The following is a 141,423-nucleotide window of genomic DNA, read 5'->3' as shown; positions in this document are numbered from 1 at the left end:
TTGGAACTGGTTAGACCAAATGGAGGGATGAAGAGTTGCAAAATAGAAACAGGGAAACTTTGAGTTCCTAAATCAAGCCATTCCTGAAACCTAGGCTGAACTTTTCTTTTGGTTATACAAGCCAATACATTCCCCTTGCTATCTGAGCTACTTTGAATATCTGACATCTGCAAGCAGACAAACAAAAAAATCACAAGAAAGAAAAACCTAAAACACCTGTCTCAATAATAACTAGAAAGTGCTGAATAGGCTGTTAGCTAGCTTTCCTACAAAAGAAACATTCAGAGGGGGCTGCTACTTCCAAGGCAATTTCTGCCAAGATCTGCCTAGAAGAAGCAGTAATGTAAGAGCTGTCACATCCAGAGATGCTCAGCATTGGCCTTGTAAATAGCACATTGCATAGAGCAGCTGTGGGGTGTAAGCAACAAAGGAGAAGGTTAAGTAATCTCTGTGCACATAGCATGGACCTGCTGTCAGCCCAACTTTCTTACATTCCAGTAAATACAATTTCTTCTATGTTGACATCTTGCATGAGGATCCTCTCTCTCAGAATGTCCTCCCTATTCAAGCCCAGCTGTTCTAATCATAGCCATTTTGAATACTCACATCTAGATTCACTTACTCCAAGGAATCTTCCCTGGTCACTGCATCCTTTATTGGCTTCTTCTTTGAGTTTATGCTTAGACCTAATACCTCCTACATGGGATCCAGGCAGAACAGTTGAATCTGGGTTGGGAAAATATTCCTGAATCTAGATTGCCATACGTCCAGCAAGCCCACTAGGAGGGCAGTAGGAGAAGAATTGGGGGCTTTTGTCAAGTCTATTGGTGGTGTGGATTTCAATCTCGAAAGTAGAGATTGATAGGTCTTCAATATTCTAAAACTTTGCAATTCAGAAAAGGGCTTCCTAGAGAAGGAAAAGTGCTCACCATTAGTCAAGGATGTGGGCACTCAGGCCTTGATAGAGGGGTTTTTGTGGCTTCCTTCATTCCTCCCAAGGGTTGTAAACTAATGCAGAATTGCAGGTGCAAAGACTAAGATGCCTCCAGAAGTGATGCTAAAAGTAAGACCAAATGTGCAGGTGTCAGAAGCTCCGAAAGCTAGACTCTAAGAAACATCAAAGTATCCCTGAGAAATGCTCTGATAGGCAAGTATCCTGGGAGCACTCTCAACCAATAACATTCCTGACAAGAGACACTAAGGAGAGCAGCTCCTGACACTGGCCACAAACACAGCAAAATCCTTTATCTGGAATTGCCTTTGCAAAGACCAGCTAGACTCTGGGTAGAGAGTCTGACTGGAGAACATTTCCCAGCAGTAGCTCAGGCTCTCAGCCCTTCCAGCACGAGAGGCTGTATGGCATTGTGTTCAAGATAACTGGGCCACAGACTAACAGATTTGGGTTGTTATAATAGCTCTGTCCCTGTCTATTGTGTGACCTTGGGGAAATCTAATCATTCTAAGCCCCACTTTTTATCATTCATAAAATATGGATAGTAGTATCATCTCACAAAGGTCTGGAGCAAATAAAATGTGATACTGCACATAAAGTTTGTAACTCTGTCTGACACAAGGTAAATTGTTTGATAAGTATTAGGCATCATCATGATTATTGCTATTACCCAGAAGATTGTAGGGATTATAAACTGTTGGTGTCTCAAGGTGCCATTCACTGAGAAGGCAGGATAATAAATTCTTCTGAAACTTAGAGCAATTTGAGGTTCAGGCTCAGTTTAGAGCTCAGGCTAATCATGGAGGCCGTATGGTGTAGAGACATCAGATTCCTAATGAAGGATGTGGCTTATAAAAGAAGACAACAGAGATATTGTCTAGAATTGTTTGTTAATTTTACCACCTGCTTAATTTTGTTATCCCAGTTAATTTATAAGCTTCTATAAAACACAACCATAACTTTCACTTCTTATTCTATTAAAGGGTCTAAATCAAGGTCAAAGGCCTTTATTGACTGGCTGATTGGCACCAATGGCTCAAAGTGGGTGGCCGTAGTCATTCCTATAGTGTCAAAAAATATTGCAGGCTATTAGCAATGTGTGAGAAAAGGAGACTCAAAGGTTAAACAGAGAATACAGCACCATAACAATTCTATAAAAATATTATATATCAGGAGTCTTTAAAATACCAATACCCTTTGACATTATAATTCTATTTCTAGGAAATTATCCTACCAAAATAATCTAGTGAGTAGAAGAAATTTTATGTGGAAAGTCATTGTTTTAAAACAACCTACATAATAATAGATGATATATTATGTAAACTGTGGATCTTCTTTCATGTAAGGTACCTACCAAAAGTAATGCTTAACAAGCATTTTAGGGGTGCCTGGGTGGCTCAGTCCTATAAGCATCTGGCTCTTGATTTCATCTCAGGTCATGATCTCAGGATCATGAGATCAAGCCCCACATTGGACTCTACACTCAGCATACAGTCTGCTTAAGATTCTCTTTCTCCTTCTCCCTCTGCCCTTCCTCCTGCTTATTCTCATTCTCTCACTCAAATAAATAAAGTCTTTTTTTAAAAAGAAGCATTTTAAAAGCTTAATAAGTATTTATGATGTAATGTTCAGTGGGAAGAGCTATATGCAAACTATGATCTTAATTATGTTAGAATGCATAGAATATTAACTGGTTATTTCTGAGTGGTGGGATTTGGGATGGCTTTATTTTCTTATTTATACCTTCTAGTTTGTTTCCCAAATTTTCCACAATAATTATGTACTACCTTTATAATCAAAGAACATGTTGAAATATTATTTTAAAGCACATATGCGAAAAGACTGGAGCCACCTGGAGGCAATACTCTACCTAGATCCTGGCCCAGGCCATGAGGGGTTAATATAACAGGGTAACAGGCTGTAAAGCAGAGAAGCCCAGTGGAGGTAAAGGAGCCCAGCCTTCTACATCTATAGGACATTAGAACATCTAAAACAAAGACTTCTAAATTCTCCTTTGGGGCAAGGGAAAACCAAGGTCTGGGACTTACATATTCTTTTCTCAGAGAAGAAAAAAAAGTTAGCTCTCTCATTAAAGACACCATCAGTGGCAAGTGATGTCACCAACATGATGTCATAGGTTGTTCCTGAATTTCCTTTCTCTTTCAAGAATAACTAATAACTCTTCAAGAATAAGGTACCACTGAGAGAATCCTAGAATGTGGAGGGTGAGGCTGAAGCACCCCTTCACCCTGTGCCACAGAGACTGAGATAGACTACATTAGAAGTGTAAGAGAAGCAGCTATATGCTAACCCAATTGCCTCTCCCCTAGCCCAGAATATCACCATACTGAGAGGTCTTCCTCAGTCTCAGCCACTTTGTTGGGAAAAGAAAACTCAGGGGGGACAACCAGTACCCCCAGCATTTATGGGAGCTACTACACTGATCTTAACCCATGAGAACTTCAGGGAATCTGCAGGGCTCAACCACTGGAAATATGACTATGATGGATTCAGGAGAGCAGCCTGCAATAATTAGCACACAGATTCTGATAGACCTAGTTCACATCTGTAGTGCCCATGCAATACTCCCAACCAGTGGCTTTGCTTATCTGTAAAACCAATTTGGTGGTACAATCTGACCTGTGCACATAACATGGTACAGATCTGATTGATTCAGATCCTCAAACAGGAATTTTGCCAGCCCTAGAGCCTGGTTTGCCCATGCCCAGACAAGAAGCTGACACATTATCACAACCCCCATGGAGAGTGTCTGACCAAAGGTCTGGCTGAAGCACCTGGAAGCAGTATGGCCCAGGGGTGCTTGAGCTGAGAGGTGGGTAGGCAAAGCTGATCACTCACAGAGCAAAGCCACTTGCAGATATGGAGGGTTCCCGTGTGGTACACAGGCAGGAGAATTAATTTTTAGCAAAGGTTGAGGGTACCTTCTGGCCCCTCCCAAACAGATAACCTGTTTGGGAAACCGAATTGCCTTAAGTGGTCCCTCCCTTCCCCACCCAGGCCAGGGAGCTGAGACATAACTCTAACCATGCTTTGTGGATCCTGGCCCCATTTGATAAGTGGATACAGTACCTGGAAGGTGTGTGGCCTAGTGGTACTAAAGCTGAACGAAGGACAGGAAGAGGCCATAGTTTGCACAGTGAAGCCAGTGGAGCTGTTCAGCCAGAAAACTTGGGGCATGAGTCACCTTGAATTAGACAACAAAGAACTTTACTTGCTTCTCCCACTGCACCTGGGCAAGAAAATGAATTCATAGCCTGGCTCATCACTGAATATACTCACCAGTGTGCCTGACCAGGGAATCTAAACAGGACACATAGGAAACTGTGTAGCCTATCCAACAGTCCTGCTTATAGAGTCACTTAAACAGAGAGCACAGCCTGTGGCTATCCCCATCTGCAGAATAAAAACAGTGCCCTCATCTGATTAGGGAATTCAATGCACACTTTTTTTTTTTTAATAAATTTATTTTTTATTGGTGTTCAATTTGCCAACATATAGAATAACACCCAGTGCTCATCCCATCAAGTGCCTCCTCATCCCATCAAGTGCCCCTCAATGCACACTCTTAACTGAATCAGATTCCTAAGAATGACCCATACAGGCCCTGGTTCCCATCCTGCTGCCCTCCAGTACAAGGAAGCTAATTCATAGTCCCATCTACTATGAATATCATATACTTTCCCAATCATCTAGTAAGGCTGACCAGACAATCCAGACAACTAAAGAGCCTATCCTAGTCTCACTTGAGTAGGGAACCAAGCCAGCAGACCTATCCAAATGTTCTCAGACAGTGGCCCCATCCCCAGCCTCAGGGTTTGAACAGGTAACTCACCCCCAAACAGACCACAATAGCAGGACCCACCTGCCCAAAGCCATTAACAGCAGACATGCCCCAGAACTCAAACTGGGCTGATTGGGGAAGATATGTCTGTGCAAACCTGTGAAGTCTGGAAGAGAATCCTAATTACCCAAATGCACAGATACCAATATAAGGAATCAAGGATAATGCAAAAACAGGTAAAAATGAGACCACCAAATGAAACTAATAAAGCTCTAAAAACTGATCTTGAAGAAAGAACTGCCAGACAAGAATTCAGAATAATCCTCTTAAGTTTAATTAAGCAGAAGAATGCACAGACAACTAAATGAAATTAGGAAAACAATTTATGAACAAAATCAGATGAGCAAAGTGATAGAGACCAGCAAATATACAAATATCCTAGGGGGGAAAACACAATAACTGACCTAAAGAATTTAATAGAGAATTTCAAAAATGACTTGACCATGTAGATGAAAGAATCAGTGATCTGGAGAATAGAATAGTAGAAAGTGTCCAATCAAAGGTGGAAAACAAAATAAATAAAAAGAGTGAAGAAAGTCTACAAGACTTATGGGACATAATAAACAGAAACAATATTCACATCATAGGAAATCCAAATAGAGAAGAGAAATAGCAAGAGGTAGAAAGTATATTTAAAGCAATAATGGCTTTAAACTTTCCAAACCTGAGGAGAGAAATGGACATCCCAACCCATGAGATCCAAAGGATTCCAAATAGGTCAAACCTGAATAGAGCTACACCAAGACACATTCTTATTGTTAAAAGTTAAAGACAAAGAAAGAATTTTGAAAGCAACAAAAGAAAAAATTACATACAAAAGAACCCCCATAAGAATTATCAGCAGATATCTGAACAAAGACATTTCAGACCAGAAGAGAATGCAATTGCATATTCAAAATATTGAATGAAAAAAACCCATCAGCCAAAATTTCTATACCTAACAAAGCTGTTCTTCAGAAATAAAGGCGGGATAATAACTTTCTTGAACAAACAAAATCTGAGGGAGTTCATTATCACCAGACCTACCTTACAAGAAATGCTAAAAGAAGTTCCTGAGTGAAAATAAAAGGATGTTAACTAACTTCACAGAAACATGGAAAGATGCACTTGGGTGGCTCAGTCCATTAAGGACCCAACTCTTGATTTAAGCTAAGGTCATGGATCTTGGGATTGTGAGATCAAGCCCCATGTTGGGTTCCTTGACAGGTCTGGAATCTGTTTAAGATTCTCTCTCTCCCGTTTCCTCTGCCACTTCCCAACCCTCTCTCTTTAAAAAAAAAGGTAGTGTAAAACTCACTATAATGGTAAATATATTGTGAAAGTTAGATCTGTACTTGGTAATAGTGATGGATAATTCATTTATAATTGTAGATTAAAAATATAAAAATGAACATAGTAAAAATAACCATAACTATGATAATCTGATATTAGTTACACAATATAAAAATATATAGATTATAACACCAATAACCTAAACTGTGAGGGGGAGAAGAAGGAAAGTGTAAAGTTTGGGAATTCTTGAAGTTAAGTGGTTATCAACTTAAAATTAACTTATACCGAATAGCCAAAGGAATCCTGAAAAAGAAAAGAAAAGCAGGAGGCATCATGATTCTGGACTTCAAGCTACATTACAAAGCTTTAGTTATCAAGGTAGTATAAAAACAGACACAGAAATCAATGGAACAGAACAAAAAACCCAGAACTGGACCCATAACTATATGGTCAACAAAGCAAGAAAAAATATCCAAGGGAAAAAAGACAGCTTCTTCAACAAATGATATTGGGGAAAACTGGACAGCAACATGAAGAAGAATGAAACTGAACCCTCTATCTTACACCATACACAAAAACAAACTCAAAATGGATGAAAACTCTAAATGTAAAATAGGAATCCATCAAAATTCTAGAGGAGAACACAGGAAACAACCTCTGTGACCTCAGCCATAGCAACTTCTTATTAGATATGTCACTGAAAGCAAGGGAAACAGAAGCAAAACAGAACCACTGGGACTTCATCAAGATAATAGCTCTGGACAGCAAAGGAAACAATAAAGTTAAAAGGCAACCTATGGAATAGGAGAAGATATTTGCAAATGACGTATCTGATAAAGGGCTAGTATCCAAAATCTATAAAAAACTGATCAACATCTAAAAAACAACCCAGGTAAGAAATGGGCAGAAGACATGAATAGACATTTTTCCAAAGACATCCAAATGACTAAATGAAACATGAAAAGATGCTCAATATCACTCATCATCAGGGGAATAGAAATCAAAACTATGATGAGATATCACCTCACACCTGTCAGAATGGATAAAATTAACAACATAAGAAACAACAGGTGTTGATAAGGATGTGGAGAAAAGGGAACACACTTGCACTGTGGGCAAGTTTAATCTTAATTATGTCTTACAATTGTAAGACAATCTTTAATCTCAATGTCTTACAATTGTAGAGATGCAAACTGGCACAGCCACTCTGTAAAATAGTATGGAAGTTCCTCAAAAAGTTAAAAATAGAACTATCAAAGGGTAGTGGAAGGGGAAGCAGGCAGGGCATTGGGGTAACTGGGTGATGGGCACTGAGGAGGGAACTTAATGGGATGAGCACTGAAAGTTATACTATGTGTTGACAAATCGAACTTCAATTAAATAAAAATAAGAACTACCCTTTAATCCAGTAATTATACTGCTAGGTATTTACCCAAAGGATTCAAAGAGGTACATGCACCCCAATGTTTATAGCAACATTATTAACAATAGCCAAACTATGGAAAGAAACCCAAGTGTCAATTGACTGATAAATTAATAAAGATGTGATATAGATAGATAGATAGATAGATAGATAGATAGATAGAATGGAATATTACTCAGCCATCAAAAAGAATGAAATCTTGCCATTTGCAGTGATGTGGATGGAGATAGAGTATATGATATTAAGCAAAATAAGTCAGTCAGAGAAAGATAAATACTATATGATTTTACTCATAGGTGGAATTTAGGAAACAAAGCAGATGAACATGTGGGAAGGGGAAAAGAGATGAGAGAGGGGGAGGCAAATCATAAGACTCTAAACAATAGAGATCAAACTGAAGGTAGATAGAGAGGTGGGTAGGGGATGGGATAAATAGGCGACAGGTATGAAGAGGACACTTGTTATGATGATCATTGGGTGTTATATGTTAGTGATGAATCACTAAATTCTAGTCCTGAAACCAATACTACACTATATGTTAACTAACTAGAACTTAAATAAAAATTTGGAAGAAAAAAAATAGATGGTTATAATTTTAAATTTTTTATATAAGCCTCATGGTAATCATAAGGGAAAAACCTGTAGCAACTACATAAAGAATACAACAAAGGAGTCAGAACAGTGACATCCCAAAGACATCAAAACACACACCAAAAAAAAGACAGATAAGAAATAAGAAACAAAATATCCACAAAACAACCAGAAAACAATGAATAAAATGGCAGTAGTAAATTCTTAACTATTGATAATCACTTCAAACATAAACAGACTGAATACTACAATCAGAAGACGGAATGGCTGAATGGGTTTTTAAAAACCCAAGATCTCAGGATATGCTGCCCTAAAGAGACCTGCTTTAGTCTTTAAGACACATATAGACTGAGAGTAAAGGGTTGGAAAAGTAATTTCAAACACATGGTAAAAAAGAAAGAAAGAAGAAAGAAAAGAAAGAAAGAAAAGAAAGAAAAGAAAAGAAAGAAAGAAAAAGAAAAGAAAAGAAAAGAGCGGGAAGAGGTAGCTCTACTTGTATTAGACAAAATAGGCTTGAAACTAAAAATGGTAAAGAATCCCTGGGTGGCTCAGCAGTTTGGTGCCTGCCTTCGGCCCAGGGCGTGATCCTGGAGTCCTGGGATCGAGTCTCAGAGAGGCTTCCTGCATGGAGCCTGCCTCTCCCTCTGCCTGTGTCTCTGCCTCTCTCTCTCTGTCTCGTGAATAAATAAATAAAATATTTAAGAAAAATGGTAAAAAGAGACAAGGTCATTACATAATGATAAAGAGGTCAATCCATTAAGAAGATACAATTGTAAATATTTATGTGCCCAACGTTGGGGCACCTAAGTATATGAAGCAAAAACAAACAGAGCTAAAAGGAGAAATAAACAGTAATACAATAACAGTTAAGGACCTTAACCCACTCTCAACAACTGACAGATCATCCAGACGGAGAGCCAATAAGGAAAGAGAAGATTTGAACAACACTGTAGATCAAATGGACCTCATAGACATATATAGAACATTCTGTCCAAAAAGAGAATATACATTCTTCTCAAGTGCACCTGGAATATTTTCTAAGATAGACTATATGTTAGCCCACAAAACAAGTTTTAGCAAATTAAGAAAGATTAAAACCATACCAAGTATCTTCTCTGACCACAACAGTATAAAACTAGAAATCAGTAACCAAAGGAAAACCTGAAAAATTCACAAACACATGGAAATGATACAACATTCTCCTAAACCATCAGTATAACAAAAAAGAAAATAAGGGGAAATAGTTTATTGAGACGAATGAAAATAGAAACAATATATCAGAACTTTTAAAATACAGCAAAAGCAGTTCTAAGAGGGAAGTTCATTACAATAAACATCTACATTAAGAATAAAGGAAGGGACGCCTGGGTGCCTTAGCGGTTTAGCGCCTGCGTTTGGCCCAGGGTGTGACCCTGGAGTCCCGGGATCAAGTCCTACATGGGGCTCCCTGCATGGAGCCTACTTCTCCCTCTGCCTGTATCTCTGCCCTCTCTCTCTCTCTCTCTCTCTCTCTCAGATAAATAAAATCTTTAAAAAAATAAATAAATAAAGGAAGATCTCCTAAAAGCAACCCAACTCTACACCATAGGGAACTAGAAAAAAAAGAACAAACTGATCCCAAAATTGGCAGAAGAAAGAAAATGATAAGGATTAGAGCAGAAATAAATGGAATAGAGAACACAAAAGTAATAGAAAAGATTAACCAAACTAAGAGTTGGTTATTTAGAAAGATAAACAAAATTGAAAAGTTCTTAGACTAACCAAAAGAAAAAGAGAAGGACTCAAATAAAAAAAAAATTATAAGAGAATTAGGAGATATTACAATTGATCCCAGAGAAATACAGAGGATCATAAGAGGCTACTATGAACAAGTACAGGCCAACAAACTGAAAAACCTAGAAGAAATGTTAAAAACTAAATCAGGACAAAATTTTTAAATCTGAATAGACCAATTGCTAGTAAGGAGATCGAATAGACCAATTGCTAGTAAGGAGATGGAATTATCTTCCGATGACAAAAATGCCAGGACCACATGGCTTCACCAGTGAATTTTACTAAACATTACAAAAGAATTATAACCAATTCTCAAACTCTTCCAAATAATCAAAGAGGAGGGAAGTTATTTTAAGAGGCCAGCATTATTATGATGTCAAAATCAGTAAAGGAGATTATTAGAAAAGAAAACTCCATGCCCATATCCCTAATGAATACTCATGCAAAAATTCTCAAATACCAGCAAACTAATTCAGTAGCACATTAAAGGGTCATTCAGCATGATCAAGTATGATTTATCTCTGGGATGCAAGAATGGTTGGACATATATATGCAAATAAATCAATGAAAGATAAGAGTCCCCTATATGATAATCTCAATAGATGCAGAAAAAGCATTTGACAAAAATCAATGTCCATTTATGATAAAAACTCTTAACTAATTAGGCAGAGAAGGAATATATATCCATGTAATAAAAGTCATATATGATAATCCTCCAGCTAACATTATACTCAAATGGTAAAAGGTTGAAAGCTTCTCCTCTAAGATCAAAAACAGGGGTGCCTGCCTGGCTCAACTGGAAGAACACGCAACTCTTGACCTGAGAGTTGTGAGTTCGAGCCGTACATTGGGTATAGAGATTACTGAAATAAATTAAACTTTTAAAAAATTCTAAAAAAAAGATTAGAAACAAAACAAGGGTGCCTATTCTCTCCACTCATATTCAATGTAGTACTGGAAGTCCTAGGTAACTCAATCAGACAAGAAAAAGAAATAAAAAATATCAAAATTGGAAAGGAAGAAGTAGAATTATTTCTATTTGCAGATTACATGATTTTATATACAGAAAATTCTAAACAACCGACCAATAATCTAATATTGATCATTAGATCTAATCAATAAATTCAGTACAAGTGTAGGATACAAAGTTAATGTACAAAAATTTCTATACAACAATTAATTTTCTGGAAAAAAATAAATCAATCTCATTTACAATAGCATCAGTAAACAAAGCAAAACAAAACTCAATAAATACTTAAGAATAAATGTAACTAAGAAGGTGAAAGATCTCCACTCTGAAAACAAGAAATAGGTGAAAAAGATCAAAGAAGGCACAAATAGGGGTGCCTGGGTGGTTCAGTTGATTGACTGTCTCACTTTGGCTTGAATCATGATCTCCGGATCCTGAGATCAGGCCCAGTGTCAGGCTCTGTGCTCAGTGGGGAGTCTGCTTCTCCCACTTCTTCTCTCTCTGCCCCTCCCCCTACTTGTGGACACACTATCTCTCTGTCTCTTTCTCTCAAATAAAATCTTTAAAAAATTAGTTTTTAAAAGACACATATAATAAAAGTTATCATATATTCATGGATTAGAAGAAATAATCTTGTTAAAATATCCTTATTACCAAAAAGCTATTTATATAATTAATATGACCCCTATTAAGATTTCAATAGGATTTTTACAGAAGTAGAAAAAACAGTCCTAAAATTTATATAGAACCACAAAAGACCTTGAATAGCCAAAGAAATCCTGAGAAAAAAGACCAAAGCAGGAGGCATTACAATTCCTGATTTCGAGCTATACTATAAAGCTATGGTAATCAAAACAATATGATACAGGCATAAAAACAGACAAACCAACAAAACAGAATCAAGAGCCCAGGAGTAAACTCAAGTATATGCAATCAACTAATATCTAACAAGGGAGTCAAAATACTCAATGGAGAATAGGCAGTCTCTTCAATAAATGATGAAGTCAATTGGATATTCCCATGTAAAAGCATGTAACTGGATGCCTATCTTACACCATTCACAAAAATTAACTTGTAATGGATTAAAGACTTAAATATAAGGCCTGAAACCATAAGACTTGTAAAAGAAAACAAAAGAATAAAGCTCCTTGACATGGGCCTTAGCAATGGCTTTTTGGATGTGACATCTAAAACACAAAAAACGAAAAAATAAACAAATAGGACTACATCAAACTAAAAACTTATGTACAGCAGAAGAGACCATAAACAAAGTGAAAAGACAACCTACAGAATGGGAAAAGGAATATTTATAAACCATATATCTGATAGGGATTAATATCCAAATGTATAAAGAACTCACACAACTTAATAGCAAAAAAAAAAAAAAAAAAAACAACCCAATTAAAAAATGGGCACATGATCTAAATAGACATTTCTCCAAAGAATATATACAAAAGGCCAACCGGTATGTGAAAAGGTGCTCAACAGCACTAGTCATTATGGAAACACAAATTAAAACCACAATGAGGGGAGGCCTGAGTGGTTCAGCAGTTGAGCGTCTGTCTTTGGCTCAGGGCATGATCCTGGGGTCCTGGGATCGAGTCCCACATTGGGTTTCCTGCATGGAGCCTGCTTCTCCCTCTGCCTATCTCTCTCTGTGTGTCTCATGAATAAATAAATAGAATCTTTAAAAAAAAAACACAATGAGATATGACCTCATGCCTGTTAGACTAGCCATCAACAAAAAGACAAGAGGCAACAAAAGCTGACATGAATATGGAAAAAAGGGAAACCTTATGCACTGTTGGTGGGATTGTAAATTGGTACAGCCACTACAGAAAATAGTATGGAGGATCCTCAAAAAATTAAATTTAGAACTACCATATGACTTAGCAATTCCACTTCTGGGAATGTATCCAAAGGAAATAAAAATACTAACAAAAAGATATCTGCAGTGTCATGTTTAAAGCACCATTATTTAAAATAGTTAAGACATAGAAACCATCTAAGTGTCCACCAATAGATGAATAGATAAGGAAGTTGGTGTCTATGCGTGTGTGTATACACAGGAATATTATTCAGCCATAAAAAATGAGAAACTGCTACAATTTGCAACATGAATGACCTTGAAGGCAATACACTAATTACAATAAGTCAGACAAAGAAGGACAAATACTGCACGATCTTACTTATATGTGGAATCTAAAAACAAAAACAAAAACAAAAAACACAAAGACAATAAAAAACTCACAGAAAAGGAGATCAGATTTGTAGTTACCAGAGGCAGTATGAGGGACAAGGAAGAAAAATGAGGATAGTCAAAAGGAAAATTTTCCAGGTATAAGATAAGTAAGTCCTAGGGATGTTCATGTACAACATGTTGACTATAGTTAATGCTGCTCTATAATATACAGGAAAGTTACTAAGAGAGTAAAATCCTAAGAGCTCTCATCATAAGGAGAAAATTTTTATTCTTTTTTGTTTTCATTATACTGTATCTATATGAGATGACAGATGTTAGCTGAAACTCCTGCAAGCAGCATTTCACAATATATATAAACCAAATCATCATGCTATACGCCTTAAACTTGTAGCAGAGATGTATGTCAACTATTTCTGAATAAAACTGGGGAGAAGGACACCATTAATTTCTCAGTCAGGTTAACTTGCCATATACTTCTCAAGGCAGTGAAGCCAACATCTATCTCCTCATCCCTATCCTGCCCCATCAGTACCTCTATGGGATGCTATCTTCATTGCCCATAACCTTCTCCAAGGATGAGAAGAACACCTTAAATGCCCTGAAGCCACAGGCCTCATTCTCACCTTTTCATCACCATTGTCTCTTTCAAAACTCATGACCCCTGCCAATTAGGAAACTATATCATTAATGTATGTGTTAATTATTGTAGGGTTCTATTCATAACACCAGCTAATAATAATACAGTTTCAGGAAAAGAATAGATTCATAACCTTCCCAGATATCAGAACAGCTAGATAAAATTATTGATAGACTTATTGGAAAGCAGTATTATAAGTATTCACTTTATTTCAATACTTCATGGTGAATTTCATATCTTATAAAACCATTTCTTTCTACTGATATACTTGTTTAGCCATGTTTTCTAATAAAAAACTATATGAAAAACACTTTCTTTTTTCCTTCAGAGTTTCAAAGGATTTTGGTTGTGAATACTAATAAAATGATTTTTTTCACTTTCCTAGATTCTGGTCATCTGTCTACTAATCAATTTATTAAGAATTCAACTCAACAAAAAAGTTTTTAGAGATAGAACATTAATGTGTCAGTACAGAGAAAACATAAAATTACTTTTGCTGCTCATAGTTTGAGAAATCTTAGAGGCAGAAAGATATTCTAAAGATGCTCCCACATCCCTCCTCACCCTATGACTATTCAGAGCACAAATTCAGGATTTTAGCTCCCTTCACTAACACCTAATGATTAAAATAACAAAGACAATAACAACTCCATGTATTATTGACGAGAACAGTTAAACAGGTAAAAATAGTCTGCCACTTCAAAGGAAAATGAAGAAAATGTGAGTGAATATGAAGTCAATTCATCAGATATGTTTTTTTTTAATATTTTATTTATTCATGAGAGACACATGAATGCCTCTCAGAGAGAGAGAGGCAAAGACATAGACAGAGGGAGAAGCAGGCTCCATGCAGGGAGCCTGATGTAGCCCCAAGCTGAAGGTGGTGCTAAACCATTGAGCCACCGGGGCTGCCCCATCAGATATGTTTTAAAATCACAGCTGTTAGAGCTAGAAAAAAAATCTCAAAAGATCATTTCACTCCATCCACGGGCTTTATAATAACAAGGTATTGCTCTATCCATGTGAGCATAGTGGCAGCCCCAGAAGGTTAGGGTCAGGTCTCTTGGCACACAGCTAGATTAGGATCAAGAAGCAACATGAAGTTAGATATCAGTTTCCAGTACCCTTGTACAGGCCTCTAACCACTGTGCCAAGCTGCTTTTCTTCTAAAAATCATTCTGTTTGGAGGATTCATGGTCATTCCTATATGCATTCTAGATTTTTTGAGCATGCTGTTTGTCTGGCAGTATGTAGACAAGTAGAATAAATGAAGAAAACAATATAGTGTCAGTACTTGAGGAGCTCACAATCCAGCAAGGAGAAAGTTATCATAAACAATGAGCTATATAGTAATTGCATAGCAAGAGCAAAGTGCTATGAGGACTATAAATTCTGCCAAGAAAGTAGGAAGAAGGTTTCACAGGTTAGTTAAGGCCCAAGGGATGAGGAGGAAGTATTCCATGCAGAAGAAATCATGAGAACAAAGATATGGATGTGAGTGGCATGTTTGAGAAACAGCAAGCATAAAGCGTGAAAGACATTCCACATCAAGAAGAGTCTTTGCTTTCACACAAACCTAATATGATAAACTATTCTCACAACTGTACACATTTAAGTCATCTCTGCATCACACAAGCTTTCTAGAAAAGGACATAACTACATTATCCTTATCTTTATATATGCTGTTATCCTTGTCAGAAAAACTCTTCCTCTATGCCAACTCCCTAATGTCCCTCCTGGTAGATCTCAGATGTTACCACTTCTCCATCCTCCGGAGGAAAGTTCATTATTCCTTCCTTTGTGCTCAATTTTTTATATCTCTTTCTAGAGAGTATTTTAATTATTTGTTTACATACATGTCTGTCGCTCAAACAAATCTGCGAAGGTTTCAAAGACAGTTTGCCTTCAGAAATTGCATGTTTGATAAACATATGAATGAACGAATGAATGATCCTTTTAGATGGAAAGCTAGGTGGTAAGGATGACAGATAATGTAAAGTTCTCAAGAGAAATAGACACATACATAACTTATATGTGGAAGAATAATGTTCAGAATTGAAACCCCCCAGGGAAACATTTCTACTTGAATGAAGTCCATAACTGTGATCCAAAGATTTTCACATATAAGTGTTTTGGCATTGATTTAAAACTCCACTTAGATTCATAAACTCATATCATTTTCTTGTTAAATTCTTAGAGCTCATAAAGGGTGGCCTGAAAAAGTAGATCTTTAGGTATAACTTAGTCATATTAAACAGAAGTGTAAGGGGGAGAAAATGACTGGTCTTTCTTTCATCACTGGCATGTAATTCATTATAAAGGTGTTAAACTCATTGGTAAGTGTGAAAATGAGAGGAAATGAGTCTACTGACAAAAAAATGCAATGAGACAGTAAACTAAAATTAATGCTTCACAAATCCTTAGCTTCTCAGCCTCATTGTCTCAATTTGTTATTCTCATGAATTATCAAAGTGAAGCATAGCCACTGCTCCTAAAAATAAAGATTTTATTAAACTTCATTATGCACCACATTGCCTGAAGACATTGCCACTCCTTTGACCTCATGAGCTTCTCAAGCTACTCAATCACAGGGTTAAAGAAATATCTCATTAGCAGTACCTGATGTCAGCAGATGGGTTATTAAACTGCCTGTCACTCAAGCCCTCAATACCAAAAAATACCTAGGTCATCCAATCCTTTATGCCACCTCCTTCTCTTTGCAATATAATAGCAGAAACGGTAGTGCCTGGAATTGTTATAAAAATAATTCCAAAAACTTAGACATTTCTGGGATGTCTTTGAGTTGATGGGAAAGAAGCTACTACCTGCCAGGCAAGCTGCTACACATCAGTAAAAGATGATTGATAAATGATACATAGTAATAGTCTGCTCAGACTGCCATAACAAAACACTACAGACTAGGTGGCTTAAACAGCAGAAACTTACTTTCTCACAGTTTTGAAGGCTGGAAGTTCAATATCAAGGTGTTAATGGGGGTGATGTCTAATGAGGCCTCTCTTCCTGGCTTTCAGATGGCCATTTTGTCATATGTCCCCCACATAGCCTTTCCTCTGTTTCAGGCTCATTCCTGATGTCTCTTCTTCTTCTTATAAGGACACCAGTCCCTTATGATCTCACTTACCCTTAATCACCTTTGCCTTCAGCTCAGGTCATGATCTCAGTGTCCTAGTGCCTGAAGTTTTACGTTAATCACTGGACAAATATTTGTTGAGTAAGAACTTTGTGGCTAGCACTGAGCTAGGTGTTATGTAGTGTTAACTGAATCCCTGAATGAAGATGTTATATTCCAATATGGATGAAAGAACATATGCATTAAGAAAGTTGCCCTTCGCTTTTACTGATGAAAGGATCACTTGTGGGACTTTTAAAAATACATATTCCATAACCAAATCTTGATCTAAATAGCCTAGAGAGGGCCTTGGGCATCTATATATATTTTTTAAAATCTCTGGAAGTAACTATTACACATAGCGAATATGGAAAACCAATTCAGCTTACTGAGATAAACACTGGTCCTTTCTTCTAAATAGAAATGTCTCTGGAAGACAGTATGTGAAGATCATCTATCTCAAGGTAGATGAACTCACTAGATACCTAATAATAAATGATCCATGACAATATTAGACTACTGAGCAAGAAAAGGCAATTTAAGATAAATATATATAAATAAATATAAATGAAACTTGATTTCAAACATGAAATCCCTTTGTAAATGTAAGAGACTATTATGTAGCAAGTCACTATTTTACCAAGTAACCATTCCAAATACTGAGCCAATACTTGTCTTTCTGTAACTTTCTTCCAACATTTCTAGTTCTATACTTTTTACTCCCTACCTTGTTTAGAAGTTCCAGGGTAAGCCTCCACAATGCCTTAGGTCTATGACCACAGCCCTAAAGGGCCCCTGAATAAGACAGGACCAAGGCTGATGAAGATCTCTAGGCTTAGCCTCACAAACAGGTGAGAGTCTGGAATTAGTTCTGCTGCTATTACATTGGATTTTACTGGGTTATGAGCCCAAGGTAGCTGTGTGTCTATTGAGCTGCCCAACCACTGCCACCTATTCCTTCCAGGGCTGACTTCCATCTAGTCAGTGGCTGGGTTACTTTCACTCTTGGCATGCCAAAACTGCTGTATGGACTCTTCATTTAGACCAACGATTCTCAATTGAAATGCCTCTGCTCCAATGGAGTATTTGGAAATAGCTGATGGTATATTTGGTCGTCACAACAGAAGCTTCCTCCTCCCACAACAGCACTCTGCTTTTACTGGTATTTAGAGTGTAGGAGCCAGTGAAAATAGATATCCTGCAATGTAATGGACAACCCTTCACAAGGAAGACACAGTTGTACTGTGTCTCTCTAGACATCCATGTAGGGGGAATAACCTCATTGACATTATCTGAGTCTAGATGCTAACTCTGTTTTACATACATTCTCAAAGTATTTTTTACATAAGTTCTTATACCTAACAAATTGTCCAGAACAGTCTCTAGCCTATAAAACAAAAGGAGTATGTGCCATCTAGATGGGATCTTTACCAAGAATTGTTCATTTTTGTGAAAATCACTTCACCAATAATGCAATGGTATTCTCCCTATCTGAATCACAAGCATGAAGCCCCTGTATGAGTATCTATTTGTGGTTTCCATTCTCTGTGTGACTCTAAGCATGTGACTACTTCATTATGTCTTTTAGAACAGTCAAGCCCATGTACTTACATACTGAAATACATATTAAGTTATTTTTAATTACTTGACACTTCCTAGTCCTTCATATTAAAATTAGGGCAGTGTAACTAACTTATTTTCCATATGAAATTATATATATAAATATAATTACATATATATTTTATTATCTTTGAGAATAAGACTACATTACTAAATATCTGCTAAAAAGAGGAAATATTAAGTCTGATAGGTTATGAGATATCAATATTAGCCTTTATTCAATAAACATTTACAATAAACCCTGTGGATCTTTGACATATTCTTTCAAGGTTCAGACCTTGTAGCTACACTAATTCCTGCAGTCCTGTTCCCAACAAAGAACCCTCCATGCCAAGGATATCCCAGTATGCCTTGCAGCCAGTTCTACCTACTTCTAGATACTATCCTATAATTCAAAAATAAATTGCAAAAACTATGTCATTCATTTTATCTAAAAAGTAGATTCATATTAGTAATGATAGCATATAAGAGATAAATACTTATTTTAAAACCTATATTTATATTTAGTAATGCTTTCACATGTATTGATTTTTTTTAATATTCATAATACCCTGTGAGACAGTGGGGATGATTGTGTATTTCTGTCTCTGCTTAACAATTGAGAATCCTGAGGCCCTTAACAATTGAGAATCCTGAGAATTCTGGTTCAAAGTCACAGATCTAGCAAGAAAGAGCTGAGATGCAAATCTATACCTTCAGAAGACAAAAGCTGTACTGTTTTTGTTTTTATAACACTCTCTCAAGTAACAAGACAGAAAAAATAACAGAAAGACTAAAATAAAAAGAATCAATATGAAATGCTAAAGCATGTAAATATTCTAATGGCAATTTCTGAAAACCTAAAGAGGAAATTCAACACCATAATCTTGGATATTTAATTTTTTCTTGGATATTTAATTAAGGTGATTCTTTTGACACGTGTATACTCTTCCATTGCAACTTGCCACAGCCCACACCTTTGGATCCAATGTGTACAATGCCCATTTACATGCATAAATGGCTCCCGAAAAAGATACTTGAAAATAACTGTGCTGCTCTCTACTGTTGACAAAGGAGTAGGTATGCAAATGGCAAACATTTGCTATATGTGCCTCTGAGCTGATAATAGAAATGGACAGCCACAAAGTGCTACTAACATCATTTCACTTTTATTGATGAGTATTGTTTAATAGCAACGTTTTTCATTAAAATAAATATTTGACTCATTAATGAGACCAAATAATTCCTTTGGCTTAAAACAGACAATACAATTATGATTTCTAGTTGTTGTTTTTATTTGAGTTCTGTGCTCAAGTCTACCTGAAAAGACATGAACATACATTCAGCACTTGTAGTTATTTTGCAAATTCTTGTCAGGTTTATTTTTTTATTTTTTATTTTTTAATAAATTTATTTTTTACTGGTGTTCAATTTGCCAACATATAGAATAACACCCAGTGCTCATCCCATCAAGTGCCCACCTCAGTGCCCATCACCAGGTCACCCCCCACCTCCCCCCACCTCCCTTTCTACCACCCAGAGTTCATTTCCCAGAGTTAGGAGTCTCTCATGTTCTGTCTCCCTTTCTGATATTTCCCACTCATTTTTTCTCCTTTCCCCTTTATTCCCTTTCATTATTTTTTATATTCCCCAAATGAATGACCCATATAATGTTTGTCCTTCTCTGATTGACTTATTTCACTCAGCATAATACCCTCCAGTTCCATCCACGTCGAAGCAAATGGTAGGTACTTGTCATTTCTAACGGCTGAGTAATATTCCATTGTATACATATACCACATCTTCTTTATCCATTCATCTTTCTTTATTTTTTCTTTATTTTTTCTTTCTTTATTTATTTATTTTAAATCCGGAAGGACTTTCTTAATTTAATAATAAATTTATTTTTTATTGGTGTTCAATTTGCCAACATACAGAATAACACCCAGTGCTCATCCCGTCAAGTGCCCCCCTCAGTGCTTGTCACCCACTCACCCCCACCCTCCGCCCTCCTCCCCTTCCACCACCCCTAGTTCGTTTCCCAGAGTTAGGAGTCTCTATGTTCTGTCTCCCTTTCTGATATTTTCTACCCATTTCTTCTCCCTTCCCTTCTATTCCCTTTCACTATTATTTATATTCCTCAAATGAGTGAGACCATATAATGTTTGTCCTTCTCTGATTGACTTATTTCACTCAGCATAATACCCTCCAGTTCCATCCACGTTGAAGCAAATGGGGGGTATTTGTCATTTCTAATGGCTGAGTAATATTCCATTGTATACATAAACCACATCTTCTTTATCCATTCATCTTTCGATGGACACCGAGGTCCCTTCCACAGTTTGGCTATTGTGGCCATTGCTGCTATAAACATCGGGGTGCAGGTGTCCCGGTGTTTCATTGCGTCTGTATCTTTGGGGTAAATCCCTAGCAGTGCAATTGCTGGGTCGTAGGGCAGGTCTATTTTTAACTCTTTGAGGAACCTCCACACAGTTTTCCAGAGTAGCTGCACCAGTTCACATTCCCACCAACAGTGTAAGAGGGTTCCCTTTCTCCACATCCTCTCCAACATTTGTTGTATCCTGTCTTGTTAATTTTCCCCATTCTCACTGGTGTGAGGTGGTATCTCATTGTGGTTTTGATTTGTATTTCCCTGATGGCATGATGCAGAGCATTTTCTCATGGGCTCGTTGGCCATGTCTATGTCTTCCGCTGTGAAATTTCTGTTCATGTCTTTTGCCCATTTCATGATTGAATTGTTTGTTTCTTTGCTGTTGAGTTTAATAAGTTCTTTATAGATCTTGGATACTAGTCCTTTATCTGATACGTCATTTGCCAATATCCTCTCCCATTCTGTAGGTTGTCTTTTAGTTTTGTTGACTGTTTCTTTTGCTGTGCAAAAGCTTCTTATCTTGATGAAGTCCCAATAGTTCATTTTTCTTTTGTTTCTCTTGCCTTCATGGATGTATCTTGCAAGAAGTTACTGTGGCCAAGTTCAAAAAGGGTGTTGCCTGTGTTCTCCTCTAGGATTTTGATGGAATCTCGTCTCACATTTAGATCTTTCATCCATTTTGAGTTTATCTTTGTGTATGGTGCAAGAGAGTGGTCTAGTTTCATTCTTCTGTATGTGGATGCCCAATTTTCCCAGCACCATCTATTGAAGAGACTGTCTTTTTTCCAGTAGATAGTCTTCCCTCCTTTGTCGAATATTGACCATAAAGTTGAGGGTCCACTTCTGGATTCTTTATTCTGTTCCACTGATCTATGTGTCTGTTTTTGTGCCAGTACCACACTGTCTTGATGACCACAGCTTTGTAGTACAACCTGAAATCTGGCATTGTGATGTCCCCAGCTATAGTTTTCTTTTTTAATATTCCCCTGGCTATTCAGGGTCTTTTCTGATTCCACACAAATCTTAAAATAATTTGTTCCAACTCTCTAAAGAAAGTCCATGGTATTTTGATATGGATTGCATTAAATGTGTAAATTGCCCTGGGTAACATTGACATTTTCACAATATTAATTCTTCCAATCCATGAGCATGGAATATTTTTCCATCTCTTTGGAAAACTGTGTGGAGGTTCCTCAAAGAATTAAAAATAGATCTGCCCTACGACCCAGCAATTGCACTGCTGGAGATTTACCCCAAAGATACAGATGCAATGAAACACCGGGACACCTGCACTCCGATGTTTATAGCAGCAATGTCCACAATAGCCAAACTGTGGAAGGAGCTTCAGTGTCCATCGAAAGATGAATGGATAAAGAAGATGTAGTTTATATATACAGTGGAATAGTACTCAGTCATTAGAAACAACAAATACCCACCTTTGGCTTCAACGTGGATGGAACTGGAGGGTATTATGCTGAGTGAAATAAGTCAATCGGAGAAGGACAAACATTATATGATCTCATTCATTTGGGGAATATAAAAAATAGTGAAAGGGAATAAAGGGGAAAGGAGAAAAAATGAGTGGGAACTATAAGAAAGGGAGACAGAACATGAAAGACTCCTAACTCTGGGAAACGAACTAGGGGTGGTGAAAGGGGAGGTGGGCGGGGGTTGGGGGTAACTGGGTGGCGGGCACTGAGGTGGGCACTTGACGGGATGAGCACTGGGTGTTATTCTGTATGTTGACAAATTGAACACCAATAAAAAATAAATTTATTAAAAAAAATCAAATTCAAATTAAATCAAAGTTCTCATCACTGTTTGAAGTTAGGCAAGGGTGAAGAATTCCACTAGCTTGTATTCTGGACATTCTTCTTGCCACTAGATATGTTTTCTTAGTTATAACTCTTAGTACAGTGCTTAAAAATTCCAGCCCAAACTTCTGAAGTAAAAAGTGATGTTCATTTTCAATATAGCTTAAGATAGTTGTTTACTGGCACCAATGTGCATTGTTTTCTCCTTTACATAGACCAAGAGTCTTTATGAAAGGCATGGGCACAAAGCCCTTTCATCTTACAATTGATCTTTTTGATAATTTGTTCATAAGGAAATAGAATTTCCCATTGTAGAGTTATTTCCATGGTTACCTATTGATTTCCTATAGGAAACATCCTGTTTACACGGCCATCATGTCTTTATTGTGGAGAGTAAATCACCTTCTGAGTTTTCACTTTATCTGCAACCTGAGGCATGTAAAAATGAGCTCTGCAAAATTACCAGAACAAGATAAATAAATGATTCATGCGAGTTGGTTTTGCATGAATAAGTGATTAATCCTTTCTTTCAACCTTGTTAGGAGAAAATGCAGAATTAATGTCATTCTATGCAAATAGAAACCCACTTTACTGAATTCTGACCTAATTATGGGTATTTGTGAGGCAAAGTATATGTGAAGTTTCTTGCAATTAAAAATAATAATAATACTGCTACTGAAAATCAGACACCAAACTTTTCTTTATAAGTCTTAACTGCAGATACACCTAGATGATATTATACTTTACCCTGAAGATTCTTTCAATATGTCCCATATTTTAGCGTGCCAAAGGTAAATTCTCTTAATGGACAAAACAGGCCTTGCCATTGATTACCCAATAGGCAAGCCCAGAATTCATGTCACAACCTTACCAGCCTGAACTGACTATACTCTTAGAAACAAAACACTCAGGATACTAATGTCTTAGTGTACTGAAAAATGAGCAAACCATCCATTAAATCAGTAGAACACTCAAGAACCCAAAACAACATTAACAAAATGAAATTCCCTTAAGTCAGGAGCAGAAAATTACAATTCCACTGTGGAGATATGTACCTCACTCTCTGCTAGAGGCTTAGGTCTCCGCCTCTCATAGTATTTCACCTGTATGACAGGACTTTGAACATAAACTAGGACCAAATAATTCTATACAATTCACAAAATAAAAAACTTGAAGAAAGAGGCCAGCTTGGACTGGAAGGTGTTCAAAAAAGACTCCTTGTATAGGAAGTGGAAGTGTATTTTGAGTGCCCCTGAAGAAGTAGTGAGATCTGGATAGATACAAGTGAAAATTACAGCAGCTAATATTTAGTGTTTACTATAGGCTGGGTACTCCAACAAATCCTTTACACTCACTATTTTATGTCTTCTGTACAACTATACAATAAGGTGAGTAGGCCCTTATATGTGAGAAAGCTGAGGTTAAACACCTAGTATTACAGAACTGTTGGCAATAATTTCATTGTAGACTGTCTCCTGAGTCTACAGTTGTAACTATTTCATTCCAGGCAGAGAGAAATAAGCAACACAGTGGAAGGGATGCAAATCATATAACAAGAGGGTGGTGGAGGGTAAATCACTCATCAAGAGATGAGTGGTATAGGTAGTGAGGAAGGGCTAGGAAAACTGCATGACGATGGATTATAGACGTCTCTTAATGCCATTCTTGGTAGAATAAGACATGTGAGAATGGGACTCCAACTGAGAAGGTGCCAATTAATTCAGGTGGCACTGACCTGCAAGGCAGAGTACATCTTAATCACCAGAACACTAAATTCTCATTATCCAACCTTTTAATTGGCAGCTTGGAAAAGTTATCAACAAAGAATCAAGATCTGATCATGCTGTTAAGGGAAAAAGGTAAAAAAAAAAAAAAGAAAAAGAAAAAGAAAAAGAAAAAGAAGGAAAGAAACAATGCTCTGATCTCTCCCAGATAACAACTCTGTATTTCAGATGTGTGTTTTTCTATCTTCTAGTTGGAGATAAAATGAACAAAAATAACGACAGATGGTTCTAAAAGCAGAAGTTAGCTGATGAAAGAAAAAAAGCAAGGCTGGGGGAAGAGTGTATAGAGAAGAACATAGAATTAGAGCAAAGAGTTTTGAAATATAAGGTTATCTCCGCTGCTGAGCTAAACACAAAACAACTCTATTGACTACTTTGCAATATTAAGTGGCTTTATCAAGTATTAGTGTAGATTGGTGCCTGGGAATAATCATACAGATCTCTCAGCAAAAAGGTCACCTGATACAACAGGTCAGCTCTAAGGGCCTGGGGCATGTGCATCATTGCTTCATTGCAAAAATGCAGAACAGAGTCAGAGATTACTCCAACATCTTAAACTGGCACAGGTGGAAAATGAAACCAGAGAAGGTCAAATGAAAGGCTATTGTATTGGGAACTAGGAGAGTGGTTCCTCCTTCTCCTGAGAGAGGATAAATGCATTTTCCCAAGGTGACAAGGTAAGTGATAGGGTGCCCAGATCACGTTTTCTGACCCAGGAGAGCATGCTTTCTTCTATCCACATGAGCTGCATAATGAGCCAGACCTTTATTCAAATTCTAGCTTTGCCACTTATTAGATGTGTGACCTTAGGCAAGTTATTTCCTCCCTTGACATCAAGATAAAAAAGAAAAAAAAAGTGAGTTCTTTGCGCTCAGAGAACTAAAGTAAATCTGACACAAATAGATAGACTAGGTTGAAAAGGAGGAGCCAATGCCATTTCCTGATTTTTCTGCCCTGCATAAGATTCACTGTTGTAATTATAACTAAGAAGGTAAAATGTACTGCTTCAGCAAGGGACAGGCTCCTTCCTCTTCTCCATAGCTGCCAGGCTGACTCCTGGAGTAGGTATATTGTTTTGAGGGAAAGGCAGGAAATCAAGACAGTACTTTCAATATAGATAGTATTTATTGATTACTCAGAGCTGTCTACTGTACTTAGAGCTTTATATATGTGATCTCCTTCAGTTCCCCAATAATTCTATGGATTATTATCTCAGTTGTACAGATGAGAAAACTGAGCTTCAGAAAGATTAAGTGACTTGCCCAAGTCCTACTGGATTTAGCATCTGACTCTAAGCTACTAGCAAACTAGAAAGTTCTTATGTGAATCTCAACAAAGCTGCAGACTTCCCAGTACATTTATCATAACCAAACTCAGGACTTTCCAATATAAATAAGGAGGTCCTGCCAGTCCAAACATACTTCTTAACTCTCAGATATCATTACCATCCCCCATGCAACAGAATTTTTAATGCCAATTCAATAATATTGCTGCATTCCAACAATTTGCAAGGCACTGGGGTGATGTAGCAATTATAAAGAAATAAACGAGACCTTTCCTGTCCTCAAAGAAGCTATAGTTTAGCATGAAGTGGACAAGGAAAGAAATAACAGCAGGTTAGGTCACCTTATTCTGAGACATACTTGAGCTGTACAGATGCACAAAGGATGGGGGCAGGAAAGGAACAGTTAGGGAGACATTGAGAGAAGACAGGGAAGGAAGGAAAGAAGGAAGGAAGGAAGGAAGGAAGGAAGGAAGGAAGGAAGGAAGGAAGGAAGGAAGGAAGGAAGGAAGGAAGGAAAGGAAAGGAAGAAGGAAACAATGGGCAGCCCAGGTGGCTCAGTGGTTTAGTGCCGCCTTCAGCCCAAGGCATGATCCTGGAGACCCGGGATGGAGTCCTGCATCAGGTTTCCTGCATGGAGCCTGCTTCCCCTCTGCCTGTGTCTCTGCCTCTCTCTCTCTCTCTCTCTCTCTCTCTCTCTCTGTCTCTCATGAATAAATAAATAAAATCTTTTTTAAAAAGAAGGAAACGAGGTCTTTGAGCACTTACTAGCACACACTGTGCTAGGCTATGCATAGACTTATCTCTTAATTCTCCCAACATTCCATTGTAAGTTATATCACTTCCATTACATCCCTGCTCCAAATCTTGCAGTGGCTTTTCATCACACCCAGAATGACCTGGTCCTTCCTCTGTACCACATGGACCCATTTATCATGCCTTGAACACATCAAGGTCCCTTCAATCGTATAGCCTTTAGTACATGCTGTTCTCTCCATTCAAAATATTCCCCACTCCACTCCAGATAACCAACTGGCCTGCTTCTCTCCCTCTTTTCATTCCATTCTCTCCTCAAATGTCACTTCCACAGAGATGCTTTCCCTGACTCCCCTAGTAACCCACCTCGCACCTTTACTCTCTGTCTTCTTACTCTGTTTTATTTTTTAAGGCATTTACCATTATGTAACCTCTATAATTACTTGTTTACTGTCTGTCTCCCAACCCCTCCACTAGAACATGAGTTCCATGAGGGCAGCAGTAATAATCTCCAGACTCTAAACAGTGTCTGGCGCATAGTGAGGGCTCAAAAAAAAAAAGTTAAAATGAGCTAATGAATCTGTCTTTGTGATAAAAAGAAACTGGGGCTCCGAGAGTTGAGTTCCTCAACCAGTTCCCACAGATGGACCTACTGACTTCACGGGACTATTGTGAGGCCCACTCCTGCTTCACTTACACTTCTAGCCTTCTAATTCTCTCTGCTGTCAGATCTCCACATAGCTGGCGCCTTTCTTTCAGAAAGGTCTTCCGGAGTCCCTCTACCTAAAAGTTGCCCCCCAATCCCAGTCATCTTCTATCATTACTCCATGTTACATTGTTCATAACACTTACACTCTCTAACATAATCTTTTTGTTTGTTTCATTTTTAAATCATCTTCCCTAGGAGAATGTAAGTACCATGAGACCATATCTTCTTTGTTTCCTGGTCCACTCAGAACAGTGAAAGCACAAATTAGGCAATGAAAATATAACCATTATAGGCATACTTCCTTTTATTATGCTTTGCAGATGCTGCACTTTTTACAAATTGAAGGCTTGTGGCAATCTTGCATCAAGCAAGTAAATCTATCAGCACCATTTTTCTACCATTTGCTCACATCATGTCTCTGTGTCACATTTTGGTAATTCTTCCAATATTTCAAACTTTTTCATTATTGCTATATTTGTTATGTTGATCAGTGATCTTTAATGTTACTCTTGGAGTCTGAAGATATGACTGCATTGTTGCAATCTCATGATAAAATTTAATGGATGAAGAGTTGCTGCTTCTGGGTGAGCAAAGAAAATGATTTGTAGAAATAGAATGTCCTTCTGGTGAAGATGTTGTAAAGACTATTGAAATGACAAAAAGGGACTTAGAATATTACATAAATATAGTTGATAAAGCAGCAGCAGGGTTTGAAAAGGACAGACTCAAATTTTGAAAGAAATTCTGTGGATAAATGCTATTGAACAGCATTGCATGCTAACAGAGAAATTGTTCATGAAAGGAAGAGTCAATTGGTGTGGCAAACTTCATTGTTGTCTTATTTTAAGAAATTGGCACAACCGTCTCTGCCTCTCTCTCCCTGTGTCTCTCATGAATAAATAAATAAAATCTTAAAAAAAAAAGAAATTGGCACAACCACCCCAGCCTTTAGCCACCACCATCCTGATCATCAGCAGCCATCAACACTGAAGCAAGACCAGCAAAAAGATTAGGACTCGCTCAAAGCTCAGATGATGATTAGCATTTTTAGCAATCAAGAATTTAAAATTAAAGTGTGTACATTTTTTAGGCATAATGCTATTGCACACTTAATAGACTATGGTATAGTGCAAACATAATTTGTATATGCACTGGGAAACCAAAAAATTCATTTGACCTGCTTTATTACAGTATTTGCTTTATTGGGATAGTCTGGAACCAAACTCACAGTATCTCTGAGGTATGCTTATAATCGAAAGAGAGTATGTATGGAGATCTCTTGGCAACATTCCTGGCCCATGACAAGTGCTCATTAGCTACTAATTATTTATTTCTTAGGAGTAGAGTTGATGAAATGAATAATAGTAAGATTTTAATACACAAAGATCACAGAAAAAGAAATTCAAAGCAAAAGGAATAGTATTAAAAAAAAAAGGGTAGCTTAATTTAGATTATATTCCCAAGGTATTTTTGCCCTATAAGCCTGTGATCTGGGTAAAAATGGTAGAAATTGTCCTCAGTGCAATTACAGGGGTTCTGAGAGATTCTTTCACTCCTTACGGATCAAAAGCATTGTGTTTCAATCAAGAGCATGGCTTTGGGTACCTTCCTACATAATTCTACATATTTATAAAGTATGTAAATATTTATCTTCAGGAATGGCACCCAATGTGCAATTTAATTTTGCAACTTTTTACTCCAAGCTTACAAAAGTAGTTATTTTCACCTGTGGCAGTTTGGTGGAATTATAAGTGACTATCGAGGATTGGCAAGAGGCAAAACACCAAACAAAAGCAATAAACCTGGAAATACATAGGACACATGGCCTGAAACATATATAATTTTTTAAAGATTGATTGATTGATTGATTTGAAAGAGTGTGTGCATGCACGAGCCGGGGGTTGGGAACAGGGAAAGGGAGAGAGAGAATCCTCAAGCAGAGTCCCCATGGAGCACCATGCAGAGCTCAATCCAAAGACCCCAAAATCATGATCTGGGCTGAAATCAAAAGTCAGACACTTAACCAACTGAGCCACCCAGGCACTGCAAAACATATATAGCTTTTAATTAATAATTTAAAACAAGAACTGATTCTTCCAGAAGAAAGAACTGAAAGAAGTGATAAAAACTCAAGTCCTAATATGTAAAAGAAATGAATAAAGTATCCACATGATTTCAAACTTCCCTCACAGCCAACAGAGATTGGAGGGTAACTTCATCATCCCAGAATAAATCTTTATTTTGGGATTTGGGGGGCACAACTGCTATTGCCATAAAACATAACTGAAAAACTCGTTGGCTCAAAATATATATATATAAATCAAAACCAAAAAACCCTCATAGGCTCTACAACCTCCTGAAAAAAGATGAAGAGCTGAAGGATTGCAAAGAACAGTGGACTGAGAATAAAAAGATCTGCATTCAAACCTTGACTCTGTAGTACATAAGAACAGAGGGATGGAACAGAAGGGTCAATGCATTGACTATTTATTGCCTACCTATCCCTGCTCTCTATACCTTTACTGCTTCCTTTCAGAGAGAAGGGTTATGCCCAAGAATTATCCTGGGAAGGCAGGCCTCCCAGGAAAGATGTTAGCTTTCTACAAAGTTGCATGAAAATTCAGCAATGGGCTATTGCTTAAGGCATTAATCCCGGCCAATGGTGGCAAGTCTTGGACCCCACTCCCCCAATCATGCCAGCTTCCTCAACCTGAACGCTAATGCAGAAAATCCTGCCAATAGTTTGCTAGATAATACAGCTGCAATCACAACTCTTAGACTCCAGTCCACTAATCACTTCAAGGGAGAGACAGATATCCCCAACCATAAACGCTGAGTTAGCAACATGCAGCTGGAGCCACTCTTAATGGTGTTATATCCTGGCTGGCCATCAGCAACAACAAGGAAGAGCTAATGCTTTCCTAATTATTCATCCTAAAAGCCCCAAATCCCAAGAATGGGAATCTCTTTGCCAGAATCTGATTTCCATCCATGCCAGATTGCTGTGTGTTGTTCCAGCATCTTATGAACAGGGAGAAAATCACACATCTGCTACTTTATGCCATTCTAAGTTTCTCCCAGGGCTGGTATGTGTACATTATGGCTATTTGCCCCAGTTCCCACAATATCTCTACTTATCAAGGGAGGAATAACACTTGATTTCCATTCAAGAGCTTGCTGAAATGGAAGAGGAAGGTTAAAATATATAGTTTTACATATGAATTTATATATGGCTTACTCCATGACTTCTGATGTCTCTCCTCTCTCATTTCACTGAGTCTCTGCAGTAAATACATAAAATAATAAATAAAATAACATATTTTATTTTTGAAATATATTTAAATAAATTACATATTTTTAACGTTTTAATATATATTTTAAATATGTGTTATATGTTCATGTATTTATATATACTTACATATTTTAAATATATGTATTATACTTTAAATATATATAGTATACGTCTGTATGATGTATATATGTGTTATATATAACAAATATATATTTGTGTGTTTTATATATTTTTATATATAAACATATTTAAGTGGTTTTTTAAATATATGGTTTATATACTATGTTTCTATTTCTGGGCATTGTGAAGTCTCATGGCAAAGACCTCAGCCATCTCTTCACACAAGGCAGAATGGGTACCCTCAAAGCTACAAGGCTTTTAGGGCACCATGTGGACACTGATGTCGGTAGGATGCCTGGGATGCTGAGCAGGGCTGTGTGAGAATGTCTTGTAGTAGTGGCAGTAATCAGGGTAGACCGGGCTGCCTCTGAGAGACTCAGAGGATCTTTGCAAATAGTCCATGAATGAGTAGCTTCCACTACTCTCCTGAGTGGTCTGCTTCTTTCTCGAGATGTTCCATCCTGCCCAGATTTTTAAGTGATCCAGACCACCCCCTCCATATCTACACATATGCATACTTCCTGCAGTGGATTGTGTCAAATTACATTAGCTTTGTTCACTACTAGGAGAATAGTGAATAGGTTCACTATTAGGAGAATCTGGAGTAATGCCTATCCTAACACATAAACAAGAATTCTTCCTTAGCTTCCTAATTAACACTACATTATCCTTTCCTGTCTGTAACCCTGCCCTTAATTCCAATCTAGCTCAAGATGCTATTGAAGGTGGCTTGGGATGTAGTCCTACATGCTCCTCTCTAATCCAGACATAGCTTGTACTAGGAGAGCTGGAATTCTGAACCCAGTCTCTTTCCCATGAAGAACTAGATTTTTTCTTTCTTTTCTTTCTTTCTTTTCTTTCTTTCTTCTTTCTTTCTTTCTTTCTTCTTTCTTTCTTTTCTTTTTTTTTCTTTTCTTTTCTTTTTTTTTCTTTTCTTTTCTTTCACAACTCCTAAGAGATGTCTTAGGAGTTGTTACGGGTTGTTTTCCCACCAAAAAGTCCTAACTCCTAGTACCTCAAAATGTGACCTTATTTGGAAGTAGAGTCTTTACAGAGGTATCTGAAATGAAAAGCATTAGTGTTGGCCCTAACCCAATATGACTGGAGATCTTATTAAAAGAGGAAATTTGGGGCAGCCTTGTGGCCTGGGTGGCTCAGCAGTTTAGCGCCGTCTTCAGCCCAGGGCATGATCCTGGAGACCAGGGATCAAGTCCCATGTTGGGCTTCCTGCAAGGAGCCTGCATCTCCCTCTGCCTGCGTCTCTGCTTCTCTCTGTCTCTGTCTCTGTCTCTCTCTCTCTGTTTCTCATGAATAAATAAATAAAATCTTTAAAAAAATAAAAGAGGAAATTTGGACAGAGAAGAAGACAAGTATAGGAGGAAGGAAATGTGAAGAGACTCAGGGATAAAATGGTCATCTGTAAGCCAAGAAGAGGCCCTGGAACAGGGATCCCTCCCTCACAGCCCTCAAATGGATTCAATTCTGAGAGTACTTTGATCTTGGACTTGTCTCCAGAACCATGAAACAATATACTTTTGTCACTTAAGTACCAGTCTGTGGGACTTTGTTATAGCAGCCCCAGCAAACTAATACAGGAGGGATCCAGAGTTTCCAAACTTGAAATGCATGTACTTGAACATCAGATCATTGCAGCCACCCAGAGGATACATTGCATTGGCTTATCCCCAAACTGGGCAGCATAGCCCCAAATGATGTCCCTGACCAAGTTAAGTAGTGGATAGATTCTAATAGTGTGCAGAATGCCTTGATGATGGTTAGGAAGCACTTGCTACATATAGTAAATATCAGCTTTCCATTTAGCTAACTTGTAGGCAAATTAAAGATTATAAAAGAATAATGTTAATAAGCACTACTGGTTTTTTACAGTGATTTTTAAAAACTACAGTTTTTTATAGTGCCTTCCACACTACCCAAAGGAAGGTCCATATGGCATTGTTCTGGGTTCCCATTGTCACTTAAAGGGAAGCTTTCACAGTGTCTGAAGCCCTTAATGTCCTGCAAGTGAAGGAAAAAGATGTCCTCAAATTCCTTACAGCAGAAATCCACTTAGGTGATACCAACCTTGACTTTCAAATGAAACAGTCCATCTACAATAAGAAAAGTGATGATATCTACATCATAAATCTCAAAAGAAACTGGGAGAAGCTTCTACTGGCAGCCATTGTTGCCATTAAAAACCTAGCTGATGTCAGTGTCAAATCGTCCAGGAATAGTGGCCAGTGAGCTGTGCTGAAGTGCACCACTGCTACTGGAGCCACCTCTATTGCTGGCCACTTTACTCCCAGAACCTCCACTAGATCCAGGTAGCCTTCTGAGAGCCTAGACTTCTGGTGGTTACTGATCTTGGGGTGGACCAACAGCCTCTCATGGAGGTGCCTTATGTCAACCTGCCTACCATTTCTCTGTGTAACAGAGACACTCCCCTGCACTATGTGGACATTGCCATCCCTTGTAACAACAAGGGAGATCACTCAGTGGGTCTGATGTGGTGGATGCTGGCTCAGGAAGTTCCGCACATGCGTTGCACCATTTCCTATAAACACCCGTGGGAAGTCATGCCTGATCTCAGCTTTCACACAGAACCTGGAAATACTGAAAAGGCAGATCAGGTTGCTACTGAAAGACTGTGACCAAGGAGGAATTTCAGGGTGAATGGACCGCTCCAGTTTCCAAGTTCACTGCTACTCAACCTAAAGCCACAGCCTGATATGAAAGGGTGCAGGTGCTCTGTGTGCCACTAAGCAGTTCCCTACCAAAGACTGGAGCACTCAGCCTGCCACTGAAGACTGATCTGCAGCTCCCACTGCTCAGGCCACTGAATGGGTAGAAGCAGACACTGAGTGGTCTCTTAAGCTACTGTTATTAAAACTCAAACAAAACAGAAATAAGGTTGATGGAAAATAAACAGTTTCTAAAAGTTGTAAAAAAAATAGATAACTTAAAGTTCATGGTACATGGGAATGTTTTTAAAGCAAAGTTACAAAACCAAAGAATTAATTTATGGTGTTAACCTATCAGGACACTTATCTGAGTATGAGCTGGGAAAATGTTTTCATTGTCTCTGGAAAGCTGGGGTTTCCACATATTTCCCATTGGTCATTTATCCAATGATATCAGTTCTTCATGTGAGAAAATGGGTGCAAGGTGAGTAGAAGTGGGTGACTCTAGGAATTGTATTTGAATATTCAGGTAGCTGGGATATAGCACTATTTTCTGATAAGATTCAGATGGCCTAATAATTTAAGCTATCCCAAAGTGTAATGGGTTTACTCTTTTAGCCTTCCTGGCACAAGGACATTCAGCTAAAGATTGGATTGCCCTGTCCATCAACCTCCATAATAATGCCTACTAAGTATTAGGCAATGTCATGGATATTAAAATACAAAGATTAGCCATAGTCATATCAATCTGTTCTCAAAGTGTTTACATTGTAGTAGAAGATAAAAGATAGATGCACAGAAGACACAGAATAGTATTAGTGTCACAAAAGAAATATAGTTAAAGTGCCACAGGAGTTTAAGAAGGAAGATATGGTGGAAGTGATGGTATTTAAGCCACATTAATGCATTAACAAGCAGAGAAAATGGCATAAGCCAAACCAAGAGGAGAAGTTGAGGAATGACCAGAGTACAGGTCTTGTTTAGGAGAATGAAAGAAATATGGTTGAAAAGGTCATCTATATGTCAACTACAAAGGATTTTAATTACAAGGCTAGCAATATAAGTTTTATTCTAAAGATCAAAAGGAGCCACATTTCAGAGAGGTTGTCAGAGAAATTCCAGAGGCAAGAGGCCACCCTCCAGATGACTTTTTTATGGCTCTCCTCATTTTCAGATCTTCTCAGTCTCCAGATTCATATTGAAGAAGACACAATCCTCCAACATAGATATGGACAATAATGGCTGAGTTAAAACTTGGGGTATAGGTAAGCTACTAAATGGTTCTGAAAGCACTGGGTATATCATAGGTGATCACAGAGAGAGGAAAGTTCAAGCAACTAAAGAGAATAGCAAATTCAAGCCACAGGGGCTCTTCCCTTTCTGGTAATGACCCTAGTCAAGAAGCCAGCTCAGTGATGTCATTAGTTTATTTTCTGACAAATGACAATTTTTTTTAAGTAGGCTCTATGCCCAGTGTGGAGCCCAATGTAGGGCTTGAACTCATGACTCTAAGATCAAGACCTGAGCTGAGATCAAGAGTCAGAAGCTTAGCCAACTGACCCATCCAGGTGCCCCACAACTGACAATTTCTCAATAGGAAAGTGTTATTTTTTTTCTCTGCCTCACTCCCTTGACACATAATGGGTAGTCCGTCTCAATACTTGGTGGTGTCATAAAAAAACTAAAGAGAAAATAGCTATTGTGAGCTGGAAGGAATAACCTAAACTCTAGGCATCTTTGGCCTGATTCAAACCATTTACAGTGAACTTTAGCCAAGTGAAGCAACTACTTACAGAGAAACTAGAAAGGACTTGCAGGATCCACTGAACTGGGATTTGCTGCACTGAGCTGACCCTGCAAAAGTGTAATTACAAAACTAGAAAGCTTGACCAAGGAAATGTTCATGTGTCTCAGGGCCTTGTAACTAAAATCACCTCAGTCTCAAATCTCCTTCCTAGCCTACCTTAGGAATTGACTAACTGTATTGCTCTATTTACACAATTTTACACCTAAACATTATGATCAACTTGAAGTGTGGTTTCTAGAAATTTATCATGAAGAAACATGAATATGCAAAGACGCATGTAGAAGGATGTTCACTGTAGCATTGCCTGCATTTTTTCTTCAAGTTCTTATTCATTTATTCATTTAAGTAATCTCTACACCCAATATGGAGCACAAACTCAAGATATCAAGAGTCGCATGCTCTTATGACAGCCAACTAGGTGCCCCCAGAAATCCTTAAATTAGTGAAAGACTGGAAACAATATACATATCCATTAGGAGAGGAATGCTTAAGTGAAATATGCTAATACAACAAACTACCAGTCACCCATTAAAAAGAATACATTAGGTGTACAAACTGTCTTTGACTTGTGATTTTTGAACCTTACAAAAATGAGGCAAAGCAATATAAGCTCAGTAGAAACCATAATTCAAACTCTGAATCTTTTGAATTTTGATCTTTTCCCAGGCTAACAATATGCAGTATAATACTCTCTCATGATCCTGAGCAGCAGCAGCAGTAAGCTGCAGCTCCCAGTCAGCCACTTGATTCTGAAGGTAAACAACCAATACATTTATAACCACTTTGTTTTTCACTTTCAGTATAGTATGCAATAAATTACACATTCAAAGACAGACGTTCAAAGCTATATTATAAAATAAGCTTTGTGTTAGATGATTTTGCCCAACCATAAGCTAATGTAACTGTTCTGAGCATGTTTAAAGTACGCTAGGCTATCTTATGCTGTTTAGTAAATGAAATGTACTAAGTGCACTTTCAAATTATATTTTCAATATATGATGGCTTCATCAGGATGTAACTCCATTATAAGCGGAAGAAACATACTAACAAGAAAAGATGTCTATGTGTTGTCCATATGTTACTGAAATATTGTCAAGAAAAAAGAACTAGAATGCAAATGGTATACTATGATCTAATTTTTAAATATATATGTAAAAATTAATTTATATGTAAGATATTTTTATATATGTGAAATATCTATATAGCCATGTAGAAACCATGATATATAGATATATATGAAAAAATATATATGAAAAACCCAAAAATTGTGAACCAAATTAACAGTAACTATCTCTTAGGGATTTACATTGTTGAGAATCCTTCATTTTTGAGTTTGTGCACTTCTGAATGGATTGTTTTGTTACAATGAGCGTATATTACTTTTATAATCACAAAAGGATATTTTCATCAGAAAAAAAAGACCCCAATCCTTCATTAAGTTTTCCAGATTTGATTATTATTATATCAGAGATAATTTTAACATCTTTTTAAGTGTGCTGAAAACAACAATGTGGTATAAAATAAGCCATGTGATATAATGGAAAAAATACTGGGCATGAAGTCCAAAGCTTTCAGGTGAGTCTGAGCTCTCCATTTTTCCTCTCAAAGCCTGAGCTTTCCTCATATATAAAATAAGTGGCTATATTTACTGACTCCCAAAGACCTGCCAATACTAACATTTCATCATCCTAACTGTAAATAAACATAACAGGATTTAATTTTCCTTTATTAGAAATGACCTACAATGAGTCCTACAAAACTGCTATAAGCAATCCAAAGATAGGTGGGACTAGTTCCTCATCACGTAATAAATTTCTATCCTAAATCCCCAAATCACAAGACATTCTACATCATTCAGCAAAGAATATAAGGGAAAAGAGAACAAGTCATTCTTACAGACCTGCAGTCAGAATTTTTGCTGATAATTCTAAGATCATTGCCACCCCAAGACTCACTCACTCATTCACTCATCATTTTTTAGACATGAAACTGAGGCCAGAGATATAAAGATACCTGCATAAAATCTCACAACTAATGAGTGGAAGATTTGAGACTACTAATATTTAATTATATCTAGACCGAGTGTAATATTCTTTAGACTTTACAACTTCAAGCTAAACACATATTGTCACAAGCACCAAACAATGCTTCAAACTTTCCCCATAGCCCTCACCTGATGAGTTTTTTGTAATAACTTTTACATTTATTTCCCTGAAATAAATGAAACTGGAACATTTATTTATTTCCCTGAAATAAATGAAACTGGAACACATTACAAGGGAAAGACTTTTAAGGTAAATGATTTCCATCTCCCTTTTCCATGTCCCTTTTTAGGCACACTGACATACACCTATTATCTACCTTGAGGCTACAATCATACTCAAGGTGTGATCTGAGTTATCCTATCACTTTCAAGAAACCAAAGAAACAATTACCATAGAATTGAAGGTAAATTAAAAGGGGTCAACTTAAAAGCATAAAGCAACTATGTTTAATAGAAAAATCACAAAAGTAGGACATAGAAGATCTAGGTTCAAGTTCTACCTCTGCAACTAAGTTGTTATAAGACTTTGGTGAAGCTATTTTTGAACTCTGTGTCTCAGGTTGCACATGTTTAATTTAGGAATCATTCACTTACTCATTTAACGAATATTTGAGTGTTTACATGTACAAGGCATGGTACCAGATGCAGAAGATACAATGTTGGGCCAAACCAATCCAGTAATTACTGGTTCTCATGGAAATACTGGTCTAGAAGGAGAATTAAACATTAAATAATCATACAAATAAATGAATGAGAATTGGAAGACTAATCTTGATTTTTTTGGAACATATAATAAAAGTATCTGAACTGTTCTTGAGCGAGTGATGCCTCAATTGGATTTGATTGGTAAATAGTCTTAACATGGTGAAAGGAAGAAGGAGCAAACAGGAAGTATGTTCCAGGAAAAGGAGCATACCATGTTTAAAGAGCTGGTTTGAAAAATAGAAAGGCCAATGAAAATGGCCACTGAAAAATTTTAAGCATAGGAGTGAATGTCATAGGGTAGTTGTGAGATGATATGAAAAAGAGCATAGAATATTGCTTTAATAATTAAAGTATAAGATATGCTAGGTATTAATAGGAAAATAAAAGTATATAAATCATTTGAAATAACTCTCTTCCCAATTCAAAGGCATTATTAAAATACTAGCTGATAGATTTCAAGATATACTACAAAGCTATAGTAATCAAAACAGTATGGAACTGAGTTCAAGCCTGTGTTGGGCTCCATGTTGGGCATGGAGACTACTTAAAAAAAAAATACCCTAGCTTTGGGACACCTGGGTAGCTCAGTCAGTTAAACATCTGACACTTGACTTCAACTCAGGTCTTGATCTTGGGGTCATGAGTTCAAGTCCCATGTTGGGCTCCATGCTGGGTATGGAGCCTACTGTAAAAAAACAAACAAACAAATAGCAACAACAACAAGAAACCCTGTATAGTATTGGCACAAAAACAGACACATAGATCAATAGAACAGAATAGACAGTCCATAAATAGACCCATGATTATGTGGTCAATTAATCTTTGACAAAGGAGGAAAAAAAGTATGCAATGTGAAAAATAGTCCCTTCAACAAATGCTGTGGGAAAACTGGACAGGTACATGCAAAAGAATAATATTGGACCACTTTATTACACCATACACAAAAATAAACTCAAAATTGATAAAACACCTAAATGTGAAACCTGAAACGATAAAAATCCCAGAAGAGAACACAGGTAGTAATTTCTCTGACAACACCTGTAGCAACATTTTTCTAGATGTTTCCTGAAAGAAGGAAAACAAAAGCAAAAATAAACTACTGGGACTTCACCAAACAAAGGAAACAATCAGCAAAACTAAAAGACAATCTACAGAATGGGACAAGATATTTGCAAATGTCATATCTGATGAGGAATTAGTATCCAAAATATATAAAGAACTTATACAACTCAACACCAAAAAAACAAATAATCTAATTAAAATGGGCAGAAAACATGAACATACAGATGACCAACAGACACATGAAAAGATGTTCAATATCATTCTTCATCAAAGAAACACAAATCAAAACCACAATGACATGTCACCTCACACCTGTCAGAATGGCTAAAATCAAAAACACAAGAAACAAGTGTTGATGAAGGTGTGGGGAAAAAGGCACTCTTGTGCACTACTGGTAAGAATGCAAGCTGATGTAGCTACCATAGAAAACATTATGGAGGTTCCTCAAAAAAATAAAAATAGAATTATCATATGATCCAGTAATCATACTACTGAGTAGTTACCCAAAGAATATGAAAACACTAATTTGAAAAGATACATGTACCCCTATGTTTATTGCAGCATTTTTACAATAGCCAAATTATGGCAGCAATCCAAAAGTCAATTGGTAGTTGAATAGATATATACACACAATGGAATATTACTCAGTCATTAAAAAAGAATGAAATCTTGTCATTTACAACAGCATGAATAGATCTAGAGAGTATAATGCTAAGTGAAATGTCAGTCAGAGAAAGACAAATACCAAATGATTTCACTCATATATGGTATTTAAGAAACAAAATGAAGAAAAAAGAAACAAACAAAAAAACACACTCATAATTATAGAGAACAAACTTATGGTTACCAGAAGGGAGGATGGGTGAGGGGATGGGTGAAATAGATGAAGGGGATTAAGAGTATACTTATCATAATGAGCACTGATTAACATATAGAATTGTTAAATCACTATTTGTACATTTGAAACTAATATAACACAGTATGCTAATTATACTGGAATTAGAATTTAAAATTAAGAAATAAAACACTAGTTGGTATTGTTCAGTGACTAGGATACTCCATTAAAAAGTGCAGAAATGGAATATAACAAATGTAACAGCCACCACAGTGGCTTTCTTCAAGTTGAAAATCTTCCAGCAGCAAGAGCAAAAGATACAAATTCACCATGTTTAAAAGAAGGGGCTGCCTTTAGGAAAACAAAGGACAGGATTTGTCAGAGCCACCAATGGATTCGTACCCAGTTTGATACAGTACAAGTGAAATGTCAGAACGAGCCACCCAGGTTGTGATCGAATATAGTTGCTTGGAAACAATTCAAAATGCAGACACCTGACTTCCTGAACTCCTGGGTCAAGTTCCAACCACAGATGTTATAAGCTGACTTTGTCACAACTAAAATTTCTTCCACAAAAAGATACTTTATTTTGAACTTAAATGAAACTTTTTTTTAATTTCTTTTAAATGAAACTTTTTAAAAAGTCTCAAAGAAGTTGGTGGATTTTTTTCTTCCTTAAGAACAACAATGAAAAATTTACTAATAGACTTATAAATGAGGGTGATAGAACGTCAGCTTTGATAAAAACATTAATTAAAAGAAAATTGACTATTGACATTTCTGCAAGTACAAGCTAGTAGACCAAACACAAACCCAAAGGAAAAGCAGAAGTCAAGGTGATATTGTACATGAAAGTGAGTTAAAAGTTTCTGAATAAGCTAAGATATATGTCATCACAGACCTATGGACTTTTATGCTTACAGAAAATCTAAAATAGAACCAATTTAAACTTAAGTGGCAAGAAATTCGTAGGAATGACATACTAGGTAGTAATCAGCATGACTTAACAAAGAACAGACCAATGTACATTGTCTTCTTTGACAAAGTGGCAGATCACATAAATAAAGGGAACAAGGATATGTAATCACTATAACTTTAGCAATTTTTTAAGTCCTACCATGATATATATGGTACCATGTAAGAACAATTCTAGAATTTATAGTAATGAGTTGGCTGGAAGGTGATACCAAAAAATAGTTAACTTTATACCAGAATAAATTATAGGTATTTAAAGACTGAACTATACAAAACATAATCATTTAAAAACTAACTGAATATTTATTAAAGCTGTAGAAAAAAGAAACCAGAAGCAATTTGAAAAAAACAGAAAGAAAAAAAAGGAAAATGACCTACTACACCACCCTCAAATGAACTTACCTCTGAATATCAAAAACATAACCAAAATAAAGACAAACAACTGAATGGGAAAAAAACTTTGGCAAATAATATGACAGACACAAAAATTACCATTTTTGGTAGACAGCAAGGTCACTAATATACCAACAGGAAAATGAGTAAAGAATGATAAAGACAATAGAATTAAGGCCTGGTTTCTAATGAGATCTTGTTTGAGTCACTGCTTAGATCTCTATGTATATTTGTCACCTATATTTGTCACGTAACAAATTAACTCAAAACTTAGTAGCTTAAAAAACCAAATATTTTTATCTCTGTTTCAAGGAATTAGGAACTTAAAAGCAGCTTAGCTGGCTGAGGCAACACCCATCCGAAGGCTTGACGGGGCTGAAAGATCCACTTCCAAGATAACTTACACATACGGATATTGGCAAGCAGCCTTAGTCATACCACATTAACCTCTCCATAGACTGCCTGAGTATCCTCACCATATGGCAACTGATTCTTCCAGAGTGAATGATTCAAGAAAGAACAAGAGGGAAGCCACATATATTTCATGACCTAGACTCAGAAGTCATACTCTGTTATTTCTACAACATCCTACTGGTTACATGGGTCAGCTCTACCCAATGTGGGAAAGGACTATTAGGGATTGAATGTTATAAGACTATTGATTAATAATAGAAAATGTAAAACTTTCCTTCACTCACTAAATATTTATTAAGTATATATTGTCCAGAGTGCTAAGTGCTACTGTAATAAAACCAATTCAAAACAGTAAACCTCACAGTCACAAAAAACCTTAGCAATAGTTTCATTTCAAAACTGAGCATTCAAAACATTTCAAAAGTGAGCAAAAATGAGAAATGTAGTTTCCAAGAAGCCCAACTTCTGTGGGACACCGCATTCATGGGAAGCTCAGAACTCTATTCAATGGCCAGAGGACTGCTCATCGATATGAAGATACCTCTGCCCAACATCAGACTTATCCTAAGCTTGTCAACACAAATTTCCAAACAGATCCAATAACTTTCTAGCTAGGACCAACACAAGAATTATCAACCAGGGCTTAAAAAGTTTAGATTTGGGGATCCCTGGGTGGCGCAGCGGTTTGGCGCCTGCCTTTGGCCCAGGGCGCGATCCTGGAGACCCGGGATCGAATCCCACGTCGGGCTCCCGGTGCATGGAGCCTCCTTCTCCCTCTGCCTGTGTCTCTGCCTCTCTCTCTCTCTCTGTGTGACTATCATAAATAAATAAAAATTAAAAAAAAAAAAGTTTAGATTTGAAACCTGTAGAAATTTTCTAGATTATTTCAAATTCAACCCATAATCTTAGAAAGTCTAAAACTCCATCCTATGTACCAAAACTGACATGTTTTTTTTTTTTCCACCAGCCCTAAAGTGGATATTTTACTTTGCTACTGTACAATCAACAAGTATTTCTGGAGTATCTGTTAGATGTCAGGCATTATACCAGTTCTGGGGAAATATACACAGTCTTCATGAAAGAAATAGGCATTGAACAAGCAAACAAATAAATAAGCTACATAATACAACTTGTTAGGCCCTAGAAATGAGGACTCTAAGTGTTCCTAATTTATGAAATCTGGATTGTTCTTCTTAAGATCTTGCAAAGTCTGATCATACTAAGGCAGATCAACAAATACAGACCACCATACCAAATGTACAAACATTTCTCATCCTGTGAGGAGCATTCCCAGGTAAAGAATGCTTTGCTTAGAAATTCTTTTTGCCCCTTAAATATTCCAAGAGATCTTGCTTTCTAAGATTCCAGATCTGCTAATGTTGAAATCAATAATGATTTTTATTATATAGTATTAAAATTTTAGGATATAAATTTTCATTAATATTATCTCATTGAAATGAGATGATAGCTTATTATGTTGTATTACTATGCTGTACTAATAATAGCTTATGAAATTACGAAAATGCTTGGGAAGAGCTAGACCTACCAGATGACAGAAAGGCTGCATCAGGGAGCAAAGGGGAGAGTCCCTCAAAACGGGGTAATAGAACTAAAAAGAAGGGCCCAAACTGTACAGAGCCTTAAGGCCTCTAATAAGGAGTTTGAGTTCTATGCTCATGCAGTGGGAAACCAGTGAAAGATTTTCAACAGGCAAGTGACAAGGTCAGATTTAAATTTGAAGTTCATGTCATATTGCATTAGACCCATGTATATTGTGCAATAGCGGCTAAGAAGTGAGGAGGGCAGTCAGGGCCAAGGAACCAGGCGGCCTGACTTGGCTCATAGAGGGATCAGACCCTTGGCCTTATCTTCATTAGAACAGTGCCATTTATACTTGGGCATAAAATAAATGCAGCTATTTCTACTGATGGTTTGTCCATCCTCATTTACTGAAAGTGAAAGGTCTTCTCTTCATGACTCATCCACGAGTCCTGCTGATCCTCCTAATTAAAAAGTTTTCAAACAAGTTGATACATTAGTTATTATGAGCCCAGACACACCAGGTATAAATCCTTCATGCCACCCATATGCATGCCAGGACTTCACTGCTCCATCTTTCATCATGATAAGGGAGATTCTTCAATATAATTTTCATGACACCATCTGCCATGTTTTTCTCTCACCTTTTTTTTTTTTTTTTTTTTTTGGTGAGGTGACTGCTCAGTAATTATGAATATCATATCTGGCAGCTTTTAAAAATAAATCTTAACAGAAACTCAAGTGAAAAAAGGAGTCATAAAACTTATCAACTGCAAGTGCTATGGACCACAGACTTAGGAATGCACTGTCTTTTTTACACCAAAATCAATAATGCTGCTAAAAATGGAAGTAACTGCATTTGTGGTCATTTTAGTTTTCAGCAAATTGACTGACTCATTCTTGCAACACTTTTAAGCATTGCATCTTTTCATCAGTGTAACTGGTTACACATTGTGAACTCTTAAAGGGGAAGGACAATTCTGAAAATTAAGCTGTCTCTCCACTCACCTTAAAACTATCTATCCAAGACCTCTGATGCTCAGTCTCCTCTGAGATAACTTCTCTAATTAATCCAAACACATGGTTTAGCCACATTACGTGCCATTATATGTGGCCTCTGGCTCAAAGTCATTAGCAAACAGACATGTACCTTATTTGTTTTTTCTCTTTCCCACTCAATCCCATCCCAAAAAAGCCCATATGGACAAGGACTTGGGTGCAAGGAATTTATTGTGGAGATACTCCCAGGAAGCAGCAATTAGGGAATGGAGAGAGTGAGACAAAGAAGTATGAAAAAACAAGGTATTGGTAACTGTAGGGCAACTGAAGTTCAAAGAAGTGGGGGACTTAACTCTCAAGAGATCACGTAGACTGTACCTAAGAATTTTCTCTGAGGAACAAAGGCAGTAGCATTTATCCTATTTTTCATTGGGTGAGGTTTGCCCCTGGGTCATTCACTCCTCAGTGATTCTGTGCAGGCCAAAACAAAAGAGCTTCAGAGGTTTCAGAAAAAGCCTTGAGGCAGAAGAATAGAGAGAAGTGGAAGGCCCTTAGGCTGAAATGTGGTCATCTTGAATAGGAACTGTCCAGCATAAGAACTGTTCAGCACAGCAACTCCAGAATTTAGTAGTAGGTCAAGGGAATGTGGCATAGGATGCATAAAGTGTCTGCTATAGCACAGAAATGATACCACCAGTGATAACAATAGAGTATGAACAATCATTTATCTTATTCTTGGTGTTACAGAGAGCCTGATCATCTGAATGACTCTAAGAATTGTCCAGTAAGTATGAAATGAGCACATACTAAGCACTAGCTAAATAGTATGAAGTAATAAAGGAGTTAAAGACAAGGTGCCCAACTTTCAAAGAATTCACAGTTTGGTAGGGATTTCCAGTAACCACAAACAAATGAATATGTAACTGCTGGTTCTGACTATAAAGGCAGAAAAAATGAAATTATAATAAAGTGGTTAAGAGATTCCACTCTAGAGTCATACACACACTTAGGTTTACCTCTAGGCCAGGATCTGCTCACTGACTACCTTGTGGACAAAGTGCTTACTCTTTGTGTGTCATAATTTCTTTATGTTAAAAAAAAAGTAAAGTAAAACAATAGCATCTGCTTTAAATATGTAAATGACTAAACACTGCCTGGTACATATTTGGTAACTTTTCATTATTTTTGTGTAAGTTAAGTAGAAATTTAATAGTAGTATATGATGTAGGGAAGAGAAGAATCTCATCTCCTGTCAGACCCTTTCTCAGTCTTAAATATAAATTTTCTATAGCTCCTGTTCTAGTGCCATTTTACCTCTTCTGGAAGCTATATTATCTGAGGAACTACTTGTATTAAAACAAGGAGGCAGGCATTTAAAGGTACAGATATATAGTACAAAAATGCAGGGGCACTAGAGCAATAATAACCTAATTTCAAATCCATACATCTTGCCACTGCATGACTTGGGTAAATTTCTGAAGCACTCTGCCATTTGGCTTTCTCATGTATAAAAGAGGGACAATATTATTTGCCTCATAAGGCCACTGAGAAGATTAAATGGCAGTATCTCCAAAGGGTTCCCAACATATTTTAGACCCTCAAAAGTGTTATTACTATTCACTATTCATTCAATGGACACTTATGAGGCATCTACTACTTATAAGGCACTGTACTGGGCTTTGGACAATAAAAAGACAAAAAGCACAAATAAAGTATGGTCTCAACAGACATAAGTACTACAAGTTAATGTTGTTAATACTACTTAAACAAATCTGGCCATTAGACGGTACCCAAATTAGTAAGTTACCCTAATATCATATGCTAGTATCCTAATAGTAAGAAAAGGGAGGTTCGGGAAAGAAGGGAGGAAAGAAGGGAGGCAGGAAGGAAGGAATTAGAAGCTAATTAGCTCTGAGACAGAGTTCCTGGAAATACAAGACAATGAGAGCTATCTAAATTCACATCCTCTCTATGGGTAATCATGCAACATGAACCAAACTCAGAAAAGTTTTCTTTGACACAGGGCTGAGAATATATAAAGCCAATCCTACTCACCTTGGTCTTGGGACATATAATAACATTGCTCTTTCCCAGTCTTTTAATCAGGTGAAACCAGGATGAAATGTCCATCAATGACATCCAGCAAGTGAAATAATGTCATAAGTTTGGGTAGAGAGGGAAAAAAGAACAATGTGATCATGAGGATTGCTCTACCAGCTGAGATGCATGTAAGTCCTCACTTCTTTCCTAAGTCACTGCCTTGCAGAATAGGTGTTCTCCAAAAAGGAGGATCTAAGACAACATCCCAATTTTATTGTACCTCAAGAATGGGTCTCAGGATGAGGACAGTCTTCCCAAGTCTGCACTCTTCCTGGCTCAATAATATTCCTTCCTGACATTTGCAGAACACTTCATAGTTCACAATCCACTTCAATGTCATTAAGTCACTTAATTCTCACAAGAACTCTGTGTTATATAAGGCTTTTCTCTTCCATTTCATAGATGAACAAGCAGATACTTAGAAAGCTTAAGCAACCTGTTTGAGGTCCTATATCAAGATGAAGAAGGGCTCAGACTGAAAGCCAAGTCTTCTGGCCCCACTTCCAGATCATTTTTCAACTTTGCATGTGGCCACTGAGGGAGGGTGAGGTGGAATCAATGGAACTGGGGGGCAATGACAACAGGAAGCAATTTGTCTTCAGAGACCTTGAGAGACCTCCCTCAAATCAGAATTCCCAACTAAAGAACCAGTGACTCCAAATCTGTGCCATTGCTCCCGGCAGTCAGATGTGAAATCCTTTATGATCATGGAGTCTACTCCATGAAGAGCACCATTAGATTCAAGACAGTAAAATTCATTTGAAACTAATTGGTGAGTAATGAAATTGCTAAGGTTTATGAGGCTTGCACTAACACTAATACAGAGGTACAGTGTCAACAATAAAACTGTAACCACTGACAAAATTAGCTTTCTGTGGAGAAAAGGCAGGCCTTTTCCCTTGGTCTAGGGGCAAAACCATCATTAGACAATTTCAAGAATGACAAAATCACTTCTTCTTGCATGGTCTTAAATAATAAATAGGAAGAATAGCTTCATCCTTAGAAAAAACTACTTATTTGATAATGGGACAAGGTAAAAAAGTGTGTAATTCTCTAGTTAAATTGCAAGCATTTACAAAAGTGGGTGTATCTATATAATAAAATCATCAAAGGATGGCCAGAGACAGAAAAATATAGAGCCCCTGTACACCCAAGCTTTCACATACAATTGTCTGCTACCACAGCAGGGTGCCAGAGAAAAATGTTATTTTAAACAGAAAAGGACCCAACTTCTCTAGTGGACCTGTGAAAAGGTGTTATCCTCCTATGTACTCCCCCAGAGAGCTGAATGGATCAATCCATTGAGTGTTTAGGAAAATCCACTGCAAAACAACTATTTTAGTGATTGCTTGATTGGTATTGAGTTGTTCTTCTTAATTGTATTGACTAAAAAAAAAAAAAAAAAAAGAAAGTGTTTTTCTAGAGGTCAGTCTTAGACAGTGGCAGCAAACCCTGGCATTCCCACTGAGAAGGACCTTATCTTTACACTGGCTCTAGAGCCTTGAAGTCCAACATAGTCTATTAGACACACATAGCCACTGGACACAAAAATTATGGCTGGTTCAACTGATATATACACACAGTAAGTGTGAACTATACCCCAGATTTTGAAGACTTAGCATGAAATTAACATAAGACGATTGTTAATCTCATTAACAATTTCTGCATTAATTACATGTAAAAATGATATATACTTGGATATACTGGATTAACTAAAATAGATTATTGGATATACTTTAAAAATTAATTTCACCTGTTTATACTTTTCAAAGTATGGCTACTAGAAATGTAAAATTACAAACATAGCTTGCATGTATGACTTCCATTTTATTTCTACAGGACTGTGGTGCTCTGGAGGGTAATATCCTTAGTCCCTAAAGATTCTATCAAGCCATTTAGGTAAGTTTAAAAGAAGAGGGTATAAATGTCATGTTTTAATGCCCTTGAGTTCAAGTAAGTTGGAAATGGCTTATTTGCTCTCCAACGTGCTTTGAAAGTAAAAGGATGAGAACCATTGTGTTTGCTTGCCTGGCTGTTTTAGGAAGTTTGAGCTTTCACTGTTTCTAGCAGGAGCTTGTCTGTTTAATGGATCTGTATGAATTCAGTATAGCATGATGGGGCATGTGGGTGTTTAATTGTGACACTTGAGGAGAACACTTATAGCTCAGATGTTAGAATGTGGTACTGATGAGTCTAAGGTTAAGGGTTCAGTTTGCATCTACCCACACTTAGCTCAGCTTTTTGTGAACCAGGGATGCACTCTCCACCTGGGCTTGCTTTCTTGCAAATGTTCACTATTGGTGACAATAGGGGCCAGTAAATAATGGTACCATATGCTCTTAAAATCCATCATCATAACCACAACAAGCATCTCAGTTTTATCCTTCGGGAGGGAAAGCATCATGTGTCAAGTTTTTCATCCTAAAGGAAAGCATATTGTCCTCCTTTGTTTAAAAAATAGGGCTTTTAAGGGGTACCTGTGTGGTTCAGTCAATTAAGCATCCAACTCTTGGTTTGGGCTCAGATTGTGATCTCATGAATTATGGGATCGAGCCCCATATCAGCCTCTGAGCTCAGTGGGGAGTCTGCTTGAAGTCTCTCCCTCCATCCCTTCCCATTCTCTCTCTCTCTTGCTTTCAAATACATAAATAAATCTTTTTTTAAAATAAAAATAGGCTTTTTAAAAAGTATATAAGTTTCAAAAAAAGCAAAGGTAAAAAAGCTTATAGAAGTTATTAGGTCCATTCCCTCATTAGCTTCCACAAAATACATTTCCAATATATAAAATTTCTGAAGCTAAATCCTACATACCTAGGAGATTTAGAAGATATAGTGGAAAGTATTTACTTATGTACTGTACCTTCATATAATTCTTCAAAAGTTTACTATTAAGCAACTCAGTATATTAGATTCTTTCATGACTTTTGTCCTTCAAAAGTCAGCAGTACTGTGTAATAGAAATAGAGATCCAGACCACTGGGCTGACTTTGTATTGATGGCTCTACAGCCTGGGACAATTCATTTTCCTCTCTGGTTCTGAGTGTCCCCCTCTATAAAATCAGAGCTTAGATTCACATTTAGTCTAATCTTATAATACCAGAGCACCCTGGCTGACCATTTTGAACAGCCAAATTAGATATTAGCTTTTCAAATCAATTTTTTTTTTCTGTCTGTCTTCGAGTGCAATAGATGTGACACCTCATGAATTTGGCTAACCTTCAATTTCAACAGCTGTGCCAGGTAGCTTTGGAATAGGCTCCTGTCTCCAGTGGCTTTCACACCTGTGGTCTGGCTGGCTTGAGCTTTCTGTTTTCTGCCTGCTGTAGCAGCAGACTGGAAGCAAGAGCAGTTGCGTATGGTGTTCTCTGAGCTTCCTTCCCCCTAGTGACTGAGCCAGGAGATACCTAAGGGTCTTGTCAACAACTAAGGCTGTGTTTCTTTCACCTTGGCTTAAAATATGCCCTGGGAATTACCTTGGCTGGGTTTAGCTAAAGATGTGCCTTCTGAAGTGAAGGCTAACCTTTTATTAAACACCAAGCATCAAGAAGGCTAGAATAAGGTGGTTCTATTATAACTTGCCAACTGTAACAGATCCACAGAATTTGGACAGCAGGTGCTAAAATGATCTTATGAAATAACACTGATTGAGCACTTACTACAGTCTAGACATGTTAGTGTATGTGAATGTCTAATTTACTCTTTATAACAAGTCTATGTAATGTAGTAGAAACTATTATTGTTGTTTTGCAAATGTGGAAACTGAGGTTTAGAGACTAACTTTCATAATCAAATCTCAGCTACTCAGTGACAAAGTTGGGTTTGAAAATAGCTAGAACTGTTTGATTACAAAACTCAGACACATACCTACTTTACCATTGGGATAGTTTTTTTGGAGCTCATTTTGATGCAAAAATTCAGTTGGGGGTGCTTGACTTGATCATTTCTTCTGCCTGGGATGCCTAAACATCTTAAACAGTTGTGCATTAGTTTGAGTCCATTGAGAAGCAGGCACCAAGACAGATTAGATATCACTATTTCTAAACTTCCTTCCACTCCTGTTACTCTGTTTTCTTCCTTTTCAAAGGAAATGCTGGCAGGAAGAGGCACACACAAACCTCAGCAGGGAGCAGACAATTCACAAATTTCTACAATTCAATCTTCAGTGCTAGTGGGCATCAGAGCATAAAGTGTCCCAGGTATTCCCCTGTACATCTCCTTAGAATGAATTGAGAGACCTGAAACATTTCTGCATTTATGCTCATCTGCCTATTTTTATCCTCTAAATTCAATAGATGTCTGGTCTTTCTTCCAGAGGTAACTCAGATCACACCATAGCACCATGAACCATAAATCATTCTGAATAGAACTCTGTTTCTGGGGCACATTAATAATGATTCAGGGGATCCACTTTTAAAAATGGCCCACCACTGTGTATTTTAGTGGCCCACCAGTATCTACAGCCTGACCTAAGGGACAATTTTAACACTCACCCATGTTTTCTACATCCCCATACTTCACTCAGCTTTCCAGAACTGCCTTTGGAATTTCATCTTGCAGGACAGAGCTTAGAAACAGCAAAAGAGCTTGTGAGAAATCATATTTACCAGAAGCTCAACTAGGGGAACAGCTAAGGGAAAAACATGAAGCTTATTAATAAGCCCTCCAACCCTCAGATCTGATTGCTTTAGATCTGCCAAGTTAACCAGATTCTTATTGGATATTCTGTCTCCTCCACTGTATTGCTCAGATTAAGGACACCTCTCTGAACCTCTCCCTAAGCTAAGGCACTTGCCAAGAGCCTATGGTTCACACTGAAAAATGATGGAGGGCTGCTGAGACAATTTCCCCCAATCAGCTGCAATTTTACCAGGCCCAGAACTTACCAGACCTGGACTCTCATTTAGAGAGGCAGCTGGTATATTGGAAGAAGCATTCACTAACAACAGCTACTAAATACTACATACCAGGCATTTTATATACATTCTCTCTGTTCTGCTGACACCTAAGGAAGTAGGTATGATTATCCCCATTTTAGAGGTGAGTGACTTGAAGATTAGAGAGCATCCATGATTTACCCAAGGTCATACATTTACTGCCTGATAAAACCATGATATAGATGAACTCTTTCTGATTCCATATAATTCTTTTTTAAAAAGATTGTATTTATTTATTTGACAGAGAGAGATAGAGAAAGCACAGCAGGGGGAACGGGAGAGAGAGAAGTAGGCTCCCCTTGGAGCAGGGAGCCCAATGTGGGACTAGATCCCAGGACTCTGGGATCATGACCTGAGCTGAAGGTAGACACTTCACCAACTGAGCCACCCAGGTATCCTTGATTCCATATAATTCTGCAACATTGTTAGCACTTCCAAATAAAAGGCAGGCAACTTGGTATGAGTCCTAGAAGTATCAGCTGGGTAGTGTTTGACAAACCTCGCTTAATTTTACTCTGGGTCTTAACAGGTTCAGCTGAAGAATATAAATAATGTTCTAAGTCTCAGTTGAAGATACAGTCCCAGGAGTCAAAATAGCTGGACTTAAAGCCCAGTTCTGTCCTTACTAGTTGGGTACCTTGAAGAATTCAATTAGCTTTATCTCTAAAAGAAAAGGAACAGTGATACCTACCTCAAAGGATACTGACAGACTTAAGCAAGATAAAATATGTAGAATGTTTGTCATTGGCATATGACAATCATTGGTAATCTTTGACAATCACATGGTAATCATTATCATCATCATCTGATTTTTTTCTTCCTATCTTATGTCACGGGATGTTTTTTAAGATTGAATGGGAAAATGTATTAAAAATGAGGTGTAAGGTGTAAAAGATAAAAAGATACACAAACATAAGGAAATAGTACTATACTTAAGGCAAATGCTATAAGACTTATAAATAAGGATTCATTTGAAATTGAGAGAAAATTCTAGCTCCCACTTAATCTTGAGGAGTCTGCAATCTTACCTATTCCAGGTTAAACAACATCAAAATCTTCTACTCTGCACTTATATATGAATGAAACAGAGTTACTGGATAACAATCTAAAAACTCCATGTTCTAAAATATTTTTCACCTTTGCTTGGTCTAGAAGGTATATAGACTCCGTGCATTATGGCATTTATCTGGACACAGGACAATAGCCCAAATGCCATGATAACTGGTATCAAATACCTCAGTCAAGGATTAAAGTGAGGAAATTGTCAAAAGTAAAAAAGGAAAGATACAAATATCTCTATCTGAGAAAAAAGCTTACAGTGGTCACAGAGTATAATGGTTTGATGCCTGACTGCCAAAGTTCAAATCTCAGCAAATTTGTTTATCAGCGTCTATTTCCTTGTCTGCAATGTCCAGCTATTTATAGTATCTACCTTACAGCATCACTAAGTGACATAAAGCACTTAGCATAAAGTAAGTATTAAATAAATAATATATTATCACATAAAATGTATTATGTATTTGCTGAGATATAATATTGTTCCTATAAATGTTTCTTCTAACCTCTGATGAAAGTTTTGGTGATGATAATGTTATAAGGGAAAAAGTCTGAACTGGGAGAAAGCCATGAAAAGAGTACAGGAAGGTATTGTGCTCCATATCAGTAAGACCTTGTCACAACATACATTTTTGAGACAAACTTAAGAGCTCTTGTTTGGTTCTCCAATCTTCTATGCAAAACCAAGTCACTGAATGCAGGCCATCATTTTCTTCTTTTCAGCCATCTTAGGCCATGAGTATAGAAAAGGGATTCTTGGCCCTAGTACCAAGACCCCATCATTGTGTGTGTGTGTGCATGTGTATGTGTGTGTGTTTTAAGATTTGTTATTTATTTTAGAGAAAGAGAGAGAGAAAGCACATGTTGGAGGGGAAGGGGAAGAGGGAAAAGGAGAGAGAGAATACTCAGACTCCCTGCTGAGTATGGAGCTCAATCCCAGGACCTTGAAATCATGATCTGAACCATAATCCAGATTCGTCTGGTTAGTTGACTACACACCCAGGCACCCCACCAGAGCACCTTCTTATAATAACAACTCAGTATAACTCTAAACAGATTTTGGAGCAAAGTGCCTAGATTTCAATCTAGATTCATCAGCTTGCCATGGATTCAACACTAGGCAAGCTATTTAAACTTGCTAAGCCTCTCTTTTCTCATCTGTAAAATGTGGATAATGAAATCCACTTCCCAGGGATACTAGGAGAATTCAAGGAGACAATGGATGTGTGGTAGACAGGATGCTCTTCAACCCCTATCCCCACAAGAAATGCCCATGTCCTAATCCCCAGAACATGTGAATATGCTGCTGTGTATTACATGGCAAAAAGGATGTTGCTCATGGAATTAAGGTTGTAGACCATAAAATAGGAAAACTGTCGTGGATTTTCTGAGTAGGATCAATCTAATCACATGGGCCCTTAAAAGTGGGAGAGGAAGGCAGAAAAGTCAGTCAGAGATGAAGTGACAGGAAAGTTCCAAAGCATGAAAGGAACTTAATTCACCATTGCTGGCTTTGAAGATGGAGGAAAAAAGCCACAAGCTAAGATATGCCCCCTGGAAGCTGGGAACAGCCCTCATCTGACAGCCAGCAAGAAAATAAGGACTTTAGTCCTGAAACAGCGAGAAACTAAATTCAGCCAAGAACCGGAATTAGCAGGAAGCAGATTCTCCCCTAAAGCCTCCAGAGAGGAATGAAGCCCTCCCAACACCTTGATTTTAGCCCAATAAACCCCATATTAGACTTCTGACTGACAGATTAAGATAGGAAATTTGTGTTGTATTAAGCTGCTAAATTTGTGGTAATTTGTTTTAACAGCAATGGAAAAGTGATACAGAATGTCAAGTACTTAGAATGTGCTGCACACAAAGTAAACACTAATTAAAATCCAGCAATTTGATAATGGTGATGATGTTGATGATGAAGAGGATGATAACAATGAACTTAGGTTCTATTGAAATATGAATATTAAGCCTGCAAATGATCACAAGATTAACTATTATGGAGGCCCTCCTATAGGTCTGATATCATATTAAATCCATTCTATTTAGCAAATTATTTTATCTAATCTTCACAACTATCCTATGACATAGATTTGAGTACTCTTTCATAAGATGAAATTGGACTTGAGAGAAGAAAAGTTTATTCATCTCATACTGCATTCTGCTCTGAGGAATTTGTATTATGCAGAAGTTATCAAGGACATAACACATTTCTAAGTAGGAAGGGAGAAAAATTCCTAATGTCTCAAAAGACAGAAATATAGCATAATGGGTTATTGCTTTAATGGACAAAGATGCTTATGCAGCCCTTCTTTTATATCAATGCCTCAAGCAATGCAGTTGGAGTTCTTTGAAGTCAAGTCAAACATGGAGAGGTGCACAGAAACATTAGAACTTGTGATTGTTTAACAGACAAAATAATTGTGCTGTTTGAATAAGACAGTCCTGACCATGTACCTGCTGAGAGCCCAAAGCATGTGAGTTTTAAATAAGGAAATGAACCCCAATACTCAGTAGCTCAGGAAATAGGAAATGATTTCAGGTGGACTAAAACAGAGTTTAGAAATGTGATCAAACGTGCAGCCTCTTTTGATTGAAGTCTAAAGGGATGATTTGATTCTTCTTTTCCCAAGCAGAATGCAATTTTAGGTCACTCGTTATATCCCAAGAAAAACGCATAAAAGTATTCTTCAATAAGTAGACCCTACAGAAGTTTCTAATGCAAACTTTAGACTACTGTTTCTCATTGTGAGTCAACCAACCACCTATATCAAAATTATTCAGACTGTCTGACAGAAATAGAGACTCCTGAGCCCCACTCCAAAGGCAGTGAATTTGTAGAGGCTCAGAAATCTGTATTTGTAACAAGTTCCTTAGGTGATTTGCTTGCAGATTAGAATTTGAGAAACCTTTATGTAGAGATCTCAAGGGCATCCAGAGGTAAGTCAATCCTCATCAACAATGAGACATTCCATAGCTGGCACCAAGAGAAACACTGAGATAAATGTAATTCCTATCCTGCCTCTAGGATTTTATAGGCAATTAACTACAATATAGGACAGACAGACATAAGTAATACACGGAGGGATCAGTAGATAGCTCTGGGAACACAGAAACAGAACAGGTAATTCTGGCTAGGGCTCTCCTTCTAGGATTTCAGGAAAAGGTATCATTCAGCCAGAGTCTGAGAATGAGATTAGAAGCTTATGGGTAGAATAGGAGAAGTAAAAGGTTTACAGGGAGTGAAAGGGACCAAGGTGAACAGAAGCATGAAGGCATGTCCAGGATATGGTACACAGAACAATACTATTGTGGAAGAGAGGTCCTCAAAGGCTATGAGTGGAGGAGACAGAAAATTAGTCTAGGCAATTAAACTAGTCTAGGCATCAGTGATCATAATGACATGGGGGCAAGAGGCACTTCAAATTTTTAAAGATATGGTATAAGTCGGTCTATGGTTTCAAAATGAAATGGGCTATGCATTAGTTTGTCACTGCCACATCAGATTACCACAAAATGAGTGGCTTAAAACAATAGAAGCTTATTCTTTCGCAGATCTGGAGGTCAGAAATCCAAAATCAAGTGGTGGCATGGCTGTGCTCCATCCAAAGGCTATAAAAGAGAATCCTCCCTTGCCTCTTTCAGCTTGTGGTGGCTCTAGGCATTTCTTAGTTCCTGGCCATCATGCCAATCTCTGCCTCTGTCTCCACAAGGTCTTTTTATCTTTCCCCTGTGTCTTCTCCTTTCTTTTTCTTTTCTTTTAATAATAAATTTGTTTTTTAATTGGTGTTTAATTTGCCAACATACAGAATAACACCCAGTGCTCATCCTGTCAAGTGCTCCGCTCAGTGCCCGTCACCCAGTCACCCCCACCCCCCGCCCTCCTCCCCTTCCATCACCCCTAGTTCATTTCCTAGAGTTAGGAGTCTATATGTTCTGTCTCCCTTTCTGATATTTCCTACCCATTTCTTCTCCCTTCCCTTCTATTCCCTTTCACTATTATTTATATCCCCCAAATGAATGAGAACATATAATGTTTCCTCTTTCTAAGGACATTTGTCATTGCCCTTTGGACACAGGATAATCCAAGATGATCTCATCTTGGGATACTTAATTATATGTGCGAAGACCCTTTTTCCAAATCAGGTCACATTCACCATGGATAGGAACGAACATACCTTTTCAGGCATGACCGTTCAATCCACTATAGGCTACCATAAGATAGTGTAATATAGAATAGTTTTTGAAAGCAGAACTATTGTGTAGGTGGCACACTTGCTAGTGTATAAAATGGTGGTAATAAATTTTTATAGGGTTGTTATGAGGATTAGAATAATAATATCTACCTAGGATAACTAGCATAGTATCTGGTGCATGGTGGATTTTCAATTAATCATAGTTTATGTTAATAGTATAAAGGACCAATACTGTGTGAGATCTATTACAGAGGCCATAGTTTAGGGGTTAAATCCACACACAGAGTTGAGAGATGAATACCCTGAGTACAATTTTTATCTATATAATGAACTCTGTGACCTGGGTAAAGTGACTTAGCCTCTCAGAGTTTTTTAAAATCTAAAGTTTGTGAATGGAGTTTATATTACTAACTATACAAATAAGTTGTTGTAGGGGTTTAAAAAATTAATGTATGTAAAACACTCAGCTCAATGCCTGGCACATAATAAGTCTGCTACTTAATGATTATGAGGATGAGACAGAGGACCACATCTGAGAAAGTCCAGGCACTCATACACAGAGACCTAGTGTTTAGAGCATAAATAAGGCACTTTTATATGTGATATCTACTTTGGTTTCTGACAAATTGTCATCTTATTATTTTGTGGCTCTGCCCTGGGAAGACTGCGCCTCTAGATGCTCAGAGAGAGGCCTGTTCCCTGGACCACATTTCTTACCAAGTTAAATAAGTGAGGATTTTTTTGGTGACTTTTGAAGAACAAAAGGGCAAAGAGGAAATGTAGGCAGTGGAAAAGAAAACATGCATGTAGAGTCCTTTAACTCTTTCCATGGGCCTGACGGAAGGCTGCTGGCAGAAGAGCTTTCTTACCTGGTCACCTAACATTTCCTCCTTTGTTATGCTACTCCTTAATGAATCTACATGGAAAAACAGATCTGGTCAACTGACACCTGCTTGGACCAGAGAAGCTGCATAGAGGCCCGCTGTGAATAGAAACTAATATGATAACCTACTCTGATACTAGAAGTTCTGTCTCTACTTCAACAAAGTAGAGGGCTTTGCTCTAAAAATTAAAATAATCAAAAGCTAATTAATTATCAGAGTGCCCACGTGAAACAGATAGTGGGCAGCTTTTGTCCTTTCCATTTTATGCTGGGATCAGTGAACCAGAAAGAAGTGACTAAGGTGAAAGCATATGGTAAATCACAGAGAACTTGATAGAGACACTCAGAAAGTCTTGACACTGTCCTGGGCATTCGGGGGGCTTCTAAGTATGAAGGTTCCAAAATAAACACAGCTTAAAATATTAATGGACATACAAATCATACAGATGCATCATCTCAGAAAGGAAAATAAGTAAATTAAATATGCCTAAACCATACTATAGAATATTCTAATGATTTGGATCTAATTGAGAGGAGAGTGATCTACAGGCAGTGAGTGAGACAAAATAAAAGAAATGATACAGATGGACCATATTTCTTTTCAATGAAGAAAGCCTCATAGTAAAAGTGCAGATAAAACTGGATTTTGAAACAATCTTATATCAGGTCTCTTCCTTCTCATTCAGACTCAACTCTTTCAATAATCTCTAACTGCTCTTCTTGCCCACTTCTAAATTTAACCCATTCTTCTCACTCTATCATTTTAACATTCTTCCTAGAAAACACAAGTGGGTAATACACTGGAATAAAATTGCAGACATGCCAATGTAATAAGAGATGACAGAAAGGCGATAGGGAGATAGAGTACATAGACCTTTTTACCTTTAACAAAGGTCATTGATTTCCTGCAGTTGATAATTTAGAAAATAGATAAGGCATATTACCTAAAGATAAAAATAGAACCACTAGAAGAACTAACTGAAAGTTTTTCTCACTATGTCCTAGGGGAAAGAGAGTTCTTTGGGATCTCTTTCTTATCAGGCACTAATCCCACTCATGTGGGTTTAACCCTCATGATTCAATCACCTCCCAAAGGTTACACCTTCAAATATCCTCACACTGGGGATTAGGTTTCAAAGTATAAATATGAGAAGAGGGGCACAAACTTTCTTACACTATCTTCTTTTGTCTTTTCCACAAAAAGAGAGGGAGGAGTAGCCAGTTATAGAAACAGGCAGTAAGGCCTTTTTCCTCCCATTTTCTTCTTCCTAAGAGCATGCTTAGATAAGAAAGAAGGCCTGAATCATAGATGCTGTTTTTTAAACCACATGAAAGATATGATCTCAGGCTCCTCATCTAGAAATGTATGCCTTATAAAGACTGTAATAGTCCCTCAAAACAGCCTGAAATATTGAATTAAATTGCACTTACTAATTGGTAAGAGAAAATTACAGTTAAGTTTAGGTCAAAAGATCTATTAGCCTTGTGACCTTAAAGAAACCACTTTATTTCTCCAAGTCAATCATCTCATCTGTAAAATGGGGATAATAAAACTTATCTTGGCTAACTTATAAACTAGTTTTGAGAAGCAATTAGGGTAAAAGACATAAATTGATCTGGAAATTATAAAGTGTAATATAAATATAAATTAATGAAACAAATGCATCTGTCATTAGATCTTCATAACAACTCCAAGATATGGGCAAAAGTTATTATACCCATTTACTGATGAGAGCTGGGAAAGAAAAGGAAAACTATTAAGCTATTTGCTTGAAGTCTCTCAGAAAGTTGGTTACCAAGCCAAGACCAGTACTCTCTGGCTCTGTTACCCACTGGGTCTCACCTTTGCTGGTTATTCTTTCTGTGCTATTTCCCCATATACACTCTCTGGATTCCCTTCTGTGTATCCCACAAGCTTCTGTTTCCTCTGACTTCAGGTTGGACTGGCCAGTAGAAGACCAGAAGGTAGGAGGAGAAAGAGTTTGGGGGTATTTCTTCCACTGTTCTCTCCCTGTCTCTGGCAATAGTTGCATCCCTCTACAACTTCAACTCCTGTCCAGAGCCTCCTTCCATGATGATAGGTCTCATGGGGCTCTAATAACATTGGGTCTGCATACTCACTCTTTGCTCTTGAGATCTAGGCAGTAAACAGCTTCTTCTTATTGTTATCCCTGGCACTTCATAACATCCTGGGTGCCTCAGCCCTGCCTACACATCTCTAATAGTACCTTCTTGAAATTCTCTGCAAAATTCTAGTTAAGCATGCGTTTTGTTTTCTTGCTGAATTCCTGACTGATAAACACTCCTTTTCACAGGCTGCCAACGAAACTTTTACCACCTTGCTTTTAATTCCTCTCTCAGCTCTTTCCCTCTCTCTCCTTAAACAGCCACAGGCCACCTTCATTCTCCACTCACCATGGGCCTGCACTGCCCTTTCCTAATTTTTCTTTACTAAAAAACTGCTAAGCCTTCTCCTTAGCTCCTATTCCTCCACCTTCTCTTTCTCCACTGTCTCATACTTTGTTTCCCCACAGTAGAGAATTTGGACTGTTTGACGTATCTGCTGTATACTCTGGATTGAGAAACAGCATTAAAGTCCTCTCTGAATACCTCAGCGGAAACATAGGCTATTCACACCACATGTTTCTTTAAACTCTAAATTTGTAAACTATCTGGAAAAAAAAAAAAGTAAGATAATTCTGCCTAAAAGGAATAAAAAAAAATGACCACCCTATTCATTTTGCCCTCAGGATTATAGAGTATTCCCAAACTGGCAGCACAATTAAGTCCATCTTCTTTCAGACTAGATCACTATTATCACTAGGCACATGGGCTGCTAATACCTCCAAGGCTCCAATAAATCAGTGGCCCAGCCGTCTTTTCCACCATTGAAATTTATGACAGAAACAGTCACAAAGTCATTTTGGCCTCTAGGGTGCTTTCTCACTAAAGATCATGAGTTTGGTGGTTAGACATAACCTATAATAATAGTTTTGTCTTTCTAGTGTGTGGCTGGAGGGAAAAAAATAAATAAAATTCCCTTGCTTTCTTATGTTAGCATGCACAATGGAAATACCCAAGAGCTGATACATCATTCAGGATTTCTAAGCCCCTTCCTCCCCTCCTTGCTGTGAAAAATAATGATCTGTTGATCTCTAATTGTCATTCAAACTGTGGGCCCAGGAAGCCAGCATCTGTCTCTGCATTGGCCTCCTCTTCCCTAAATGTACTGGCTGTTACCAAAAGGGAAATAGCACTTTTTGTGACACTTTCCAAACTACATTACTCATGAAGAGCTGACAATAATTACCAACAAATTGAAATGGATGCCTGAAATTATGACTGTAGAGCCTACAAAATAACTGGTATTTTTACTACGGTTAAAGAGTATAAGACTTCATAAGTGATTTTATGACATTTGGCTACTGATCACAGGTACAAATTATCCATGCCCAATTAAAGAAAGATGAAAGTTCAGCTTTCTATAATTAAACCAATAACTTGTTCAGCCTCAGGGCTGGAAATAAATGTTAAGGATTTGTGTCTCTTATAATCCTGAATGAAGAATTAAAAAGGAAAACTCTACTATCATTGACTTTTTAAAAATCAAGTCCTTATACATATTGGAAATTATTCATGATGAGACTCTGACAAAGAAAAAAAATAAGTCATTCTCATACTCTTTGGGCTGCCATGTAGTAAATAAATAACTTTCTTCAATATTAAGTTTTGAATATTGTATCATTTAGATCAGGCTTTGGTAAATCAATCCAGATATTTTCTTTCCTATAATACTGCACACATTATGTGAAACTTAAGGACTTGAAAAAATACCTGAGAGTATATTTCAGCATGAAAGAAAAAGCCCAAGTAACCAGCTCTGCAACTACTACTTTTCCTTATCTGTAAAATGGACAGGATGATCAGTTGTATACATTAACTTGGCTAGGCTTTGTCTTCATTTAATCAAGCAAACACTAAGCTAGGTGTTGCTATGAAGGCATTTTGTAGATATGATTAAATTCCATAGTCAGCTGAGTTAAGTAAAGGAGATGAACCCAGATCATCTGAATGGACTGATTCAATAAATTGAAAGCCCCTAAGAGCAGAACTGAGGCTTCCTTAAAGCTTGCCCTACAGATTTCAGACTAGCCTAGGCAACCTCCACTTATACAAACCAATTCCATGCAATAAATCTATTTACCTACCTATCTAACCTAGTAGTTCTGTTTTTCTGGTTGTATCTGACTGATATATAGGAATAATAGTGTCTATTCAGCAGGAGTGCTATAATAACAAAATGAGATTAAATGCATAAAAATTCTTTTATCACAAAATGAAATGTAAGGAAGTATATGTAGAATTACTCTCTGATATGGCTAACTCCAATACAGCTAATAACTCCATATAAATGACACTTTCCTAACAGGCCATACCATACCATTGTGTTCTCCAGATATTGTAAATTCTCTTACATTCTAAGACTCCTTTTAACACTACCAGATCCTGCTTTACAGTTCTGAAGACTAAAACAGGCAATCATCCCAAACCCATAAGCATCCAGATGTGGTACTCTTCGCATGAAACTGGTAATGAACCAGAGAAAGAGTCTGTGAGCAAGGTTATCAGAGATCAAGGTAAAGGCATAGGTGTAAGGTCAGTTGTTCCAACAGAAGCCTAGACAAGACTGAGATAAAGAGTGAGTCCAAAAAAAAAAAAAGAGTGAGTCCAAAGTCAGAGCTAAAGGATAAAAAGTTAAGTGACATCAGTAGGTGGAGGGGGGCACCAACTCTAGATAATAATTCAAGTCTTACTGCATTTGGGCTAGCTCAGCTCCCCAGTGGGTGGGTGAGGTGATGGGTTTGGAAAAGAGGACTTCTGATCTAAATGGTGTTCCAAATGATCCTTAGGATTAGGAGTTCTCATACTTGAGAATCAGGTGATCAGTAGCACCTTGTGGGAAAGATAATCATCACATTTATTTCCTTTTCTTTCAAGTCACACATCCAAATTACATCCCCCAGTCTTCCTTGCAGTTAGATCTGGCTGTAAGACTGAGTTTTAGCCAGTGGGATGGCAGTGGAGTTTCCCACTTCCAGGCCTGGTTCATAAACATCTCTGATGCACAGCTCTTTCTGCTCTTTTCCTCTGCTGTCTGGCTGAAATGGAGCCAATCTCCAGGACAGCCACAAAAGCTACATAATGAAGGTGGAAAAGCCACAAGATGCATAGAGCCTGCGTCCTGGAGTCACTGCTTGAAGGAGAGGCCTCTGGAAGAGTTACCTAAAAACAGCTTCATTAGATTATTATGTTAGCAAAAAATGTACTTGTATAAGTACCGCGCGCTAACCGATTGCGCCACTGGAGCTCCGCAAAAAATGTACTTGAACTGTGTTAAGCAACTGAAATTTGAGGGCATATCTGCCACATCAGTCAGCTAACAAAAATTGTTGCCGAATTTGGCAATTGTTATAAAAAAAATGCAAAAAGAATTTAATTTACAGCACTGGCTTACTCAGATAGCCAATAGCAAGGAAAATGAGAGTGGAATCTGGGAGATGGGAACTCATGCTACTCAGGAGAACAATCCAGCACTTCAGCCAAGATTAGAGGTTTGTCCTAAAGTCAGAATGATAATATGACCACTATTTTAATTTTTTCCCCCAATTTCCATATCCATAATGGCCAGATTCCTTTTTCCTATTTCCCCTCTTCAATCCTTTAATCAGACTGCTTATCCTATCTGAATACACCATCCTCTCCTCTTCTCATCCAAATCCTATTCTTTCTCAACACCAGATCAAGTCTCACCTCACTCTAGAAGTGAGAACACTTCTAGAATAGCTTTAACACATAGCAATCCCATCCTCCTCTAACTATAGTTACAAGCACTCATCTAGACATTTAATCACATGCCGTTCTGCAATGTCCTTTAATTCCCCCCCCCCCCCGCCCATGAATGGCTTGTAAATTTCTTTAGGGGGAACCAAGCCACATATATATTTTTTTTAATTTATTTTTTATTGGTGTTCAATTTACTAACATACAGAATAACCCCCAGCCAAGCCACATATTAATTGATTCTCCCACCCATCAGTTGTAGAGCAATGGAAATGCATAATGGCTCTTAGTAAATGTCAAAAATGAATCATATTTCACTAGCTCTAAATTTTGCTATAAAACCAGCAGTAAGCTGAGATGGTCAATGAAGAAAAGATGCTAATACAACATAGTAGGAATGGCCAAGAGATGTCTTTGGAATACTAACACCAGTGGAGTAGTGGTATGGCTGCTGGAGCACTGTGATGAGAAGGACAGTAGGCCTGTATATGGGCTCCTCAGGAAAGAGTGCTGCAATCAATTAGCAATGTCTGCATGGCACTGGGTAAGGAAGTGCATCATGAAGTTTTACTTTTTGCAACAGACTTATAGTCAATGATTATTGTGGTTAGAGCATTCAAGGCTTTTATAGTCAACTGCCTACTGACTATACCACTTGAATGCCACTCTGGCATCTCATTCTTATCTTATCTAATACAACACTTTTAATCTTATACACCCATATCTTGTCTTCTTCCATCCTTCTTCATCTCAGTAAATGACACTACCATATGTTCAGCTGCTCAAGGCAAAAACCAGAGTCAATCTTGATTATTCATTCACTTTACATCACTATCTCCCAACATCCTGCCAATTCTATCTCCAAAATATATCTTCATTTTCTCTTCCTCTCCTCCAGTCTACCACCTTAATTCACTCTATCACCATCTCTTATCTAAGACTATTGAAATAAATTCCTACCTGATCTCCCTGTTTTATTTTTTTATCATCCAAAGCCCATTCTCAACACAACAGCAGAATGATTTTTTAAATCATTAATCATATATTATCACTCCACTGCTTGAAACTTTCCAATAGGCTTCCTTCCCTTTGTACTTAAAATCAAACTTGACTCCTTTTAATGGTCTAAAACCTACAAATTTGCCTTACCCACCTCTTTGACCAGTATTATCCTAGGTCACTTGGCTTCTGCTACACTCAGCTTCAAACACATCAAATTTATCCCTGCCTTACAGATTTTAAACCTGCTATTCCTTCTGTCTGGAATTCTCCTGCCTCAGATCTTTGCATTGCTGGTGCTTTTATATATTTCAAATCTTAACATAAATGCTAACTCTTCGGTGAGACCTCCCTGGCTAGTATGGAATATTCTCCAAGTTCATCATTCTTTATCATTGTACTCTATTCACTTCTGGAATTATTTGTTTTCCTGCATGTTTTTCTATCTCCCTCACTGGATCATTAGTTCCATAAAAGCAGGCATCTTGCCTAACTTCATCATTGTTATGTCCCCAGCAGTGTGACCTTGATAATCTCATTCCCCTTTATAACCTTTATTTTCTCCATTTTTACGATGAGAGTCTGGGATTAGGAACTCACTACAGACAGACTCTGACATTCTTTGCATCCATGATTCCAAGGAGGCTTTAGAGCTCAGGGCTTTCCAGACACTGACATTTCTAAATGCATTTTTCAAATGAAGTCAACCCCCTCAGGCAGCCCAGTGGGGAGGTCATAGAGAGCCAGCAAGAAGGAAGTCTGGTGAGCTGAATTACACAGTTCTTTTGCCATGCCACTCCACCCATACTGAGGAGATGCAGCTCATTAGGTACTAAATGTTTAGTGACTGTCACTATTAATTGGTGGGTATTAATACTCTAAGGAGACAGTAAATCTCACACTGGACTCAATGACATCAGCCCCTTGCAGTCAGACAAAGCATTAGGAGTTTGAAACTAAAACACTACAAAAAAGAACCCAGGGATTATTCCTTCCCTGCTTATAAGAGTAAATACTGGCTGCTATGTATTCTGAGCATTTACTAGGATCTATATTAAATATTTTACATTTCTTTATCATTCCATCTTCACAATAAGCCTATAGAATAGGTACTTATATTATCCTCAAGTTATGGATGGGAAAACTTTCATACAGAGAGAAGAAACCCCTTGCCAAATATCATGGACCTAATAAGTGATGGAGCCTAGATTTTAAATGGGATCTGTCTTATTCTGAACCCCATGATCTTAGCTACTAATATTGCCTGTTTCTTATAATTATTACCTTACCTTTTCCTGCATTAGTCATCTGGAATCAATCACATACAGGAAGTAAGATCAGTAACTAACATTCATTAAGCATATACTACACGTGCTGTCACAACAAAAGCTTATCTTATTCTCACAACTATACTAAAAGTAGGCATTAAATCTGTTCTGAAATGTGAAATGGCTCGAACAGGGTCTTATGGATCAAAGTGGCAGAATCAGAATTCAAACCCCAGGTTGGCTTGATGCTTGCCTGAGCCCAAGGCATGTCCACAAACTTATTCTGAATTCTCCATTATATACCCCTAGACTAAATAAATCCCTTTCATAAACCCTCAAAGTGCCATGAACCCTTTCTGTAGTATTTTCCATAGTTATAATAATTTATATATAATTGTATGACTAATTTTAACTCCCTCATGGAGCTCCTAACTCCATGAGGCAATGAATATATCTCTTTTTGCTCTACTAAATCCCCAGCACCCAACAAATACGTTTGACTAAATGAATAAACTGAGTATGTATGTATATATATATATATATATATATATATATATATATATATTCCATTTCTGCTGGACTGTAAGCTCCCTGAGGAAGGTTACCTACCTAATTTACCTCTGGATCCCACATAATGCTCTGTACATAGTAGGAACTCAATGAACATTTGCAAAATGAATTTTACTTATCAGTCTGTACCATTTCAAATTTTACATAATTAAAAGCTCCTAAGCAGGCACTAAATAAAATCACAGAGTAGGAAGGCAATACAGTTCCTTTATAAGAGAAGTTTATAATCTAACAGGTATAGGTTTGAAAGCCAAGGAAAAATATAATGGTAGTATGAAAACCAAGCCACACAATTTTATCAGTAAGGATATGTTAAGCCATGCTGCTATGATAAATACCTGACCATCTTAATGGCTTAAAGCAAAGTTTTATTTTTATTTTTCATTCTCACTATATAGATGTTTCAGGCTGGCTAGGGCATTGCTCCACACCTACCTAATTCCAGGGCTCAAGCAAACAAAACAAAACTGGTTACCATGACAGAGAGAAAGCGAGAGCACAGCCAATCACATAGCAGTTTTTAAAACTTCTACCTCGAAGTTACGCCGTATCACTTCTATTCATATTTTGCTGGCTACCTGCAAAGTGTGGGAATGTTCCATAGCAGGAAGAAGAAGCAAAAACATTCAGTGAATGGCACTACTGACTGCTATAATAAGAGACTGCTTAGGAGGAAATATTAAGAAATAACTTACTTAGAACCTAACATACCACCCAGGAAAAGGTATCTCAATCACTATTCTAAAAGCAATACATTGTTAATACTATGATGAAATTGATAATTTTTATATCAGCTCTTGAGCAGATGTGCCTCAGTGTCCTTATCTGTAACATGGAATAAAAATAGAATTTCAGAGCTGCTTTGTAAATGGTAATGATGTATGTGAAAGCACCTGTCAAAGGCCAGGCACAGTTGATTTAATATCACTAAACATTGGTCTTTATGGAAACACAATTTTCAAATACAAGTATTGCCTTTGAAATATAGGAAAAATTAATTCCTCCAGATAGATATAAAATGACTTACTTTCCTTTAGGCTTGACAATTGCATTTGGCTGATAGTGGTAGTCTACCCACTAAAATGATTTACTGCATACAATCACCCATATATCCCTCTACAACCAGTACTCAAATAATTATAAAAGGACTAAATGTACCATATTCTATGGCAAAAGAAGGTTGGAGGGAAAAAGGCAGTGAAAGACAACTATTAAAATAACTAGAAACTACCTGTCCCAGGCAGAACCAAATCACCTCAGTCTAGTGGGCTGTACAGTTGCCATGATTCCTCTGTCCTTCTGCTTCATTTCTTGTCTTCACACTCCTCCCTTGCACAGAGCTCAGGTAAGTCCAGTGTTGCACATTCCCCAGCTCTCTTCCTTATAGATAAGACTCAGGACCAGAACTAACAAGCAAGTGGTATTTCTCATGATAAGCAGCATTTCCATCCTCTTATTTTACACACTCATCCAAGTGTGTGATTGTCAGAGCTTTAAAAGGCAAATACCCCAAATTATATTACTATATTCCCATTCCTATTCACACTTCCATACAAATGTTCTCAAACTGAGGGGAAAAGAACATATCAATGTTGTATTATTTCTTAATAGATGCACCGTGTAAATAAATACCTAAGAGTGAGGAAGTTCTCTACTTTTTCCCTCTCTTTTACCCTCAGTGATACTCCTCAAGGATGAGGCCTGATTCCAAGGCACTGGGCCATGTTTGCAAGTGGAGAGGAGCTATTAAGCAATGAAATACCACCATTTATGTGCTCCCTTCAGTATTCTCTCCCTTTCATGCTAATAATAGGATATGGACCCATTTCCAGATGACATTCTTATGTCTTAGTTTTTCTTCCTTCTTTTCTATCCTTGTAGCATAAGTGATAAACTGGTCTAGAGTAAGGTCAATACTACACTTGTGAGTGACACGAAACAAGAAAGTATCAAGAAATCACCAATGGCATTTTAATTTTCAAATTATTTTTCATTTTCTGTCTCTGTGTAGTAATCTATATGATCCTCCTAAGGTTGCCACATCAAAGTACTCACAAATTAGGTGGCTTAAAATAATGGAAATTTACTGTCTCTCAGTTCTGAAGTTCTGAAGTCTGAAATCAAGGTGTCAGCAGGGTTACGTTCCCTCTGAAACCTGTAATAGAATCTTTCCTTGCCTCTTTGTAACTTGTGGTGGTTCACTAGAAAGCTTTAGAATTCTTTGATTTATAGTGGCATCACTCCAATCTCAGCCCTCATGGTCACATGGCAGTCCTCCTGTCTGTATCTTCATATAGCCACCTTCTTATAAGGACACCAGTTATATTAGATTAGGGGCCCATGCTACTCCACTATGATCTCATCTTAATGGACTTTATTTCCGAATAAGGTCACATTCTGGGGTCCTGGGGCTAGAATTTCAGCATAATCTTTGTAAGGCACAGACACAATCCGATCCATAAAACAACCTTATGGGTAAGATTTTTAGTAGATATCACTATAAAAAAGAGTTTATATGAAACTTCTTGGTTTATGGTCCAACCTCCTCATTCTGTGCATAAGAAAACTGGTTCAAAGAAATGAAATTACCTCCTCAATGTCACATGGCAGTGACAGATGTAAAGACAACAAATGGTAAGTGGCAGGGTTATCCGCTTTAGTGAGGGTCACCTCAGTGATCCCCCTTTGCTGATTCAGCAGATTTGTAGCCTTCAAACATATTCTTTCCAAATGTCATGCTTGGTGGCAGAAGATGAGCACCCTAGATAGAAGAAAGCAGGTGGTCAGATGAGGGTTTCATAGTTATTCTCCCCTTCCCGGAACTGATCCAAGACTAGTCTCAGGGCCAGTCCATAGCTCTGAACATATATACTTCTTCCTCCCATCATGTATTTCCTAGGGACCTTGCAGCACATGACTGCTTTCTAGTGCCAGTACTATCATACGAAAAAACTACCTGGGATCAGATATGCTTTCCTCTCAAATGCAGTATTACTGACCTAGGTACTAACTTGAACTGCTACTTAATAAGCCATCATTTTCTTTTCTTTTTTTTTTTTAAGATTTTATTTAATTATTCACGACACACACACACACACACACACACACACACACACACGGAGAGAGAGAGGCAGAGACACAGGCAGAGGGAGAAGCAAGCTCCATGCAGGGAGCCTGACGTGGAACTTCTTCCTGGGTCTCCAGGATTACACCTGGGCTGAAGGCAGCACTAAACTGCTGAGCCAACGAGGTTGCCCTAAGCCATCATTTTCTTTGCATTTTTTGTCCACTCTTTTTGCACATGTAATCTGGTTTTGACTATATCTCTAAGAATAGGCAGAACAATTGTTATTTGAAAAATGGGAAAAAATAAAGATCAATGAGGCTAGGAGGAAAGTACAAATTTGTAGCACAATTTAGTAGGTGGACTACAATCCTAGAATCTCCCAACCTACAGAGTCCCCATTGCCCTCTCCTATCCACTGTGATATGGCCTTTGAAACTGGGGAAAGGAATAGTCATAAGATCTCAGAGCTAGAAGGAAATTAATCTTATTAAGTAGCAAAGAAGGGAGAGGGGAGGACAAACAATTCCCAAGATGTACACTAAAACATCAAATAACTGGCACTCCTCCATGTGATCTGAGTGAGTTAATAATTTCACCCTTCCCATGTAAGAGAAATATAAAATATGCAGAAGCTCATGAAATAATATAACACCTATAAAATCCTTCAAATGAAAACTGAAGATTTACCATAATCACTGGCTCCGAAATAATTTGGAAACCCTACAATAATCTTTTCTGTGGGTTAAAAACTGCCATCTTCCACAAAAGTAGTCTCTATCAAATCCATTTCCAGATCAATAGCAATATATTTTTAAAAAAGAATGTCTGAGAAATAATAAAGACTGATAAAACTAATCACATCAGAGAAAACTCAAGCATGACCTTTTGAGCAATACCATTTGTTTAGCCGACATTTTGTATGATAAATAACTTTTAAATAAATGAATGCAGGCCAAAAGTGATAAAAAGAACAGTATATGAACATAATTTCAATACGGATCCTTAACATGGCTTTGAAAGCAATCTTACCTTCACCTGAAGCAACACAGCTTCAATTTAAAGAATTTATCATATAAATGATAAAATATTTTGAAATATCAGTGCTGGGTCCAGAAATCATCAAAGGAAAATTTAGATCAGTAGAAACTGAAAAACTTGATGACTGCGCAAAAATATCATGATTATCCACTATCTTGTCAAATTATATTTCTCTCTCTGGCATCAGTATCTCATTCTCTGAAATGTGTCCAAATGTTATAGCAAATAGTTAAAATATTTTATTCAAGTGTGTGTTTATTTGCCTGTTTTCAAAGGCTTCTTTACCCTCCATCCTCCATTTATCTGTCACAACCTTTTAGAATCAAGAACATGCCTGTTCCCAATATTACATAATATATATGAGACACTCACAGTGCGTTAATTGTGGATAACATGCTAAAGGTCTGACATCTCCATACTCCACCTTCTTGACCCCGAATCCCAGAGAAATCAGTCAGTAAACACCAGCAACAACAATAAAACATCTTAATAGGTACTGAGCTTCAGCTTTAAGCCACAGGTACTACAGGTACTAAGGGCTCATGAGCACAATCTTTTTAATCTGCACAACAAATGTGCAATAGAGGTATAATAATGATCCCCATTTCACACAGAGGAAAACGGACACTCACAAAGGTTAGGAACATCCCCAAGACTGCGCAGTTAATATAAACCAAGGTCTTTCCAACTCTAACACCTTATAGACAGCGCTTGACCAATACATTGCATGACTTCCCCATTCACCTCTCATCCACGCGTGCTGATGAAACAGATATTCATCACTAGAGTGAACCCATCCATTCTTTATCCAGCATGTTAAGCACACTCACCTACTGAACTGAGTCACTACACACAGCAAAAAGACTTAGGGAATGGCTGAAAAGTGCTATGGGACAAATGATAAAATAGCAGATATATAATGAAGTGGAAAAATGTGAAATGGAAAAAAAGCAGATTATAAACATTACAAATCTGAAAAATAATGTTACCCTTCTTGTTTACTATATTCTAGGTATTTTCTGAATTACTTTTCTGTATTAATTCATTGACTCTCTTGTTTTCTATGGCTCTATAGCAAATTTCCACAAACTAAGCAGCTTAAAAAAACAAAAAAAAATTTTTATTGCTATAAATGGTTTTACTTATTTATTTTTATTTCTTTAATTCCAGTATAGTTTACAGTGTTATATTAGCTTCAACAGAAATGTACTATCTCATAGTTCTATAGTTCAGAAATTTGAAGCAGGTCTCAATAAGGAAAATCCAGGTGCTGGCCAGGCTTCATTTCTTTCTGAAGGCTCTAAGGGAGGACTCTGTTTCTTTGATCTTCCCAGCTGCAAGAGGCTGCTCACATCCCTTAGGTCTTGAACCTCTTCCTCCATCTTTAAAATCAGCAATGTCCGGTCATGTCTTCCTCACACTGCCATTCCTCTGGCCAATTTTCTCTTTCACTTTTAAGGATTCTTGTGATTATATTGGGCATACCCAGATAATCTAGGATACTCTAATTTATTATCAGAGGATTAGCAAACTTAATTCCCCTGTGCCTATAATCTAATACATCTACAGTTCTGGGGATTAAGATGTAGACATTTTTGGGAGTTATAATTTTGCCTACCATAGTTGATCTTTTCACCCCCAAAGATTCATATCCATGACAAGCCATTACACAAGTAACTCTCACTCTGTGATTTTCTGTGTTGGAATTCTATCAAAACTCAGGAGCCAAAGAGATTCCTAGAGTGCAAAAAATGGAGTTGAGAAAATAAATACAAGGCCTGGAGGCCACTTCCTATACATCCTTGCCTCCTCCTCATCACTCACTGCATGAAGCATGATTCAAGAGAGGGCAGTTGACCTATCATGAGGAACACAGATTTGATGAAAGTGATAGGGGGTATCTAAGAAAAGTAAATGATATGAGTAAATAAAAAACTGAATTCACAGGTTTGTGTGGAATTGAAAGAGCACAGAAAAGCAAGTTCAAATCCCATTTGCAAGATTACAGCTATATACGCTTGGGATGGACTAATCAACTCTGTGGCCCTCAGTTTCCATATCTATAAAATAGAAATGAGAATGATGCCTGCGTGCTTCAGACAGCTGTTATGAGGACTTAATTACATGGTTTTTGTGAAATGTACTTTGCAAATTATAAAAACTCATCATGGAGAAGGAAGGAGGAATTTATCAGTAAAACAGTAGCTGAAATGGCCCAACCAGGGGAAGGCAGAAGTTGCAAGTAGTTGGAAAGTAGGCTGGCATTTGAGTAGCTTCAGAGAATAGATGATTTTTAAAGAAGTCAACACTGAAGCTTAAGAATTTAATTAACTCATCTGCAATAAATGGTGGAGTTTCAACCCTTTAGCCTCAAACTCTGTGTTCTTTTTTCTGTCTGCATTGTCTTATGAAACCAAAGAGTCAAGGATTTGAGAGAGTCACAGAGCAGGGATCAGGAGTCTTAATGTACAAATCAATAATTATAACTGAGTATTTTATCTGTGTTGGACACTAAGCACTTGTGTATAATAATTTATTAAATCTCCCTAATTTCCATGTAACATAATTGTCCCCATTTTTATAAATGAAGAAACTGAGGAATCAGGAGGTTAGATGTAACATAAGATTACACTAAGAATAAATATACAAACCAAGATTTGAATCTAGGTAGTATGGCACCAGAATCTGTGTCTATAATGACCAGGATACACTGCTATGAAGCAGGTGTGCATGTATATTCTATCAGACTATCCCACCATCTTCTTAAGCACTGCCTGCATCCCTAAACACATTATAAAGGGTCATGCACATAACAAATGCTTTTTATATATTTATTAAGTTTAGAAAAGGCCTTGGGATGCAATACTATTCAGGGTCGTGATTAGGAATGAGGAAGAAGCAACAGACATTCTGGGTGAATGGATATGGCAAACCTAGGAAAGACATGGGTCAAGAAGGCACCCATGTTAAGGGACCAGGGAATTGATTAGATCCTCCTATAATGGAGAAGAAATTCTGTTGAAAGAAGTCTGGAAAGGTAAGAGGGAAATCGGTTAAGAGAAATGTGGGGTTGGGGAAGCCAGTTGATGGACACATAGGTGATAAGTTCCTCAAGATAATATGTTAATTAGTACCTCTAATTATGTAAAAAAAAAAAAAAAACCAAAAAGCTAAAGGGAAAAGTTAACATTATTAGAAATAAAATAAGGAAAGTACAATTCCTTGAAGAGAGTCTGGGAAAAGAAAAGTTTTCAAGACATATTCAAGAAAATCAAGCAAAAAAAGTCAATAACAACTCTTAATCCAATGCCCCTTTACCAGATAGGTTTAGTTAACAGCTTTTATATTGCATTTAATTTTCGACTTGTGAGATGTCAATCTGGGAGGCTTTGTTGGAGACCAACAAAGTGAGATTATTCCAGCAATTACCCCCAAATAATGGATTAGTGCATTCAACAAACCTGTAAATAAAATATGCCTTTCTTTTCATTAGAAGGAATGAACTATAGAGAAAAGAACGATTTGGGGACAACACATTAGAAAAGCTGATCATTATAAATATATTATAAGCTTTTATGTGACAGATTTCTAGAGACCTTTATAATAATCCCACAAATACACTTACATTTTTAAAAAGATATTTGTTTATTTTAAAGAAAGAGCATAGGTGTCAGTGGGTGAAGGAGCAGAGGGAGAGAATCCTCAAGCAGACTCCCCAACTAGAGTCTTGATCTCAAGACCCTGAGATCATGACCTGAACCAAAACCAAGAGTTTGATACTTAACTGACTGAGCCAACCAGATGCCCCAAATATACTTACATTAAAATAATCAAAAGGTAGCACTACTCCCTGCAGATAACCCCAGCTTCAGCATAAGATTTATAGATAGTTAGATGCTCTTGCTGTTCTAATAATACTTAATATGAGGGCTGCAGCCAGCTGAACTTTCAGGAGAGGAGTGTATTTTCTCTCTTCTGCTTCCCATTTCAAATGTTCCCTCTATGTCAGTAGGAGCAGGAAAGGAAGGCCCTTAGAAAATGCAGTTCTGGAAGTGAAAGCTTAAATCCTCCAGACCAGACATTAACTTTTAAAGAACATCTGAAATTCCAACTCTATGACACCCAAAAAGATGGTGGGATAGTTTTGTCCATGAACAAATACACAAATCTCTGAAATGTCTACAGTTGTCTCAACAAAATTAAAAAACAAATATCACATTTTGCCCAAAAGTCATTATTTCACTTTATTCAGCAAATTTTTTGTATTCACCTCTTACCAGATGACTGAGACTTAAGATAAAGTCACAGCACTGAACAAAAATGGAAATAATTCTTGCCTTCATGGAGTTCACTACATAGAGTGAAAACAGACGTTCATGAAATAATTACACAAGTAAATGTAAAATGTAAACTGTTATGACTTTTAAAAAATACCCCTATAAAAGTAACTTTTAGCTGGGGCCTGAAAAGTAAGTTTGGAGGTCACTAGGGCATGGCAGAGGTGGGAGTGCTAGATAAGGAGAATCTTCCTGAAAGAGGATAGAGCATATAGAAAGGCCCTCTAGCAAGAGGGACCACAACGTAGTCAGAATACTGAAAGAAGGTAGAAGTGCATGTAGCACAAAATACCTGAGGGCTGGCTGTGGCAAGAGTTGAGTCAGGAGAGACAGGCAAAATTAATCCATGCAAAGTAGAAGATCTGGGTTCTTAAAAACACAGTTGGAAGGCATGGAAACAGGTTGATAGAGAAGGCGTAATACAAATTAGATTTGCATTTTGAAAGATCATCCTGGCTGATCTTTGGTAAACAAATGGGTGGAGACAAGAAATAAGGACAGAACTAAAGGAGTGACAATGGAGACTATGGGGTTTCTGAATTTACATGATATGCAAACAGAATACCTGGGCAAAGCAATAAATGGCAGTCTCTTAATCTATAGAGTTGGCCTTGTTGGAAGAGGACTGCATGGTGAGGATCAGAGCATCTATGCTGGTCACAAGAACAGACTTTCTTTTTTTTTTTTTTTTAATTTATTCATGAGAGAGAAAGAGAGAGAGAAGCAGAGACATAGGCAGAGGGAGAGGCAGGCTCCCCATGGGAAGCCCGATGTGGGACTCCATCCCAGGATCCCAGGACCACGACCTGAGCCAAAGGCAGATGTTCAGCCACTGAGACACCCAGGTGCCCCAAGAACAGACTTTCAAGCCAGATCGTAGCATAGAGTCCCACAAATACCATGGTGTACCTTTACAAGTTATGCAATCTATCTGCCTCAGTGGGGGAGAGAATAATAATACAGATTTCAGAATTCCTTATCCAAAATCATCAGAGTTAGAAGTTTTCTGAAATTCACAACTTCTTGGATGTTGGAAAGGTATGAGATTTTACTAAGTATTGTGCGACACTTGCAACGAAGTCTTGGGCAGTACCCTATAAACAAACCATTGATATGTTTTGAAGCAAAATATATGATTATTTATACTACATAGTATAAAAACAATAAGCAGATTTATGTCAGTTCAGATCAGGTTTTGCCACCAGTGAGTTTGTACCTGTGTTCCAAAAAAATGTTATGGTTTTTTCTCAGATTTTCTTGAAATTTGGAATTGCAAATAAGGGACTGCTGATCTGTAGTAACTTTCTGCCAGATTCATTATAAGGAATAAATGAATTATTATTTTTAAGCATCTGGCACAGTGCTTGGCACATAGCAAATGTGAAATTTATTTATGAAATAAATAAAGCTCCAGTGTACAAAACTAGCAAGCTATATTAATTTAGGAATTCCTAATCCATAAAATATAGGGAACATGAAAGATGACCTCTAGTTTTCAAGTTCCATAAGACTCCAAAAATGTCTTGAGGAGTGTCTGTTTTGAATGCTTTATGGGAAAGGCAGGGGTAGACCTCAAATCCACTCCTGACCAGATACAGATGATCCTATAGCAATTTTACACCCTGCTTTCCTGCTTCTTCTATACCCATGGGCAGTTCAGTTATGCTCAGACCTCATTTTGTATTTACCTCTTCTCCAATACTATCGCATCCCCATCCTCCAAGATACCAACCTGGACACCCACTCCACACCCCATCATCAATGGACTATTACCACAGGTTCAGTCATGAACCTAAGCTCCATAATCACCGATATGAATCATCAAGATCTAGAAAGAAATAACTGCTCAGCCAAGCACAATCCTTTTTTTTTATTTTAATAAATTTATTTTTTATTGGTGTTCAATTTGTCAATGTACAGAATAACACCCAGTGCTCATCCCGTCAAGTGCCCACCTCAGTGCCCACTACCCAGTCACCCCCACTCCCCGCCCACCTCCCCTTCCACCACCCCTAGTTTGTTTCCCAGAGTTAGGAGACTTTCATGTTCTGTCTCCCTCTCTGATATTTCCCACTTATTTTTTCTCCTTTCCCCTTTATTCCCTTTCACTATTTTTTATATTCCCCAAATGAATGAGACCATATAATGTTTGTCCTTCTCCGATTGACTTATTTCACTCTGCATAATACCCTCCAGTTCCATCCACGTCGAAGCAAATGGTGGGTATTTGTCGTTTCTAATAGCTGAGTAATATTCCATTGTATACATAAACCACAGCTTCTTTATCCATTCATCTTGCGATGGACACCGAGGCTCCTTCCACAGTTTGGCTATTGCAGACATTGCTGCTATAAACATCGGGGTGCAGGGGTCCCGGCATTTCATTGCATCTGTATCTTTGGGGTAAATCCCCAGCAGTGCAATTGCTGGGTCATAGGGCAAATCTATTTTTAACTCTTTGAGGAACCTCCACACAGTTTTCCAGAGTGGCTGCACCAGATCACATTCTCACCAACAGTGCAAGAGGGTTCCCTTTTCTCTGCATCCTCTCCAACATTTGTGGTTTCCTGCCTTGGTAATTTTCCCCATTCTCACTAGTGTGAGGTGGTATCTCATTGTGGTTTTGATTTGTATTTCCCTGATGGCAAGTGATGCAGAGCATTTTCTCATGTGCTTGTTGGCCATGTTTATGTCTTCCTCTGTGAGATTTCTCTTCATGTCTTTTGCCCATTTCATGATTGGATTGTTTATTTCTTTGCTGTTGAGTTTAAGAAGTCCTTTTAGATCTTGGAAACTAGCCCTATCTGATACATCATTTGCAAATATCTTCTCCCATTCTGTAGGTTGTCTTTTAGTTTTGTTGACTGTATCCTTTGCCAAACACAATCCTTACTTAGAAAATGGAAGCCAACAACTATCCTCACTCTGCTTCCCTCAAGTGTTTTTGGGAAACGGTCAAAATTAGCATCAAGGAGTTTAGCCATACTATTTTAGAAGAGTCAGAAACTTAACTGCTCAAACCTTGTTTCTCTTTTGTGCAGTATTAGGATAATTAGAATAGAACCTACTCTACTTTCTTCTTACAGGTGCTGTGAGGGTCAAACAAGGTGATCCCTGTAAAAGCTACCTTACAGGGTTATAGCATATTGGTAATACCATCTGTTGCCTTATAACTGAAATAATTTCTGCATGGGAAAGATATCCTAGTAATGGATAGTCTCCTCAGAAAACTTAAAATCTGCATTTTGAATATTTTACTAAAGAAGAACAAATATTTGCTTACCATATGCCAGGCACTATTCTAGATATTTTACATGTGTTATTTAATCAGAAGATTTGATTTCACAGACAGTATCATCACATGCCTTATTCAGTTACTAAGTGTTTCTTGGTCTTTATTTCAAAGAGAACACAGTTTGATGAAAGTCAAACTCATTTATGAGAGATTGTTAGCTTAGAAATAATAGCCCCTTAAATCAATAGAGCACTTGACATTTTATAAAGGGCTTGTTCAGTCACAGTTACACTTGATTGCCCCAACAAAATACAATTATTAGCCCCATGTGACAGAGAAGGAAACTGAGGCTCAGCTAAGAGCCTGATAAGGAAGGAACCCAGGAATCAAACCCAGGGCTAAGTGTCTCTGGGATGCATGCTCTCAACCACTGATCTCTACATAATCTCTGCAGTCCTGGGAAGGACTGTGCTGCAGCACGATTTTTAATGAACAAATGCTAAATTTCTTTGCTCAGACCGTTTCTACAAACTATTTCATTTGGAAGAACAATAAAACAGCGTGGGACACAACAAAAGTGGTTTCATTAAACCAGTATAGCAAATGCAAGTGCAGAGAAAGATATACCCTAATGGTCACTTGCCACAGTGAAAATGAAAAGGCAAGGCTTAGGCCAAGATGGAGTTCTCCACCCTCTCTTTCAAGGTCCTCCTAATAACTCTGACTTATGGTATGTAAAGTTCTAGAGCAGAAGGAAATTCAATGTCTGTCTCCCTTGCTGCACCATTTCCTTTCCTGTGTCAGAAGGTACTGTGGAAAGCCACAATGCAGACTTAATAGGTTCTTCCATATTTCAAAATGCTTTTTTCCATTGCTTTTTCGCTTTTTTTTCTACAATGAAACCAAAAAGCAATTACCACTCCGTCTGCTCATCTTGATACTCATGCTTCACTGAGCTAGAAAGAAGAGGAAATGGGAATAGGAAATCTAAAACCAAAGACCTAGAGCCAGAAGAAAATGAACAAAGTTTTTAACTCAATGAGATTTGCATGGATATCTGCAGTTAAAGTTTCTATCCTACTCCATTTCTGAGAAAAACCTAATTGCATCTGATTAAGGCAAGACAGGCATGGCTGTATTTTTTTTAATAATAATTTTAAGATTCTGGAAGTCTAATAGAAGTATACCTTGCTTATACAATGATTTACACTTTACAAAGAACTTTCACATACATTATCTCATTTATTTCCTAAAACTGCTCATTTTTAAGCAATCATCTGAATTTAGAATTTAAAGGGATAGGAGGTGGATTATCATTTTGAGTGCCTACCAAGTGTTAGTTATTGCACTGCATGATTTGAATTCATTATCTCCAATCCCTAAAACTACCCAGTGAGGCAGGCACATCAGTCGGGGTCCCAGCAGAGTTTAAAGTCATCTAGCAAGGAATGCTACAGTAACTTGAGGCTATTGACAGCTTTCGGGAATTCAGAGAAGATGCAAATGGCTACAGAAGCCTAGGCTCTCCTGGAAGTTAAGCAGCCAACCTTTGTAATGCAGCAGGGAAATAGCCAAGGGGATGGAAACTCTAAACTCTACCCACACCTGCTAGGACTTGGTCACACCTCCACCTTCCACTGAATGAACAAAATTGGAACCGAGGGCAAAGGATCCCACTGGGGCAATCCATTTGAGTGCCCAAAATAGAGGAGGCTAGGAAAGGGTGAAAGGTAGATTTAGGTGAGGGAACAGAAGTTGTCTAGTACAATCCACTCCCTTTTTGTCTGTTCATCACTTACTCTAAATTTAATGCAATTGAAAAGATGGCAAATCAGGATGGGATGATGTCAACTGAGTCATCAAAAACATGGAGCCATCAGTGCTTTTCATAAAAGATATCAGAATAAAGAAAGAGAGGAAATAACGATTTAACATAAAATGTAACTGTTACAGTTCCTGTAGCTTCTGTATTTGAGCATAAAGCCTAAGTTGTTAAGCACCGCAGCAAGGGTTCCTCCACCACTATTACACATGCTCCCCTTACCCACAGTCTACAACCCAACTGGATGATCTTCTTCACTGATACAGTGACCCAAATCTTTATCCTTGAAGGATCTGCATTCTTGGAGATTTGTCCTTATTCCGTTGCCACAGTTAGTTGTCCACTTGAGACAGGGAAACTGAAGGACTCCATAAAAATCTGCTTTTGCTCCTTTTCCTGCTTCTATTCTTGCTGGGATCTTCATTATGCCCTCCTTGTAAAGGACAAGGAATTAATGACTTCTTTAGAATAGATAACATCTAAGGAAGAACCAGGTGAGAATGACGATGAAAGGAAGCTATTATATGCGTGTTCCAGACCTCTGGTGTTAGCTAGAATGCTCCAAGAATAACAGGTGGGCCCTCATCTTTGCTCTAACTGGTTCCTGTATGCCTGAGGGGACATGTACACCAGACCACTGTCCTCAATAAAAAAAAACCCAGGCCCAAACAAAGATTCATGCTGCTTTCCTTTTCAAGTCTCTCAGACTTCTAATTTCTCTCCCCTACAACAAAGCCCCATGGTAGTATTCTATTTTTTTTTTGAAGATTTTATTTATTTATTTGAGGGAGAGAAAGAAAGAGAGAGAGAACATACAAGCAGGGGGAGAAGCAGAGAGAGAGGGAAAAGCAGGCTCCCTGTAGAGCAGAGAGCCCAATGCAGGGCTAGATCCCAGGACTCAGGGATCATTTTCTAAGCCAAAGCAATGCTTGACTGAGCCACCCAGGCACCATGTAGTAGTCTCTTTTAAATAAAGTATTCTTTACCATCTTTAACAAGTATTATAAATAATTTTTTTTTCTTAGACAGTTTCCAGACCTTAGCATTCTAGCTAAAAAGGATGACACCGTATTCATCGGTTTTAAGGTCTATATATTACATCATGAAAGACAGCACTCCAAAAATTGCAGAGTATTATCTTCCTACTAGCTTCATAGCTGAGCTTCACCACGTCAGTCCACTATTCCGTTAAGTAGCTGCTTCTAAGTGACGTAGAATATGATAAAAGCCAATGAATTCCATAGATATGAGCTGATTATGGCACATTTTTTGTTGGAAAATATGACCCTGGGTCAGAGGTGATATGGGATACTACTGTGATAGCAGAAGAGCAGAGAGCAGGGAAAGCACCTGAAATATGTCTTTGTCCTTTGAAGACAAATCAAAGTCCCCTCCATGAAATAAGAGGTCCAACAAAATCAATCTGTCACCAATCTGTTCCCTTTTAACAATGGTCACATGTAGCTGGGAGTTTAGCCTTAGCCTCTGTTGTGGGCACATTGGACACCAAGTTTTTTGAGGGGAAGTCTATGTTGTTGAGCTCATGAATAATAATCCCTCCTTGCCCTTTAGCCATTTGTACATGACCCCATTGGGCAAATACTGGGGCATTCACAGAGTGGGTATCTTGCCCATCTGGTTACCTAGAGGCTCATTCACAGGATGCTGTCTGCATTAATATGGAATACAAATGTCTATCTATGTTCACTCCAGAAAAATTTATCCACATACTTCTCTCCCAAAATTCTGATGCCAATAGGGCACCCACTCAAACTGAACTTGGAACCAGTGGACAAGGATTGCATTTGACACAGTTCATAAGTCACCATCCCAGAATACAGAACAAGCTAGAGAAAGATAAGACTGTATCCAGAAGGCAAAGATATCCCACTCAGTAGATACTACTGTCCCTTTTTTCAGATTAAAAAACTGAGACACAAAAGGCTAAATAGTTTGCCTGAAGTCACACAACTAAACAAGGAAGCTGAGATTCAAAACTTCCATTTTAAAGCTTGTGATCTTCCTTAGGCCATTAACGCCACATAGAGGAATAGAAAGCCTCTCAGATTCCTGTCGAGGAGAATTAGGTTCATTTGAGAAGCAAACCAATTACGAGCTTTAAAAATTTTTTATGTTGATAAGTAAAATCCAAAATTCCCTCCTGTGGTCATTAAAATTAAATCTTAAAGATCATGATGAGCAAGGAATTTAAAGAGCTTTATTAGCTCACTCAGTGGAATATGTACTTAGAGATGGCTTCACCTCCAATTGTCAGTCTTCACAGTTCCTATATTATGGAATATAATGGAGCAACATTAGTAATTTTAAACTTTCTAGTAGTCACATATTAGAAAGCAAAAGGAACACAGATGAATTTAATTTTAATGATGTACTTTATTTAACCTAATATGTCCAAAATATTATCATTTCAACATGTAATCAATATAAAAATATTCATGGGATTTTTACATTCTTTATTTCAAACCAAGTCTTCAAAACCCAGTGTGCATTTCATACTTATAGCACATCTCAGTTCAGACCAGCCACATTTCAAGTATTCAATAGCTGCACATGGCTAATCCATATTGGATTACACCACTCTAAAGATAAAAAGGTGTTCAACTGGCTGGCTGTGTCTTCTCAATGTCTCTCATGTTCTTCATCTTGAAAATGAGCAGAATAGCACTCTTGGGAAGAAAGTGAATTATAATAATAACAGTAATAAAAATAACTAAGATTTGTCATGTGACAGACCCTCCATATTCTTAGAAAACTTATGGCATTTAATTCTTATAACAAAATATAAGTAAAATCAAGACAAGGGATCCTGAGTGGCTCAGTCAGTTAAGCAACCAACTCTTGGTTTCAACTCATGTCACAATCTCATGGATCGTGAGATCAAGTCAGGCTCTGCACTCAGTGGGGAGTCTGCTTGAAGACTCTCTCCCTCTGCCCCTTCCCTACTTGTGTGCATGTGTACATTACCTCCCACTCTCTCTCTCAAATAAATAAAGCATTAAAAAAAATAAAAGAACAGAAAGATCAAGACAAAAAATGATTAAGTATCTTGCCTTAGGTCATAGCTAGGAACTAACAGTTTGAGCCCTGGCAATATGATTTCAGTATCTGAACTCTTTGAGAATAATAATAATAGCTACCAAATATTATATTTTAATACCCAATAAGTTAATAGAACAGTGATTCAGACCTCAGCAAAGCTAATCTTGCATGATATATGGAGCCATTATTATGACTTTGTCCCAAGAAGTTATGTTATGGGGAGAAAGAACATGGCAAGAAATAACTAATCATAAAAGGCAGTTTATAGAATGTAACAGGCAAATAAAGATGAGCTCTACAAAAATCCAAGGTAGTGATCCAGCATTAGTAATCAATATGGGCTATCATAACCAAGAAAGTCTTCTAAGAAGGAGCTGGGTCTTAGAATCCTATAAGGAAAAGATAATATATAACCAGCAAATGCAAGCAGAGTCAGACATGTGACCTGTGCAGTCATACAGAACCCTGTGATCAAAAGGGCCCTATACTTGCTTTATTTTTTTTTTTTAAGATTTTATTTATTTATTTGGGAGAGAGAGAATGAGTGAAGGGAGGGGCAAAGAGAGAAGCAGACTCCCGCTGAGCAGGGAGCCAGACACGGGACTCATTCCCAGGACTCTGGGATCATGACCCTAGCTGAAGGCAGACGCTTAACGACTAAGCCACCCAGGTGCCCACCATACTTGTTTTAATGCTGACTTGAAATCCTTAGTAATTTTATCTTTGAATTTGTGTTTTTTACGTGTGCTGGGACAATGGAGAATGTGCATGAGCAAAAGAAATGCATGTAATATGCAATATTAGTGTCCATCTCCATTTCTTCCCACTCCATGTGCATTTTGTACTTATTATACCCTATGAGTACAGAATTCTAATAGACCCACAAAATGTGGGAGTTCAGTAAGACTCAAAGTGAGTACAAGGTAAGTATGATATGACTACAACTGAGTAAGTGAACAACTCCAAGAGGCCACAATTTTCATTTGAGCCAGGACTTGCTTTGAACACAGAAAGAGAACAGGAGCATTCTAAGAAACATGAACAACCAATGAACCCTATCATATTCTTCCTTATTTAGTTACTTCCCTGTATTAGCCAAACAACCATGCTTAAAATGAGGACACACAAGAAAAGAGTAAGAGGGCTAACCATAGTTTTTTTTTTTTTTTTCTGTCCTTTCTTACCCATCAGTAAGCCTGAGGTAGAGAGTATTGGTAGAAAGTTTGCATACCAAGAAGTGAAACAATAATAGCTGATTTAGTTCTGTGAAGCATTTTTACTGTTCTGATAAGAATATATAGGTACAAGCTATGAAAAACAAATTGAATAATTTTGGTAATTTTGCATACAAGTTAAATATCTTTATGTTTGTGTTTAAAGCTGGCATTGAACAATATAAGATGAATGGTAAAATTCATGCAACTAATTCAAATTTTTACTTCTTAAAATTTGGAATAATATTAAATAGCAAATAAAAATACCATGACAAATCAAAACATAGAGACCATGGAGAAAAGGAAAAAGCTTTATAATTTCATACATACAACGATCCTTTTTTCCTGGTTTTGAACAAAGGTGCCTACATTTTTATTTTGTACTGCTTCTTACAAATTATGTAGCCAATCCTGATGGAAAGCCTGCAGCTTCCCCCTTTCCTACCTTATGGCAGACATTACTGACTGCAGATGGCACTGTTTCCCACTGAGCCCAAATATGACACCAGAATCCTTCTCAAAGCAGGGCTCCAAAGAGTAATCTAAGCAGGCACATAAGTTAAATTTATGGACATCCTCCAGAACCAAACCAGACAGATAGAAGGTGGGTGACATTCTAGGCAAAGAAAATACTGAGTAGTGTGCACTAGGTCAATGTATAGGTCAAACTTACTCACCTATCTGTAAACTATCAACTCCCTGTTAACCATTCCAACACCAAGTAATAAAAATATAACAGCAGTCAGCTTGATGAATGAGGTAATTAGATTATTTCACTAGTTACAGAAATGATCCGCAATCTATGAGCTTTTTAAAACTGTATTAAAACTGCAGAAACCTTTAAAAAATGTATAACACAATAAACTGATCAATACTTTTATGATGATTATGGTGATTATTACATACCAGACACTGTTTTAAGTGATTTGTGTATATCAACCCAATCCATACAACAAACCTGTGAGTTAGTTATTATGATTATCCCATTTTTGTATGTGAGGAAACAAGTCCACAGAGGTGTTAAATAACTAGCCCATAGCCATCAGCTAATCAAAGCAGAGCCACCAGTTGAACCAGGGAGTATGGATCTAGAGTTTGTACTACTACAGTCACCTAAAGGTGACTGCTGGTGTCTATCACAAACATGGCAATGTTTTGCCAAAGACATTGAATTTGATGCCCTTGGTAGCATCGGTTTCTTACAGGCTCAGAAGGAACGGCATCTTCCCAAGTGACATTCTTTGTCATCTGGACTTTAGAGCAGTTCTACTTGAGCTATTTCAAAAAGTGTCTGATGAGCAATTTCACCCTTTCCAGTCCTTCCCATTCTAACCATAGCAGTTCAATCTCAGCCCAAGAAACAAACATCCAGGACACCAGCTCAGCCAGCCAAAATATTCTATATTCCTGCTTGGGTAAATATTATTATCTACTGCCTTCTTTTGGTCCTTAAAATTACTTACGGGTATCTTAGAACCAAGAGTCCTTAGAGATTATCTAATTCAAGGATAATTTTAAAAGTTTATCTTACATGCCCACTCTGATCTGATCAAATGATGGTTGATGCAAGGAACAATCAGCTGAGAAGCATTTTAAGGCCACTAGGACAGAGTATGTATCTGATTAGTAGTAGGTAAATAATGCCATGGATACAGTATTTCTTTCTTTTCTCAAGTTTTTGTTTAAATTCCAGTTAGTTAACATACAGAGGTAATATTTTGTTCAGGTGTAGAATTTAGTAATTCACACTTACATTCAACACCCAGTGCTTATCATATAAACACCCTCCTTAACACTCATCACCCATTTAACCCATCCCACCACCCACCTCCCCTCTAATAACCCTCAGTTTGTTCTCTATAGTTGAGGGTCTATCTTCTGGTTTGTCTCTCCCTTCCCCCCTGTCCCTGGCCCATGTTCATCTATTTTGTTTCTTAAATTTCACATATGAATGAAGTCATTCTTTTTTGATGCCTAATGCTCCATTGTGTGTGTGTGATGTGAGTGTGTGTATCTCATATCTTCCTTATTCATTTATCCATTGGTGGGCATTTAGGCTCTTTCTATAATTTAGTTATTGTTAATAATGCTGCTATAAATGTCAGGGTACATGTACCCCTTTGAATCAGTATTTTTGTATCCTTTGGGTAAAGACCTATTAGCACAATTGCTGGATTAAAAGGTAGTTCTATTTTTAACTTTTTGAGGAACTTCCATACTATTCTACAGAGTGGCTGCACCAGTTTACATCTCTACCCATAGTGCAAGAGGGTTCCCGGTTCTCCACATCCTCATCAACACCTGTTATTTCCTGTGTTGTTAATTTTATCCATTCTGACAGGTGTGAGGTGGTATCTCATCATAGTTTTGATTTCTATTTCCCTGATGATGAGTGATGTTGAGCATCTTTTCATGTGTCTTTTAGTCATCGGGATGTCTTCTTTGGAAAAATGTCGATTCATGTCTTCTGCCCATTTTTTAACTGGATTATTTGTTTTTTGGGTGTTGAGTTTTATAAGTTTATATATTTTAGATACTAACCCTTTATAAGATATGTCATTTGCAAATATCTTCGATAGGCTGCATTTTAGTTTTGTTGATTGTTTCCTTCTCTGTGCAGAAAGTCTTTATCTTGATGAAGTCCCAATAGTTTATGCATACAACATTTCTGATCTCATTTCATCTCTTTAAACATACAGGTGGAGAAACTGAAGCTTGGAAACTTGCAGACAATCCCTAAATCACATTTGCTGTCTCCTTCAAAATTGAACACCCTGTTGCAGCCCTTACTCTGCTTATGATCTGCATGCAAACCTGAATGTGTCACTGCTCTCTAGATTTCAGCTTCCTCATTCATAAAATAAAGGAATTAAAATCCAACTGATCTCCACAGAGCAGTCATTCCTAGAGAGTTCTGTGTTTCCAGAGGATGAGGACCACTTTTACTCACACTTCAATGGATGTCACACAGCAATTCTTTCCTCCCAGTTTTGGTTGGGTTTTTTTTTTTTTTTTTTTAGATTTTTATTTATTTATTTGAGAGAGAGCATGAGCAGCAGAGAGGGGCAGGAGAGGGAGAAGCAGTCTCCCCACTGAGCAGGGAACCAGATGCCAGGCTCTATCCTAGGACCCTGGGATCATGACCTGAGCCAAACCAGATGCTTAACCAACTGAACCACCCTCTTTACTTAGCGTCCCTCTTCCAGTTTTGACAGCTTTAGTGTAAACTAACCACTTGGGTGTTCCTTTCACAGAATGCATGTTCTATTTGCTTTATTCTCAAAATTCAGATTTTTAGTAATGAATTCCACAGCTAGACACTAAAAAATCACAAAATTTTTTTTTCAGCAGACTTCAAAGCATCTATTAGGCTATGACCTTCAATGGTCACAGTACAGCTTTTCATTTCCTCTTCTGTCTTGGCCAAGGTAGTGTTGAGGGGCATTTCCCAGCTTATCTCTCTCCAGCAACTTCCCTAAATTCAGACTTTCTGGAACTATGATTATACTTTAAAAATTTTTTTATTAAAAAAATTTTTTTATTGAGGTAAAATTGACAAATAACTAGACTTATGATAATACTTTCACCAACTTTTTAAAAAATTGATTCCAGCATAAATGGAAGCCCTGCTTCAAAATCCCAAGGCAGAATCTAAAACAGTGGACAAAATCCAGATTTTCATTAATATTCTGATAGGCGTCAAAGTCTAATTTAAGCACCCAAACAATATATGAAAAGGAAAAAATACAGATTTAACGTCAAGCACACACATATATAATATACTTTATGTTTATAACAGAAAGAAACATAAAACACACGTTTGTACCTGATGATTTTGTATACATATGTAAAGGCTACCTATGCTCAAGGATTATTAAAGCAGTGGTTTTGTAAATCAGGAGTCACATATTCAAATTTTGCTAAGGCCTTTCCAATGTATTTCAAAGAAGTATAACATAGATGTTAAGAATTTGAACTCAAAGCCATATTATTGGGACTCCCTGGGTGGCCCAGCAGTTTAGCGCCTGCCTTCCGCCCAGGGCGTGATCCTGGAGTCCTGGGATCAAGTCCCACGTCAGGCTCCCTGCATGGAGCCTGCTTCTCCCTCTACCTGTGTCTCTGCCTCTCCCTGTGTGTCTTTCAATAAATAAATAATTTTTTTAAAAAAAGCCATATTACCTAGGTTCAAATCCAGATTCCTCCACTTTTTAGCTGGTGACCTTTAGCAAGTTATTAAATTGTCTTACCTCGGTTGGCTCATCTATAAAATGGAAATGATAATGACTACCTAATAAGAGCTGTGAGGATTCAGTGAGGTAACACACATCAAGTGCTTATTCTAACAACTGCATATATTTTGATAATGGTGAGTTCAAGCCTCTTGGAATAATTACCTCAGTTATTAACTTCTTTGTTTCCTCTTATTTTGCAGATAAAGAAATTGAAGTTCAGAAAAGAGTTAAGTTACTTGCCTAAAGTAACCTTCATTGAGCAGGCCAAGGTAAGATACTACTTAGTAGCAGCCAGGACCAGAATCCAAATTTCCTAAACTTCAGACCACTGCTTTCCCCAGGTCAGTGCTCTTTCTGCTTCATTTGAGGCAATAATGCTTCACTACCTGGTTCTAGTTAGATGGGTTTCTTGAGAGGAGGTTTTGTGTCATTGTATTTTTATTGCCTAGAATAGTTTCTAGCACAGAGTAAAATTAATTAATGTCAATTGTTGAAATAAACTGGTTGGTCCTTTACTTTATACATCTCAGTTCTTTTTAGATATTGTAAAGAAGCTGATAGCCAGTTATTTAGTTCTTATGGAGAGTCTACTGTAGTAGTCAAGAAAAAGGGTTCAGAAGCTAGAATGTATGGACTCAAATTATACTTCTGCTACTTATTATTTAACTGTGGGCAAATTACTTAACCTCAGTTTCTCCAGTTATAAAATGGAGATAATAATGCCCCTGTTGCAGAGTTATGAGTAATAAATTGGTGGCCAGTTTTTTTGTATCTATTGGCATCTAATATCCAATTAATCAATCAAATACTAACCTAGATGTTGTGCAAAGGTATTTTGTAGAGGTGGTTCATATTTACAGTCAGTTGACCTGAAGCAAAAGAGATTAGTATAATATGAATGGACCTGATCCAGTCATTTGAATAGAGTAAAAGCAGAACTAAGGTTTCCCTGAGGAAGAAAAAATTCCACATGTGAACTGCAGTGTCATCTACCACTTGAAAACTTGGAGCCTTCCTAAAGGTTGACCTACAGATTTTGAACTGACCTATCCATAGTCACATAAAATAATTCTTTGTGTGCATATACACACATATATATTTATATATGACATATATATACACACATATATATGTGTATTTACATATATATCCTAGATATCATATATATATATATATATATATATATATATATATATATATATATCTCCTAATGGCTCTGTTTTTCCACTGGGCCCCTGACTGATACATAAGCACATACCTGGCATACAGCACTTACTCCATCAATGTTAAATGCTAATAGTGTTAGTAGTGTTTTGCTCTTTTATTATTTATTGAACATGTAGAAAAAGCTTTCAGCACAATGACTGTAAAAATATTTTTTTCTTTGTCTATAATTCTCCTGAAAGGGATCATGCCCATAATGTTTGAACAACTAAGTAGAAAAATTGCATATAGATAGATAATAAGAAAGCAAATGTAGGGAAAATATTAACATTTGGAGAACCTGGTAAAGGATATAAGGGAATTCTTTGCACTATTTTTGCGACTTTTTATGTCTGAAATAATTTTAAAATAAAAAGGTAGAAAATTTAAATAATGAAAATTAATAGAATTAATTTAAATTAAATTTTAAATTTTTCAATAGATTTACTGTTAGAATCTAAAGATCTGAGGCAAAGATTGCTGATATGAAGTGAGAAATAACTATAAAATGCCTATTTTAAAGTTACCAATGCTACTTAATAACCAACTCAATTGCTCCTAATTTAATTGTGCAATATTATCTTTATGTACTCTTAATAAATAAAGGTTCAAAGGAAAGAAAAAGAGATTACATTATGCTTGGGTAGAATACAGGGAGAATGGGTATGATTTCACTACAGAAAAATGAAAGATGGTAAAGAAGGACTTTTTAGACAAGTGAAACAGGCTAAGTCAGTCTATTTTAGATGATAAAATCTATGTCTATTTAAACTCTTTTTCTTTGTAATAAGTGCCCAGCAGATAAATGACCAGCCTGGCTCACTGCCTGGTAGGGGTCCATATATTTCAAAGTTCCTCTTGGAGGCCGAGTGCTAAGAAGTTTATTTAGAAAATACCTAGAAGTTTCCTGGGTCTAGGCCTTTCTGCTGGATCAAAGTGCACCCTGTGGACAAATGTACCCAGAATGAAAAGGCTAAAATCCTGGGCTATCTGCTAGGACTTGGCTTTGTTCTAACACCTCACTTTTGATTAAGAGATCGCACACTGCCTTATTATTAAAATTGTAATTCAAACTTTCTTGGCAGCTACACAATTGGAACCTCACAGACAGGCCGCCTACCCTTTAAACATGACATTTGAGCTAATACGCTGTCCTTTTGCCAAGACACACATTACTAAAAATCACTGGAATCTAAAGGCACCAAAAGTTCAGCAATCAAACCCCAAATGCTGATTGCCACTGCTCAGTGCTCATGGTAAGAAGTTTCATTTAGGCTTATGAGGATGCATTAGCAGACCAGAGCTCATCACCAGGGCACTTGGAGGCTGTACCCCGAAATGACTGCGAAAAATCCCCCCCCAAAAAAAACAAAGAAAAATCTACATGCTTTGTGATTTCATCTAATTTCCCCCATCTTCTGCTATCAGCTATATTCTATTTGCACTCTGTTCCAAGGAGAGCACACACCATCCAAAATTAGGATCTTAAAGTAGAACTTACATTCTGACTTCTATATTTTACAAAGTATTCTTTGCAAGCCCACCAAATACACAAGGCTTTGTTAGTTATTATACAAAGATTTAAGAGACAGCATCTTTATCTTTATATTAAAAGAGATTATATAATATAGGAGAGATAAGACCTATAAACCAGAAACAACTATGACATCATCTTTGGCATACAGGCATTCCAAAAAGAGGTTAGACATAGACTTTGTGGTATGTCTACCATGACGTTAACTTATTTGAGTGGTGGGATTTGGGTTGATTTTTGCCTTCTTAGTACTTTATATTTTGTTTCAATTTTTATAGTAATTATGAATAGTTTTTACAAAAACAATATTGGTATTTCAAAAAGAGAAGGGCTTCGTGGAGGAAATGGAACTTTTTAAATGGCTATAATCTGGGAGAATAATAGTCAATTTGTTAGGTAACTGGCCCCCATTCTACCTTCTTTGGAAATTAGGAATCAAAGGAAGAGAGGCACCTCCATGAGCCTCAGCAAATTCACAACTTCCTACTACTTGCTCCTAATTACTGTGCTAGTGAAATTCAGGAAAATGTAAGTGGCATAAAAGGCAAGACTCTTTTCAAGCCAGCAGGTCCAACAGAATCATTATGGAGGAGGCTACAAAGTAGCAAGTATTTTCATGAAACATAATTTGCCAAAGAGAAAACCTCAGCTAACAAGGACCAACTTATAGTTCTGATCTGCCTGGGAGCAATCATCCAGTCAGTGGTCATAGCACCAATGGAATGATATCTTCTCGAGGAAATAACTCACCTCTGCTGCATAGAATCTGCATAATAAACTCTTCCAGATACAGGAACCTATAACAGTATATACTTAAATTGCTTGACTGGTAAGAACTAAAGCTATTTCAGAAACAAGGCAAGGTGATAAAGTAGACATAGTATAGGACTAAGAAACAGAAGATGTAAGTTTCTTTTCAACTATGCACTTAATACAATGTATGCTCATTGATCCATAGAGCCTCTCTTGAGTTCAATTAGCAACACTAGTCTGTAAATTAGGAATATGATCATCCTGCCATTACTACTTTATAAAGTTATTTTAGAGATTGTTATGTAATTTTTGTTAATGCTTTTGGTACCTTGTAAAAATGAGGAATCTCACTTATGATCACTAAGAGTTTAGAAAAACATACTGTGTGGTTATTTTGTTTAAAGATGAAGAGAGGAATTTTTCCTCCAGAAATGCCAATCCCACAACTTTCCTGGTTTTCAACCTAACAGGTAAGGTGTCAAACAGACCATCTTGAATTTTCAAGTGACTGTAAGTCAATGAAATTTAAGTTTTACAATATGTGTCTTGATCCATTCATTCAAGAAATGGACATTGCCCATCTTCTATCTTAATATAGAAAATGCATCCTTTTTTTGCAAACTTAGACACAGCTTAGGGGTAAGCCACTCAGGGAATAAAGGCATCACCATCACCAAATAGAGGAAACTGAAACATGGTCTTTGAGGCACTAAATTATTATAGATCTAATGAGATGAAGAACATGAGATGCTTATGAAAACTCATGTAGAGAAAAAAATATATGTGGCTGGGAACAGTTACTTTATAAACTGCTTTGAGTGCTCTGTGAGTCTCTACAAAAGCACACTCAAAATGATTGCTTTCTAAGGAGAGTGGATATGAAAAGCTCAGGGCTTTGGGTTGGCCAAGTGGAAAAAATATAAATTTGAGAGTCAGGTTAGACAATAGAGATGAAGTTGAACGCTGCTACCGTACTCATCTTTCTCCACCCATACACTGCTCAAACTCACTTCTAAATGAACAAACTTCATTCCTTAGTCTTTCAATCATTTCCATGTTGCTTATACTTTATCAAAATCACCCTCGACAAGGCTGACATCATACGGCAACATATGGAAAAAACAATAATGCTAAGGATACTTGGGGTTCTTTGTTCTCCCTTATGTTTTAATTTTTTAACTAAAGAATACAAATATGAGACATGCAGCTGTTTTGATATAAAGCCCAAAAAGGTATAGATACATCATTTTTCTGTTACAGTTGTACATCTTTTTACAAAAATAGATAATTCCCCAATGATTTAATATTAAAATCAATAATTCCTTCTTTCCTTCTCCTTCTTCTGGAAAACTAACAAACACACAGACCACCTAAACAGAAAAAAGTGTAAAAATTGAAATCTGCAAATGTCTGAAGTAAAGCTAGACCTGGGAAGCAATGGATGTATCCCTTGGTGCAAGTTAATGCCAATTACTTCCAAAGAGATCCACAATACAATGAGTCTGAGATTTTAAACACAGAGAACACAGGAACAAAGGCCATTAAACAACCTAGCTGATGCGGCAAATACCCATTACCCAAACTATAATATTTAAAACACTAAGACAACAGTCCCATAGTATTTATACAATCCAGAATCAGAAGAAAATGGAATTATCATCATTAAGTTCTAGTAAACTCAAACCCAAAACAAGAAACACAAGAATCCCAAAACCACATTTACTATTTTAGCTTCTTCTCCACTTTATTTGGGAACTTTGTACCCTTGGAAAGTCACTTCATCTCTCTGGGACTCATTTTCCTCTATAAAATTAAGAAGTTAGATTAGATGATATTTACAATGCTGAACGGCTGCATAATATAACACAAGGGAGTTAGAAAGCTTGCTATCCAATGCCTGATCTGTCGTTAAACGTTAGCCAAGTCATTTAACCTTTCCTGAGCCCCCAAATTCCTCATCTATTAAATGGAGACAAAATCACCTGCTTGACTACCTATGCAGCTGAAGAGAATTGGATTGAAAGTGGTTAGAGAACTGCAAATGTCATACAATTATAATGAAGTAGAAGGATTATGATCATTTTAACTTCCAAAACATCTAATAGAAAAGTTTTTTTTTTCTTAGTTTCAAAGGAAAAACAAAATGTGATGATTCTATTGCTCGGAGCAACTTTAGCGCCAATGGCTGATGAAGCTATTAAAGATCCAATATAAGATAGTGAGAATCAGAAGACAGGTCCCAATACAGATTCTATGTGACCCTGAACAAGGCATTTAATCTGACTGGTCTCCCTTAGCTTCTGGATCTCACAGACACAGAACTGGAGCAAATTATAATACCTAACATTTACTAAATGCTTATTACCTGTTATGTACTGCTCCTCCCATACCCTCTGTCAGTTATACCTCAAAACAGTCGCATGAGATAGGTAGTATGATCATTTTCATTTTACAGATAAAGTAACTGGCACTGGTGGGTATGAAAGCTTCAGGTCACCTATTGCTTGGATAACACGTGATCAGTCTGATTTCAGTGTCCACACTCTTGACCTATAACCAACAGTCTCCAGCGTTTTGGTTTGAGGACTCTTAAAAGTTACAGAAGACCCCAAAGAGCTTTTGTTCAGAATTACAACTATTGATACTTACTGTATTAGAAATTAAGAAAAATTTTAAACTTTGTGATTTCATTTAAAAATAAGAAGCCTGGGGCAGCCTGGGTGGCTCAGCGGTTTAGCGCTGCCTTCAGCCCAGGGCCTGATCCTGGAGACCCTGGATCGAGTCCCACGTCAGGCTCCCTGCATGGAGCCTGCTTCTCCCTCTGCCTGTGTCTCTGTCTCTCTCTCTCTCTCATGAATAAATACATCTTTTTTAAAAAATTAAAATAAAAATAAGAAGCCTGAACCCATTAGATATATATAAGTATATAAATAAAATATAAATATTTTGTGAAAAATTTTATTTTTCCAAAAACTAAAATAATGAGAAGAGTGGCAGTGTTTTAAAGTTTGCAAGTCTCTTTAATGTCTGGCTTCAGAGAAGATAGTAAGAGAAATGGCCATTACCTCCCAACCCCATCCCCCAATGGCAATAAAACAAAACATTATAAATGGAAAAGAAACTAGAAAAAGATCATCACAATTATACCAGCACCATTTTAACATTTATCTAATAAGCATCTTAAATTTCTAAATTAGAAGGTCACCATATTTAGTGAATGAAATGGAATAATAATCATAATGAGATTCTAAATTGCATTTTATACTTCAGTGATAATCCCAGACAAATCAGCCGTTACTAGCAATTACTGATGATTTATTTTTGTTACCAGCCTGAAAAAGTTTTTGAAGGAAAATTAATGATAGATTGATTAGGAAAAAATGCACATGCCTATTTGGTTCTAAGAAGGTCTAATACAAACCCTCCTAAACAGAGGCATAATCTAAGGGAGAAAAATGATGACAGGTGTAGACCGATAAGGCAGGGAAACATAGGAACTTACAAGAAGATGAAGTTCCAGGTAACCTCTGAACTAGTATTAGGTGACCATTCTGTCTGAACACCTGTGATTTACTTCCACCATTTCCTTCCTCAATCCCTGGTCAGGCCATTCCTTCCTTCACTCTTCTTCCTTCCACTCCTCATCTTCGGGTAGGGCCAGTCTGCTTTTAACGATGCCATAAAATTGACATTTGATCTTAGGGAACAGGCAAAAATAATATTCTGAATTCCTTTCCCTGTTTGGTCCACCTGGTAAACAACCTTGATTTACTCAATTCACTGAAATAATTTTTATTCACTCAACAAATGCTTTACAAACAATAATTATGTGCCATTGTTTCCTTCAAGTCTTAATGTAAATATCACCTTCTCTGTGAGGCTGTCAGCAGCCATTCATCTAAAATTGTAAGCATGATCACCATTACTATCATTAGGCTGTTATATCCCTCCCCTCTCTTTTTCCTTTATTTTTTCTATAATTCTTATCCCTAGCACATTGAAAATTTCATTCATTTATCTTATTTACCTTTCCAACAAAAATGTAGATTCCATAAAGACAAGTATTGTTGTGTATGCTTCCCTACAGTTAATTCCCCAGCACCTAGAATGGGGGCTGATACATAGAACTTTATTTCTGTCTTCCTTCCTAAGCTCCTTCCTTACTGAAGACAAGCCCAAGTCTCCAAATTGCCTGTCCTAGTCAGATTCCTTACCTACCTTAACAGTCACAAACACTTAATGCTAAACAGATAGATATGAGGAAAGAAAACCACAAAATACATTTGATGAGTGAGTGAATGAACAAATGGATGTAGCATTTTGTCTCTGTGAAGAGAAAAAGAAATAATTAAGTCATAGACTATGCTTTCATGGAGCTCATGGTCCACCAATGACTCTAAACCAGGAACATGTGACAGATGACATTCACATCTGTCAGTTCCACAGCCATGCTGAACAAGAGATTGTGCAATTCTCCCTTCTGTTTCCTGAAATTCCATCCTTTTGCTCTTGTTCAAGAAAGCATTAGGATCAAGGATTTCAAGAGACTGAAAATGGTATTCCCACAGAAGTAATCTTAAATCTATTTTTAAGGTAATTTTTCCTAAAACGTAATACTTTCACTGTGATTAGTAATCAATTACTTAAACCATAAATCATGACCACTGGCAACATTTCAGAATGTCTAATTCATTTTGCAAAACTGCTTGACTAGAAGACAGGATAAAGAATGTCACTTGACAAATAAGGAAAGCTACTTGGTCTATTAAAATAATATGCAATAACCACCTGGAAAACACTTGGATGGTATAGAAAAATACAGGATATTGTTCTTGAGTCTGCTTTATTCTCAAAAATGTGAACTTTTATTCTTGGTAGATCCCCAATGCCTCTGTAATCCAGAACCCTTATATACCTGAACTCTAGGGTTTTACAAATCAATCAATCAAACATTGGATAAAAAACTGAAACACAGAACAAAGGAAGAATAATGAATGAGTCATTAACAATATGCCAGAGATTCTAAAGGCTCCCGAACCTATGTAACTCATAACTCATTCTTCAGAATACAGCCACCACCTCCTACCAAGTCTCTCTGACTTTCCCAACCCAAATCTCATTTTTCCTACCCCTTGATCACATATTTTGTTACTTCCTTCCTTAATATACTCACCACCACATTTCACTTTGTGGTAGTCCTTCAATATCAGCTCTAGAGCCCTTTAATTCCATGACCACCACAGCAATCTTGGGTTAGTTCCTTTGTTACATGTATACATAGAACCATATTCTTTTCTTTCAGAGCAGTTATCTCAGCTATAGTTATACATTTATCCATTTGGGAATTTGACTTGAACTGTCTCCCTCACAAAACTATAAGCTCCATGAGGCCTAGTGACCATGTATAATTTTGTTCACTGTGCCTTCTAATCATGAGCACAGTACTGGCCATAGACACTACATTAATATCTAATTAATTAATATGTAACTCATGCATAAGTAGCATCTTCCCTAAAAACTATTAGCTTCTTTTACCTCTTATAACATGTGGTTTAATGCCTTGAACATGATAATGACTCAGTAAATATTAGATTGAATATATTTGCCTAAAAGTTGTATATCTGTGCATGAAAGTAAATGTACATCTGTGTGGCAGGGAAAAGACAGGAGTTACATAGGAAACTGAATGCACCTTTAAAAATTCATCACAGCTTTCTGTCTTTGGCCTCCATCATCCTTCAGAAGATTTTTCTTTTTTTATGTTCAAACTGAACACTAATTTAAGTCATTACAAGATATTACGCTGTTGACAAAGGAACCTGTTGCAGCTTTTAAAACAACCTCAAATAGGATAATAGCCCTCTGTAATTGGAACAAAAATTCATTTTTATTGAAATTAAACAGCATGCACTGGAAGCTAAAAGAAGTAATTCTGCCAGACTTGGCAGCTTGGTTGGACCAGTTTGTGCACCACATTCACTGGTAATAATGGTTATGTACAAGGCCCCTTGGGACCATCATTTATTCACAAGGACAAAACTTCACAGCATACTTTAGAACATATTCATTATTCTGGATGCTCCAATTTCATTTCAACTGTTATTTTTTGAGCATGTAATTTTTTTGATAGAAGAAAACATCTTCAGGAAACCATTAAGTAATTCTTGAGCCTCTCAAAGGATAGACAAAATATATTTAGACACTTAGCCATGCAGTTTTCACCTCTTACCCCAAAAGGCCAAGTCAGCAGAGTAAAGGAAGAGATTAGAAATTCTTTGCCTGGCATCCTGGCTAGTGGCATCCACTTGGCCTGATGTATTGTACAGACCAACTATCAACAATCAATTCTTTAATCCTCTGTTGGGGCTGCTTGGCTGCTGGTCCTGCTTCATAGCTCACTGTCATAGTATCCTTTAAAACCCTGTGGCATCTAAAAAGCAATTCCACACAGAGCCAGGGTTCCATTCTGGAACACTTTTAAGTGTGAAGTATTTGCATTTGACCCTTCACATGTTCACTCACAGATGTCTATTTTCCATAATAGAAATAGCACAGGACCTGAAATAGCCACGACCTAAGTTCTCTGTCCAGGGTTTGCTGTACAGGCTGGGGAATTTTGAATAACAACATAGGATGTCCCTCAGTTTCCTCCTCTGTTTTCAGAGGGAGGTGAATTACATGACTTCAAAGGATTCTTTCAAGTACGGAGTCTATGCAATTGGTGAGATCACTGTTTTGATGTGCCAGGCCTATTTTTTGTTTTCTCCTTGTTAAAAATAGTTAACCCTTTCCTTAGTGAAGAGAATTTGACAATGATCAGTCTTAAAATTGGTTAACTTTGTCAGATTCCTAGCCTACCTCCAATCTTGTAGAGATTCATATACAGAAAACCAACAAAAGCAACCAACTATATATGGTATTAAACCAAAAATACCTATCAAAGTTCTATTAAGTATCCAAAACTGTAGGAACACCTGGGTGGTTCAGTGGGTTAAGCATCTGCCTTCAGCTCAGGTCATGATCTTGGTCCTGGGATCAAGCCCCACGTTGTCGGGCTCCCCGTACATCAGGGAGTCTGCTTCTCCCTCTCCCTCTGGACCTCCCAAACACACCCATGTTCTCTCTCACTAGCTGTTCTCTCTCTCTTTCTCTCTCTCTCTCTCTCTCCAATAAATAATAAAAAATCTTTTTTAAAAAGTATCCAAAACTGCAATAAGTATTTACTATTGGGGAAGGGCTGGAGTGTCATTTAAATGGAGAACACAATGAAAGTCCAAAGAAAATTAAGAAATTGATTTGAAAAATGATACATGTCAAGTCATTTATGTTAAAATACTGAACTCTGTGAAGCATACGGCCAAGTGAGTGAATACTAGAAGGTAAGGCTGATACAGTCATGGAACAAATGAATAGGAAATAAATTTTGGCCTGTGTCATAAAACATTAAAAAAAAACATTTAATAGAAAAGAAAAAAATTGAGAAGTTCTTCCACAAACATGCCAATGCTTAGAGATATAAATGAATGAATATGTACAGTGCTTAAAAGTATGAGTTTTGCAGTTCGGTGGCCTGATTTCTGATCCTGATGCTGTAATATAGCTGTCTGTTGTTGGGTAAGTTACTTAACCTACTTGAGCCTCTACTTTTCCTTATATGTAAGATGGCAATACTAAAAATGCCTATCTCAGATGGTGTTTTGGTTAAATTCAACAAGGCAATGCCTAGCACACAGTAAGTACTCAATAAACATTAGTTATTTTAATACTAATTAATATTTTCTGGGAACTTTTTACTCATTCTTAGGCCCAAAAGATACAAATAAAGTAAAACTATATCCCTGGCCTCAAGAAACTTAGCCTGAAGTAGAAATAGACTAGTCAATAATTCACTGTGATACATATTGTACTGGAGCTATACAAATAGAAGCACAGAGAATGAGTACCCAATAGTGGCTGGGGAGTAGAGAAGGATGAAAAAAAAAGATTACAGAGAAGGTAATGATTATGGTAAGTCTAAAAGAATGAGTAGGAATAGATAAGTCACAAAAAAAAGTTTTTCTAAACAATAAATAATTACACGCAAAAGTATAGATGTTCAAATGATCTGAGAATTGAAAATAGTTTGATGATGGATGGACATGGTAGAGAGCAGAAAACAGCAAGGGACAAGGCTGGAAAGCTGATAAAGAACCAGATTTTAACCCATTTTTTAGGCAAAGGAACCAATTAAGGAATAAAAAGTCTAAAAAATAAGGTTGAATTGGTAAATTATACCCAATTATTGGAGGGCTTGGGATGTCAGTTTGAGTTTGTATTTTAGCCTATCGGCTGCTGGAAATAACAAAATTCTATTTTAGGTGGGCTAGGCCAATATACAGCCAAAATAGGAAAAAAGAAATCCAAGGGTTATCTAAACAGATCCCAACATAGAAAATAAATAAAAGAGAGAGTCAAAATTGCCTGAAGGAAGTAAGCTTATGGAAAACATGTGATGGTGAAATGGATGAAGTTTAGACCATTTATTTTAAGAGGAGAAAAAAGGTAACAGTTGATAAGGCTATCAGACTTTTGGTGTTGGGATCATTTATCCATCCATGGATTCACTCACTCATTTAAAACTATTTATCAGTACTTATTATGACAGAGTAATATGTATAGGTACTGGACATAGAAAGATGTTGTAAATATAAATCATGTTCTCATGTGCTTACAGCCTAATGGGTATACACCTAAAGAATTATTAAGACAAGGTATAAAGTGATAAATTTAATGAAAGAGATTTCAGTGCAGCGAATTACTTCTAACTAAGGAAAACAAAAACGTCATTATGGAGAAGTTAGAATGTGAGCCAGGCTTTGAAAGCAAGGTAAGTTCATCAAACATGGGGTGACCATACATCCCAATTTACCCAATAGACCCAATTATGCCTTTTATGAAGAAGTATTATTAGTAGCACTCCCTTCTTTCTCTCAAGCATCTCAGTTTAGATGATAAAGTATGTGATAACCCTAGTCATGGTAAATGAGTACTCATAATCAATGTGAATAAGATACTTGAACAGTGAAGTCAAAAGGCTGTTAATAATATAACATCTATAGCTAAGGAGATAATAACAGCATTCTTCTTGGTCCTAAAGTCATCTACTCACTTCTAGGCTCCAACTCTCCTCTTAGTTAATGGAGAACTATGTTCAAAGGAGAGGAACTAAGATGTAACCATATCAACAATGATTTTCACCACTAAACTCTACTTTGCGGGAGCATTTCATGGAACCAGTGTTCTACAGAATACATTACAAGAAACACAGGACCTTATGACAAATTGGCAATGACATTATAAGGAGAAAAGCAAATATTGAATGAGATATTGATCATAAGTAAGGTATTTCTAAATATGAGAGCCTAGGATAATTCTGTGTCACTGACAATGTAATCTGAAAATTCTTATACAGCACAAATCTATAAAAAATACAAGTCTCTAACAATTTCTTGGCTTCTTCAAAGACATAATTATTGAATTTAATAAAACATAATTGCATATAGGCTATAGTATATTTATTGGTCCTAAACTAGGTTTCAAGCTTTAGAATGTTTTTTAAAATTCTGACCATGGGACACCATAAGTAACAGAACAAATGGTGTTCTGCTTTCTTGTTCAGAAGGATTATTGTGCAAGCCATCCCTATGAATGCAAATGCCAGAAACCTCCTTGGCTGCAGAAAATCTAGTGCCTTTCAAAGTTTTATTTTGAAAGCTCTGAAGAATGAGATTGATGATAGAATCCCTAATGTCTCTTTTCTTTGTAATCCACACCACACAAGATTTAAGAGCTAAGCCAGAAAACATCAAACAACATGTTCAGAATTGTTCAAGGAGAAACATTGATGTTTTTGCCACCAACGAGAACACTAAAATATAAAAGGTAAAGCTATAAAATACAAAAAAGTAAAAATAAAAGTTATAAAAGGTAAAAAGAGATATATCCAGCAGCATGTCTGCTACAAGATGCTGTTACATCAACTACCGTAAGCAGATCAATATAAAATTCATATTCCTGACTGCCTGAAAGGAGAAAGACCCTCACAAATCCATAGTGCATGAAAGAAAAATGGTGTTAGCAAATAATGAATATAAAGCTGGGTCTCAGTGACCTCCAAGCCTATAAAAATCAAAAACATTTTTATATAACTTTATTATTTCTTATTTAGAGCTAGTGGTAGATAACTCTGGTATTCATTGAATAAGGGAATAGCAAGATATTGTTTTATCATTTTAAGGGCCTACTTGGCCATATCTTGTTGTAATGAATTTTCTCTTCAGTCTCTAAAAATGGAAACTACATCACCATCAGAAAATACAACTAACTGAAAAGAAAAGAAAATACAGCTAACTATACTATGGATTATAATGGTCACAATGCAAAGAGAAATACCTAGTTATAGGTATTTAGGAAGTCATATGAACATGATGTCTAAATTTGTAACGTTTTTATAACCTTCAACCCTGGTTAAAGGGTGCATTTGAGCTTCTCAACAAGCTTGGAAGATTGAAAAGGCAGGTAATGCAATCCAAATCAGAGGAGGAAATCAAGCATCAGCACTGTCATCATGCCTGAGAACATACAGTGAGCGTGGAGTTGGGATTGCAACCCAAGGACCCTAATTCCTAATCTGAGAGTCTTTCTCTAAAGCTACAGCTAAGTAGCACACCTTCCCCTCCATACCAAACTTCACACATGCCTCTCTCACATTAAGTTTTCATATTAACTTAAAGAGTTACATTCACTGAGTCAAAAAATGGGCAAAACATTGGGATGGGCAATTTTTGTAGGTCCCTACCAAGGTAACAAACACCATCCTAAAGGCTCAGTCTTCATACAGACATTGCACAGAGCAGCTTGTCCACACACACTTAAAATCAATACTTCAGCAAGCACTTAATGCAAAGAAATCTAACTCCCTTTATAGATTACTATGATAGCCATCATCTTCATGAGGGTACATGACTGAATTGAGGAGGAGGGATGAATCTTACAAAAATAAGGCCACAAGGACAACCCCAGTGGCATCTTGCCTGAAAGAATGAGTCACAAATAGAAGTCAATAGAGATCTCACAGATCTAGTGAGAGAAGCGGGGTTGGTGGGAGCTGTGGTGAGCTAGAAGTAGAAGTAGACATTTGATGGGAGAGGCATTATTTAGCTCTAGTTGAGTACTGCCATGCAAGAGATCATGCTTGGTGTTGCTAAATCCCCCCCCTCCTCTAACTTTTTTAAAAAAGAAAAATTGGATTATTATGAGAAATATGATTTATAAATGCTAGAACTAATCAACAAAATGAATAATATGGATCAAACTGAACACGTCTATTGATTAAATCCGACCTGTGTGTCAGATTGAGCCTCTAAAGTAACAATTTTCAGACCTCAAATTTCAGTTTAAAATTTCTAGTTAAATCAACAAGAAGTCTTTTATCCCTTCCCAGTTGAACACAAATTGTATTTAATTGTTCAAAAATGACAATACAGGGCCCTTAAAAATAGACTAGTTTTCACATTCTCACTGGCTTGGGGCATACGGAGAGGTGACCTGAATCTAACCCACTAACAGTTTATTATTTCCTTAAAATCTCTGTATCTTAAAAATGCATGTGATTTTGCCTTCTAATTCACAATACCTCCATGTTTTTCCTTTTATATATTTATTTTTTTCATGTTTATCAGAAAGATGATTTTCATCTCAAATCTTCTAGTAAAATTGAACCTCCAGGAAAACATTTATTCTCTGGCTTCCAAAATCTTCAAGTAGTATAGCCCTAGATTAACCAGAGTTCTCTCAGGAGTATCACCCTTTCCTACCTCCAGCTGTCCTTGCACCTAAAGCCTTAGCTCTAGCTATCCATCAGACTGACAACAGCCAAGGGCCAGCGCTGGTGTGGCATACATAAAGAGAGACACACTCCCAGGAATTCTCAGGGCTCACTCAAAATACAGCCTGCTGGTCTTGCTTAATCTGATCATCACCCCCAACTGCTGTCAAAAACAATGGACATGATTTCTCAGGCCTTCTCTGGCCTTTTGCCTTTCAAAACAGTGCCTCTGCCAAAGCACCTAAAAGAATAATTTATCTGACCCTTGGGGTTGAGACTACAAAACTTCCTTTCTCCAGAGTTGTTTCACACCACTTTCATCTTTAATACTACAGTTCACACAGACATGAACCTCAGAATAGCTGAGTGGGAGAGAGTCAAGTGGAAACTGAGGATCCTATATCACTTATTGCAAATGCTGAGTTTTTTCATTTCCTCAGACCATTCTTGGAGATATCTCTTCTGAGGGGCAACAAAATTACAAAATGTACTTAATACCTAGAAGCACCATTGCTTCTAAGTAGTTGATACTTCTAATAAGCTAGATTAAGAACCAACATACATACACATTTCAAAGGTATAGATATACATGGACACACATCATTATATATTAATATGTGGCAGGGCCTGAAAAATTATTTGTTTGCTCCAGCTAAGAGTTGTTTTTTAATTCTTTATTTCATTTTAAGTGGATTCCCAAATGTATTGTCTTTGTATTCTTCAAGATACCAGAAATACCTTTTGTGAGGGAATGATTAATGGCTGTGAGAGGCAAAAGAAGCTGTTTCCTCTGAAAGCTTTCTGGGACTCTAAATGCACACAATTTTTTTTTTCTGTACTAAATATCTCCATATTTTTATGCATAGTATCTTTTTCTCTGGCAATCGTATGATCATGTTAGCTAAATGTTGGTACAGGATTTTACTTGGAAGCATTCAGAATATTTTTTTCCATCCACTAAGAAAGACTCTGAAGATAATTTACCCTTTATGGTTTCAAAACAAAAGGGAAAAAATTGTAAAGATTAAAACTGCCAGAGAACCATAACCTCCATTCACAGACTTCAGAGGAAGCCACAAAGGAATATCTGACAATTGCAATTTGTCTTAAATATGCCAATGCACTGCTCATGTTCAAGACTCATTAAGCAGATCTGTAGCATTCACTTCACATCTGATGTACTAGATCCCGAGAAAATGGATTTTTTTAACCTATCAGTGACACTGAAGCAGACTGGCTACTGCAGCCCTTAACAAAAATAATATCAAGCCTAGCCTCCCTAAGTCCTGAAATGGCATAAGATCAGAAGTGCCCAGTTAATAGTGACTTCAGGAAAATCAATGCTGCTTCCAAATCAAGAGCTAGATGAAAACACATAGTTGTGGAGTATAAACTATCCCCTTACTCTGTATGATTGTCCACTCCCTTCCTCAGTAAGATATGTTAAGAATGTGGTTGATAAACTGGGCTTTGGATCCGAACGACTAAACTCAATTTCAGTAGGAACATAACCTTGGAGAAGTTATTTTACATCTCTGGGCTTAAATCTTTTCATCTTTAAAATGGAATAATAGGATTATATGCTTTATATCATTGTTGTGAAGAATGATGTGTATAAAGCTTTCACTTAGCATCTGACACAAGGTAAGTGACCTATTGAAGTTTTTGTTATTGTTGTTAGCTATTGAGGGCCTACTGAGGTTAGAATACTCTTCCAGTGATGGTGCAGCATAAAAATAAGAATGAAGATGACTTCTCTCTGACCTCATGCTGATTCAGAACTTTGAGAAACAACTTAGCGTTGTCCCACAGCCTTCTCTCAGAAATCCAACATGGATTATCCAGATCCTATGCTTTCCTGACTTGAAGTACTGGTATAGTCAGCTGGTTAAAGATGATATACTGCCGTAGAAGCCAATAAAATGGCATGAAATTCCTTTACTGGCTCTGTAAAATGTTGGTTGGGTCCCATGCAATCTCTGTGCCTCTGTTTGCATGGGTGAAAAGTGGAAAAAATAGTATTTCACACAATTTCATGTGCAATTTCCTCCTTTTACCTCTGTCCTCTTTTTTTCACAGCCAAATTTCTCAAAAGGGGAGCTCATGATTTTCACTTCCCTCTCATTCCTCAACAAACTTCGACCTAAAGTTGCATTGTTTCAATAATTAATTAAATGCTATCATATGTGTAAAGCACCCAACAGTGGGCAATACATATGAGATACTACAGAAATGTCAACTATTCATATCATTAGTAAACATTATCTAATAAACTGCTTGATAAAAGACCAGCAACAGCACAGAATATCTTCTCTTTCTTCATAGTTGCATACATATTTTATGCTATATATTACATGCTATAATTAGAGAAGTCTCAGGATGTTTATCTGGCAAGACTCAATTATCTGTTGTTTCTTCCTCTGTTCTCTGTTTTTATTAGATAGTAGAGATCTGGTTAATTATTTTCTAGCTATAATTATCATATCATTAATTTGCAGCACATAACCATGTGACAACCCCCCCCCCCCCCGTCGTTTTAGCTACATAGACTCTAATATAGGTAATTTTCAGAGAGGCAGAGAATGTGAATTTTACTTAAAATGGAAACTTGCATATAACAATTTATGGGCTATGCTTCTTAATGTCATTAAATTCATACAAAGACTTCCACTGGTGCCAACATATCACTCCAAAATTGGTTCTGAAAAATCAGGAGTTTGTCAGAGTAAGCATTGTTAAAAACAGCTTAATATCAGATGTTTATCTTGAAACCTTTGATAAACAGGTTAATGCCAAAGAGGGCTTCAAGAAACCTTCAATGGGAATATAAGCTCCATTAAGCTAACCTTATGGTAGCAAATATCCCGGAAACTCCAGAACACTATGGCAGAGTCTATCCTCCTCCTGCCTTTACTATGGCACACTGCCCAGTTAGTCAGCAATGAGGGTATCCTCTCATATTAATTTCTGGCCATTCACCAGCTCTTTTCTTGTTGAGGTCTTGCCTATTCCTCGAAGGTTATCTTTCTACAGTGCAAATATCCAGAGACTTCAAGTGTGATTTTCTAACAGTACTTACTGTTTTCTACATTGACTAGCATTATAAATGGAATAATTATGACTATAGTTAATTTATTCATATGCCCTATCTCCCCAACTATACCTTAAACTCTACAAAGGCAGAATTCCTCTCTTTTCTATCCATGTGCACCCTTCCATCAGTAGCACAGTACCTAGTATCTCCTCAATAAAGTATTGCAGCTTAAATAATGGGGTGAAAAAAGGAGTGGGGAAGAAGAAAAGGAAGGAAGAAAGGAAGGAAGGAAAGAAGGAGGGCAAGGAGAGAGGGAGGCAATAAGAGACAGAGGAAACAATGAAAATACGTACTAAGAATTAAAAAAAGATTATGTCTGTCCTCAAGAAGCTTCTGATCTAGCTGGGTAAACAGAGATACATATTTTTATATAACAGGAGGCTGAAATAAGGTGGTTATATAACCACACAATCTAGTATTTGGCTTCTAAAATGTGATAGAGACTCAAAGAAGTTCTGGTGGCTGCAGAATTGGAGAAGGCTTTTTAGAAAGGTGCTTTAAAAAAATATTTACTTAAGAGAGGGAGCATAAGTGAGAGAGAGAAAGGAGAGACCATGCGCATGCACATGGGCATGAGGTGGGGGGAGGGGCGGGAGGAGAGGGAAAAGCAGACTCTCCTCTGAATGAGGAGCACCCAATGCAGGGCTCAGAGCTTGATCCCAGGACCCCAGGGTCATGACCTGAGCTGAAAGCAGACACTTAACTGATTGAGCCACCTAGGTGCCCCAAAAAGGTGTTTTTTGTTGTTTTTGTTTGTTTGTTTTGTTTTGTTTTGTTTTTGGCTAGAACTTGAAGAAAGTAGAGAATTAGAAAAACAAAAAAGAAAGAAAATGGCTGGTCCTAGAATGCTCCTTGATATTCTATCTCACATCTTGTATTTTTCACTAGTAATTAATGAATTCTCATTTTATTTTATTTTATTTTTATTTATCTATGACAGTCACACAGAGAGAGAGAGAGAGAGGCAGAGACATAGGCAGAGGGAGAAGCAGGCTCCATGCACCGGGAGGCCGATGTGGGATTCGATCCCGGGTCTCCAGGATCGCGCCCTGGACCAAAGGCAGGCGCCAAACTGCTGCGCCACCCAGGGATCCCTGAATTCTCATTTGAATAGCACAGTGATTACAGCACAGTGATTATAGCTTGACTTTTTTTAGGCTTGGAGAATAATTTTCATCACAACAGAGAATAAACACTATCATTTAATGAATATACTTAACTATTCATCAGGCCCTGTTCTAGGAGCTGAACATAAATTATTTACTCTAATTCTTATTAAAACCACTACAATCATGTATACTCTATGAATAAGAAAATTGAAACAGAGAAGCCAAGCATCTTGCTCAGGATCACACAGAAGGCAACTAATGTAAGAATCTGGAAAAGCCCAATCTGAACCTTCTATTCCCTTCTCACTTTTCATTTTAGTGATAACAGTATGTGACAGTAAAATTTACTTTGATTAAAGTAAGTTTTTGTCTATACATCCTACACCTATGTTTTCAGAAGTCCGAACATTAGAAGATGAGATAGCAAGCAGCATTTCCATGTAGACCTCCACATCCACATCCCACTGATCTCCACCCTGCTCTGTGCCCCAGCTGCTGACCTGTAGGACCTGCAACAATGTTCTTGCTCTTTGGCCTTTCACTGAGGTTATCTAGAGGAATGCATCCACTCAGCATCAGAAAGGAGAGAAGTCAGGACACGTATTCCCCAGTCACTGCTGTACTCCTTGAGGTGGTTGTAGCATCAACTAAACATAGAAGATTCTTGGTTATTCTCAATCTTTCACTCTTTCTCTCTCTCTCCTGCTCCCTCCACCCCTCCCTCTCTTTTCTCCTCTCTCTCCTTCACTCCCCTGTCTCTTTCTCTTTCACCCTCATCATAATAGTTTTTTCCCCTTAACCTTTCAGGTCTAAGGGTGATTCAATGTATTATTGTTTTGTTACCAATCTATAACAACCCTTGTTGCATTATGCTCACACTTTATAAAGTTTCCCTTTATTAAACTTCTCTCATCACACAACTTCAGTGTGCCATAAGTTTTATGCAGGGAGCCTTACATAGGTGGTAAATTTGTGAATCAGAATAATGATAGTAAAGACGTAAGAAAAGGTCTAGATCTGAGGTTTCCTAAAAGAAGTAACATAACTCAATGAAAGACTGATGTAGGTAATAAAACAGGAGAATATAAAAAAAAAAAATTCTTAGGTTTTTGAGCCCAGGTAATCTGGAAAATGACAATGCTGATAGAAATACAGACACCAGTAAAGGAAGTTAGGACTTTTCACGTTATTGTGGCTATCTATTTGTCTCTTCATTTGAATGTCTGTTTGGGAGACTACGAGTCCTTTTTTGTTAAAAAGAATAAAACAACACAGATAAAATTGAAGTACCCTATATTCCATGCTCTAGTTTTGTTCTACTAGTTCCCTTGCCCAGAGAAATTTCTATCATGAATTTAGTATATATTCTTACAAAAAATTTTAGACTCTATATACATATATTTGTATTCTACTTCATGAATATTATTATTCATAATGATACAAATGTAAATATTCATGTGTTATATTTACTATTTCCATAATTTGGTAACTTAAGATTGTCACTCAAAATTATGCTTTGGAACTCTATCCATGTCAACATATGTTGATCATTCAGCTAATAGTTATACAATAATCCATCATATGAATATGTCACATTTTCTTTGTTTCTCTAAGCTAGTCTCTACTTAGTATTTTTCACTAAAACAAACAATACTACAGTGAATCTCCCAGTATAAATCTCCTTAGGAAAATTTCTCTAGGACTCTTGTGTCATTGCTGGACCAAAAGAAAAAAAGAAAATTTTCACTTTGACTTTTAGGTACTATGCTGTCAAAGTGAAATTTTAACAGCAGCCATAAAGAAAATAACAAAGAAGAAATGAAGAGAAAGGTATTCCTGTTTGCAGCAGCTATATTTCTATTTTTTCCCAACTAGGATGTAAAAATGGCAGTACTTGCCAGGCCCTAAACCAGGCATCTTGCAATCATTATCTCATTTAATCTTCACACTTACCCTTCAAGTGATAACTGAAATTCACAAATGCCTCATTTTAGGTAATACTTCCAATCTCTGCTACAATGACATTTTTAAAGACTTCTTTAAAGAGTATTTTTAGATTCACAGCAAAACTGAGAGGAAGATACAGATTTCCCACATACCCTCTGCCTCCACAGATGCAAAGTTCCTTCGCTATCAACATGCCCACCAGAGTGGTACATTTGGTACAAGTGGTAAACCTACATTGACACATCATAATCACCCAAAAGTCCTTAATTTACATTATGGTTCACTGCTAGTATTATACATTTTATGGGTTTGGACAAATATACATGCCTCCATCATACTACATAGAGTATTCTCACTGCCCCAAAGCTGCCCTACATTTTTGTATCAGAACAATTTAACAAATAGGAAATTCCAACTGTTTTAAGTGTATCCTTCTTTTAAATCATTTTTTCCAGTGCAAAGAGTAATGTCACTAACAAATAACAAGTAACTTGCAGGAGGTGGGAAAAGTAGAAGCTAGATAATCTACAAGCTAGTCAGCCCCAGGAGAAACTAGGAATTGACTCTACTTGAACTTACAAAATTAATTTGTCCTCCCAATGATGGTTCCCTGATTTGAGGCAAAAAGATCCATTCTTCAATTAACTGTGGATGTTAAACTTGCCTCAGAAGACCTCAATAACTCCAAAAGGTGAAATAAATTATGATCCACCCTAGGTAAATATGAGCTGTATTTATTAGAATCTTAACAATAAAGTTATACTATCAGGCAAATAAATTATATTTTTCCATGATGATTTTAGATGAAAGCAAAATATGATAAAGAAAAAATTTCAATTTCCCTCCAACCCATTTGGAAAAGGACAAAATCATCCAGAGAGCTTTGTGGGTTTCCTTTCGCTTTCCATTCTGTTACCTTTTCAAATTCATCCTTCTGTCAGCTCTTCAAATCAATACCCCAATGCATTAAAAAAAAAAAAAACAAAAAAAAAAAGCTACAGGGACAAGCTGCAGAAGCTAGTGCCTTTAGTATCACTGAAATCCAATTTGAGGTTACCTTCATTCTATAGACATGAAATATGCTTTCTAGGAACTATGATTTGCCAGAATTTCTGCCCCTCTCTGTATAAGGCCACCCAGTTTCTAGTGAGGCCAACAATCAAGTATCGTTAATGCCCCAAATGATTAAATGAAGAATACAGTTTTCTTTAGGAGAGCTATGTACAGAGTTAGCCTTAAGAATAGAGGCAGTAATAATAAAGCACTATCATTTTATGGTGGTGTACTATTTCATTTACTCCTCACAACAGCCCAGAAAGGTAGTGATCACTGAGGATACCAGAATTGACATAAAGCAGGCAAATGACAATGATGGGATGGATATGCAAGTCTTCTGATTCTGATCTTTTCCCTACAATACAATCCTACCTAGTTCTTAGTGTTTAATGGCTATATGTCAATAAAGACCTATGTTGTTTATACCATCTGTCTCCTAAACATGTCAGAAATGCCCTACCTTCTATGATTAGGTCTTCAGCCTTCTGTTAGAAGAGATTATTCTCTATTAAAGTGCAATTGTAGAGAACTATACTTTTTTTTTTTCAAATCCTTGACCCAGTAATTCAATTCTTGAGAATGATTTAACTGAAGCAAACTGCTAAATACATGAGCCACGTGGTACAGAATGTTCTGTGATAACAAAAAGAAAGAGAAAACAAATTCTGGAAATAATCCAAATGCCCAGCAAGAGGGGAGTAAACTTCAGTATATCAAAGTCTAGAACAGTGGTTTTCAAACCATAGATTGCAATCCACAGGGAGTGATGAAAATATTGTAGTTGATCAAAACCAGCATTTTTTAATGAAAAAGGTAAAAAAGAAAATAGAATGAAATGGAATAAAAGGGAATGGAAAATACCAGAGTGCATCACCTTTTGCGAGGGTAAGAATGTCACATGAAACCTTATTTCTACGTAAATATGTATGTGTATATGTGTGTTTGTGCACCTATGTATATTTACCAAGTACAATGTAAAATTTATTTCTTAGTGTGGAGCATAGAAAAATTTTAAGTGTACTGGCCTAGGTTATTATCCATTAATTAAAATTTACTTGCAAGAAATCCTGGAGAATGTTTACAATAACATTAAGGAGAACATAGGTCACAAAGTAGTACATATATTATGGTGGCAATTATAGAAAATCTGAATATATAGAGATAAATCACAGAAGAAATGAGCAAAAAAGAAAACAGATGTCCTAGGGATATTTCTGTGATTATTATCTCTCATTTTATCTTTCATTTATAATTTGAGACAAACAGACCTATTCTATAATTAATTCTAGTTCAAATTTGCCTTGGACTCTGTCAGTAATTCTAATAAATAAATCAAAATGCACACCAAGCAAGCAAGGAACCAACCTAGTAAGGAAACTTACAAATGAAACTAGAAGACCAGCTACAAAAAAATGTGACTAGTAGATAGAACAAAACATTTTTCAGACCAAGAACTTGTTTCTGTTCATATATACATCTATGTTCACATGCAAACGGTGAGAGGGATAACAGATTAAGCTATCTGTTCATTTACATCTTAGCATTAGTGTGTACCTGGTCCCTTCCAATAAAAGAATTAGTCTGTATCAAGAATAGATGAAACTGCTAAGGGTTACTAAAAAAGTGAAAACAAATTGTCAGAGGCATGAGAAGGTGCTGAGTTGTTTATCTTTAGCATCTTCTAGTACCTCTTTTCAATTTACATTTTTTCTTCCTTGATTTTGCTTAACATTGGCTGTCCTTTGTAGAGAAATACCTTAAGTGATCAACATAAAGATCAATGGAAACTGTATCCAGTTAAGCTACTTCATAAAGCCACCTCAGTGAATCCAGAATCACTTTGGATAAAGAGGCTAAACTCAGGGGCTGAATAGGGAAAGAAAAGGCAAAGGAGAAAGAAATAGGGGGTGACAGGGCTGTAACCAGCATGAGTACAAACAGTTAAGAGAAAGTAGAACAATGAACTCCAAATTTCTTATTATCCCCTCTACTACCATTCAACACAGTGAGAATAATCTATGCTTTCACATATTAAAAGGTGCAGATGTTTACCAAAATACCCAAGTAATTTTCATGGCCATTAAGGTGACTGCTACGCCATAGGATCTGGATTGATCTTCCTTGCCAATCCATCGAATATTAATTTACCACCGATCTGTATAAAAAGTTATAATTTCTCACGCCTGGCGCAGCATGAGGGTCTTCTGACCCCACACCTAGTTACTTCCTTCTGGTTTTCATCACTGATTGAGAAGATGTGATTGGTAAAAAGAGAGGATTTTTTTAAAGAGAGGATTTCTTAAATATTAATGCTAAAGTAGGTGACTGCTACTAAGAGAAAGATGCTAAAGTAAATACAGCTAAATGGTCATTTGATTTTTTAATGTAGAAAATTTTCCAAGCATAAAACTGTGTAAGAAGTCAGAAAGGGAAAGACTGATAATGTTTTCATAGGAATTAAAAATGTCTATATAGCAAGTCACATTAGAAATAAGACTAAAAGGGGACACCTAGATGGCTCAGCAGTTAAGCACCTGCCTTCCACCCAGGACGTGATCCTGGAGTCCCAGGATGGAGTCCCACATTGGGAAGTGATGCCTGGGTGGCTCAGCGATTGAGTGTTTGCCTTTGGCTCAGGGCGTGATCCCGGATTCCCGGGATCCAGTCCCCACATCAGGCTCCTTACATGGAGCCTGCTTCTCCTCCCTCTGCCTGTGACTCTACCTCTCTTTCTGTGTCTCTTATAAATGAATAAATTTTTAAAATCTTTTAAAAAAAGAAGACTAAAAGGAAATAACTATGAAGGAAGGTGTCCCATAGTTAAAAATTTTTAAAGTTCAAATAAATCAAAATGATATATCAATAAAACCTGTGCAGAGGACACTGACAAGAGAAAATACAATTGCCTTCTAAATTAAGAAGAGATGGGTATTAAGGTAAATAAAATGTATTCTGCTCATAAAATAAACAAAATTTAAAATTTGGTAACGGTTAGTATTAGCAGGAATCAAGCGAGTTAGTTACTTGAATTCACTGACAGTGTAGTTTGGTATAGACTTTCTAAACATTAATTTTGCAGCAATCATGAAGAGTCTTAAAAATGTTACTACTTCTCATTCTAGTGATTCCACTTTAAGAAACATATCTTAATGAAGCATTGGGGAACTATGCGCAAAGAATAATATGCAAGGATTTCAATAGTAAAATTTTAAATTATAGCAAAAATTGGAAATAACTCAAATATCCAACAAAAGAGGTGAAGTAAATGTTACATCCATTTAAATAAAAGTTACACAAAAATCAATGCTTTTGAAGAATTATAATGGCAATGGAAAACACAACATAACAGAGTAATATAGTTATATAATCAAAAAATATTACAGATGATATAAACTAGATTAAAAGTATTCACATAATAACCAAAATATTAACATATTAATATTGGCAAAGAGTACATTTATCATGATGAGCACCAAATAATGTACAGAATTGTTCAATCATTATATTGTACGCTTGAAACTATTATAACACTATGTTAACTATACTGAAATTAAAATTTTAAATTTAATTTTAAAATAATATTAAAATAAAAGAAGTACTACTCTTAAAAAAATTAAAATAAAACCCCCCATTTTCTCTTCATGTTGAAAAATTAAGACCTACCACTGCTCCCAGATCAGGGTTAGGAAAAAAAATTGAAGGAGGGTGGGAGCAAAACACTGAAAGTTATCCTGCAGATCCAAATGCTTCCCCAAAAGGTGAAGGAATGGACAAAGTATATTTGCCGTCTCTAAATTTTTCTAGACATTTACAAAATGTCCTTATAGCAGAGTGCAAACAGATTAAAAGTTATTCCTTCACTGAAAGCTAATATCAAAAGACGTTGAACAAACTTTTCCTAGATTCAACTTAATCTGTTGATTTTTAGGGGAAATTTTATTAGCTAATTTCTTAGGTGGAGCTGGGAGACATTCTGCACTTGAATTGAGGGACCAAAAGCCTAAAATCAAGATCAAGCTTTCCTATTACACCACTGAGCTTTTTGATCTAGGACGATTAACTACCAATGAATAAAGAGAAAATTACTCACATTGGAGAAGGACATCAAGTCGTTTGGGGGAGCTAGGTGCCATGCAGAGCTCTCAATGGTAGAATCAAGGCTTTTATGTTCTCTATCTATCAAATGCCTGTGTAATCTACAGTTAAAAACTTCTAGGACAAAAGAAAGGGTAAATGAGTCTAGACTCCCATGTAATGAAAGTATCTCTAAATTATAAGTGTAATTTCCCCAATTAAGGAAGGATGCTAGAAAAGCCCAGTTTTATCAAGTGTTAAGTATACATACTGACATGATTTCAAAGTCCTTAATGTACTGTCCTCATTTACCAGGCAAGTGAATGGCACTAGTAAATGTCAACTATTGTTCTATTGTTCAGATCACATAATGTCCTTCTTTCCATAGATACCTTAAGTGGCCGACATAAAGATTAATGATACCTATAACAAGTTAAAACCACTTCCTGAAGGTAGCTCAGCTGGTCTGGAGTTACTTTGGGGAAGAAGAGGCTAAGCTGGGGAGGTTTAACTTCCTAGTTAAAATTGTAAGACATAGCAATATTTGGGAAAGCAATTTAGTAATAAGATTTTGGTCTAAGATATACTACAGCTTTTAAGAATTTCAAAAGATGAAACCATCATTGAACTATTTGTCCATGTGGATTAGACACACACACACACCGGGAATGAAAGATAGAGTTCAGTTCACAAACAAGAACAACTGCCTCTTTAAAATTCTTTCCACTTACTTAAAATATGTAGCCTTTTTTTTGTGTGTGGGGAGAAATAATCTTGTCCTTGGACTAGGTCAACAGGTTATTTCCTCCCTGATTTTTATTTTAGCTAACTACATTCTTTCCATGCTTGAGTCTACTTTTGAATGAAATGATTTTAGTCTAAATGCTTAAATGCTGATTTTCTAGACATGAAACTATACCTAAGGAATACATCATTAAAGACATCTGTCTTATTAACAAATAATTACTAACTCTGGGCAATCTACTATTTGAGTGGGAGGTCTTCTAGTGGGGATCTCTACCAAGGGAAATAGCTCTGAGATTTAACAATAGTATTCTGAGAACAGCAATAACAAATCCAGGCACTTGGCTAAAAACAAGCAAATGAAAGTTATTGTTATTTTTCATGAACCTCTAATCTGTAGAAGTTGGTCCCTCTCAAAGTATCTCTAAAATCACTATATCATTATGTCATTTGATTTCCACAATGTCTACGAGGTGGATCAGTTCAGGATTAACATCATCTCCAGTTTGTAAATGGAGATCAGGAAACACAAAAAAGTTAACTGGCCTGTATTAAGTAACACAGAAAGTTAATGTAAAACAGGAATCAACCCAAATCTCCTGGTTGCTAATTTAATTTGTTACATCACTAAATGATTTGCTACATCACTTCACTTCCCCATCATCAGGGCCCATATTTTCTATATCTAAATGTCTTCAAGAAACACAAGAACACTGATTATTATTCCCCTAGATTTGCCTTTCTCCTTTGCTCAGAATAAGCAATTTCCAACCACTAGCATATGTGGTAGTTTTCCAGCAAAGTTTTCCCATAGATGACCTAAAATTTTCAAAAGAGATATCTATTGCTACATGGAGGTGTGAGGAAGCTTCTGGTTTTGTTTTCCCATATCCCAGCTTGATCTATTAAATTTTGAACTCTGTGATTCCCTGAAGGTGTTTAAGATTCAGTGCTCAAATCCCAAATTTCTCAAGGGTCAGCAAGTCAAATTCATTTACACTTTGTCCCTGAGTTTCTTCCCTTTTTATTCCCTTTTTTATATGAAAAGCAATAAAGGAGTGACCCTTGCTCTTCACTCAGAGCCTCTTTGGTCTGTACTTTAATCACTTCTTATCTGGTGTCTTCACTTAGGTTATCATGCTGAAAATAAGTGCTACACAACTATTTACTTCTTGCTGGACAATTCCAGCTATTTCTACCAAGTCAGCTTGATGCCTACTGAGATTGGCAGTTATAAAATCCTGAGCCCAAATCTGCCACTACTTGGAAAACAAATAAAGTCAGGGATGTGGGATTGCAAAAAAGACAAAGGAAAACTATTTGGGAAAACTATTTTGTATAAAACAAAGCTTGTGAACAACTAATGAATGTTGAGTGAACAAAACAAAGCTTTAGTTATAATCATATAATGGAAAATTCTTCAGTCATTAAAAGCAATGATACAGATCTATATTTCCTGACATGAGATGCTCATGACATTTTATTGAACTGTATATAGTTCCATTCTTACCAGCAGAGGACTTATGGGCTATTTTCATTTTTTTAAATTTATTTATACTTCCTAGTTCTTTTACAATGAATTTATTTTTCTTTCCTTATAATAGTGGAAAAGTCAAAGCCTATCTGTAAATTAACTAAAGGAAAGGTTAACAAAGCCATGGTCCTTCCTTTTCAATCCTTCAAACATGGGAAGAGTTACAGAGTAAAATTAATGTAAAAGAAAACATCACATGGGACCAAATAATAAATTATTCCTGGGGAGGAATTAAAATTATGATACATGCTAATTAATACTCAAGGAAATTATAAATAAGTGAGCAGGGAGTTAATAAGCGCTTCTTCCCCATCTCCTCTGCAACTTATTTTCTTGGTTCTCTCCTTTTTAGCTTTAGTAAAAAATAGGTGGTTTAGTAGAGAGGTTTGGACTTGGAGCCAAAAGGCCTTGATTATCCTTTAGACTCTCTTAATTGGATAAGATTCACTACCTCAACAGGCTTTAGTTTCTTTATCAAGAATGTGGATAGTAATAACACCTAACTCATTATATTATTAACCTTGATGAAAACAGAAATGAATTTTGAAAATATTATTTGTACTCATTATATCCATTTTTTCACTCCTAATTTATTCTTTAATGCCCCATAGTGACTATACTTAGTCAATACTGATCTTCTAAATGTCTAATCTAATGGGCTATCTTCAATACTATAATACTGGAGAACAGTGCAAGATTTGCATTTGACCACTTTCCCATCCTTTTTTAATTTCTAGGATGGCACTCTACCCTAGCCCTCCTACTCTTACCATTGTTGATTTTTCGTTACATTACATCAAACTTTGATGCCCCTGATTCCATCTTGTAGTTATCATCCTCTTAATCCATGTACTCTTATTGGATAACTTTACTGCCAAGTTTAAATTGCCAATCTAGAAGCCAGTGACTGCCAAATCTCTAACCCAGCTATCTATATCTTTACCTGATGTCCTAAAAATACCTCAAACTTAGCATGTACAAAACTGACCTCATCATTTTCCCTCAACTCCAAAACACAAAGCCATTCAGTCTGTTACATTTTTCATACAACATAACAGTCTGACCCAATTAAAAACCATGCAATCATTCTCAAAAATTCCTTCAACCTTCAGATGAGAAAGAGCTTTCACATTAAGCCTCTTCATCCATACCACTGCCTTAATTTAGCCCTAATGTTTCTTTTCAGATGCCGTTCTCTTCCCATGACAATCCATCCACTCTCTGCATTACTGCCAGTTATTTTCCTTAAAACTAAGTCTGTTCACATCCTGCTCCTAACTAAAACATTTCACTGGCTCATTATCAGTACAGTTGTCTTTTCCTGGCCTTAGAGTCCTTTTCACAGCCTGATTACAACCCACGCTCCAGTCAATATTACCTTAACTCATATACACAACCTTTGTGGACCAGGACTCCTCACTGGTCTCTAAATGCCTCAGGCTCTTTCATCACTTCATTCTCTTCATACTGCCTATAATTCCTTCCTCAACTTCTTCAACTGGAAAACTCATAACAATTGTTTAAGACTTTGCTGTAGGGATCCCTGGGTGGTGCAGCGGTTTGGCGCCTGCCTTTGGCCCAGGGCGCGATCCTGGAGACCCGGGATCGAATCCCACGTCGGGCTCCCGGTGCATGGAGCCTGCTTCTCCCTCTGCCTCTCTCTCTCTCTCTCTGTGACTATCATAAATAAATAAAATTAAAAAAAAAAATTTAAAAGACTTTGCTGTAATGTGACTTTTTTCTGTGAAGCCATGCAAATTAAGTTCTTCTTCCTCACTGCTCCCATAACCCTCTGTTCTTATCTTCTTCTGCATTGCAGGTTAGGCTCTGAATTAGTAAGTAGAGGACACACACACACACAGCTATTCTAAATAGGCTTATTTAGCTAAATACAGAACTTAACAGAAGTGGCTCCACAGAGAAGGAGCACATGCCACTTACCCTTGAGCAGCTTATTCCTTGTTCATCATAAGCTGTCCAGCTGCCGCTGACCTCTCTCTTTAAGTAGAGTATACCCATATTTGAAAAAGAAGCTGAAATCTTGCTATACCACTACCCTTTGATACTTGGGCTTACTTTTCCATTCCAGCGGAATTTATACCAACAAGCTATGATCTTCCATTTTAGGAAATGTTAGCAAACAACAAGTCATTCTGGTTATTAAACCAAACTCAGGACCAGCATATGCATATCCTCACAGATAGGAGAAAACTAAGACAGGGCACAATGTCCATGAATAATGTCTTTGCCTATAGTTTTACAGACACAGAATGTCTCTCTTCCTATACCACTAACATAAAAGTTGCCAGCTTTGTATTATAATTTATATATTTACATTTCTACCTCTGTCACTGGGCTGTGAAATTTCTGAAATCAAAGGTCATATATTATTCACATTTATACACTCAGTGACAAGTCCAGCATTGGGCATCTAATACAACATTCAATATATTTTGTTGACTAAGCCAACCTAATACTCCCTTCAAAATCAGGTTCTCTGTAACTTCTGTCAGGTCTCACAATCTGTGATTTTAGGCTTCTATAATTTGGCAAAGGAAGTAGAAAAAGGTATTTCAAAGAAGTAATCTTGAGAAGCTAAAATTATAGGATACTCGTGATATCTTTGCACAAATCTGACCTGGAATACCAGCTTTGGTGTCTACCCTGTGGGGAAAATAATCATAATACTGCCTGGACACCTGGAGTCACAATTATACCTGTGGGAAATTCAAGACCAAATGGCAAGCCAAAAGAAAGAAAGGGCCCCTTTCCCACTGCAGATGTCAGATGAAGATGTCTGGAGAAGGGGATTTCCAAAATGCTAAGAGGAGGATGTTTGGGCCAGGTGAATAATTAGGCTGACCAGGCTGCCGGTTCTACACTCTACCCTCCCTTCACAACATCCAAAATTTGTAGTGTCAGAAAAACTTCAGAGCTCTTTGTCAGACACATCTGATTACCTGATTTCCAATTTGGATACTACCACTTACTAATTGTATAACCATGGGCAAACTGCCAAAACTCCATGAATTTCGTATTCCTCATTGGTAAAAAGGATTATTGTGAAGACATGAGGTAAAGTATATAACTGATCCCAATTCTCAGTTTATATTGAGCAACCTATCACTAGTAGCAAATAGGAAATAACTGAACTAGCAAAACTTACTGTTTGGGATGGGAAACACTGGATCAGACTTCAGACCAGGGTAATAAATTTAGCAACAACACTGACCCTGGGCAAGTCACATAACCATTCAAGTATATAGCTTCTTTAACTGTATTTTTAGGGAACTAGACTTGACTATTGAGATTTTTTTTCTAGTCATCACTAAGGTTCAAGATTCCATATACCTAGTTTTATTTTAAGGCTCCCATTTCACGAATAATGTTATTTTTAAACAATGAAACAACTGAGGCCAGAATGATTAAATGATCTCTCCAAGGTCAAATGGCTAATAAATTATAAATTACTGCATACAAGATTTCATGCATAATTCTTAGATCTCAATCTTCTCATAATAAGCATTGTGGCTGTATGGGTAGGGGGAAGTAGGTTTTTCTGCAAGGATAACCACCTTCTAAAAATGACAGTTGTTTTTAATTAATAGAGTTACGGACGTCACCTTAAGGTAGACCCTTCTTTCTGCCAAGAATCACCCATGAGGCCACCTGTAGCCTACAGACATAATTTTAAATGTAAATACCACGGTCCTCAAAAAGTTAAATAGAGAGCTACTCTATGACCCAGCAATTCCATTTGTAGGTATATACACAAAAGAAATGAAAGCAGGGACTCAAAAAGATGCTTATTCATATATGTTCATAGCATCATTAGTCAAAATAGCCAAATAGTAGAAATAACTCAAAGCTTTACAAAAAAGATAAATGAATAAATGTGGTATATCCATACAATAGAGTATTATTTTGCCACAAAAAGGAAGTAAGTACTGGTACAGGCTAAAATATAGATGAGCCTCAAAAATACTATGCTAAGTAAAACAAGCCAGGCACAAAAGGTCACATACTATATGATTTCATTTATATGAAATATTGAGAATAAGCAAATCTATATAAACAGAAAGCAGATTGGTGGTTGCCAGGGGCCTGGGGCAGCATTATGTAGGGAATAGAAAGTGCTCAATGAATACACAGTTTTATTTGGGGGTGCTGAAAATGTTTTAGCACTAAATAGAGGTGGTGTTTTACAAAGCTGTGAATGTATTAAACGCCACCTGATTTGATGATTTTTGAATGGTTTTATGTTATATGAATTACACCTTATTACTAAAAAATAATACAGGCCCCCTGAGATTAGGAGAATGGACAGGAGGATCAAAGAAACCTGCTATTAGGAATCTAACATCCTTATAAAGACCTCAACCCAACCTTCAACTCCAAAGTTTAATGTTACTGCTAAAAGCCACTGATGTGGCTCTGATTGTGGTTAACTATCAGGAAAGAACCCCAAGGGCTAAAGGAAAAATTGCCTTTAACAGAGAGTAGGGCCTCAGGGCTATTGCCCTGGCTCCACAGAAGGATCTCAGTTACTATTGGTGGTGATAGGGCTTCAGTGTGGCTGATACCCAATGTCTCTGCATCCACCACCTGGGCACCAGGGGGAAGGTGGATGTGTACCCACTCAACCACAATTTCATTCATTCTATAATTATGTACTAAACAGCTCATCAGTACCAGGTATCATTCTATAATTTGAGTATGACAGAGAAATGATCCTTATTTTCACAGAACTTAAAGAATACAGAATGAGATACATGAAAGACAAGAATAGAAATTCAGACAAGATCACAACTAGAAGAAAAGAAGGCAAAGTAATACAGAGGTGAGTACATTGGAGGAGAGGTGCAGCAGAAGAAAAGGTAGGCAAGAAAGCATTTCTGAAGAGGCGATATCCGGGATGAGAGAGACCTAGATCTTCAAAGTGAGGGCTGGGTAGGGGAGTTCATACCACAGCACAGCAGAAATTAGCTTCACCAATATGAATACTTTAGCTCACAAACTAACTCCTTACAAAGCTAACTTCTATACCTGCATACAGTGGGCACTTGACAAATATTGTTAAAGACCACAATGAGGGGGCACCTGGATGGGTCAGTGGCTGAGCCTCTGTCTTTGGCTAGGTTATGATCCCAGGGTCCTGGGAGCAAGTCTTGCATTGGGCTCCCCACAGGGAGCCTACTTCTCCCTCCACCTATGTCTCTGCCTCTCTCTGTGTGTCTTTCATGAATGAATAAATAAAATCTTTAAAAAAAAATCCCAATGAGAGGGAAAAGTTAAATGGCAATCAAAAGTCTTACTACAGGGGTATAGGAGAGTGGGGGGGGGTGTTTTGTTTTCAATTTTGTCTATAGGAAGCAAATAGTCTTCTACTACTCAGATATAATTTCTGACAAGACTCAGAATTAAACAAATGTATTATACTTGTTGTATTGACCAAATAGTTGGGAGCAAAAATTCAGTCATTTTTAAACTTCTATGGTAAACAGAAGCACAATAGGGAGGAAAAAAAAAAAAAAAACCTGAACCAGGAATTATGAGACCTTTGATCTGCTCCCAAATTTGTCCTAACATTCTATACAAACACAGGAAAGTCACTTTAATGTCCTCTATATTTGCACTTCAATGTCCTCCATATTGGACATTTGCACTTCAGTGTCCTCTATATAGGGGGAAGTTTGGACTATATAATCTCTGAGGTCTTTTTCTGGTATGTGGTATATATAGGGGCAGAGAAGAGTAGGAATCAAAGGCAAAGATACAGTGCAGACGTGGGTCAGATATGGGGATTCATACATGGGGGTGACTTTCTCCATTCTGGTGCTTTTCAGATTTACCTCCTTTTCTGATATCTTTCCCTCTCTCCCTTTACTTACCAGAATATTTTTGACCCCTATGTGATAAATAAAATAGGATTTGATAAATAAAATAAGAAATAGGGGGAAAAACTACATCAATTTCTTTTTTCTCTCTCTCTGGAAAATAAATCCCACTTATGAGCAAATTAGCTTTAAACATTACCTCCCTGCATTTGGGAAGATAGAATAAATGGACTTTTTTTTTTTAATGGCACCAAGATAATCCAATTCTACTCCTAAAAAATGACACAAGCATGCATTTGTCCATTCAATTTGATAATAGAAGGAAGAATTTTCCTATATATTAAGGAGTAGGAGAATATAATAAGTCTAGCTTGGTACAAATAATGTTTGAAACAGTGTTGTTCTCCTTCCTATAAATACAGATTATAAATCTTATTAATCAGACTTCATTTCCTCCTTTTGTGAATGTAAGATTTTAATTGTTCTAATCTGTTCCCTGTTGATTTCTTGCTACAATTTTACACAGCAGCAGGTCACCTCTTCCCTTTCTAGAAATACATTAGCACAGTGCCATAGTCCTAAATAATATATTTTTTAATTGAGTGAGAAAAAAAAGAGGAAATCAACTCTGAAGTTCAGGGACCTAAAAATAGTCTTCCCTGAAAGGATACACATTTACTCCTTGGAAGCTAATGCTAATTAGCTTTGCCTTCACAACTAAGAAACAAAATCTCAAGATTCCATTTTTTTTTCAAGATTCCATTTTTAAGAATCCTTATCTACAATCAATGTATTGATTTAAGACAACAATTTATACCTAAAATCAAAAGAATTAAAAGAAAAATTTTTACTTCTTGGCCACTGAAAGTCAATAACTAATATATGTTTATATAACTATAAAGGATGTGGTACATATGAAAAAATGCATTGCCTGAGATTCAAAGAATCTTAACTTGATTTCCTATTCAGCTGATAACGTGATTCTGAATATATTATTTAGTTCCTTTGGGTCTCATTTTTTTCATCTGTAAATAGTTGTAAAATAGTTGAGGATCCTCTCAGTAAAACCATTTTATGATCCTATAAATCTTTAAATACCTTTTAATAAAAAATATATACTTTGCATGTTTTTATTTAAAATGTGGAGGTCATATAAAGCTGTGCTGTACAACACATTAGCCACACCAGCCAGATAATGGCTATCTTAAATTTAAATAATTAAAAATAAAATAAAACAAATTCAGTGCCTCAGGTACAGGAGCCACATTTCAAATACTCAAAAACCTATAAGTGTCCAGGGGTTATTATAAAAGACAGCAAAAATTAAAGAATATTTTCATCATCACAGTAAGTCCTATTGGACAGTGCTAGTAGGAAGAGACAGAAAAAGCACTGGGTTGTATTACCTTTTTGGAACCCTAAAAGAAATGTTTCCTTAGTTATTATAAACTTGTGTTTATTAAGACCTTTGGCTGCAAGAAGCAGAAGCTCACTTGAGCTAACTCTAGCAACAGATATTTAAGAATAAATGGATATGCCCACCTAAACAAAGATACAAATATAGCCACTTCCCTTAATCAGGAAGGATTCTAAATGACAAGTAGAAAATTGTTAGATTTCAAAGAAGCCAAAAGTATTTGTGGCTGATAAAATTGATTATATAAGGAAAGTAGGAAAAAGCAAAAAGTTAAGTTGAAAGGTATGTTTGAACTCATAATCATAAAAATAAATATTTTTCTCAGACCTGTCAGTATTGAGTGACTCAATGAAAGTAGCAGCGCTTTTACCCTCTTTGGTTTCATGTGTACTCAGACTTCTATCTCTAGTACTCTTCCCTACTATATTACCAAGGCCTACCAAAGTAATTGATTTCTATGGCTTAAGGAAGAGCAAACTTACAATGGGTTTAGAAATCCATTGTTTCCAAAAAGTAAGGATTGCTTCCAAGAATTCCAGAGGACAAAAGAGCCAATTTAGAGGGCTTTCACTAATCAAGTTGTATCTCTTTGAGCAAGTAATAATAAATTGAAACAAGCTGAATGTATGAAAGGCCATAAGCCCATAATGATATGCAGAAGAGAAAAATTAATGTAAAGAGTACCTAAATTTGGTGATACAAATCTAGAGTGAATAAAATAGAGAGCTGAACGTCCACTGATTTTAACAAGTAGGAAAGAAATAATACATAGAGATATTTTTCTTCTGGTAAGCATATGTGTCTACAAATCATACATAGGTACCAGCTTCTTTTCATGTCAGCAGGAAAGAGCAAACTAACAAATATGAGCCAAAGAGCATTAGAAAAAGTAATATCTATGCACAAATGGGAAGAACAAATCCACATGGTTCACTATGATGACCAAGTAGAATAAAAGTCCTGAAGTTGATTAGCTCTGACAACAGTATACGTTCCAAGATGATCAATTAGCCCAGTGCTCTAAAGAAACAAAAAAATGACACATAATCACAACTTTACCTCCCAGGGAATAAAACCTGTAAAACCTAAGTATACTAATTATAATAAATTATAACAAGAAATACATATTTTAAATCAAATAATCATGGCAATATGGCAAGTTATAAACTTCATGCTATATAAAATAAAGAACAGGTCAAAAAGGAATCAAAGTTTTATTTCTTCCTTACTGATTTGGATGCCTTTTACTTCCTTTTGTGGTCTGATGGGCTGTGGCTAGAAGTTCCAGTACTATGTTAAATAATAAGGATAAGAGTGGAAATTCCTGTCTTGTTCCTGATGGCAGATGAAAAGCTCTCAGCCTTTCCCCATTGGGAATGATATTAGCTGTGTATATTTTTCATATATGGCCTTTATTATGTTGAGTTATGTTCCCTCTAAACCTACTTTGTTGAGAGTTTTTATCATGAATAGATGTTGCACTTTGTCAAATGCTTTTTCTGTACCTACTAAAACAAGCATAGGGTTCTTACCCTTTTTTTTAAATTTTATTTCTTTATTCTTGAGAGACACAGAGAGAGAGGCAGAGACACAGGAAGAAGAAGAAGCCTGCTTCTTCTGCCAGAGGGAGCCTGCTGCAGGACTCAATCTCAGGACCCCGGGATCATGCCCTGAGCTGAAGGCAGATGCTCAACCAATGAGCCACCCAGGCATCCCATTTCTTATCCTTTCTTTTATCAGTGTGGTATATCAGGTTGATTATTTGTGAATACTGAACCACCTGCAACTCAGGAATAAATCCCACTTGATTAGGGTGAATGATTTTAATGATTTGTTGGATTCTGTTTACTAGCATTTTATTGAGAATTTTTGCATCTATGTGCATCAGGGATATTGGCTGGTGGTTCTCTTTTTTGATGGAGTCTTTCTCTGGTTTTGTATGATTCATAAAAGGAGTTTAGAAGTTTTACTTCCTTTTCTATTTCTATAGTTTGAAAAGAGTACATATTAACATGTCTTTAAATTAGAATTTGCCTGTCTGTGACACTATCTCACCCTGGACTTTTGTTTGTTGGAAGTTTTTTTAGTAGTGACTCAATTTCTTTGCTGGTTATCAGTCTGTTCAAGTTGTCTACTTCTTCCTGCTTCAGTTTTGGTAGTTTATATGCTTCTGGGAATTTTTCCCTTTCTTCCAGGTTGTCCAATTTGTTGGCAGATAATTTTTGGTAATATTCTCTTGTAACTGTTTGTATTTCTGTGGTGTAAGGCAACCATATTGACAAGGAAGAAGTAAAACTTTCACTATTTGAAGATGACATGATAGTCTATACAGAAAACCTGAAGGATTCCACCAAAAAAGAACTGCTAGAATTGATATAAGAATTCAGTAGAGGGGATCCCTGGGTGGCGCAGCAGTTTAGCCCCTGCCTTTGGCCCAGGGCGCGATCCTGGAGACCCGGGATCGAGTCCCACATTGGGCTCCTGGTGCATGGAGCCTGCTTCTCCCTCTGCCTGTGTCTCTGCCTCTCTCTCTGTGTTTGTGACTATCATAAATAAATTTAAAAAAAAATTTTTTTTTAAAAAAAGAAAAGAATTCAGTAGAGTTACAGGATACAAAATAAACCTAGAAAGAAATCTATTGCATTTATATACACCAATAATGAAGCAACAGAAAGAGAAATTAAGGAATCAATCTTATTTACAATTTCACCAAAAACAGTAAGATATCCAGTAATAAACCTAATCAACGAGATTAAAGATCAGTATTATGATAATTATAGAACACTGGTGAAAGAAAAAGAAACTAAAGGTGACACAAAGAAATGAAAAGACATTCCATACTCATGGAGTAGAAGAACAAATATTGTTAAAATATCTATATTACCCAAAGCAATCTACACATTTAATGCAATTCCTATCAAAATAACAACAGCATTTTTCACAGAACTAGAACAAACAATCCTAAAATTTGTTTGGAACCACCAAAGACCCTGAATAGCCAGAACAACCTTGAAAAAGAAAAGCAAAGCTGGAAGTATCACAATTCAGACTTCAAGTTATATAATAAAGCTATAGTGATCAAAACAGTGTGGTACTTGCACAAAAACAAACACACAGATCAATAGAACCGAATAAAAAAACCCATAAATAAACCCACAACTATATGGTCAATTAACCTTTGACAAAGCAGGAAAGAACATCCAATAGGGGGAAAAGAAAAACAGTCTCCTCAAGAAATGGTGTTGGGAAAACTAGAAAGCAACATGGAAAAGAATGAAACTGGATCACTTTCTAAAACTAACTACAAAAGTAAATTCAAATTGGCCTAAAGACCTAAATGTGAGACTTGAAATCAAAGAAATCCTACCAGTAGTAACCTCTTAACACTGGCTGTAGCAACTTCTTTCTAGATATGTCTTCTGAGGCAAAGGAAACAAAAGCAAAAATAAACTATTGGGACTTCATCAAAATTAAATGCTTCTGCAGAGCGAAGGAAAAAGTTAACAAAACTGAAGGGCAACCATGGAATAGGAGAAAATATTTGCAAATGACATCTGATAAAGGATTGGTACCCAAAATATATAAAGAACTTATAAAACTCAACAACCCAAAAAATGAATAATCCAATTTAAAAACAGAAGACATGAGTAAATATTTTTCCAAAGAAGACATACAGATGGCAAACAGACACATGAAAAAATGGTCAGCATCACTTATCATCAGGGAAATACAAATCAAAACTACAATGAGATATCACCAATACCTGCCAGAACAGCTAAAATTAACAACACAGGAAACAACAGGTGTTGGCAAGGATGCAGAGAAAGGGGAACCCTCTTGCACTATTGGTGGGAATGCAAACTAGTGCAGTCACTATGGAAACTGTATAGAGAGTTTCCTCAAAAAGTTAAAAATAGAACTACCCTTTAATCCAGCAATTGCTCTACTAGGTATTCACCTAAAAAATACAAAAATACTAATTAAAAGGGATAAATGCATACTAACATTTATAGCAGCATTATCAACAATAGCCAAATTATGGAAACAGCCCATGTCCATTGACTGATGAGTAGATAAAGAAGATGTGTTCCATACAATGGAATATTACTCAGCTATAAAAAATAATGAAATCTTGCCTATGCAATGACATGGATGCAGCTAGAGAGTATTAAATGAAATAAGTCATCAGAGAAGACAAATACCATATTATTTCACTCATCTTTGGAATATAAGAAACAGAACAAATGAGAAAAAGCGGGGAAAGAGAGAGAGGTAAACCAAGAAACAATCTCTTAACTATAGAGAACAAACTGATGGTTACCAGAAGGGAGGTGTGTGCGAGGATGGGTTAAATAGGTGATGGGGGGGATCCCTGGGTGGTGCAGCGGTTTGGCGCCTGCCTTTGGTCCAGGGCGCGATCCTGGAGACCCGGGATCGAATCCCACGTCGGGCTCCCGGTGCATGGAGCCTGCTTCTCCCTCTGCCTGTGTCTCTGCCTCTCTCTCTCTCTCTCTGTGACTATCATAAATAAATAAATAAATAAAATTAAAAACAAAAAGAACATCTTTAAAAAAAAAAAAAAATAGGTGATGGGGGTTAAAAAGTACACTTGTTGCGATGAGCACCAGGTGTTGTATGGAAGTGTTGAATCACTATATTGTACACCAAAACTAATATTACACTGTATGTAACTTAAATTTAAATTAAAAAAAGAAAGAATTGAAAAAATGAAGCAAGTCTCAAAAAATCAAAATCTGCAGGAAAAACAAAGATAAGATCCAATTCATTTAAAACACAAACCTGCGCTTCAGCTTATCTGAGATAACACGTTTTAATGTTTATACTGGTAAGATTACAAAAAACAACTTGAAGAAGATATAAAAATTTATCTTGATTGAACATTTGAAACCTAAAAAATTGTAATTGTCGGAAACAGTAAAAAGAGAAACCAAAAAATAAAAACAAAATTAATTAGAAGTTATTAGTATTTTTTCTAATTGTTCTTGATAAAGAGGCATTAAGAAGATCTGTAATCATTATATCATGTATGTTTCTAACTGCTGTTTCAGGAATTTGAAGTAAAGAATCAACTACAGTAAATTTATAACTGCAGTTTAAGTTGTTTGAAGGGCTTTAATCAAAATGTGTAATCAGTATCTAAATTCATTCAACAAAAATAGTTTCCTATATAACTAAGAGAATAATAACTAAGCATTAAACAAAATATAAAGAATAATGGTAGTTCCTTCTCGTGCTCAAAAATCCCTTGTATTCTTCTATCTCCCTAATCTCTACACGTTTGTATCTGTTTCATTCCTTCAAACTGGCTTTCTCTGCCTTTCAGTAAATAAGGTAGAGAAAAGATGGCTCTCCACTTGATCTTAGCCAAAAGGCCGAGAAGCAATAAAAGATGGCTCTCCAGAACCCATGCTCCTATGCTAGAGTTCCAGAACATAGAGAAACTCATTCTCTCTCTCTCTTTTTAAGATTTTATTATTTATTAAACAGAGAAATAGAACCAAAGAGCACAAGTGAGGGAATGGCAGAGGTTCTTTCCTAGAAACCTGGGATCATGATCTGAGCTGAAGGCAGATGGGTAACTGACTGAGCCACCGAGGGGCCCTAGAGAAATTTATTTTCTCACTAATTAGTGTCTGAGAGAAAGAATAAAATAAATAAATAAAAACTTAAAAAAAAAGAAAAAAAATAGAAAATTTTTGAGAACTGTCAACCCTCTTGAGCCATCTTTTCCCTCAAAATCCTTTGAGGATTTTTGATATCTGACTTCTTTAATTCTAGAGATCATGTCTGACTCTGACCAAACTTCTCATCCCTATTGCAAACTCTAAGAAATGTTAATAAATTTCCAACAGCCTTGCTATGTGCCTAAAAGGGCAACTTAGTTTAAATAAGAACAGAAAAATCAGCAAATGTCTCAATAATTGAACCTCCAAAAGCTAGATTATGAAGACAGAAATCCCAAATGCCTTTGTCTAACCAATTCACATAATTAAATTGATAGTTTAATAAAATCTACCAGCAGAAAACAATGATTAAATATAAATAAAAACCATAAATGACAGATTCTGACTTCATTGATGCCATTTTTCCCATTTTCACAAAAATAATAGCAGTTATAAACCATTATGGAGTTTCACTTCTATGCTTTCAGACTACATGACAGTTTTATATCCAAATTTACTTCCTTTGCAAATTTTTTAAAATAATTAAGCTTCCTAAAGGTAACCGAGGTAAAAGAGAGCAGAAAACTATTTTTTTCTTATTGTTTATTCCTTAATTGCATGTAATGAGGCAAAACCAAAACAGTGCACCTTGAAATGTGTTTTTTAATGAGGCCTTTCCATGGCTATAGTACTAAAGCTTTCGTTGTTATTACTTGGTATTGCTTTGTGGCTAATACTTTACAACCACAGAAACTTCCTTAATCAAAATAGACCTGATGGTCATTAGTAGTATCTTTTGCAAATTAAAACTTGAGTTAGGACAGCCAGGCTTCTAGATAATGTATTAGAAAATGTTCATTTTAGAGGTGCATGGGTAGCTCAGTCAGTTAAGCACCCAACTCTTGATTTCAGCTCAGGTCATGATCTCAGGATTGTGAGGTGGAGCCCCGAGTCAGGCTCCCTGCTGGACATAGAACCTGCTGAAGATTCTCTCTCTCCCTCTCCCTCTACCCCTTCCCCCCCAAAAAAGAAAATGTTCATTCTATACAGTAATCATCTCACTAAATCATATAAGTTAATAGGCACTTGAAAAATGTCAGTCTCAAAACAAGCTACTAATTTAATATTTATTTAACATATATTTTGCATTTTCAAAAAGGTATGTAGTAACTGATTTTTATTATGTAATAAAATCTTCATTTAATTCTTTTTTGAAGGCCTTTGTTAGCATTATACCATATAACATTCATTCAGTTGGCATCTGTTTTTTTGTTGACACATTTGCCATAGTTAGAGATGGCATGTGAAAGTAACAGAAAAAGGGTCAATTACAGTATAGTGCTAAAACTGACTTATGTAGGCTTGTGAGTGCCAGTTGTTACATTGTTAGGAATTCTGTAAGCTACTTGTTAAATAACAACCATTAGTAAGAGTTAAAGTATGTAAATATTCAACAAAGTAAGAATAGAACTTCCTAACTTAAAAGGGGCATCTGTAAAAATTCTACAACTAGCATCATACCTAATAATGAAAGACTGAAGCTTTCCCTTCAAGATCAAAAACAACACAAGGATGTTTGCTCCAGCCACCTCTATTCTATTGTACAATTGCTTTGGTTCTAATCAGAAGGCATAATTACACTGTAGAAAGATGGCTGCCTAGATAATTCTGACTAGGGCAATTAGGCAAGAAAAAGAAATAAAAGGACACAAATTGAAAAGGAAGCAAAACTATCTCCATTTGCAGATGACAAGATATGGTATTCCTGTCCTAAGGAAAACACATGCATGTGCACACATACATACAACACACATACTATTTAGAACTAATAAACAAGTTATGCAAAATTGCAGGATACAAGTTATATGTGAAACTCAATTGGATTTGGATACACTAAGCAATGAATAATTCTAAAATTAAGAAAAATTCACATATATAACAGCATCAAAAACAATAAAATACTTTAAAAAAGAAAAAAGAAAGGCAAGCTGCCACATGCAGTGCCTCATTTGAATGTGACTAGAGTCTTTAAAGTTTGACTACCCTACATTCTCTTACAAATAGATCTTGAGAACTTGTTTGGAGGTTCTAGCAGGGGAGCACAGCTACTCCTGTACCCTTAACTGAAGAAAGGCCCTCCTCTATTAGGGAAGGTCTTCCTCTTTGACAGAGCCAGCACTCAGCTTCCAGAGGTTTGTGTACATGGAGCAATGAGGGAGGATGGGACACTCATCTAGCCAGCCAGAACAGCCAAATCAACCCTGGCAATCATTGGGGTTGCAGCCAGGTCATCCTCACATCCAAAAAAGAATGAAATGCTTATGAATACATATAACAAAAGAAGTGTAAGAGCAAATATATCCACCAAAACATGGTAGAGAGAATGAAAGACCTAAGTGAATGTAAGGATATTCTGTGTTCATAGTTTGGAAGACTTAATATTATTCAGATGATAACACTACCCAAACTGATCTACAATTTTAACATCATCCCTAATCAAAATCTATACAGTAAAAAATCAACTTCATCCAAAAAGAAGTCATCTGTTCCAGTCTTTGCCCTCAGCTAGTAGAAGATAATGTCTAGGCCCTTGAAATGCCCTGCCTGATAGGAGTATTTCTGTTTCCTGGGGTTTTAACCATTGGCTTTACCACTGTGGTTTAGGATAGGAGCTTTGGGGCTTTGGGATATACCATTTCAGTTCCAATCTCCATAGGAAATGAAGACTAAAGGTGTATCCTAAATCTCCAGGAGGGATGAAGATGAAAGTTCAGCTATGTGGGCAGTATGTGATAGAGCCCCAACAAAATCTCTGGACACCAAAGCCTCAGATTGGGAATTTTGAGGGTTTCACATATCATAGCTGGGAGGAGATAATGCTATCCAGGACTCCACAAGGAAAAGGCAACCAGAAGCCTCATGTTTGGATCCCTCTCGGACTTCACTTTATGTACCTCTTCCTTTGGGTGCTTCTAATTTGCATCCTGCCCTACAATCTAAGTGTAATCATTAACTATAGCACTTTCCTGTATTCTGTGAGTTGTTCTAATGAATTATCAAACCTGAAGGTGGTTGTAAGAACCCTCAAATATGTAGCCAGCTGGTTTAATGTTCCTGAGGCTGTTTATATGTATTTTATACGTATACTGGATTTATTATATTTTGATGTGATAATGAGCAAGTCTTCCCATGTTCAAAGATTCACACTGAAATTGACCATAGTGAGAGTATTTATACTCTCAGCAAATGCTAAAAATCTGGGCTTAATTTATTGTTTTCTTGATAGTGAAACAACTAATAGCACAGATTAAGTATAAAAGTCTGTTATGTCTATGGTCATTACATTGTGAATAGAAGAAGTTTAGGAAATATCCTGCCAATATTTGAAAATTAGCCAATTAAGCAAAGAAATCACTGACATCGTTGACAAAAGAGTAAATTCCAGCACATGTTCTCATTGTTTGATTTTCTTTTTTTTTTTTTACTGTTTGATTTTCTTATCACTCATTATTGTAAATGAAAATATTAACCAACATTCATGTCAGAACAACACTCATTCATCAAATGCAACCACAGCGTGGCTACGGATACAAGAATTTGGAAGAAAATCAATGACAGCATTCTCCAAGAATCAATTAACTGTATGGAATTTATAATAAAGGGTATTATATATCTTATTATTAAATATAAATTGGATGCTACATATCTTTATGCCAATAAAATATATAATAAGCTTGTGTATATATGTATATGTACTTTTTTTGGAGACCAAGTCATTATTCATTTATCAGCACACAACTGGTTTTAGTGTTATTTTACTCAAGGAAACAGGTCCAGCATTTGACAAACAATTGCACAGTCTAACTGTACAATTGGCTTTAATAATTTCTAGACATAGAAACTATGTTGACAAGTAAAATATTCCCTCCTTAAACCTCCAAGGTCTCCATCTTTTCCCAAAAAAATATATGGACCAGTTCTGCAATGACTCCAGCCTATCATATACAGACAGACTATAGGGTTTATTTGGGCTTTTTAAAGATGTACACTTGGCATGTGACACTCCAAAAGACCACACATCCACTGCACAAACCCAAGATAAGTGAGTCATAAATATCCTAGGGCATTTCTGAAATCTCTTAACACACTTTTCTCAGCATTCACTATAACACTATTCCTCCCAACTCAAAACTCTTGGCTCTATGGCCTAATTCTAATGTTGACCTTATGCCTTGAAATGGAATTTATCTTGATTTCCATGGCAGTTGACTCAATTCTCCATAGTCTATCTGAGCATGGCTTTCCCGTTCTAGAATTAATACCTGACTGCTTCTCCAAAATTCTAGACACTGACTTGAATGTAGTAAAATGGGCTCCTATTTTCACATCTGGTGCATTTGCAGCTTTCCCTGGGGTTTCTCTCTTTTCTCCCAGCCACAATGTCTTTGATCATTTTTAAAAGGATTCAGAAAACTGCCTCTCACTCTGTTCTTATGTAACTCCCTGCTATCCCAACCTAGAATGCCATCATTTGTCTATTTTGGTTTTCAAAGCAAAGTTTAGCATTTTGTCAAGTATGAAAAATCAGTGCACTCTGAAATCATCCATTCTTTGCTTTCTCTCCTACTTAAATAAAGAGGAAACATATTTCTTTCTCTTGAAGTTTATAAACTATTTATTATTTTTCTATTTCTATACTCCTAGGTGTCTTTTTATGCCATTCCTTGACTATATCTAACTCTTGCACTTCTTTGAAACAATGTGACACTATTTTATGTAGTACATTTCTCCCAAGGATTTCAGATTATATTTTCATTAATATAATATTTACTTTAGCTGTTTCTTCAGCAGAGAATAGTACAGCTTGTCCCTAAAGGAGAGGAATACACTTTAAAAAAGAAAAACCAATAAGGAAAAAGTACATTTTTGTTTTGTTGACAATCATAAAACTTTCAAGGAACAGAGATTATTAGTAATTCTGTAAAGAATTAAAGAGGACTAGAAATAGGGAAGAGGAAAAAATAAAGTACCCAGAAAAGAGAAAAAGCTTGCATTTCTTGTTTTTTTACCCGACAAGCAAATAAAAGACTGTTTTAATACATTCACTTGATGACCTTTAAAAGCATCCATCTTCATGTATGGCATTAGAAGCACATAATGAGATTACTAGTTAGAGATTGTTATGAGAATAGGTCAAGTTAGTCACAAGCATATTTTCATTTTGGTTCACTATATTATTTGCCACAGCACTTTACAAGGCAATGTGTACTGATTTCAAGGAAATGCAACAGTGAGAATACTCCCTTGACCTTTCATCTCATTTTCTCCCTCATCTGGAGCATGATCTATATTAGAGTTAGGCATTTGAGTAAACCAAAGGTCTTTTGGAATGGCCAAGAGAGAGGAAACTGAAACCCATCACAATTTCCAGAATTTTCAGAAGACCTTTAAGACAGTCTTCTAGTACAGGAAGAGTAGGATATGCCTCAAAATCAACCTATTCATCCAGGGTCATTTAAATGCTACATCATTAGTGTCACTTAAATGACACTAATGATGGCTGCTAAAGTGACCTTTCCTTCATTAGAACACATCTATAGCATTTTTCTGGCACTTTAAACCATAGGCATTGAAGGCTTAAACTATTTGGGTGAGTGGAAGGTCCCAAGCCAATTGATTCTACTCAGCCAACCTGGACTAGTCCATAGGAAATTACTGAAACTGTGCTGCCCCAGCACAAAATAAAGGTTTGCGACCTCTAGCATTCATCCAAACAATTAGGATATCTGGTAGTTGTAAGTACCCATAAATTTTTAAAAGCTTCTAAGGAAGACCTGGGAATGAAAAGTGGTAGAGTAGAGGCTACCATTTCTTCTCATGATTCTTGCATCCTATTCAATATTTGTGACTGTGACTTGAATTACTTTGACATACATTAAAAAAACAAAAATCTCTCCAGGGTATTCTAATGGAGAAACAGATTTGGAAACTATTTTGAAGGATGTGATTGTTTCCTCCCAATCCTGGGATGCTGCTAGTATGTTTTTATTTTTATTTTGATGAGAAACATGGTTTTTGTACTGTTGTAGAAAATACCCAATTGTCCCTTAGATTTTCCATTTCACAAAGCCGAATCCATATACCTCTGGCAGTTCCACATGTGTCCTACAATTCCTCTGAGAAGTCGAGGGTAGGGAGGGACATGTGCTGCACTGATGTTTACCACATATGGCTGTTGGTCACAAGTCTTCATCTACTGAAGTTTTACTAAAAGTAGAAATAGTGTCTTTTATCTCTATCTCCAGTCTAAATAAGGGATGCCATGTAATTTCTAATCCTCAATTCCTGGATGAATTAATGAATAATATAAGATATAAAATAGCAGTGATTGCTCATTGTATCTCCTTACATACTCCACAGAACCTAATATAATTAATTTATTGCTTGTTTAAGAACTATAAAATACAGGTAAAGGGTAATCATTATTTTATGTGTTTGAAAAAGAAGTGCTTTGAAAATGAGAGGACCTAATCAGATCAGAGGTTTTTAAAATTTGTTTTAATTACAGACTCCTTTCAGAATCTGACGAATGCTATAAGGCTCCCCCCTTCACAGACTCCAAAACCTCCAATGTATACATATATTTTGAGGGGGTTTGTAAATTAAGTCGCCTCAAAACCACCATGGACTCCAGGCTAAAAACCACTAGATCAGCTCATCTCATAGAACTTCTACCTCTATCAAGATAAATAATCCTGAAGAAGGGCCAAGCCTACCAATATCAAGTCCTAAAAGAAACCCAGAGACTCAACCAATAGAAACGTGAAAGGCAGTCGCTTCTAAGACAAAAACTGCCCTGGCAAAGTGTGGGACTCTCTGGAGGTAAGTGTCTCTCTGCAAAGAGGTTTATTTATGTCCCCAGACCTAGATCAGCTGTTTGTGCAAGGCTGGTAGAGGGGAAGCATGTTTGCCTCAGGAGTTTATTGCAGGCAAATTATCTCTGGAAAATACTGCTAGGGAAAGTGCTGACCAAACAACATCTATATTTACACAGTTAGATATTCATTAAAGCAGAAAATGCCCACTAAATTTAGAGAACTGCTAAGTGCCAGATTCAAGAACAGACCAGTGCAGAAAAGTTGCCTCAAATTTGTTCCGAGAGTGTGCCAGGGATAAGCTGGGTTCCATGGCAATAACTTTTCCCAGGTGACCCTGACTATAAGAATGTCAAGTGTACCTCACAGGAAGCAAATTTTGTTTTTTCCTAAGGGAACATGATGAGGTCAGATGGTGGGATTTGATCCAGAACAGTAGCAATTATGTCTAAACAGGGAGTTCACTCTTAATATTCCAATGCACCCAATGAGAATATTACAGTCTGTATTATTTTGACATAAAATGTGACCAAATGGCTTTCACAAGCCCCCTCTGTGAAATAGGAAATAGTTTTCTGTGCATGAATTATAGGGGAACTTAGATTGAAGAGTATGCTGAGAAAATGGGGATAGAATAATCTCCATTCTTATATAAGAGACAACTAGGCCCAGGGAGGTAGGTAACTTTCCCAATATCATAAAATTAACTGAGAAGTTCCTAATTCCAAATCCATGAAATTCTTGTTATTCACATTATGATTGACAGTGCAGGAGCAGCAGCATTTGGGAGCTTGTTGGAAATGCAGAATTTTAAGCCCCAAGCCAGACTTGCTGAAGCTTAATCAACACCCTAATAAGAGCCACAAAGGTGTGTAACACGTATATAATGTATATGCTTAAGAAGCATTGCACCAGACAATGTGACCTTCTCAATATGGTCATGTTCTTATCATAATAACAGTTTGGGAGACAGGATCAAGGAAAGAATATTTAGTTGAGAGATGAGAGGAGAGGTGATAAAAATGTATGATTTGAAAAGATCTACTTTCAGAAGGGTGAAGGAAGATGCGAGACATAGTGAAGCATGGGAGCCTCAGGCCCTGAGGGTACCACTATCTTTGAAGCAAATAAAAGAAGATTCTGGAGCTGGGAGAGGAAAGCAAAAATGGAAGAAAGACCAGAGATAAGTTTCCTTTTTCCCTCAGTTCCCTCTATAGGTCTTATCACTAGGAATACAAATGCATTTCAGCACTAGCCTTTAAAAAAATCTAGTAAGTAAATGCCTACTTATTCATCATCCAAGTCAAGCACAAATGACCAGCTTTCTTCTGGGACTTGTAGCTGATATTCAGAATGATGACCCTATGACATGTAATATCTACAGAGACTAATTCGTTTGTCCATTGTGTTTAGTATGATTTTAGTTATAAGTAAGTTTTACTTCATTCTAATTCTAGAGGAAATGATGGCTCATTTGTGACGGTTTCTTTTATTTTTAGCCAATTAAAATCTCTATTCCTGAAAGCTGAAAAAAATACCCAGAATTATTCTCAAGGTATGAGGGATCTTAGAGTCATACATGTGATACCTCAATCCTCCAGTTATCTTTGTTCATTGCTAGTCCCTGAACTAAGAAAAGTGCTTGACTTTGAATAAGTACTAAATAAATATTTACTGAGTGAATGAATAAATCCCTTACAAACTGTCTGCCTTCTAGCTTCTCTTGAATTGGAAACACAGAGACCTGTTTCTTAGTAGAGAATATCTGCTTGTTAGAAATTCTTTCGTTATACTCTGCCAAATTTTGCCTCCTTGCAATTTGTACCCAATCACTCAAGTTCAGAACAGAACAAATCTGCTTCCTTTTCTATATGAACAACCTTCAGCTATAAGCAATTACAGTGTCTTTCTAATCCACATACATATTACTACTAGATTACACTCAACTCTGTACATAATAATGCAAGGTTAATTCATGAAAGATATCAAGTTCATGATCACCAGCTTTCTATGCCTCCTTTAGGACTATCTAAAAAATGGATAGAATACATATTTAAAACCCAATTCAGGAGTTTTGAAGGCTTTGGGTTTCATGATGAATCATTTCTAGTGGTTCTGTACACAAGACAATGAGGACAGAGGACAAGCATGAATTATCAATGGAAAAATATTTTAAGATACTTTTCTTAAAAGGCCCATTTACCTCTCAGTTTTCCCACTCCTACTCCTTCAGGCACAGTTACAAAGAACCTCACTGATTCCAATTCCCTGAGTTCAATTTTCAAAGAGGCATATTATGATTGATTTCACCATGGGCTAACAGAGAAGGAAAATCCACTGGGTCTTCCCATGGTGTCCGCTTGGTCTCACTATGAAGCTCCATTTATTCCAGCAGACAGGTACTTGACCTTCGCAGGTCCTTAGAATGCTTAGCATTCTGCCTAACACCTCCAGCAAAGGCATTTCACCTGAGGACCTCAGCACTGTGAGAGAAAGCAGATTCACAAGTGTGCTCCAGGGGGATTTCAAAACAAACCTGCAGAAAAGGGGGGATAGAATAATCTCCATTCTATCCCCTCTAAAGAGGGGAAAGAAATAAGCCAGGGAGGAGGGCAGTGGTGAGAACATGCAGAAATAAAGAGATAATGGAATGGTGGAGGAAGGAGCAAAAGGAGAGAGTTCTCAGAGACTAAGAAGAGGTGAAGGAAAAACAGTGAGATGGGAAGTTACACTCTACGGAAAGATGGAAAGTGATGGTGCCTCCAATGGAGACTGGAGAGGGAAAAGGCAAATGGAGAAGTCAGTACCATATTCCAATCTTCTATGTGTAATCAACACCATTAGCATATGAGAAACCAGAAAAGCAAAGTTGGTAGTTATGGATAGCACCAACTCTTGGAAGATCAGAAATCAAGACCCACATCAATCATCTATCTATTCTTTCATATTATAGGTGAGTAATCTGAGACCTAGAGAATGGCAGTTTCTTAATTCAGCTAGGAGTTGATTGGTACCAGAATTAAGATAATAAATGTCTTACCTAAAAAGTTGTTTGTTAACAAAATTTACAGTCTTTTTCTAACCTTTTTGAAAATAACAAAAGCAATGTGCCAAGCCTGCATAAAAAAATATTTTAGGAGGGCAGCCCCAGGTGGCTCAGTAATTTAGCACCGCCTTCGGTCCAGGGCCTGATCCTCAGTCCAGGGATCCCGCATCGGGCTCCCTGCATGGAGCCTGCTTCTCCCTCTGCCTGTGTCTCTGCCTCTCTCTCTCTCTATGTGTGTGTGTGTCTCTCATGAATAAATAAATAAAATCTTTAAATATATATATATTTTTTTAGGAAATAAACGATGGCCACATATAATGACTAACTTATTGCTGTGTGGAAGCAGATGCTTCCTATAACAGTTGTGCTATAGGATAGAGATGAAAAGAACTAGCACCACTATCTCCTTTTACTATGTGCCAAAGCCAGCAGAATGATCACATCAAATAAGGACCCAAATCATAGGGGGAAATAGTCCTATAATAAGCAATAATTTCCCCTTCTCTGATCTTAAGTTAGCCAGCTACCCATTAGGACTTCTAAATATGATGTCTCAGCAGAAATCAGTTAATGACACTTTTTTTCCACCTCAAGATAAGCAGCTCTGCACTATGCTCGGAAATCTCACTCAGCTCTATTCAGGGAAATTGAGGTCGGATGAAATATAAGCCTCCCTTGGCCCATTAAAAAAACAACGCATTTTTAAGCTAAGTTTAATCACAAGGTTTAATATCAGCATTTCCACACACAGGTATAGCTCCTACCCACTCCTCTGAACAAACATTTCTTTTAATCTGATCTGAAATCTTCAAATGCAGAATTAAATTCCACCCAAGCTAATCAGGCAGAGAAAGGCTGTTGAGACAAGAGATGAGATAAATATCTTTCTCTTAAGCCATAATCATTTGCAGAATTTCTCACCCAAGAGATGGGGTTCATTTTTATTGACAGTTTTGATGTAGTGATAAGCAGTGTTTCATGGGTTATTTTTATAGAAGTTCTTTGTTTCAGTTTAGTGAGTGGAAAAAGCAGCACTAATGCTATTCTGGGTCAGAGTGGTTAGGCAGGTGAGCTATTTCCCAGAATCGTAGAAAACGTCTGTCTTACAGGAAGCCATTTTATGTATAAGTCCATAAGTATATGCATGTTTCCTTATCCACAAGAACAAAAAAAAAAAAGGTTAGAGCAGGAGTGAGCAAACTTTCCTGTAAAGGGCAAGATAGTAAATATTTTAGCCTTTGTGGGCCACACACTTGTTATTTTGACTGCTTAATTCTTCCATTGTAGCTTGAAAGCACCCACAATGTATATAAAATGGGCATGGCTGTGTTCTAATAAATCTTTACAAAAACAAGTGATAGCTGAATTTTGTCTGTGGCCTTGGGTGATAGTTTGCCAACTCCGGGCTAAAGGGTTAACAACTTCTTAAACTAGATCTCTAAAAACCCATTGAGTAGAAAATACAAAATCTCATGTTTAGAAAGACTCTTATGCAAGAATCAGATCAACTGTCCATTTAGTTACCCAAATTGAACTCTACATGCTTTAATTTCAAAAAGAGAGAAGAGAAAAAAATTATTTTAAAATAGTGTAGAACATTAACTTACCATTGCACTCAGTCAAATTAATGCCAGCTATGAAAGAAAGACCTAAGGTAAGAGGCAAGAAATCTCATGTTTCTTTAGTCACTAACCTTTCCTAGTTCTTGCCCCTCTGGAATGCCTCAGGAACTCTGGAACATTCTAGAACTCTCATCCCATGAGTGCTTTGCCCTACAGAGTGA

At 36.9% G+C, this 141,423-nt stretch overlaps 1 pseudogene; it reads left to right on the top strand.

Annotated features, from left to right (window-relative positions):
• Nucleotides 1-24,253: 24,253 nt before the first annotated feature.
• On the top strand, nucleotides 24,254-106,053 carry LOC112662969 (40S ribosomal protein SA-like; annotated as a pseudogene).
• Nucleotides 106,054-141,423: the final 35,370 nt, after the last annotated feature.

Source organism: Canis lupus, chromosome 20 (assembly GCF_003254725.2).
Source record: "Canis lupus dingo isolate Sandy chromosome 20, ASM325472v2, whole genome shotgun sequence".
NCBI classification, from domain to species: domain Eukaryota; kingdom Metazoa; phylum Chordata; class Mammalia; order Carnivora; family Canidae; genus Canis; species Canis lupus.
Note: the sequence above shows the minus strand (reverse complement) of the source record. Positions and strands in the feature narration are given on the sequence as shown.